General features: G+C 40.9%; 10 protein-coding genes across 22 annotated transcripts in view; 5 read left to right on the top strand and 5 right to left on the bottom strand.

Annotated features, from left to right (window-relative positions):
- The first annotated feature begins 478 nt into the window (after window positions 1-478).
- On the top strand, window positions 479-15,134 carry LOC123769960 (transmembrane protein 145). The gene is made up of 12 exons (XM_045761478.2): window positions 479-804; window positions 1,403-2,945; window positions 3,302-3,451; window positions 3,958-4,158; window positions 4,266-4,344; window positions 6,205-6,276; window positions 6,745-6,894; window positions 7,812-7,984; window positions 8,551-8,723; window positions 10,449-10,569; window positions 10,816-11,022; window positions 13,380-15,134. The coding sequence occupies exons 2-12, from the start codon at window positions 2,649-2,651 to the stop codon at window positions 13,773-13,775; spliced, it is 2,019 nt and encodes a 672-aa protein (XP_045617434.1). The 5' UTR covers window positions 479-804; window positions 1,403-2,648; the 3' UTR covers window positions 13,776-15,134.
- Window positions 15,135-16,907: 1,773 nt separating this feature from the next.
- Window positions 16,908-69,133, bottom strand: LOC123769961 (tubulin beta-4A chain). 3 transcript variants are annotated; one of them, XM_069301072.1, is made up of 8 exons: window positions 69,003-69,133; window positions 53,970-54,079; window positions 25,109-25,217; window positions 22,780-22,890; window positions 21,998-22,242; window positions 20,925-21,232; window positions 19,765-20,071; window positions 16,908-19,275 (listed from the first exon to the last, which is right to left on the bottom strand). In XM_069301072.1, exons 4-8 carry the CDS (start codon window positions 22,838-22,840, stop codon window positions 19,069-19,071), a joined length of 1,128 nt encoding a protein of 375 aa, XP_069157173.1. In that variant the 5' UTR covers window positions 22,841-22,890; window positions 25,109-25,217; window positions 53,970-54,079; window positions 69,003-69,133; the 3' UTR covers window positions 16,908-19,068. The 3 variants fall into 3 exon arrangements, with proteins under 3 accessions (XP_069157173.1, XP_069157174.1, XP_045617436.1); XM_069301073.1 differs by lacking the exon at window positions 53,970-54,079 and having other exon boundaries at window positions 69,003-69,119; XM_045761480.2 differs by lacking the exons at window positions 53,970-54,079; window positions 69,003-69,133 and adding an exon at window positions 33,807-33,958.
- Window positions 40,051-50,993, top strand: LOC123770159 (uncharacterized). Its single transcript, XM_069300976.1, has 12 exons — window positions 40,051-40,265; window positions 41,935-42,339; window positions 43,504-43,651; window positions 43,846-43,971; window positions 44,594-44,780; window positions 45,739-45,853; window positions 46,121-46,298; window positions 46,447-46,586; window positions 47,069-47,154; window positions 48,119-48,221; window positions 49,260-49,340; window positions 49,428-50,993. Exons 1-12 carry the CDS (start codon window positions 40,224-40,226, stop codon window positions 50,343-50,345), a joined length of 2,529 nt encoding a protein of 842 aa, XP_069157077.1. The 5' UTR covers window positions 40,051-40,223; the 3' UTR covers window positions 50,346-50,993.
- LOC123769962 (zinc finger protein 107) lies at window positions 52,829-61,168 on the top strand. Of its 2 annotated transcripts, XM_045761481.2 has the most exons (3): window positions 52,829-53,100; window positions 54,347-54,480; window positions 56,295-61,168. In XM_045761481.2, exon 3 carries the CDS (start codon window positions 56,713-56,715, stop codon window positions 60,553-60,555), a length of 3,843 nt encoding a protein of 1,280 aa, XP_045617437.1. In that variant the 5' UTR covers window positions 52,829-53,100; window positions 54,347-54,480; window positions 56,295-56,712; the 3' UTR covers window positions 60,556-61,168. The 2 variants fall into 2 exon arrangements, with proteins under 2 accessions (XP_045617437.1, XP_045617438.1); XM_045761482.2 differs by lacking the exon at window positions 54,347-54,480.
- Window positions 66,018-76,087, top strand: LOC123769963 (uncharacterized). Of its 2 annotated transcripts, none has more exons than XM_045761484.2 (5): window positions 66,018-66,103; window positions 68,112-68,464; window positions 69,982-70,380; window positions 71,459-71,635; window positions 72,199-76,087. In XM_045761484.2, the coding sequence occupies exons 2-5, from the start codon at window positions 68,164-68,166 to the stop codon at window positions 72,417-72,419; spliced, it is 1,098 nt and encodes a 365-aa protein (XP_045617440.1). In that variant the 5' UTR covers window positions 66,018-66,103; window positions 68,112-68,163; the 3' UTR covers window positions 72,420-76,087. The 2 variants fall into 2 exon arrangements, with proteins under 2 accessions (XP_045617440.1, XP_045617439.1); XM_045761483.2 differs by having other exon boundaries at window positions 66,083-66,132.
- On the bottom strand, window positions 76,060-81,917 carry LOC123769964 (calcium release-activated calcium channel protein 1). Its single transcript, XM_069301074.1, has 4 exons — window positions 81,805-81,917; window positions 79,347-79,383; window positions 78,073-78,344; window positions 76,060-77,342 (listed from the first exon to the last, which is right to left on the bottom strand). The coding sequence occupies exons 3-4, from the start codon at window positions 78,222-78,224 to the stop codon at window positions 77,051-77,053; spliced, it is 444 nt and encodes a 147-aa protein (XP_069157175.1). The 5' UTR covers window positions 78,225-78,344; window positions 79,347-79,383; window positions 81,805-81,917; the 3' UTR covers window positions 76,060-77,050.
- A 2,443-nt stretch (window positions 81,918-84,360) lies between these two features.
- On the bottom strand, window positions 84,361-98,647 carry LOC123769968 (calcium release-activated calcium channel protein 1). Of its 5 annotated transcripts, none has more exons than XM_045761490.2 (5): window positions 98,509-98,645; window positions 93,381-93,606; window positions 89,738-89,866; window positions 88,781-89,052; window positions 84,361-88,009 (listed from the first exon to the last, which is right to left on the bottom strand). In XM_045761490.2, exons 2-5 carry the CDS (start codon window positions 93,531-93,533, stop codon window positions 87,697-87,699), a joined length of 867 nt encoding a protein of 288 aa, XP_045617446.1. In that variant the 5' UTR covers window positions 93,534-93,606; window positions 98,509-98,645; the 3' UTR covers window positions 84,361-87,696. The 5 variants fall into 5 exon arrangements, with proteins under 5 accessions (XP_045617446.1, XP_045617447.1, XP_069157172.1 ...); XM_045761491.2 differs by having other exon boundaries at window positions 98,513-98,645; XM_069301071.1 differs by lacking the exon at window positions 98,509-98,645 and adding an exon at window positions 98,452-98,471.
- Window positions 98,648-99,075: 428 nt separating this feature from the next.
- Window positions 99,076-110,584, bottom strand: LOC123769969 (calcium release-activated calcium channel protein 1). 3 transcript variants are annotated; one of them, XM_069301069.1, is made up of 5 exons: window positions 110,446-110,584; window positions 104,689-104,784; window positions 101,885-102,021; window positions 101,410-101,681; window positions 99,076-100,250 (listed from the first exon to the last, which is right to left on the bottom strand). In XM_069301069.1, exons 3-5 carry the CDS (start codon window positions 101,969-101,971, stop codon window positions 99,938-99,940), a joined length of 672 nt encoding a protein of 223 aa, XP_069157170.1. In that variant the 5' UTR covers window positions 101,972-102,021; window positions 104,689-104,784; window positions 110,446-110,584; the 3' UTR covers window positions 99,076-99,937. The 3 variants fall into 3 exon arrangements, with proteins under 3 accessions (XP_069157170.1, XP_045617452.1, XP_045617451.1); XM_045761496.2 differs by lacking the exon at window positions 104,689-104,784; XM_045761495.2 differs by lacking the exons at window positions 104,689-104,784; window positions 110,446-110,584 and adding an exon at window positions 105,897-105,994.
- Window positions 110,581-118,294, top strand: e(r) (enhancer of rudimentary). 2 transcript variants are annotated; one of them, XM_045761502.2, is made up of 4 exons: window positions 110,581-110,794; window positions 113,246-113,333; window positions 114,842-114,962; window positions 116,801-118,294. In XM_045761502.2, exons 1-4 carry the CDS (start codon window positions 110,792-110,794, stop codon window positions 116,898-116,900), a joined length of 312 nt encoding a protein of 103 aa, XP_045617458.1. In that variant the 5' UTR covers window positions 110,581-110,791; the 3' UTR covers window positions 116,901-118,294. The 2 variants fall into 2 exon arrangements, with proteins under 2 accessions (XP_045617458.1, XP_045617457.1); XM_045761501.2 differs by having other exon boundaries at window positions 110,591-110,794; window positions 114,839-114,962.
- A 3,450-nt stretch (window positions 118,295-121,744) lies between these two features.
- LOC123769970 (protein ZNRD2) overlaps window positions 121,745-121,896 on the bottom strand; it is a 12,612-nt gene continuing 12,460 nt past the window's right edge. For both annotated transcript variants that reach the window (XM_045761499.2, XM_045761500.2), the window contains exon 5: window positions 121,745-121,896. This exon is cut by the window's right edge and continues 68 nt beyond it. In XM_045761499.2, the coding sequence (XP_045617455.1) occupies window positions 121,784-121,896 (113 nt within the window). In that variant the 3' untranslated portion in view covers window positions 121,745-121,783.

The raw sequence follows: 121,896 nt of genomic DNA, 5'->3' as shown, positions 1-121,896 counted from the left end.
ACCATATAATATAATAATTGTGTCGGGGACAGGAAGCCAGAGTGTATTCATACACGTTAGGCTTTTATCGAGGTGCAATTTTGTTTTTTTCTTGTACTATTTTTTACTTTTCTTTGAAATACTTCTTTTCCGACGTCAGCGTTCATTCCTCAGTGTAGTTGACCCTCACACCCAACCCGTCTCAAATACTTCTGGAGTTATTTAACACTGCATTCTTTGGTGTTTGAAATACTGTACAATAGTGACTTATATCTAGCAGATTTAGGACAAACCACATATATAGATTAATTGCACATATAATGATGTAGGCAATGTGGAACTTGATTAACATATTCCATGTTGATATGATCATACATATTGTTGTTGTGAAAACGCTATGAATTGTGATTTGTTAATGAAGCATTTTAAGCAATCTTTTAGCAAGTAGCAGCCAGTGTTGTGTAGCGTTGCTATGGCAACAGTTCCACTTGTCCGAATACGCTTCTCGACGTTCATTACACGCATGAATAAACACGACTAGGAATGTCTAAATCAAATAAACGTAGGCTATGCAACTACAAAAAGTTTGATAACAAAAAAAATAACATAATGCAAAGTGTATATAAATATTTGTTTAATAATAACTAAAGTGAGTCATTGAGAGTAAAGGGTTTCGGAGAGGACGAGTGCCTGTCATACCAGTATGGACAAGCTTACACTGTGAGGCCAGGTGTCATGAATGGTACCTCATACCCTTTGGCAGTGGCACCTCATACCCTCTAGCAAGACTCATACCCTCTGGCACTCCACTCCACTATTAAACTGGTACGTATCATCACCTATCTTCAAACCATTACATTACCTACTCATATAATAGGTCTGTAAATAATAACAAAACAATACTTCACATAATTTATTTTGAAAATGTAAATAGTTTATTTCCTCTATACAAATCAACAGCTAATTATAAATAGCTTGACAAGCAACAACAACAAACATTCTAAATACTGTATTCCAGTTTATAAAATGCATGTTTCTCTAATTATGTTGTCTCGGCTTCTGGCATATATAGATACTGAAATTCCAGTAAACTTTTGTCTTTAATATGCTGTTGACTGTTTTACAATGCTCTTAGCTAATAATACATGATTTATTGAATAATGGCTAGATAAAATCCAATATAGATTTTGTAACTATTGTACATCAATACTATAGTGCTTATATATGCCCATGTTTATAGGCAACACGTTCCCTTGTTGACCTGTACAGGACACTCCACGGGTTGACCTTCAGCGCCCCCATTTAAACCCCTCCAATATGAGCAACTGGGCTGTTGTTGGAAGGAAAATGTATCGATAAAGTTTTCTTAATTAGAATAGACCAAAATTTGATCACATGTATAAATTTTTGTTCTTATCAACAGAGTTCCTGTTTGGTCTCACTCGGCGAGTCCCCAAGAGTTACCAGGGCACACCACAGCCCACCAGAGCCCACTACAGCCCACCAGAGCCCACTACAGCCCACCAGAGCCCACTACAGCCCACCAGAGCCCACTACAGCCCACCAGAGCCCACTACAGCCCACCAGAGCCTACTACAGCCCACCAGAGCCCACTACAGCCCACCAGAGCCCACCAGAGGTGACCATCAGCAAGCATGAGGGTGCATGAGAGGTGGCCAACACTGAGGTAGTCGTGGCCAGGAACACACAGCGGTAGACTCGTCACCAGACTGCTGCTCCGTCCATCCCGTCAACTCTTTAAAGGAAAACATAGAAGGTCGACAAATAGATTGGTAAACACTGCTTACTGTGGATAAATTAGATATTACGTGTTGCAATATATGTAATACTTATTAAAGTGTTAAGTGCAAGTGTGATATATATATATAGTGTGTAGGGGAGGTTGTTCTAGTGGCTTGTAGAACTGTACATCAAAGACTGAACAGTTGGGGAACGCCTGATGTTATATAGTGAGGCTGGTTGGTACAGGGACAGTCTTGCATCTTGCAGGGTTCGATCCCCAGTGGCCCAAGTGGTTGTGCACTGTTCCGTCCCTCCGTCCTCACAGCCTGCTCCATGTCCTCATATCCCTATCCCATCTATCCTAACCTAACCTAGCAAAAATAAGAGAAAAAGAGTGTTGTTTATACGTGACGTGCAGGAAGTGTTACGTGACTGTGACGACGAGGATGAGGCTGTAACAAGGTGATCGTTCACGTCCTGAGACGAGTAGTAATCTTCAGTGATCTAGTGGCACTATTGGCACACAACCAGTGTGATTATATAGGCGCTCCCAGACACACATCAGCAAGAATATTCCTCTCAAACTGGCAGTTATAATTTATAGATATTTGCGTAACTGAAACACAATGACAAAGAAACGGCGAGATGCGCAGTTGGATGGAACAGAACCCAGGAGAACGAGCCGCAGCAGCAGATGCTTGAGGTCTGCAGGCGCAGGCGCAGACCTCAAGGTGTGATTCCGCAACATTACCTGAACCTGCTTGAGTCCCCGCGGAGCTTCATTGGCAAGAATCCATCATCTAACACAAGTCTACCAAGTTCCACGTCAAAATCTGGATGACTTATTTCAAATACGAAAATCACAATTCGCTCGAAGTAGGACGCTGAGTCTTCAGATCACAAGCGGAGCCTTTAAGATCACTGAGATGATGACCATGCTGTATGTAAGCGACATGATAAAGTGCAGAGCCTCGAGGAATAGGTCATGTCGGGTTTCAACGACCCGCAAGGGCAATATTTCGTCGAACTATCCGACCCAGGACTGGTGGGAAGTGACCCGGGCGGCCGCGACTTCGGGAGGGCTGGAAGGACGTGACCTGACATCCCAGAAGGGGTCTCCGAGGGCTTTTTCCTCGAGGTGGGTGTTGATGAGTGTGTGCGTCGTCTGCCTGGTGACTACAGCAGAAGCCAAGGTTATCCAGGGGTTCCTCAAGACCTCTGAGGTAAGTGTTGGTCAAGAGATGCTTCCTTATTATGTAGCTTATATATAACTCCCAATATTACTATTATTATTTTCATGCAATTCTAACTAAATAGTTTCTGTATATGACTCAGTTGTGATCTGAGTCATATACAGATGTATATGACTCAGATCACATATATGTATATAGTGTCATATACTCTTGACACTACATCTTCAATGTTCCCCTGGTGAATATGGCTACCCCCATCTCACAAAATCTCTCTCACAACACTGACTATTGTGAGTTACTTGCATGAACTCGTACATCAACCTTCCATAACGTTGCAGATATAATGTCATTGCTAATTTCTCATTCTTGTGTTGACCATGAGGCAGAAGTGGGCGTTCCTGACGCGGTTCTGCTTCCTCTCGAACGACGGGGCGTTCACCTTCGAGGTGGAGTACAACATAGAATACGCCATGGAGAAACTGCTTCTCTACTACGACTCTCCGCATCAGTGGCCCGCAGTGTACAAGTCCAGCAAGGTTAGCAACTGTGGCTTGTAGCCTCAGCTAAGTCAGTAGTTCCACCTAAGAAAGACCTCGATGCTAGTTTGAACCCCAGTGGCGTTGGTTCGACGTTGATGACGGAGTCGAATTGGTGTATTGCTCTGTATCCTATCGTATCATATAATCTCACAACTCACTGTCACGGCACAACTAACGCACTGATATCGTAACTGATCTTGCTAAAATTGGAACCAAATATATTGATAATGTCAATGTTAACTTCTCTGTTAATTGACATATTGGTTACACCAGTCACTATCGTCGACTTCCAGTCACTGCGGTCGTCTGTTAATCACTGCCGTCGACTGCCAAATACTGTTGTCGACTACCAGTCACCATAACCCTAATATTGTCGACTACTCCGGAATCACTGTTCATGTAGACCTTACCACTGTTCACGTAGGTTTAACTACTCTTCACTTTGTGAAACTTTCTCCAGAAAGTCCACGCCCTGATCACCTGTGCCTGGCCTGTACCCGCAGACCTGCGAGGAGAAGGAAGCAGTCATGAAGAAGGAGAACAACCAGTTTATCAACCTGACCTTAATCTCTGCGAGCTCTGAGTGCGAAGTGGTGCGCCTCCCGGGCGACAAGGCCTTCTACCACTGCAAGGGCACCAGGTCCTTCAGGAGTGTGAGAGAGCGCTGGTGGTTCATCGCCGTCAGCAACTGTGACACCAACAAGGTGAGTCAGGTATAGGCTGACAACACTAGAGAGAAACGCAACACTATAGAGGCAGGCAAGACAAGAGCATTAAGAGTGGCACTAACACCTTGTGGCACTCTTCACAGGGTCTGGAACTGAGTTATCGCATCACCATGACCAACGGCTACTCCTTCTGGTACAAGCACTTCTCTGCCGACGAGTTCTGTAAGTATCTCCGCCAGCTGTTGTGTGTCTACTTCAGCTGTTCTATATCTTCTTCAACTGTTCTGTGTCTTCTTCAGCTGTTCTGTGTCTTCTTCAGCTGTTCTGTGTCTTCTTCAGCTGTTCTGTGTCTTCTTCAACTGTTCTGTGTCTTCTTCAGCTGTTCTGTGTCTTCTTCAGCTGTTCTGTGTCTTCTTCAGCTGTTCTGTGTCTTCTTCAGCTGTTCTGTGTCTTCTTCAGCTGTTCTGTGTCTACTTCAGCTGTTCTATATCTTCTTCAACTGTTCTGTGTCTTCTTCAGCTGTTCTGTGTCTTCTTCAGCTGTTCTGTGTCTTCTTCAGCTGTTCTGTGTCTTCTTCAACTGTTCTGTGTCTTCTTCAGCTGTTCTGTGTCTTCTTCAACTGTTCTGTGTCTTCTTCAGCTGTTCTGTGTCTTCTTCAACTGTTCTGTGTCTTCTTCAACTGTTCTGTGTCTTCTTCAGCTGTTCTATGTCTTCTTCAACTGTTCTCTAAGTAACTTCTTCAGCTGCTTATAACTATGGGTGAAAAATCTGCTATTTTCCGTCCTGCATTGTGGTTTGTTGAGCCTGAAACAGTTGCTCCAAGTTTGTGTCACATCTGACCTTTTGAACAATTGGTCTTAAATCAATATCCTGCAAATTGCTCAGCGTTTTAAAACGTTTCGACGAGATCAGCCCTGTTATGTCTGGTTAGCAGTGTTGTTAGCTCTGTGGCCCTCTGATACGGAAGTTTATTTAGTTCAGGAATCGGCGTTGAACGTTCTCCAAAGCAGATCTGTCTTTCTGAAAAATGACGTCTCTATGTTTAAATACAATAATCCAAATGGGGGCGCACCAGAGATTTATACAATTGTATAACTACCTTCTTTTCCTTGAAATCGAAATTGTCTTTTAACTACACACGGAAATCACACTAACGTGATTAAGGCAGTGTCTGGGATGCTCCCGGAGGCAGGTTCGAATCCTCGTCACGGCCCTTGTGGATTTGTCTTTTAACTATTTCTAGTATTTGTGTTTTTATTTGGATTCTGACTCCAAGGTCCTTTTCTTCGTTAGTCGGCTGCTAGCTAATGTTCCTGATTTGGCAGTTGCGCTGTGCACTGTTATGCCCCACATGCAAGATCTTGCATTTTTCGGTATTAAAAAGCATTTGTCAATCTTCCGACCAGTTGTGGAGTTAATGTAGCTCTCTTCGTAAGGTCTCAATATCACTCTCACTTCCTATTTTACCATAAATCTTAGTGTGCAAATCTTGTAATGTGATTTGTAATATTCTCATCTATCTCATTGATGTTGTTGTTGTTTTAGATTCAGCTCCTGGGAACAACAAGTTGCCAGGAGCACGGGCTACGTACTCACGTAGCCCGTCGTACGAGCTATGTACGAGCCCGTCGTCCTCACCTGGCACGGGAGTTGTGCGCCGTCATTGATGTCTACGACAAAAAGAGATGGTAACAAAATGGAACCTTGCGGCACCCCACTCATCACATTCATTCAGTCACATTCATTTCCATTTAGCGCGCCTTTTTTTAAACACTAGAATCTCTCTAGACAACTAGAATCTTTCTAGTAGTCTGCCATCTATGTCTCGTGTGTCTAATTTCTTTGTCAGTCTTTCATGTGGTACCTTATCAAAAGTGTAAGCAGGTTTGCAAGGCAGGATTTATTTACCAAAACATTATTGCGTAGATTTTAACTAGTTTGTGAAGTGCGATAGGGTTAATAATTTAGCTAATATATTCTCTATACACACTTTAACTCAAATGTTTATTTTATACAGAGTTTAGCTAAAGTATTTTAAGTTGGTTTATTTTTTATATATAATGAATTATTAATTTATTTCAGATGTTCTAAGGACTGACTTAACGGCTCTTGGTCTACAGCTAAGCATTCTATTCCTCTCACTCCTAGCCTCAGGTCAGTGTTTCTACTTACAGGTCAAGTCCAAGCAACAGCTTGAGTCCTAGCAACAGCTAAGAGTCCTAGTGACGGGTAGAGTTAATTATCATTATTCTTATGGCATTATTCTTAAGAATAATTATTCTTATTATTCTTATGTTAATTGTTCTTATGTCGACTTTTTTGTCTATTTAAATCCTGTTATCATAGTGATTGTTGTATCGCGTCTTGGCCTCCAATCTGACCCAATCTTAATGATCCAGCTCACAAGTTGATCAGTAGGAGACCCAAACTGGATCATAATACCAATTCAACTATTTCCATCAACTGGCCCGTCCCCCAGCTAGTTCGTGTTCCCCCCAGCCGACCCGTGTCCCCCCCAGCCGACCCGTGTCCCCCCCAGCCGACCCGTGTCCCCCCCAGCCGACCCGTGTCTCCCCCAGTTGACCCGTGACCTAACACCGCTTGTATGGATGGTGTCCCCAGCGGAACTGAAGAGTCGCCAGCTGCTGCACACCACCTACCGCCTCTACATGGTGTCCCTGGTGGCCCAGGTGTTCGCCCTCGTCTTCCTCAGTGTCCACTACGCCAGGTACGGCTTCGATGGCGTCGGTCTTCACACCACCAAGCTCTTAGGTGAGGCTCTGCAGGGTGACGGCTACGGGGCATGGGCAGGGAGCAGGGCTGATGATCTGGAAGGGGTGAGGGAAGGTCTAGAGGGGTGAGAGAGGATCTAGAGGGGGTGAGGGAGGGTCTAGAGGGGGTGAGGGAGAGTCGGGAGGGAAGTGAGAGAGGGTCTGGAGGAGGTGAGGAAGGTCCTGGTGCACAGGCAAGTTGATAGAAACAGCCCGTCCGCTCGCGTTGCCACAACGGACTTTAAACGATGTATTAAAACGCGCGAACCTAACCTAACCGCCCCTAACATGCGGACCAACGCATATAAACTGTGGTTGTTCTCGAGCCTCTATGATTTATAGTACCACGTTATTAGTCTGTTGGGGCTTTTGATGTCAATATGTGATATATTCTTTGAGCGGTTTTTCCAGTTGGATCTTTAGGCTGAGAGCGACTATCCGGCGGCGACTTAGCGTCAAGGGTGAAGGGTGTTGACACTATACTATGTGTGGTGGAGGGGTAGTAGACCCTGCAGGTGTTGACACTATACTATGTGTGGTGGAGGGGTAGTAGACCCTGCAGGTGTTGACACTATACTATGTGTGGTGGAGGGGTAGTAGACCCTGCAGGTGTTGACACTATACTATGTGTGGTGGAGGGGTAGTAGACCCTGCAGGTGTTGACACTATACTATGTGTGGTGGAGGGGTAGTAGACCCTGCAGGTGTTGACACTATACTATGTGTGGTGGAGGGGTAGTAGACCCTGCAGGTGTTGACACTATACTATGTGTGGTGGAGGGGTAGTAGACCCTGCAGGTGTTGACACTATACTATGTGTGGTGGAGGGGTAGTAGACCCTGCAGGTGTTGACACTATACTATGTGTGGTGGAGGGGTAGTAGACCCTGCAGGTGTTGACACTATACTATATGGTGCAGGTCGACTGCTACACACACTGAGCACAATAATGATGGTGCTGGTGCTGCTCTTGATGGCGAAGGGCTTCAACATCACCAGGGGCCGCCTCCGCCAGGCCTCCGCCGTGCGCCTCACCGTCTTCATGTGTCTCTACTGCACCACTTACATCTCCCTCTTCATATACGAGCAAGAGGTGCGTGACCCCAAACTTTCCCCAGGACCACCATCTTTACTGGCCTCCAGAAGGATCAGAAGCCGGCGGCTTGTCAAAGATCTCTCCATTATTCTTTACAATTTTTCAGTTTAATTTGGAAGCCCACTGAATTCGGACAAAATTTGTGAAACTTAACCTGTATATTTATGTTTTGCCTTACCCAACCTAGCCCAACGTATTACATTTCAACTTAACGATAATAAAAAGGGCCAGATTCACGAAACAGTTACGCAAGCACTTACGAACCTGTACATCTTTTCTCAATCTTTGGCGGCTTTGATTACAATTATTAAACAGTTAATGAGCTCCGAAGCACCAGGAGGCTGTTTAAAACAATAACAACAGTTGATTGGGAAGTTTTCATGCTTGTAAACTGTTTAATAATTGTAAACAAAGCCGCCAAAGATTGAGAAAAGACGTACAGGTTCGTAAGTGATTGCGTAACTGCTTCGTGAATCTGGCCCCTATGGGCTTGACAAACAGAAAACAAGCTTTATGGAACCTCCGTGGTGTGTACGATATGACCTTACCCCCGTGGCCTGCAGATCTTCGACCCCGGGGAGGTGCTGTACCTGTACGAGTCCCCGGCGGGCTACGGGCTACTGGTGCTACGGTCCCTGGCCTGGTGCATGTTCCTCTACGCCTGCTTCTTCACCATCAAGCACTATCCGGAGAAGGCTGGCTTCTACTGCCCCTTCTTCGCTTTCTACACATTGTGGTGAGTTGCTCCTGCACCTGCCTCCTCCTCCTTATGATGGTACACATCTTTGTAATAATAATAATAATAATGTATTTTTATCTAAATACGGCGCTGTACAGTGTTAGATTGAAATATGCTCAATTGATGCTGAATCAATATTATCAATATTAAATCGACATTCAATCAACGTTAACAACATAGAAATCAGTTTGAAAATACTCTGTGGACAATGAAACCTGTATTTAAGACTTCACGGGACTCGTTAGTTGTTGCAACAGAAACTAATCCATCTTAAAGAGCAAAGAGGTCGACCCCAAACACTGCATAGCACTCACCATGCCATCACTGATCACACTGCAAAGTTTGGTGAGCCTAGCCCCAAGCGTTTGGTCCCAACCTTGAAGAGACATACATTTTATCATAGATATGAGAGAGTGCGTGTGTTGGCAACACTGGCATGTGTACTCCGCTTGTAGGTGAATATACACAGACTTTACTGTAGTCCTGGACTATGCTTAGGACTAAAGAGCACTTGCTGGTTGGTGAGTAGATTGCTGGCCTCCTGGAACAACCTCCAGGAGGTTGGTAGGCCTTAATAACCTTCCTGAGGTTGGTAGGTCTTACTAACCCTCCAAGAGGTTGGTAGGCCTTAGTAACCTTTCACTTAAGGCCTCTTTTCACCTGTTAGTAAATAGGTATCCAGAGAGTTAGGCAAATGTTGTGGGGTTGCAGGCTGGGGTGATTGGGTAGTTCAACCTTGGGGGGGGGGAATATTATACCATTGGTTTTGCCAAACATTACAAAAAATAGGGAAGGTTGTGGAATAGTGAACAAGATGCCATCTTAAAGAATTATGCACAATTCTCCAATTATGTCATAATATCATAATATTAACTATATCAAATACTTAGGAGGTTACGCCTATTGGGCCATGATAGACGGATAATTATGTTTTTGTTTTATTTGTATTTTAATAATCTTGTGCTTTAATCCTGTTTTGTTAGTTTCATTGTTTCTTGTATTTGTAATTGTATTTGTTTGGGAGCTGAGGCGTCCACAACATGTCGTATGGCCCCGTCACAATACTCAAGACATACCAATTATTTTGTTCATCATTACAGGAAACATGCCTGTAACTTTTCATCTAACTTGTAATGTGGTGTAACGAACACCTGTCTCTGTAACTGTGTGTGACATACAGGCTCCTGTAGCCAGGTGTGACCTGTCTCTGTAACTGTGTGTGACATACAGGCTCCTGTAGCCAGGTGTGACCTGTCTCTGTAACTGTGTGTGACATACAGGCTCCTGTAGCCAGGTGTGACCTGTCTCTGTAACTGTGTATGACATACAGGCTCCTGTAGCCAGGTGTGACCTGTCTCTGTAACTGTGTGACATACAGGCTCCTGTAGCCAGGTGTAACCTGTCTCTGTAACTGTGTGACATACAGGCTCCTGTAGCCAGGTGTGACCTGTCTCTGTAACTGTGTGACATACAGGCTCCTGTAGCCAGGTGTGACCTGTCTCTGTAACTGTGTGACATACAGGCTCCTGTAGCCAGGTGTGACCTGTCTCTGTAACTGTGTGACATACAGGTTCCTGTAGCCAGGTGTGACCTGTCTCTGTAACTGTGTGACATACAGGCTCCTGTAGCCAGGTGTGACCTGTCTCTGTAACTGTGTATGACACAGGCGTCTGCAGCCAGGTATGACCTCTCACTGTAACTGTGTACCACTTGGCTCCCCAGGTTCCTGTCAGGTCCGGTGGTGATCGTTATCAGCAATCACGTTATCGACAAGTGGGTCAGAGAGAAGGTGGTGAACGGCGTCGACCTCTCCATAACCCTCCTTGGCCACGTCTTCTTCCTGGTCAGTACTGACGAGCTGCCTCAGGGTGTGGGGAGAGGGGGTAGGGCTTGGGGAGAGAGGTAGGGGCTAGGGGGGCATTACAAAAGAGGCGAGGCTTCAGGACATGGATAAGGGGGCTTGGGGCATAATATGGTAAGTTTTGAGAATGGTATAACCCACCCCCACACACCCTGTATAACCAACCAGCCATAACCAATCCTTCATGCGGTAAAAAACCAATCACTACAGTGCCTTCTCCCCCCACAGTTCCTGACTCGGCCTAGTGCTGCCAACAGGAACTTCCCGTACCACGTGCGGACGACGCAGATCACAGCGCTGGAGACCTCCGGCACGGGCGTGGTAGGCAACAACACCCTCGACGCCTTCTCCGCCCACACCTACGCCCCCGACCTGCCCCAGCCCAAGACCTATGCTGCCCCGGACCTCTTCCTCGTCTCCGGCGCCGTCGAGATGGTCAGTACTCTCTGAGGGAGGGTCCTGGGGCATTAATTGGGAGGGTGGAGGGTCCTGGGGCATTAATTGGGAGGGTGGAGGGTCCTGGGGCATTAATTGGGAGGGTGGAGGGTCCTGGGGCATTAATTGGGAGGGTGGAGGGTCCTGGGGCATTAATTGGGGGAGAGGAGAGTCCTGGGGCATTAATTGGGAGGGTGGAGGGTCCTGGGGCATTAATTGGGAGGGTGGAGAGTCCTGGGGCATTAATTGGGAGGGTATTGGGTCCTGGGGCATTACTGGGGAGAAGAGAGCCTTGGAACATTATTGAAGAGCAGTCAACCAGATCAGTTTAGTTTCTTTGTATTAATATGGCTACGACGTGAATTCAAATTTCGCTATTATATACCTGTCATTACATCTATTTTTTTTTGTATTCAAGATTGACTGTTTCACCTTCTAATATTCAATTCATCGCAAATTCTGTGTTGGTTTTAGGACCTGCCAGAGTCGCTAAGCATGTTAGTGGCTTTGTAAGACTGCATCACGTAATCTAGAACTGATGAGATACATTTTGGCTATTATTAGGCTATTACTATTAGACTCATTAGGCTATTAACAAAACATTTTTGTTAAAGCAATTATCTTGAACTTTCTTGCTCTATGTGTGAGCTCTGAGACACAACACAAAAGATTCTATACGAGGAATTGATAAAATAGAGAGAAGTGATGGAAAACAACTAACTACTGTATATAAAGTAAACACAGTGGAAACTGGAGATAAAATCACATCGATTCTTTAAAGAACTTTTTCAGCGTAAATTTAATTTGTTAGATGAAAAAGTTGTGTATTCCAACTCAATATATAAAGTCTTACTATATATAGTCTTACTATATAGTCTTACTATATATATAAGTATATAAATATACTATATATATATACTATACTATACGACTATACTACGTATACTATACGACCACTACTATACTTACTATATATATATACTATATATATATACTATATATATATACTATAGTCTTAGTATATATATAATCTTGCAATATATAGGTGGGTGACGAGGCTTGACCATTAGGCTAGTCAATATTTCTCCGCTGTTTATATACGATATTTTGTGGAAAATATTGATAATAATCCTTGATAAATTATATAGTTAATAATGGGGAATTCTTTACAATTAATTTAAAAGCCATTAGTATATATATTTCATCATACTTGGGCCATGGGGTGTTTAGAAGGGCAAATTTACCTCATTATACGTGCCTTGAAATGGAATTTTTTCAGTAACCTATTTTTGCTTTAATTTTAAAGTTATAATGACAAAGACGTATGTATCCCCCCCTTTTCCTAAAAAAAAACATCTTAGGAAGTTATAAAACATATAATTACAAAGTAATAATAAACTAAATTCAACTTGCCTTATTCTATATGTATTTATCCAAATTACTTCCTCCATTTGGGGCACTCCTGTTGTCCGTATCTTTTAATATTCAGATAATCAGAAGTGCCGTCCTATCCTAAGTATAATCCTGTGGGGGCCCCAGAGAGACGGAGAGAGCTTCACGTGACAACATACTCTCGTCCTCGCAGTTCTGCGAGCACTGAGTGGGGAATATGTTCACCTCGTGGTCATGGGGGTTATCAGCGCCATCTCTTGACTGGATTCAAAAATAATCCATCAGCTGACTTGTGTTTACATAACCCGGATGTGAAAGTGTCTCGGCTCTGTTTGTCTAATGATAACACACTTTGCCTTACGACAGGAATATATACACCGAGAAGTGTATCCACTTCTCGGAGTATATACTGGGTGTTTACTTTAGTATTGGAATAAAACATTCTTACTGGATGGTCATTAAGCACTTGTGTGCCTTAATAATAACCGCCAGAGGTTAATGGGCCTTAAGCCCCCCAAAAACACTGTACAGTACTTTGCTTTTATATATATGGTGTGAATGGTGCCATACTGATTTACAACCGTCTGATAAGGAATTTTATAAGGAATATGAGTATTTGCAATCAACAATACTTACATTTTTAATACACAAATGTATAAGCAAAAATTTCCCACTTTATGTCCATACGGATAATGAGAATATAGCAGTTGTCTTTTCTCTAAGCTAAAATACTGTAGATTTTGCTTGGTATTGTATATTTGGTGTATTTTTCATGTTTTTTATTCACAAATATAACATTAGACCTACTTCTGCAGTTCTTAATATTACTATGTTGACCAGACCACACACTAGAAGGTGAAGGGACGACATCCTTCGTGGTCCCTGCACCTTCTAGTGTGTGGTCTGGTCAACATACTTCAGCCACGTTATTATGATTCATCGCCTAATATTACTGTGTTTTCCAGATCCCTTTACCCGGGCCGAGAAGCATAGTGAAGGATGACAAGAGTTTTCCTCACCGCTCAAGAGGATCACTCGTGTTTCAAGAATGCTCGACCACTCCTCGCAACCTACCTGTAGGAGGCCCACCACCTGTGTTCCAGGACTGCTCGACGACTCCTCGATACCTGCCAGAAGAACCACCACCCGTGTTCCAGGACTGTTCAACGACTCCTCGATACCTACCAGAAGAACCACCACCCGTGTTCCAGGACTGTTCAACGACTCCTCGATACCTACCAGAAGAACCACCACCCGTGTTCCAGGAATGCTCGACCACTCCTCGCAGCGCTCCAAAGAGTTCGACAGGCGCGTTCCAGGCTTCTAAACCTCAATCTGATCAACCACACCTTTTTAACTAACGTCCTCAACAAATAAGAAGTGTATATAAAGCGAGAACCACATTAATGTGGGTAATAACACTGCATTCACTAGGCTCATCGGAGCCTCGGACAATGGTTGCAAGAGCACGTCGTTCTACTGTCCAGTGGTGCCCCAAGGAAAGCTTAAAGTCTTAGTTGAGTACCAGTTAGGCACCTCTGGGACTAGGTAACCTGTCCTCTTAAAAACAACGTCACTTTTGGCCGTTTTCCCGTATGGCCGAAAGTGGACGTAATTTGAAAATGAAAAAAAAAATGAAAATAAATTTGGGATTTTTTTTTTCAACAAGAGTAAGTTAAGGGTCCTCTGATAGGTTAGGTGGGCAGGAAATTCTCATAGTTTCAAAACGTTATGAAAAACGTTAATTAGGGATCCAGTTTGGGCTGTGGAGCAATAGGCTTGCTCATTTGCTGCCAGCTGTTTGAGGCTCTAATGATCCTTGTGAATGAAGAATATATTTTATGTGTAAGCATGCATGTATTTATGTGTGTCTGTATGTACTCACATATTTGTACTCCATGTGAAGGCTTGAGAACACATGTTGTTGTTGTTGTTAAAGATTTAGCTATTCAGGACGGAGTGTCCATGTAGCACGGGCTATGGTGAGCCCGTAATTGAGTTTGGTTATACATGATAACCTTTTTCCTGTGATATTATTGAGAACACAGCCGCACCATAATAATATAGCAGCTGATGCGACCTCACATCAAGACATATAGCATCATGTTCTGGTCCCTGAAGGATATTTAACTGTAACTTGGCAACTCTATGGGAATGGTCACCCAAGTATAGCCGGAAATGCCACAACTGTTTTAAAATCCAACTGTATAAGATCATCAAGGCAAATGGGGGGACCTTTGACAAGCCGCCGGCTTTCTGTTCTCGTCGAGGCAAATTATGTTAGTGGCCCTCATGTAAAATTTCGGTAAATATTTCCATCTGCTCTAGACCAGGAGGCCTGGTCGGGGACCGGGCCGCGAGGACGTTGACCCCCGAAATCATGGCAGAATAAGGCGGTCAATTAAATCCACATCATCTTTTTCATAATTTGGTTTGCCTGAATTTACCTAAGGGTCACTATCCCTAGTGACGACAGAAGACCGGCGGCTTGTCAAAGGTCCATCCCATTGTTCCTGGTGATTTTTCCAACTGGATTTTGAACTGTAATGTTTTGGCATTTGCGGGTAGGCGGTTCCATGGATTTATACCGCCTCAGTATTCCACATAACAATATAGGAAAATGCAGGCGGCCTATTGGCCCATAAGAGGCCGCTCCTCCTTTTTATATCCATCCAAACTTAATAATATATATGTATAACCTACGATATATATATATATATATATATATATATATATATATATATATATATATATATATATATATATATATATATATATATGTATATATATATATATATATATATATATGTCGTAGGTTAATATATATGTCGTATATATTAACCTCGATAATCAGAGCACGACTGTATTGTCTCCAGAGACTGCAGGATGCTAACTACTACTAACCTACGCTTGAAACAATCAAACGAGCTCGTGTCTAGTGTGTTTTCCGGTAATTTGTTCCATAAATCAAGCACCTTATTTCCAGCCACTCTTAAGCTGGAGATATTTCTGATAACTCTAAACCTCGTTTAGAGTCTCTAGTTTGCGAATGTGACCCCTGTAATATTTTGATTTCAAATGTTTCTCATTCTGAACATAGTTTTTGAATGTTTCTTATTTTTAAGATAGCTTCTTTGTCTAGTTTACCAGTTATCGTTAATATTTTATCAAATAGGTTCTTCTTCCATGGAATTCCTTCACCTTATAATTGAAAGTCAGGTAGATGGCTTTGGGATTTTGTTCAGGTTCTTTGTCAGGTGAGCATTCTTGGCCGGGCACCTCTTGACAGGTTGGCTGTTGTAAGTTGTATGGCCGTGTTCTCAAGTCCTTGTCAAGGGGTCCTGAACGTGTTCCGGACATATGTTACTGATGTTACGGTGTCCTCACCTAGTTGTACTCACATCATAATTGTTCTTGCAGGGGTTTGAGCTCTGGCTCTTTGGTCCTGCCCCTCTACTGTCAATCAACTGGTGTACAGATTTCTGAGCCTACTGGGCTCAGGAAGCACACATACAGCCTACTGTGTGTGTGTGTTTATGAGTTTGTCTGATATCCATTCATTTCTCAATTATCATTTCTTTAATTTTTCCTTTTTCTGTCAAGTTCTCTCTATTACATGTCCTCTGTATGTACAGCCGTGTTTCTCTTTCAACTTTTGATCGAAATAACAAATTAATTTCTAACATTTCACATGTGCAACAACAAACAATTTTCTTACCAGTTTTAATAATTTACATAAACAATAAGATTATAATAAATGGTGAAGACGAAAGATAAATTGTACAAGAACTATGCCAATAAAAGATGCACACAATTATATGCTTTTATTCTTTTTTATAAAACCTAAAGTAATGCAGCCTGTCCTCAGGCTCGTCCAACAGGCGGTCGACCCCCACACCAAGTCCATTCTATCCAGCGGTCGACCCCAAAGATGCATTCAGCATTTTTAACATGCTGTTCATTCAAAATAGGAATTTTCTCAGATATAAATAGTGTTATATATTAGCATACTGTGCATATTTAGGCATTGGTTAGGTTAGGTGTTTAGGTTCTGTTGGCAATTATTTTTATTTGTAGTACGTGGGTGAAGCATTTACAGCGTTGTGGTTCGAACACAAGTCGTCAGCGATGAACTTGTTCCGGAAGTGTTCGAACGTCATCAGTTGTGAGTCGTGTGTAAACCGTTTTTCATTCATAAACAGGGGGTTTGGCGGGTGCATGGAATGAACTTTGGCCTTTGTTAAAGAGGACGGGCTGTATGAATACATCTTCAGGGACGGCTACAGCTTTAACGAGCCCGGGCTGAGGATGGGTTGTGTGTAAAGTGTTCTTCTTTCATAAACAGGGTGTTTGGCGGGTGCATTAACTCTCCTCATCTTCGTATAGTCAACTATGCTACTAAATACGCCGAAATTTGTAACCCCGCAAACATATATGACAAAATTCATAAGACATTGCCTCTTAATTTAGAGTGTAAATGAGTAAAAAATATATTATAGTTCTTTAATTACAATTTATTAGAAGGTTCAAATCCGGTGCAGGACACCTTAACTATATCAACATACAGAACATTACAAGTATTTAATAATTTACAAAACCAACAAGTAAAATATAAATGTGACCATTGGGTCGGTATTTCGTCAAGGAATCAAAACTATCCTTTTTTTCTTTTTCCCATTACATGAGTGGTCCTTCGGGTGCATCTATATCAGGTCTCCCTTACATCTATATCGAAAGGACACAAATGTACTGTAGCAGACGATAATGTTCTCGTTTCGTACTATTAATTTTGGAGAGGGTACGAAAATAGAAAGCCGAAAACCAGACTTAACCATTCCCAGGCCTAGTACAGTACATATATATACTATATTAGGCCTAAGATATCATATATTAGGCCTAGGAGTGCTTGGATAGGTAAAGGTTCTTTGGTTATCGTTCCATTTTCTAAGTTCCCCTCATGGCTAACTAAATAATGAAAAAACGGGATCTTTTCTGAGACCAACAGTTCATTTTTGAACATTTCAGCAAATAGTTGGTATCAGCACTATCATTTTAAGAGGACGGGTTGTCATATCAGGAACACTACAAACTCCTTTAAATATTCTCGTCATAATAAACATGATTTAAGGATTGAACAATTGCATGAGTATTTTGTCATTTGTGGAACATGAACAAATTTTTAGGCTTTTTTTCATGTAGTGGTACATGGCTATTATTGCTTTTATTGGTGTTCATAAATATTGGTGCCCCTGAACACGAGGCTTTTCCTGTGTTCATTGGTAAAGTTGCGTCACTGTGCAGCTTTGTCACTGGATGTTCACTGGTACGTTGTTCTTCCATGGATCCCTCCGTGTTCACTGGTACGCTGTTCTTCCATGGATCCCTCCGTGTTCACTGGTACGTTGTTCTTCCATGGATCCCTCCGTGTTCACTGGTACGCTGTTCTTCCATGGATCCCTCCGTGTTCACTGGTACGCTGTTCTTCCATGGATCCCTCCGTGTTCACTGGTACGCTGTTCTTCCATGGATCCCTCCGTGTTCACTGGTACGCTGTTCTTCCATGGATCCCTCCGTGTTCACTGGTACGCTGTTCTTCCATGGATCCCTCCGTGTTAACTGGTACGCTGTTCTTCCATGGATCCCTCCGTGTTCACTGGTACGCTGTTCTTCCATGGATCCCTCCGTGTTAACTGGTACGCTGTTCTTCCATGGATCCCTCCGTGTTCACTAGTACATTGTTCTTCCATAGGTAGCCGGATTTGTTCACTGGATGGCCCACTTCCCCAGAGGTTTTGTTTACAGTTACCTCAGCGTGGACAACAACCAAGTAGTGGTGGTTAGACGTCAACCCAACTTTGATACGACGTTGACTTGACGTCGCTCTTGGATGATCTGCCCACTGGCCACCTGTTCTTGCCTTTGGTATTCACTTATTTCGGGTATTTTGGTTTTCAAGGTTTTTGTCGTGTTAGTTTCTTTGGTATTTTGGTTGGTTATGTCTTGTGGTATCTGGTATCTGCTTCCCAGTTGCCAAAAACCACCGAATCAAGTGTATTAACGATGATAATGTTGACTGAACATTGAAGTAACGTTACTATTGGATACCGTGCCCACTGGGAGCATGCTAGAGTAACGTCCAGTAAATGTTTTCGACGTCGACTCAACGTTAAATCAACGTCGTTTTCTCAAATTTAACCAATGGGTTCATTGCGTGCTTGTTCAATGGCGTTCTTGTATTCTGTAACTCGTTGCTCGTGTTCTGGTCGCTGGTGTAGAGTTAGTAGTGTTCTGGTCGCTGGTGTAGAGTTAGTAGTGTTCTGGTCGCTGGTGTAGAGTTAGTAGTGTTCTGGTCGCTGGTGTAGAGTTAGTTGTGTTCTGGTCGCTGGTGTAGAGTTAGTAGTGTTCTGGTCGCTGGTGTAGAGTTAGTTGTGTTCTGGTCGCTGGTGTAGAGTTAGTCGTGTTCTGGTCGCTGGTGTAGAGTTAGTCGTGTTCTGGTCGCTGGTGTAGAGTTAGTAGTGTTCTGGTCGCTGGTGTAGAGGGTCGTCGTGTTCTGGTCGCTGGTGTAGAGTTAGTCGTGTTCTGGTCGCTGGTGTAGAGGGTCGTCGTGTTCTGGTCGCTGGTGTAGAGTTTGTCGTGCTCACTATATTGGTCATGTTAGTAGGTGTACTCAGCATCCTCCTCTTCCTGCTCCTCTTCCTCGTACTCATCAACAGTGGCCTCCTGGTACTGCTGGTACTCAGACACCAGGTCATTCATATTGGACTCAGCTTCCGTGAACTCCATATCGTCCATGCCTTCGCCTGTGTACCAGTGGAGAAAGGCTTTCCGCTTGTACATGGCCGTGAACTGCTCGGAGATGCGCTGTACACAAACCAGTCTCGTTAATGCATAGAGAAATCACATTCACGTGGTGTATCAATGAGTGCATCAGTATGAGCTATGAGATAGGGTTCGAACCTGCATACTGGGTACTCCTAAGCACACGTTATAAGTCTCGTTAATGTTAAATATTAGTTATCAAATACTATAATAATGTTGTAACCAATGTATATAAACATTTGAGTATTAATTTTAAGGCTGAGCTATACTCTTATAGAATTGATTAATGTCAACTAAAAATATTTATTAATTTATTTCAAATTTGTAAGATAAAATTTAAATTAACTTTTCTCTTAAGTAGCCTATAAGATAAATATGCAAAATATTTCAATATCATATTACAGTGCAACATATGTCACATATATACTTAATTATAAGCGAAATAGTGCCTATAAGCAATAAGTCATATATGTGCTGTCTTGTGCGAGAGCAGGTTGCGCAGTGATCAAAGTGAAGGTGTTGTCTTCCTACCTTGAAGAGATCTTGAATGGCTGTGGAGTTGCCAATGAAAGTAGCGGCCATTTTCATGCCTCTGGGCGGTATGTCGCAGACTGCAGTCTTGACGTTGTTAGGGATCCACTCAACGAAGTAGGCAGAGTTTTTCTTCTGGACGCTGAGCATCTGTTCGTCCACCTCCTTCATGGACATGCGGCCACGGAAGACAGTCGCCACTGTCAGGTAGCGACCGTGGCGCGGGTCGCAGGCAGCCATCATGTTTTTAGCGTCAAACATCTGAGCAGTGAGTTCCGGTACCGTCATCTTACTGAACTGTTGAGACCTGCAGTACAACCACGCATATTACATTCTTACAAGAATGTAAGAATTATTACATTCTTACAAGAATGTAAGAACTCTTGTATATATATAAATAAATAAATATACAAGTTCGTACATAAAATGTTTCGCTAATGGATTTTGAAACCTACCTAACCTAGCTTCGTACATAAGGCGGTTCAATAAAATTCGATTTCAGATTGTCAAAATCGTATATATAGTTAAGTTAGGATGTATTAGCTATGACTAGGATATGTCAGGCTCGATTGGCTTAGGTTAGGTTAGGTAAGACTAGGTAGATATTAAATTCGTTGGTGAACCGTCTTGTGTACGATGCGACCTGTGTCTCCTAACCTAATCCAACAGAGCCCAACACAAACACAAACAAATAATAAATAAAGTTTGACTATAAAAAGGCAAGATTCGTCGAACCGTTTTGTTTTCATTTTACATAATTTATAGTGCCTTTATCAACCTCCTAATAGGGTCCCTCAAATTTTGATAAACAGCATGTTTATCTCTCAGAATGTTCGGTAATATGTTTATTGTTTGTAATGTGTCTATATATATGTATGAACACGTTGTACCGAACGGGATGAGAATAGCTTGAGCTACCTCAGAGAACAGCTTGAACTACCTCAGAGAATAGCTTGAGCTACCTCAGAGGTAGCTCAAGGTAGGTACCTAACCTAATAGCTTGAGCTACCTCAGAGAATAGCTTGAGCTACCTCAGAGAATAGCTTGAGCTACCTCAGAGAATAGCTTGAGCTACCTCATCCCTTTGTGTGTATTTTACCTCAATAAACTTATTCCAATATCAACTTCGAGAACCAAAAAGAGGAAGAGCCATAACTGACCCTCTGGCGGTGAGCGGCGTGAAGCCCGGGATGAAGAAGTGTAGCCTAGGGAAGGGCACCATGTTGACCGCCAGCTTCCTGAGGTCGGCGTTCAGCTGGCCTGGGAATCTGAGGCAGGTGGTGACGCCGGACATGGTCAGGGACACCAGGTGGTTGAGGTCGCCGTAGGTCGGGGTGGAAAGCTTGAGGGTCCGGAAGCAGATATCGTAGAGAGCCTCGTTGTCGATGCAGTAAGTTTCGTCGGTGTTTTCGACCAGTTGGTGGACGGAGAGGGTGGCGTTGTAGGGCTCCACAACGGTGTCTGACACCTGCCCGCCACCACCACAAATTCAAATTCAAATTCAAATTTTTATTCCGGTACAAACGTGACTATGTATTCATACATAGATGATGAGCTACAAACATAATGTTGGGTTTGTAGATAGTTTTAGATTTATAACGGAAAGTAACTAAAAAGCCTAACCTATACAAAATAAGCAATCATAGGTTTAATGTATGCAATCTTAAGCCTAATATAGTACATATATGTGCTTACTAGGCCTAGGAATATTTAAGTTTTTTTGTTTTTCTGTGCCCTCTTCAAAATTAAAAGTTCAAAACGTGAATATTGTTGGCTGCAACAATTCATTGTTGTAGGTTGGACCAAATAATTGCATAAGTACTATAATTTTTGGAGATTGAGTTGATATTGGTAGGTGTATGTGTTGTATGATGAATGGTAATGATGTATGCTAATCCTAACGTTCGAATATATTTGAGTTAGTTGAACCACAAAAATGATTTGGAAGATTTTTGAAATGCCTGGAAAATTAACCGATACGTTTTCTTTAGTGATGGAAGTGACAGCGACAACAATGGTATAGGTACCTGAGCACACCTTGTGGCTGGGTATACTGTAGTAGGTTACAGGAGGGAATATTGCGACTGGGCATAGTATAGTAGGTTACAGGAGGATACCTTTAGGCGGGGTATACTGTACAAGGTTACAGGAGAGTATCTTGAAAGTGTGTAGTGTAATAGGCTACTGAAGCCACATTATGGCTGGACATGATGTAATAAGTGCAGGAGGGTACCTTAGGGCTGGGCATAACGGAGAAGGTGTTCATGATGCGGTCAGGGTACTCCTCACGGATCTTAGAGATGAGGAGAGTACCCATACCCGAGCCAGTACCACCACCGAGGGAGTGCGTCAGCTGGAACCCCTGCAGGCAGTCACAATTCTCGCTCTCTTTCCTGATGATGTCGATGACGGAGTCCACCAACTCCGCGCCCTCCGTGTAATGTCCCTTTGCCCAGTTATTGCCCGCGCCACTCTGACCTGCAGAGACAACTCCACACTTAGCTCTCTCTCTTCAAACTGGGGCATGGACAAATCGTTCACAAGATGATTCGACAAAGCTCATTTTCTGTTCGTTAAAACTGTATATATTATTTGGGTAGGATGCACAAGTTTAGGTTAGGCTCGGTTGGGTTAGGTTAGGTTAGGTTGGTTAGGTTAGGTTAGCTTAGCTTAGCTTTCGTTTGGTAAGGTTAGCTTTGGTTTTCAAATCTGTCTTGTGTACGATAACTTGCATTCTTTAAACGTATGTCCAAAACTCCTTGTGTAGCCCATATAAAGGGGTATATATATATGGCCATCATTGAATATGTAACCTGTGCCTACCATTAAACCACTGTAGTATGTTCTTATGTATACTTTATAAATATAGTTATTAATATTATTATTATATTGATATGTATTACAAAGTATCGCATTAAGATATTTCACATTAAAATACAGATAAATGAGAATCTTAATAGCAGTTTCCAGGGGGAATTTTAGATCTCTTAAAAACAAAAAAGTTCTGAATTTCACCGAAGATGAAGTTGTCAGGTTTGAAGAGGTGGCCGAAGGGTCCCGCCCTGACGGAGTCCATGGTCCCTGGCTCCAGGTCCACCAGCACCGCCCGGGGCACATACTTCCCACCTGCGGCCCACAACACCTGCTCACTACATGTGCTTGTGTTCATACAGCACACCTGCGCTACCGTAGCGTGTACACACGCACGCACATGAAAACTACGATAATCTTCAACCCTACAGACTGTAGTGCTGCCAAGGTAATTGGGTCAAGTATAAAATAAAATGATAGGTTGGCTGCATATTCCTAGATTACCAGAAGGCCTTCGACACAATTAAACACTTAGGATTTCTTCACAAACCAAAGGAATATCCTGGAATAACGGTGAGAACCGTGGACATGATGGGGAGAAATACCTGTCAGAAAGAGAAAGTCAATGAGATAATATATCAGAATGTGAGAGTGGTAACTTTGGTGTCACAAGTCGTTCAGTATCGTGAGGAAATGAACCAATGCATGTGAATGTCCACTAATGACACGAAACTAGACTAAATGTGGTAGGAAATCCTAGGAAAATTACAGGACTGGTTCGACAAGTGGCTCCTAGATTTCGCCCCCGTAAATGCAAGGTAATGTGAATTGGAGCAAACGAGGCTTTTAGGGATCTAAACAGGAAGAATTCAGGGTAATATATTAGCTGTATGAGGCCAGTGCTTCAGTGTGTAGCTCCCGACATGTAATACTCACCTAACACGGCACAACACAAGCTTTGAAAGCGTTCATAGTTAGGCAGCTCTAATTATTCTAGAGTAGCAAGGCCTGAGATTAAAGACGGAAAGAGCTGGATTGTACATCATTTAATAAGTCAGCTAAGCAGGGAAATAATTGTTCTGACTCTCTGCACCTATTTTAATTTTCAAATTACGACTTTTTACACCGAAAATATGCCAATTACTGAAAACGGCGATGGGTCATATTTTGCCCAAACCCCACTGCAGTTTTCAAAATATCTGAAATGTCGGAAATTTGACTCCTGAGTGTGATTTTTGAGCCGAATTCTGACTCTGCACCTATTTTCATTTTCAAATTACGACTTTTTATACCGAAAATATGCCAATTACTGAAAACGGCGAAGGGTCATATTTTGCCCAAACTCCCCTGCAGTTTTCAAAATATCTGAAATGTCGGAAATTTGACTCCTGAGCGTGATTTTTGAGGCGAATTCTGACAGTGAGACATACATGATCCACAGGAGGACTCACTGAATAGATAAAGATGAACTGTTGAGTATGTGAACTAGCAGAACGAGGTGTAATGATTAGGAATTATTTCTTAGGAGTGAGAGTAGTCGAGGATAACCCCACAGATAGGGTTATAAGTAGATATGGTTAGGTTAGGTTAGGTTCACTTAGACTATGATTAAAAGAATAGTGATAACATAGCGGAGTATATATTATTCTCAGGTCTTAGACCCTTCTCCGTAAGGGTGACGAGGCACCACAATGGTTGATGAGTATATTACACCGGATAAATCTCGGCAAATGACATTGCTGCAGCATTTAATCAACGCTGAAAACGTTAATTTAACGTTATTTAAACGTTACTAAAGCCCGACGTTTTACCGCCTGGGAAGCAATAGTCCAGCCCCCCCCTCCCCCCCCGTCCGCTCAGACACAGCTGGTCAACCCAGCAAGCACAAACATGCAAAGTGACGTTAAATAAACGTGTGATGAACGTCGATTCAACGTCGCTTGTGCAGATTTCCACGGGCGGGGAAGAGGGAAGGGGGGGGGGGAGAGTGAATGTTGATGTAACAATAGTTCAACGTTAATTTAATATTGACACAACATTATTCGTACACATTATATGGCAGCTCGTACAGCAACCCGTTCTCGCACTTTCTTATAGTCAATATTGACTTATTAAATACGTGCATATGTGACATACTAATTTATTGTGAATATTTTAGTTTACCTTGAAAAGCTTCATAGAAAACACCGACCAATAATTACAATTATTACTTAACCAATTATAGGTATAAGTTAAGTAATAATTGTAATTACGAAGCCATAAGATGCTTATCTTAACATACTAAGAAGGTTAGGTAAGGTCGGTGTTTTCTATGAAGCTTTTCAAGGTAAACTAAAATATTCACAATAAATTAGTATGTCACATATGCACTTATTTAATAAGTCAATATTGACTTAAAGAAAGTGCGAGAATGGGTTGCAACATGATGTGTACATGAACCTCGTCAACGGTGAGTGACAGGCCAGTGTAGCAGTGATGGAGGAAGGTTGAGGGGAGTGAGAGAACGAGTGAGAGAACTAGTGAGAGAACGTACCTGTGGCCTCGGTGTAATAGACATTAATTCTCTCGAGTTGTATCTCGTGTTGGCCCTCGTAGAGCCCCGTGGGGCTGATGCCGTGCTCGTCGCTAATCACCTCCCAGAACTGTAAACAAACATTCACTTTACAATTTCATTCATTTGAGCCCCTGGGACACACACGCACACACACACGCACACACACACACACGGTGGAGAAGGTGAGAAGGTGGTGGAGGCCAAGACCGTCAGTAGTTTCAAAGCGTTATATGACAAAGAGTGGTGGGAAGACGGGACACCACGAGCGTAGCTCTCATCTTGTAACTACACTTAGGTAATTACACACGGTATGTGTGTGTTCTTGAGCTATGATAGAGCTCGAGAAGCTCAGGAACCTGTACACCAGTAGATTGACAGTCGAGAGGCAAGTTCAAAGAGCCAAAGCTCAACCCCCGCAAGCACAACTAGGCGAGTACAGAGGAGAGAGAGAGGCTACGAGTTACGAGCTGAGGCCACAAGGTCTCAGCCTGCTAAGAAGAGCTGAATGTCGTCGTCTCCTGAACGGATCTGCAACAAAAAAAAGATTACAGGAGTCCGTGATTCAATCGCAGAAAACAGAGGATGGCGCCGCTAGCGCGAGAGATGTCGTTGTGTTGTGGCAACGGTCAGTGTTCGATGGTGGTTGCTAGGGTGTGCTTCTGGCCCCCACAAGTACCCACCTCTAGGGTGTGCTTCTGGCCCCCACAAGTACCCACCTCTAGGGTGTGCTTCTGGCCCCCACAAGTACCCACCTCTAGGGTGTGCTTCTGGCCCCCACAAGTACCCACCTCTAGGGTGTGCTTCTGGCCTCCACAAGTACCCACCTCTAGGGTGTGCTTCTGGCCTACACAAGTACCCACCTCTAGGGTGTGCTTCTGGCCCCCACAAGTACCCACCTCTAGGGTGTGCTTCTGGTCTACACAAGTACCCACCTCTAGGGTGTGCTTCTGGTCTACACAAGTACCCACCTCTAGGGTGTGCTTCTGGCCCCCACAAGTACCCACCTCTAGGGTGTGCTTCTGGCCCCCACAAGTACCCACCTCTAGGGTGTGCTTCTGGCCCCCACAAGTACCCACCTCTAGGGTGTGCTTCTGGCCCCCACAAGTACCCACCTCTAGGGTGTGCTTCTGGCCCCCACAAGTACCCACCTCTAGGGTGTGCTTCTGGTCCCCACAAGTACCCACCTCTAGGGTGTGCTTCTGGCCCCCACAAGTACCCACCTCTAGGGTGTGCTTTTGGTCTACACAAGTACCCACCTCTAGGGTGTGCTTCTGGCCCCCACAAGTACCCACCTCTAGGGTGTGCTTCGGGCCCCCACAAGTACCCACCTCTAGGGTGTGCTTCTGGCCCCCACAAGTACCCACCTCTAGGGTGTGCTTCTGGCCCCCACAAGTACCCACCTCTAGGGTGTGCTTCTGGCCCCCACAAGTACCCACCTCTAGGGTGTGCTTCTGGTCTACACAAGTACCCACCTACCTGTAGAGTGCTGGTAGTCTTGGGTATACCACTCCCCAAGTGGTATACTAGGGTGCTATACCACTCCTACTAAACCTGTTGCCTGGGGGGACCCGCGTAGCCTGGTCACACCCTAAAGGTCCAGAGTTTGAGTCTCACAGCAGGACATAAAGCGTAAAATCGGATTCGTTCCAGACATATAATTGGGAATTCCAGGCGCGGGGCAGAAATGGTTGGGCGCGTTTTCTATCACCTAATGCATCTGTTTCCCCTGACTAACCAGGAGTTAGTCAGCTTGTTGTCGAGTTGCATCCTGGGGAGGGTTATTAGTTCAATCTTATGGGGGGGGGGGGCTCGATATAAGACAAAAATATACATATATACACTGACTTCCTGTCCCTGACACAATGAATTATTTATTTATATTAATAAAACACTGACTCATCGATAGCCCAACCACTTTGACTGGATGACAGAGCGACGGTCTCGTTTCTTGCAGGCCGGCGTTCAATTCCCGACTGTCCAAGTGGTTAGGCACTATTCCTTTCCCTCCGTCCTATCCTAAATCCTTATCCTCCTCTCCCTTCCAAGTGCTATATAGTCATAATGGCTTAGTGTTGTCTCTCAAGTTGCAGCCCCGCTCCTGTGCCAGGTAAGTCCACTCCGGGCTCACCATAGCCCGTGCTACTTGCAACTTTCTGTTCCCAGTAGCTGAAGCTAAGACAACAGCAAGAAGTGTTGTCCCATGACCACCTGAGCTGGTCGTCAGCACGTGGGGCGGCGCCCCCGCCCCACCCTCCTAATTATCTCCCCAGGGGGCGAGAGTTATTAAATAATATAATTGTTGTGCACTTTGTTGAAATATACTGAATCGGTAGATCTTTCCCCTGATTATTATAGCTCTTGTAGATGGGTCTTCGTGTAATAAGAGCTATCTCTTGTAGACGGGTCTTCGTGTAATAAGAGCTGTCTCTTGTAGACGGGTCTTCGTGTAATAAGAGCTGTCTCTTTTAGATGGGTCTTCGTGTAATAAGAGCTATCTCTTGTAGACGGGTCTTCGTGTAATAAGAGTTGCAGTAGTAGTTCTAACATGAGCGTGAGTGGTTGCGCCTACTGACGCTGATGTGATACTGGAACAACACTTCCAGTAGGCTATAGATATATAGGATACCTTAACTAAGAGCCAGGCTTTTTTTTCAGGGATATTCCTGCGCGGGCCCTAAGCCTCTGGTTGGCCCACTAAGTGTTGCTTGTTTCTGTTTGACTTGGGCGGAGTATGGGTATTTATGACTCTTAAGGTCGCTTCAGTAAGATTTTGCCATATGTGTTTAACAACTTCAACTGCTCTGTTGAATCTAAGGTGAAATCTTAATGGGTTTGTAACTGTGTACTGTTAGATAATGTTCCAGTGGTCTGTCGGGCATTCCTCCACAGTGCAAGGGCGAGGCTGATCGTGTAGTCACCCAAACAGCTGCTGGCCTGACCCAAGTGTACCTAACTGAGCGATGTGTACATCATGCAGTGTAACAGAGTCTTCAAGGGCTCTGTGTGGGCAACCAATGTGAGACTCCCTATTGAGTATGCAGCGCCAGCATTCAATCTTAACCTGACGAAAAAATTGTAAAAGGTTCAGATGTATACAAGAAGACTCGTTCCTAAGTTGTGGGTTCTGACTTAGGATTAAGACGGAGGGGACGGGGCCTAGCCACACAGGAGGAGGAACTGGGGGGACATGATAGCGATATACAAGATTCTAATGAAAATTAACAGACAAAGAAACATTATTCAAAGCTAGGAACAGCAGAAGAGGAGCCGCTAGACACAAATAAGTCGCGGAAATTTTGGAAAGATTTACTTCGGAGAAAGTCATTAAAAATAATGAAAATAAACCTTAAGATTCTAAACCACAAATTCTGGAATATCAACATAAGAGAACTGGATTAATCGAGGAAGCGGTTGATAGGCAGCTGCAACCCTGCAACCACATCCAGTCCACCACTGCAACAGGTCTGGGAGACTCCCCCCTCCCCCCCATCCCAACCAAACACGCCAGTCTGCACCTCCCCCCCCCCTCAACCCCCCCCCCCCCGCAGACAGTGGCAGACTCGACCAAAAAACCCCGACGGATGTCCTGAAATAGTTACTGAAGACGGCTGCGCGTCATCCACGCTCCTGTGGTTGAAGTGTTGAGACACCTGGAGTGTGTTCCCACCCCAGGCTGAGGCGGGGGTGTTGAGCTACAGCCTGGGGTGACCTGGGGAAGGCCGCACACGCCACATACAACATGATGTGACCTGGATCTACACGCTCTGTGACTTATGGCATGACTAGAATCCGGTATTTAGGGGCAATTTTCTTCGTGGCGAAGATGGTAGTGGAATGTAGGTCAACACGCTGACTAAATGCTTGTTCAGAGACACTGACATGTTAGTGGCGCATGTCTCATGGCAACTACCGAGCGCAGGTGCGAATGTTTGCTCGTAATGTTTGCTCGTAATGTTTGCTCGTAATGTTTGCTCGTAATGTTTGCTCGAATGTTGATGAATGTGTTTGTGGCGTCCTACCGTGGTGACAGAGAACACGTGGAGGTGCAAGCCTCAGCACACTGCACCATATGTGTTGATCAATAGTGGTCTGACCTACTTGTATAAATCGTTAGGTACTGAATATTATAGTACCCGCGGCTACAGCTGCTGCTGCTGTTGCAGCTATACGTCAACATCGTAGTCTCATGCTGGCGTGCAGTTCCTGCAGGGGGAGCTGCTGTCTTTGTTATCATTCATATCTTACAGGGAGCCGGTCGGCCGAGCGGACAGCACGCTGGACTTGTGATCCTGTGGTCCTGGGTTCGATCCCAGGCGCCGGCGAGAAACAATGGGCAGAGTTTCTTTCAACCTATGCCCCCTGTTACCTAGCAGTAAAATAGGTACCTGGGTGTTAGTCCTGGTCAAGGACCGGGCCGCGGGGACACTAAAAAGAAAAAAAAAACCGAAATCATCTCAAGATAACCTCAAGATATTGTCCATGTGAATGACTTGGTCCAGTCTCAACTTTAATGATATGGTTGGAAAATTAAAACAATTCCTTTCCTCGGGGACATGATCGATATATATATATATATATATATATATATATATATATATATATATATATATATATATATATATATATATATATATACGAAGCTGCGAACTAAGTACACGAAATAGTGAAGCAAGAACACAAAGTGGGTGTATTGATTGTGTAGCAGCATAAGCAGAGCCAACAATCAACCTTCCTTCCACCTCAACCCTTCCCCCCCCCCCCTCACCATCACCCCCACCCTCCCCCCTCTCAACTCCCCACTCCCCCCCTCAATTACTCTCTCCCAACAACATAACAACGCCACATTCATTGCAAAGGCCACACAAAGTTACAATTCTACGAGACAATGATTGTAAACAAATATGAGGTACAAGAGACTTACTAAGCACTACACATATTGTATGGTTGAGTGTGGGATGGTTCAAGGGGGTTAAAATACACCTTCATACGTAAAACCAGATGTATATACGGTGTATAAATACACCGTAACTCAAGTGTATTTACACGGCGTTAACTTAAGTCGTGTTCTCCGGTCCGGCGTGAATTAAAGTCGACGATTCACGGGTAAGCCACTATGGTGGATTTAATAACCCTTCAGAAAAGGGGTTGACAGGCCTTAAGCCACTCTTCCCCCAACCCTCCAAGTATGTTCTGAATATAGTCCAGGATGGAAGCAAACTCGGTGTATACTTGCACTCAGAAGCGAGGGTTCACCCGGTATTTAATGGAGTGAAATACCGCTGGATTGAAGGTCTTTCCGAGTGATGTATCTACGGTAAGGAAGGGTTATTGTGCCCTTTGAACACCGGTAATGTTGATGCGGATTATATATATAACATGTAACTTTTAGCTACACACACACACACACACACACACACACACACACACACAACTTGTTCTCAAGTTCGACTTGAGAATGGTCCAGGACGGACCGAAACGTCGTCGTCCCTTCAACTTCTAGTGTGTGGTCTGGTCAACATACTTCAGCCACGTTATTGTGACTCATCGCCTGCACACACACACACACACACACCAAGCAGCTTCAACCTGGAGTTCATACCTAGTTAAACACAAGACAAAGTTATAGAAGGGTCAGAGGTATGCCACCAAACTTGTCCAAGGAACTGAGAGGTATGAGCTACGAGGAAAGGCTAAGGGAGCTGAACCTCACGTCCCTGAAAGACAGAAGAGTAAGGGGAGACATGATAACCACCTACAAAATTCTCAGGGGAATTGACAGGGTGGACAAAGACAATCACTTTAGTACGGATAGAACACGAACAAGGGGACACAGGTGGAAACTTAGTACTCAAATGAGCCACAGAGACGTTACAAAGAACTTGTTCAGTGTCAGAGTAGTTAATAAATGGAATGCATTAGGCAGTGATGTGGTGGAGGCTGACTCCATACACAGTTTCAAATGTAGATATGATAGAGCCCAATAGGCTCAGGAATCTGTACACCAGTTGATTGACAGTTGAGAGGCGAGACCAAAGAGCCGAAGTTCTACCCCCGCAAGTATAACCAGGTGAGTATAACCAGGTGAGTACACAGGCAAGAGCTTAACGCTGACACAAGTTTACCTGTTGCCTGACAACCCTTACCTGACCACATCAACAAATAATCACAAACCATCACGAAGGCCGGTTTACACCACACAATCACCTGTAAACTAAATACTCAGCTGGCCCTTCGTAACGTGTAAACTTGTAGAGGCCTCAGAACCCTTCACTGTTATTCACAATACACGAAACCAAGAATATATATATATATATATATATATATATATATATATATATATATATATATATATATATATATATATATATACATATATATATATATATATATATATATATACTGAGAATAGCTCCCTAGTTTATGGTGTTAAATCTACTATAACGTAGTACTGTAGTACTGGACAATTTTCAGGACTAAAAGTATGCTTTAATAATCCTTCAGAGGTTGATCGGCCTTAATAACTCTATAGATGTTGAATGGTCTTAATAAGCCTCAAGAAATTGATAGGTCTTAATAACCATCCAGATGTTCGATAACCTTATTAATCCTCCATAGGCTGACAGGCCTTAAGTTCAATACCAAAACAAGCATGAGAAGATTGCGACAACAAATGAACAATATAGGCTTACTAACCTAACACCTAAATCAAATAATTACAATTATCAAACACCCACACACACACCTTGTAATGATCACACACACACACACACCTTGTAATGATCACACACACACACACCTTGTAATGATCACACACACACACACACCTTGTAATGATCACACACACACACACACACACACACCTTGTAATGATCACACACACACACACACACCTTGTAATGATCACACACACACACACACCTTGTAATGATCACACACACACACACACACACACACACACCTTGTAATGATCACACACACACACACACACACACACCTTGTAATGATCACACACACACACACACACACACACACACACACACACACACACACACACACACACACACACACACACACACACACCTTGTAATGATCACACACACACACACACACACACACACACACACACACACACACACACACACACACACACACACACACACACCTTGTAATGATCACACACACACACACACACACACCTTGTAATGATCACACACACACACACACACCTTGTAATGATCACACACACACACACACACACACACACACACACACACCTTGCAATGATCACACACACACAGAGTAATGGTTTGACTTCGCGAGAAACGGACTTTTCGCAGTAACAATTACAGCTCCATACTTAGAGTTAATGACACTAAAACTAATTATGTTTTGCAAACTGTTGCGTGAGAACAGTAAACTTCTATGACAAGAGTGTTTGTGTGTAATGATATTTGAATGCGACGTAGAGTAGGTCTTGTTTGCTAAGATGTATATATCTTGATGTATATATCATATATACAGATGTATATATGTTCATCCATCCACCAATCACAAGCCTCGCACCCAAAAAAGGGAAAAAGACCAAGAATGATGATTCTACACCACCGTGCATCCTGAACCAGTCAAGTCAGTCAAGCAGCTGGGTCAAGCCCCCCCCCTGGCATTTTGTCTCTTACCAGCCAATTCTCCCCTTTAGCCATGCTTAAGCTGTACCCTCTTCCCGCTCAGTCAATGGCTATCTTAGCTATACATACGTTCAAGAGAATGTCTGTCTGACCGCTTGGAGGCCAGCAAATGAGAGTTGGGCTGTCCTTTGTTGCAGGCAGCGTGGGTGCAGGCGGCCCTGGCCTGCACCCTTGGAATCAGGTATGACATACGTAGCTTAAATGACCTGCTCGGGCAGTTAAAGACGAGTCATTACGCCAGTGGAAGCTCTTCAACCACTATACTGCTATTGTAACTACCATCACCACTGTTATTGCTGCCCACTATTATTGTTCTCAACCATTATCTTACCATTGCCACTACCGCGGGGAGGGATTGGTTTGGCTAGTACTATTCCTCATATTCAACTGGTTCTGTTTTGTTTTTTAAAGATTGTCATCACTACTAATTTCACCGACACCTACCACTGTCATATGAACTGAGACTACCACTACCACCACCACTACCACCACTACCTCTCTCTCTCTCTCTCTCTCTCTCTCTCTCTCTCTCTCTCTCTCTCTCTCTCTCTCTCTCTCTCTCTCTCTCTGAGGTACCTCATACCTTACTGCTGATGGAATGACGGGAACCAGGGACTAGCTCATACCTTGATGGTATGAAAGGAACCAGGGGGCTACCTCATCCATAACCACACTGGATACAGTCTCCGCTACACATCCGTAACCAAACGGCGAGGATACAGCCACAGCAGTACAAAAAAATCCACTGAAATAGTCGGCCTGGGTGGAGATTTCAACAGAGGTCTGCCCCTACCACCAGCGCGCCCGGCACCTCAAACGTGGGAAAAAAAGAACCGGGAAAAAAAGAACCGGAGAAAAAAGAACCGGGGAAAAAAGAACCGGGGAAAAAAAGAACCGGGAAAAAAAGAACCGGAGAAAAAAGAACCGGGGAAAAAAGAACCGGGGAAAAAAAGAACCGGGAAAAAAAGAACCGGGGAAAAAACTGCATTTACCTTGGAGCCAATTTGATTGCCACATTGTCCGGCCTGGATATGGACAATCTCCCGCATGCTGTGTCGTCAGTGTAACTTAAGAGGCACTTAAGTGTATGAAGGAGACCCTCCCAGAGTGGCTTCCCTTGCCTGAGTGGCAGTTCTGCCCACCACCACCCTGACCGTCCCACACACACACACACACACACACACACACACACACACACACACACACACACACACACACACACACACACAAGGAAATCAATACAGCGCACTGCACTATGGTCAGTCTTTCTTCCTGAAATATACAATTCCTTTTAATGCTGCGCATTGTAATAGTGTTACTGTAATGGTACTTAGAGTGAAAGGTATTCAAATGTTCAGTGTGATTGTTATCAGTTATATCTTAAATAAGGTTTAGATCTTCAGGTGTTTCTTGGTGAGTAAGACATGAGTCAGCTCATGTCTAACATTCCAGCAGGCACGTGACTGAGGACATTACTCGGAGTAATGAGTACTCATTACTCGGAGAAATGAGTACTCATTACTCAGAGAAATCATAATATGAATAAAAATCATTTCTTTTTAAGCAATAAGAAAGTATATATATATATATATATATATATATATATATATATATATATATATATATATATATATATATATATATATATATATATATATATATATATATATACATATTCATTTCATCTGATACATCTGTTCACCTAACTGTAAATAGGTAATTAGGGATTTGGGCAATTTTTATGAGTTGTATCATGGGTAGTGTCAGTAGTTGCCCCAGGGGGTGGACCTCACACCTGATGCACCTGTTCACCTAGTAGTAAACAGGCACACGTGAGTTAGGGAACTGTTGTGGGTTGCACTGGAGAGAAGGTCAGTGGACGATCTAGAGGGAGAGGGGAGTCTCGATAAGCCTAAGGATAAGGCTTCCTGTCCCAGACAACGAAAATAATAAAAACGCCGTACGACAACATCGACGTCTCCTGTACAGCGCTGCCAGACGATATTTTTTTGCTTTCCATTTCAAGTTCAATTGCCAAAGTTAACCGAATCAAAGTCAGTCTGACCTGCCGTACTCTAATGTATCTTCCATAAAGTTAGCTAACATATCCTAGCCGACCTAACTTATCCTAGCGATCTTAGCTTATCCAAACCTCGCCCAAAAGTATTTTAACGTATCTTAGCCTTTCTAGCCTAATCTATGTTACTCTAACCCATCAGAGCCGGTCTTAACCTATCACACCCAACCGTAGCCTAAACGGGTGTTTTTCTAACGGAACTTATTAACCCTCTAGAGGCTGATAGCAACCCGTTCACGCACTTGCTTATAGTCAATATTGGCTTATTAATAAGTGCATATGTGACATACTAATTTATGCAACTAGGCCTTATAATAACCGCCCAAAAGGTGAATACAACCGCCAGCTCGACACCCACCCCAAATCATTAAAGTCTACGGTTACGTCAAGATCATTTTCACTAACAAATATCTGCTATGCTGTACCGCAGAGTGACGCCTCAACCGAATGGTGTATAGCTAGCTTTTCTGTGTATGTATGTATACACAGAGTGGTGTATAGCTAGCTTCTCGGTGTATATATGTATACACCCAGATATTCTTTGAGTTGTGGACTATGTTAAGGATGAAACTATACATGTTCGTTGCACCGTAAGGAATTATTGTGTATTTGTACGATCTCCAGAGGTTGATAGGTCTTAATAACCCTCCTGGCCAACATAAGAACTATCTTCAGAAATCAGAATACATCAGAAATAGATAACTATATATATGTTGTACCTAATAGCCAAAACGTACTACTTGGACTAGTATGCAAGGATCGATTTGCCTAACAGGCATAGTGATTTTCGGTATTTTCCCCAAAAAAAATTTAATTATTTTTTTAATCATAATAATTTTTAATGTATAATATACATGTGTGTGTGTGTAACTGAACAGATGAACAGACAGACACAACAACAGGTGGCGAAGTAAACCAAAGTTGGTATATTGTTATAATCAATGAATACGGGTGTGGCTACCAACACACACACACACACACACACACACACACACACACACACACACACACACACACACACACACACACACACACACACAGATAGAGCTGTGTAGATATGATAGAGCCCAATAGGCTCAGGAATATGTACACCTGTTGATTGACGGTTGAGAGGCGGGACCAAAGAGCCAGAGCTCAACCCCCGCAAACACAACTAGGTGAGTACAACTAGGTGAGTACACACACACACACACACACACACACACACACACACACACACACACACACACACACACACACACACACACACACACTAGTTTACTAGTTAGTAAACAGTTGATTGACAGTTGAGAGGCGGGCCGAAAGAGCAAAGCTAAACCCCCGCAAAAACACAACTAGTAAACACACACACACACACACACACACACACACACACACACACACGAGTGTGTGTGTGGACAGCGCGCTGGACTCGTAATTCTGTGGCCCGGGTTCGATTCCCGGACCAGGCAGAAACAAATGGGCAAAAGTTTCTTTCACCCTGAATGCCCCTGTTACCTAGCAGTAAATAGGTACCTGGGAGTTAGACAGCTGTTACGGAGCTGCTTCCTCACACACACACTTCCACACACTTCCATACACACCCCTTCCTACGGAGGGGTGTGTATGTGTGTGTGTGTGTGTGTGTGTGTGTGTGTGTGTGTGTGTGTGTGTGTGTGTGTGTGTGTGTGTGTGTGTGTGTGTGTGTGTGAAAAAATTAGTAGTTGGTAACAGTTGATTGACAGTTGAGAGGCGGGCCGAAAGAGCAGAGCTCAACCCTCGCAAGCACATCTAGGTGAGTACACAGTGCAGCTGGGAAGCCGGGTCCAAGAGCTTAAACACTAGAATGTAAATACATTGAGTTATGTTAGTCCTAAACATAGTCCAGAACTACAGTTAAATGTTGGTTGGTCAATATGTTATTGTGGAGGTTTTAATAACCCTCCAGAGGTTGTTAGCCCATAATAACCCTCCAGAGGTTGTTAGCCCATAATAACCCTCCAGAGGTTGTTAGCCCATAATAACCCTCCAGAGGTTGTTAGCCCATAATAACCCTCCAGAGGTTGTTAGCCCATAATAACCCTCCAGAGGTTGTTAGCCCATAATAACCCTCCAGAGGTTGTTAGCCCATAATAACCCTCCAGAGGTTGTTAGCAGATATTAACCAAGCTAAACTGGCTGGCTTCCAACCGCCTGTGATGACCCAGAGAGCAGGAGACCAAGATCAATACCCAACTGTAATGTCCCGTCACCTATATATATATATATATATATATATATATATATATATATATATATATATATATATATATATATATATATATATATATATATACATACATATACATACATACCTACATATATACATACATATATAGACATGTAATTACTAGGCTACAAAAGCGTTCTTAAATTATTAAAACAAAAAAAAAAATATTTTCTCTAGTGTTGTCAGTAATTAAAACAAATCCTTCGGTACTGTCAAGCTGTTCTTCAAATAAAGTCTTAAATATTAGACTATTCTTGAACAGCCTTGTCGCGTTGTTGGGGCAAGACAGGGCAGTGTGTGGTCATACCCACCCGTCATTAAGGCTGATATTCTTGCGCTAAGCAGGGGAGAAATACAGCCATGCGGACGGTATGTGTTGCTCCAGCATGATTGGGCCAATCAGCTGCTGGAGCGTCGGCAGCAAGCATAATAGAGGATTGCTGCAGTGGGCTTATTGATGTAGCTGAAGTAATCGATTGTTAAGACGCTTGTCAACCCCGACGGAGTGGTTATCTTGAGGTTATCTTGAGATGATTTCGGGGCTTTTTAGTGTCCCCGCGGCCCGGTCCTCGACCAGGCCTCCACCCCCAGGAAGCAGCCCGTGACAGCTGACTAACACCCAGGTACCTATTTTACTGCTAGGTAACAGGGGCATAGGGGGAAAGAAACTCTGCCCAGTGTTTCTCGCCGGCGCCCGGGATCGAACCCGGGGCCACAGGATCACAAGTCCAGTGTGCTGTCCGCTCGGCCGACCGGCTCCAAGGTTAATATCATGACCCAGTCACCTGCAACTCACATTAACTCTATATATATTAACTTGTGTTGAATCTGTTGCATTTATCAAACTTATGGTCGGACAACTCACAGGAATATAGCTACATTTTTATCTATTTTTTTTTTTAATAATTGCGAGTCTGTGCATCACAGGGCCTGAACGCTCTCACCACGCCTCGCCAGCGATATGGTCTGGGTTCGAGACCCTAGCCAGGGAGGGTCGAAATGACCACTAATCCTTAACTAATCGCCCCTGTTCATCCAGCAGTAATTGTGGAACCTGGTTGTGAACCGATTGGCGGGTCGTGTTCCAGGGAAAAGTAGTTGGGTAACCTTTTCTTAATCTTTGGCGGCTTTGTTTACAATTATTAAACAGTTAATGAGCTCCGAAGCACCAGGAGGCTGTTTATAACAATAACAACAGTTGATTGGGAAGTTTTCATGCTTGTAAACTGTTTAATAAATGTAACCAAAGCCGTCAAAGATTGAGGAAAGATGTACACGTTCGTAAGTGCTTGCGTAACTGCTTCGTGAATCTGGCCCCATGAACTGTTTTCCATATATAGTACCAACGACAATCTCAAACAACACAAATTCTTAAACTCCAATTTGAATGAACAAATCGCCGAGCCAAAATAAAACAATAATTATAATACTGTCAAATTAGAAAACAAATTAGAGTTCAGTAAGTGTCAGCCACACGCCATAATGTCTCGTGTTATCGGCGACGGCTTCAACGATTACCAGAAATGATAACAAAACATTTTTGTTATCATTCCGGGGACATTTAGTAACCCAGGCTGACGCGTTACCTGTTCCCCCATATTACAAACGTACGAGTAATCCGCTTCCTGATAAGATGACCTTTGATAAACAAAGTCCCATAATCCTCACGGATTACTGAGCATTTGAATTTAAATTTAAATTTGAATTTGAGGATGTCATACGTTAAAGTGTAGCCTAAACCCTCCCCAGAAGAATTAATCGCTAGCGAGGGATTTATAATTCGCTGGGTACAAAAAAATTATACTTTTTTTAGCACATTGACAACGTGTAAATTTCCAATAAAACTTCATTCACTCTAAACCCACTGTTTCTAAGGTAAGGGATAGATTAATTGAGCGGTTAATCAACTCGTTAAACCGTTTCCCGGTTTATATAAAGTGAGAGATTACATTAGTCCAGGATTAAATTATATTTGCTGGTTGGTCAGTATCTATAGTGGTAGCCTTATGTAAGGTAATGTAATTAGGATATTTTAATTATGTGCTAAAATAAAAGGAGATTAGTGGTGAAAGAAGGTAGTGATTATTGGTGGGAGCCGCGCTAAGCCGCTCTTATCGTCTTCAAGACGCTATCGTCTCTACCATATGTGTGGGAAGTTGAGAAGTAGCAGCTGGGTACAGTGTTGGAGTAGCAGCTGGGCACAGTGTTGGAGTAGCAGCTGGGTACAGTGTTGGAGTAGCAGCTGGGTACAGTGTTGGAGTAGCAGCTGGGCACAGTGTTGGAGTAGCAGCTGGGTACAGTGTTGGAGTAGCAGCTGGGTACAGTGTTGGGGTGGCAGATGGGTACAGTGTTGGGGTGGCAGCTGGGTACAGTGTTGGAGTAGCAGCTGGGTACAGTGTTGGAGTAGCAGCTGGGTACAGTGTTGGAGTAGCAGCTGGGTACAGTGTTGGAATAGCAGCTGGGTACAGTGTTGGAGTAGCAGCTGGGTACAGTGTTGGAGTAGCAGCTGGGGTACAGTGTTGGAGTAGCAGCTGGGGTACAGTGTTGGAGTAGCAGCTGGGGTACAGTGTTGGAGTAGCAGCTGGGGTACAGTGTTGGAGTAGCAGCTGGGGTACAGTGTTGGACCTACTGCATATTAGCCACATGAGTTACTAACACCATCATCAGTTGAGTGACGACAAATAAGTATACTGTAGTCATACAGTATACATAAGTATACAAATAAGTATACTGCGGTCAATAAGTATACAAATATGCATACTGCAGAAATGTAATTCCATACAAATCTCTTAATATTTCCACCATTGGAGCCACTTGTCCTTCTACAAAGAACGTCGCATTTCGAACGTATGCGTAACATACGGCCAACAATTGTGATACTGTTAACAATAGCAGAAGTTCTCATTATCAACAGCAGCAAGGAAGACGTCCATTAATAACTAGTCCGTGTGTATACCAGCGGTGCCCTCGAGCGGCAGGAACCCTGGACAGTTGTGAATGATATCATGCGGAAGGCAGTGACGCTGGAGTAACAGTAGCGGTGGCAGGAACAGTAGCAGTGTCAGCAGCAGCCCTCTTGATACTATGTCTGGGAGAACGGTCATATTTATACTGATATTCTGTACGGTAAGTCTCTCTTTCTGTCTGTCTGTCTGTCTGTCTGTCTGTCTGTCTGTCTGTCTGTCTGTCTGTCTGTCTGTCTGTCTGTCTGTCTGTCTGTCTCTCTCTCTCTCTCTCTCTCTCTCTCTGTCTGTCTCTCTCTCTCTCTCTCTCTCTCTCTCTCTCTCTCTCTCTCTCTCTCTCTCTCTCTCTCTCTCTCTCTCTCTCTCTCTCTCTCTCTCTCTCTCTCAATACTGACTCGGAACATTATATGTTCATTACATTACAGTATTAAGATTAAATTACAACTAGGTGAGTACAACTTACCTAGTTGTGCTTACGGGGGTTGGGCTCTGGCTCACTGGGCCCGCCTCTCAACTGTCAATCAAATTATTTTTTTCCACACACACACACACCCCAGGAAGCAGCCCGTAGCAGCTGTCTTAACTCCAAGGTACCTATTTACTGCTAGGTGAACAGGGGGCATCAGGGTGAAAAATAACTGCCCGTTGAGTATCTTTCACTCTGATGTTCCAGTTCACCTAGCAGTAAATAAGTACCTGGGAGTTAGACAGCTGCTACGGGCTGCTTCCTTGGGGTGTGTAACAAAAAGGAAGCCCGGTCCTGAGGACCGGGCCGCGAGGACGCTAAGACCCGAAATCATCTCATGATAACCTCAAGATAACGTTTCAAGATATATTTGCCAGAGAGTACTTACAAGTCAACTGGTATACGCATTACTATAATTTAGATTTTAGATTTAGAGAGAAAATATAGTTAGAAGGTGGTTAACACAATGATGTATGTTATAGTATGTTATGTATGCAGGAAATACATACACGTGATACATGAAACATTGAATATACATAGGTGACAGCCATATTTTATTGAATATGACTTATATTTATTTTACAGTTTAGTCCCTTGTCGATTAGATAGTTTCTTTGACTAACGAGGACCATAATGTATTCACCTAGTTGTATTCACCTTTTGTCCTTGCGGGGGTTGAGCTCTCGTCTTTCGGCCCGCCTCTCAACTATCAATCAACTGTTACTAACTACTAATTTTTTATTTTTCACACACGTACCCAGGAAGCAGCCCGTAGCAGCTGTCTAACTCCCAGGTACCTATTTACTGCTAGGTAACAGAAGCATCAGGGTGGAAGAAACTCTGCCTATTTTTGTCTCTGCCGGGATCGAACCCCCCCTAGGTCCACTGAGTCTAGAACGCTGTCCACTCAGCCAGCCAGCCCCCTATGTGAGTGAGATTATGTGAGGAAATACTGATACAGCTAAAAAAACAATGGCAGAGCCAGGGTCGGCGTTCGATGCTCTTTGACCCACCTGGAATACGCCTATTGATCGGATATGATCGGAACATTATCACGTTGAATGAACCTTACCTTGAGGTTACCTTGAGGTGCTTCCGGGGCTTAGCGTCCCCGCGGCCCGGTCGTCGACCAGGCCTCCTGGTTGCCGGACTGATCAACCAGGCTGTTGGTTGAAGTAGTGGAGTGACATGTGAATGTTTTGCTAGTGTGTAACCGTACTTGATAATACAGTATGTAATGTGGAAAACATGGCGACTATTTAATCTGGAAAAGCAAAATGATCACCAAACATATATCACCACTAGCATCACACACACACCAGTCACCACTAAGTTCACCATCACAGAGCGCAACGATACATTCCAGGTGTCACGGTGTGCCGGGAGCAGCAGCAGCAGCAGCAGGGACAATGCCTCCACAACTGCCGAATATGACGCCTACTCTCCCACGAAGTCCCTCAAGGAGCTAATCCCGAGAATAGGTCCTCCTGTAGTACCGAAACCCGAAGACGTAGACAATGCCACCGTACACCCCCTGCAGCAGCAACAGCAGCAGCAGCAACAGGAACAACAGGAGCAGCCAGCATGCCGCATGGGATACGGCATCATGGACTACTATCCCACGCAGGATAGGTACTACCAACACCAGACGTGCTACTGGTGCTACCACTTCGTCCCCGCCCACAGGAGGAAGCATCACCTCAGTGTGGTGAGAGATCGCATCATCCTCCACGATGGGAAACAGAGGCTGGACTTCAAGTTTGCTGTTGAGGTCAGTAATGTCTGGTTGTATGTGGTCTCGCGTGAGGGTTACAACCCATCATACGAGAGTGGTAGCGTGGGTGTTGATCCCTACTCACAATCATCCTCGTTGTCTATATGTATTACAATATTGACTATAAGCAATAAGTCATATATGGACTGTCTCGCGTGAGGCTATCAACTTATCATACGAGAGTGGTAGTGTGGTGTGTTGATCCCTACTCACAATTATCCTCGATGTCTATAAGTATTCAAATATTGACTATAAGCCTATAAGCAATAAGTCATATATGGACTGTCTTGTACGAGAGCGGGTTGAAGTATTCCAATAATCCAGTACACGACCAACCTTCCAAACCTGAACTAGACTGGAAGAACTGCATGAGCTGTGTACTCCACAAAATAGGATAAGGGAAATGTCCACTCGAATTTGACAATCAGGATATTTAATAGTAGGCGCATGTTAAATTAAAAGTTATAACGCGTTACAAAGATTGGCATGAATGATAACAATGGCATTGCAACATTAGTGTGGTCATATAACATGGTTATTTCACTGAACGCCTGTAATTTACTGTTGCAGCTAACGTAGACAATATATTAAGGCTCTCCAAGAACTAGTATAATGACATGAAATTCCACCTAAACTATATACTCAATGAACTAACCAGTGTCCCTTTAAACCAACCAGTGTCCCTTTAAACCAACCAGTGTCCCTTTAAACCAACCAGTGTCCCTTTAAAGTACGATAGTTGTCTTAACGACTTTCTCTAATAAGAATTACACAAATCACAACAGAACAGAGTGTAAATTTTACACTCTGGCAAGTGTAGAAGATACACAAAATTGTGTACAATATTTCTAACAACTTCTAATCAGCTAATGACACCAGTATTGGCGGCCCGACTAAACTTAAATACTCTTTTTAACTACTAAATACTTAAATACTTAAACTTATTAGTTGTGACCTCAAACGCTTCCTAGAAGACTGTAATGCCACTCAACACCCGCCTAATACACACACATCTATCACCACTACACCTTGTGAGACACACATCTATCACCACTACACCTTGTGAGACACACATCTATCACCACTACACCTTGTGAGAGACACATCTATCACCACTACACCTTGTGAGACAATGACAACAAGAAGAGTGTACTGGTACAGAACGCGACGTATTACTGGGACCCCGAGGACCAGGAGGCGTGGGCGGTGGTGACGGACTCACTGGTGGACGGACTGGAGGCCGCTAAGTTAAGGGACTGCTGCACGGCGGCTCTCTCCTGCTGCCTCCATGCCCTTACCCTTCCTCGCAGTGAGTACTGCTCTGTCTGTGTGTGTGTGTGTGTGTGTGTGTGTGTGTGTGTGTGTGTGTGTGTGTGTGTGTGTGTGTGTGTGTGTGTGTGTGTGTGTGTGTGTGTGTTTGTGTGTGTGTGTGTGTGTTTGTTTCTCCAGTGAATGTTTTCCCTGAGTAAGAGGGCATCACTAATCCATGTTGTGTTGGTGCAGGCGCGGCAGGCAGCAGGTGCCCTGGGACCTGGGACGGGTGGAGCTGCTTCCCGCCCACCCCGGCCTCCACCACCGTCTCCGTCACCTGTCCGCCCTACGCCTATAAGGGCAAGCCGGAGTGCGCACGTCAGTACTCACTTGTTGATCACCCAATTTGTTATGTTCTCTTGTTCCTCCTGTTATTTAGTAAGCTTTCTCTTGTCAATTTGAAGTCATATATATATATGACGCAAAGAGCAATTTGTAGAAGAATTGCGAGTGATTCAGATAATTCAGATACGATTCTTCGCGGCAGGGGATCGTATTCCAGGGACCATAGGATTAAGGACTTGCCCGAAACGCTTCGCGTACTAGTGGCTGTACAAGAATGTAACAACTCTTGTATATATCTCAAAAAAAAAAAAAAATTAAAGCAGAGATATGGCGCACCAGGAGCCAGATTCACGAAAGCACTTACGCAAGTACTTACGAACCTGTACATCTTTTCTCAATCTTTGGCGGCTTTGTTTCCAATTATTAAACAGTTAATGAGTTCCGAAGCACCAGGCGGCTGTTTTTAACAATAACAACAGTTGAATGGGAAGTTTTCATGCTTGTAAACTGTTTAATAAATGTAACCAAAGCCGTCAAAGATTGAGGAAAGATGTACACGTTCGTAAGTGCTTTCGTGAATCTAGTGCTGGGTTTAAGGTTTATCTTAAGAGTAGGGTTCTAAAATTATTATTATTATTTATTGGATGGGAGGCAGTTGAAGCACGGAAGGAGTGTCTGGGAGACGGAACCTGGGCGCGTAATAGCAGGGATATTGAAGAGACCAACTACGCCTCCTGCAGCCAGAGGCACTATCACCTCTTTATATATTACTGGGAGGCAGCCATGCACACCTTCTCTCTCCTGGCTCTCTGTCCCGCCATCTTCATCATTATCTACTACAGGTGAGGACACCTAGTCTTCTCCCTCATCTTCTACTACACCTGGCAACTTCTAAAACACTTTCTCATAATCTACCACAGGTGGGTATCATTGCCAACCTCCTCATAATCTACCACAAGTTATCTTGGGGTTATCTTGAGATGATTTCGGGGCTTTAGTGTCTCCACGGCCCGGTCCTCGACCAGGCCTCCACCCCAAGGAAGCAGCCCGTGACAGCTGACTAACACCCAGGTACCTATTTTACTGCTAGGTAACAGGGGCATAGGATGAAAGAAACTCTGCCCAATGTTTCTCGCCGGCGCCCGGGATCGAGCCCGGGACCACAGGATCACAAGTCCAGCGTGCTGTCCGCTCGGCCGACCGGCTCCAGGTGGGTACACCAACTGCCTTCCCTCATAATCTGTGAGATAGCGGCATCCCATCATGCTAAAAGCTCTTCAACCAGGGACACTATTGTGCTCCCTAAGAATTTTTGCATTCCCTACTTGTTGCCACAAATAGCTTTTACGAACAGCCTGCATGCGCGCTGGAGTAGGTATGGCGTTCGACCACCACTTCCCTTCGTTTAAAATACACAAGCAAGCCACAACAGCGTGATGAAACAATGAGAAAGGGGGGGGGGGTATGATTATTGATATATCACACTATTGTGGTTTGCTCACGCGTTAGTAGTACAGTATTATAATGATGACCAGACCACACACTAGAATGTGAAGGGGACGACGACGTTTCGGTCCGTCCTGGACTATTCTCAAGTCGATTGTGAATGGTCCACAATCGACTTGAGAATGGTCCAGGACGGACCGAAACGTCATCGTCCCTTCACCTTCTAGTGTGTGGTCTGGTCATCATACTTTAGCCACGTTATTGTGACTCATCGCCTGCATACAGTATTATAAGACTGCTGCAGGAATAATGCTAGTGGTTGCTAAGCTGTACTTATCCTTGACCTCCTAACAGACAGCTTCGGGTTCAAAGGTTTTACCTGCATCTCAATTTCTTCTGCGCCCTCCTCGGGAAGGCTTTCTTCAATCTGCTGGACGTCCTCGTCCTGCGGGTGCCTGAGTACACGGGGGTAAGTGCGTGTTGGGGGCATGCTCGCGTTCACTAGTTTAAGTGCATAACTGAAGCTTTCTCATCAAAATGCCTCAACCGCTCCTCAAAATGCCTCACCCACTCACTGTATATACAAAATCACGTATTAATATAAAAAGTCAGGAATTGTAACGAAATCCGGATATTGTATATGATATGGGACTGACCCCGACCCTACTAATGATCCTCCACGGGCAAAGGGGGGGAGGTTACACATTTCTCTCAGGTTTTAGACCCTTCTCCACAGACCAACACACTGTTGGACGACAACACGGCTGGCTGCCGACTGCTGGTCTTCCTGACCAAGATGTGCAGCCTGGCCGTGTGGACCTGGATGCTGGCGGAGAGTGTTTACCTCCATCGCCTCATCGTCGCCGCCTTCAGGGGCGGTGGAAAGACCTATGTTTACGTTCTCATTGGCTGGGGTAAGTCTACGGGTCGATTAGTCGGAGTCTGTCACTTGATCTATAAAGGAATTAAAACTGGATTATTGCGGGATTACTGTGGGCGTTTTAGGAACACATGAGACGTATATTTATGACCTGCTTTTCTCTCTCTCTCTCTCGTGGTCAGTTCCCGCTGTTGTGTTGGGCATATCATGGGCTGTGAGTCGCGCCATAGTGGAGGACTACCAGTGCTGGCTAGGTGATGATCACAGCCACGGAGCCGACCTCTACCTCATCACTGAGTTACCCAAGATGATCATACTTATAGTGAGTTGACGTTTTGTATCCAACCTATCCTCATGGAGGATATGTCCCCTCATCGTAACCCGTTCGTAACTAGTTCTATTTCAGAACCACTACGTAACTAGTTCTATTATCTTCTCCCTATATATGATTAGGTTATGTGAGAGTTAAATTAGGCTAAAATACTGTATTATTCTCAATAGTGAGAAATATGAAATTCAAAACTGTTTAAGTATCCCCTAGAATTTGTTGGTTCCCATTACCGGAGACAGGAACCTGGTTAACGCTTATCGAGCTCCTCCTATAGACCCAAGGCCAACAACTGACCTGTCCCAAGATGCAACCCCACAACAGCTGCCTAACTCCCGGGTTGCTATTTACTGCTAGGTGAACAGAGACATCAAATGAAAGAAAACGTGCCCACCCCTTTCTACACTTCCCAGTGATGTGAATTAACTTGTACTTAGGACCAGGAAGACAACTTAAGATGTGTTTGTGTGACGCAGGTGGACGCGACGCTACTGGCCAACATGCTGAGAGTGCTCCTCACCAAGCTAAGGAACGTCAACAACGACACCTCCACTGCCACAAGGTATACATGGTGACCAGACCACACACTAGAATGTGAAGGGACAACGACGTTTCGGTCCGTCCTGGACCATTCTAAAGTCGATTGTGACAATCGACTTGAGAATGGTCCAGGACGGACCGAAACGTCGTCGTCCCTTCACATTCTAGTGTGGTCTGGTCATCATACTTTAGCCACGTTATTGTGACTCGTCGCCTGCACAAGGTATACACGTCTTTCTTCTTGTCAACTTACATTTCACATATGCATTTAGTAGGCATCCATCAGTCTCAGGAGACTATGGAGTTGCGCTCTGGTTCTCGGTCTGGAGTGGCCTCACCAGGGCGCAAAGCCAGGGTAGGTTGATTCGGGGGAGAAATTATTATTATCAGCACATAACCATCCCCCCTTCCCCCTTTTAACCCTGTCGTAGCTCAGTCGATTAAGGCAGTGTCTGGGATGCTCCCGGACGCAGTGTTCGAATCCTCGTCACGGCCCTTGTGGATTTGTTCATTTGTTTATCATTATCAGAATTGTAATGTTAGAGGGGAAGAAAGATATATACCGAAAGATATACACCTTTCCGTGTATATCTTCCTTTCAGATTCAGATTCTTTAGTCAGATAAAGGTAGATACATTGCAGATGAGTTATAAACATAATGTTGGATTTAAAGAAAGAGTTAGTACATACAATACCTAAAGCCACTAGTACGCATTGCGTTTCCCTCTAAAGGTATGAACTGGGATGCGAAGGTACCCAGTGTAACTGGGTACATGGCACGATACCCACATGTGTTCAGGTTTAAGATGCGTCTACCGTACAGTGAGGTAGTGGTCTCACTAATTGTTGTGTGGTTGGCTCTCCACCAGGCGTGCAGTGTAACTGGGTACATGGCACGATACCCACATGTGTTGAGGTTTAAGATGCGTCTACCGTACAGTGAGGTAGTGGTCTCACTAATGGTTGTGTGGTTGGCTCTCCACCAGGCGTGCAGTGAAGGCCACATCCTTCCTCCTGCCGATGTTTGGACTCCAGTTCTTCAGCACCATCGCCATTCCTCCAGACACCGTCAGCTGCTCGGCCATGCAGGTCAGCACACTCGTCCTCCACCCTCACTATCGCCCTTTCATTCTCATGTTCCCACATTCTCCTGATCATGCACGGTTCTTCCCTCTCCCTAGATTCTATTAACTTTTTTCTCATTCTATTTGGTTTCTCTTGTGATTCTGTAACCGAAGCCTGTGTCACTCTGGCTCACCTGATCTGCGCAGTCCATAAACCTCACGTTCGTGCTCTGCGCAGGTTCACCACAGTGTTTATAAGCAGTAGTGGTATTGTAGTGTTCGGACGGCACCGCTCCTGTGCCAGGTAAGTCCACTACGGGCTCACTATAGCCGGTGCTATTTACCCCGCTCCTGTGCCAGGTAAGTTACGGGCTCACCATAGCCCGTGCTACTTGGAACTTGTTCCGAGTAGCTGAATCTATAACAACAACAACATGTAGTGTTCGGTGCTGTGTTAGTTGGTAAGAACATGTCTTAAATGGTGCACAAGGTTGGTTATGGTTGTGGCAACTAGGAGGCCGATATTGGTGGTCTGTTCCGGAGGGACCCATGTTGGTGCCCTATTTTAGAAAGCCGGAGTATCATTTTCCTTATAAATGAGACCATCGTGCTGGAAAATATCAATGGCGTTACTTAGAAGCCAGGCTGTTGTATGTGTAAGTTGTTTCTACTTGCGGATGCTGTCCATGTCGATATGACGCCACAATCAACCCAAACATCTAAAAATATAGGAAGTGACGACGTTTCGGTCCGTCGTCAAGTCGTGATAATGGTCCAGGACGGACCGAAACGTTATTTCTTTATTTTTAGAGGCGAGGTCTTAGTGTCTAATTTTCTTTGTGACCTCACTATGATGTCACGTTATCCCGTCTCAGGTCTTGGATTCTATGTCCACAACTCTCTGAAGATCTAGGTATAAATACGTTTAGCTCTCCATATATTCTTTGCCAGTTTAAAACAACATCTGTATCATATTTAAAATAAAGACTCCATTATACCTTATTTAATATGTAATAAATGTAAACTATTCCATTTCTAAAATGCACGTTCTAATGTTCTCCAGATGTATAGCCTTGTGGCGTCAAGTCTGGATGGACTGCAAGGACTATATGTGGCCCTTGTCTACTGCTTTCTCAATAAGGAGGTGCGTAGCTTGCATGGTAGTACATGATTTTTAGTCTGTCCGTTATTCTCTTACTGCGTCTAACACTTCCCCCTCTCCGCTTCCCAGGTGAAATTACAAGTACGCCGCTCAGTCTATCGCCTCAGGGGTCACATTGCCCCGGACCGGTCTTATGGTACGTCTTACGACCCCCGCACGGACGTCAGCCTCCTGAATAGCGTCACCGAGCGGTCGTACGACCCCCGCACGGACGTCAGCCTCCTGAATAGCGTCACTGAGCGGTCGTACAATCCCCGCACGGACGTCAGCCTCCTGAATAGCGTCACCGAGCGGTCGTACGTCGCCTCTTACGATCCCCGCAAGGAGGACAGCCTTAATCACAGCTCCGCTGCCGCTACCACCACCATCATCAATCTCAGTACCCCTGCCGTCGCCACCTCCGTCCACGAAATCCTAACTTCCGTCGACGAAACACCCACTTCCGTCGATGAAACACCCACTTCCGTCGACGAAACACCCACTTCCGTCGACGAAACACCCACTTCCGTCGACGAAACACCCACTTCCGTCGATGAAACACCCACTTCCGTCGACGAAACACCCACCTACGTCGACGAAACACCCACTTCCGTCGACGAAACACCCACTTCCGTCGACGAAACACCCACTTCCGTCGACGAAACACCCACTTCCGTCGACGAAACACTCACTTACGTCGACGAAACACCCACTTCCGTCGACGAAACACCCACTTCCGTCGACGAAACACCCACTTCCGTCGACGAAACACTCACTTACGTCGACGAAACACCCACTTCCGTCGACGAAACACCCACTTCCGTCGACGAAACACCCTCTTCCGTAGACGAAACACCCTCTTCCGTAGACGAAACACCCTCTTCCGTAGACGAAACACCCTCTTCCGTAGACGAAACACCCACTTCCGTAGACGAAACACCCTCTTCTGTAGACGAAACCCTAACCTGCGTCTTCCGCACGAACGCCAATAGTACTAATAATAATTAATAATTTAATGGCAGACCATCATCCTAAAATTTCACTACTTAGAGCAACATATTGGTCAAAGTTACCACAATATGTTGCGAACTTTTTGTTGTGAACTCTAACACATTTTGCATTATTGAATTACCCCAAATGGCGCTCTTGAAAATCGGAAATACAACCAAAGAACCTAACCTAAACTACCCAAGCAATCCTAGGCCTAATAAACGCTATTTTAGGCCTAAAATAGCACATATTTGTGCTATAGGGGGCTTAGGAATGCTTAAGTAACTTTTTTACCCTCTTGTTGTCAAGACTATAAAATAAATACGTGAGGTTTGTTTGGATCCAATAGTATATATATTGGTACGTCTAACTTGAAGTACTGAGAAACTCAGTAACTTGAAGTACTGAGTACAAGTAAAGGCTATCCTAAAGGATAGCCTTTACTTGAGGTAAAGTACCTTAAGATAACCGTAAGAACTAAAATTTTAGGTTATGGCGTCATTATAGGCACTATCATTTTTGATGATAGGCTTCGCAATAAGATAATACTGCTTCATTAATTAATGTCAGCAAGAAGAAATATGTCATCATTCCAAAGGTACTAAAATACAATTCATTAATAAGCAAAACATTGTTGTAAATAAAATAAGTGATAAGAGATGGAACCCTCAGTCAGTGATGTAAAAAATAAAATTATTATTATTATTATTATTTACATAACCTAGCTCTATTATATCATTTGACAAAATACATAGAGCAAAAGAATTAATATATATATATATATATGTATATATATATATATTAGTATATTTTGGTAGCAGTCTTTCCTGTAGACATATATTATTAAATATGACCGAAAAAGTAAGATTAATAATTCTAACACGAATTTTCTCAATCTTTCGTACATTACGCTTCACTGTTGGAGGTAAATCAAAAATCACTTCTCCAAAATTCATTTTTATTTCTAGTCTGACGCGACACGGGCGCGTTTCGTAAAACTTATTACATTTTCAAAGACTTCACAAATACACAACTGATTAGAACGTATCTCTGATTTTATATCTACATTTGAGTGAGGTGGTAAGGGTGATGTGGCATTAACACAAGACAGAACAGGAGGGGATATTAATAGGGTATTAAAAGTATCAACACAAGACAGAACAGAAACAATGGGTATTGAATAGAAGTGTTTGTAGAAAGCCTATTGGTCCATATTTCTTGATGCTTCTATATTGGAGCGGAGTCTTGAGGTGGGTAGAATATAGTTGTGCAATAATTGGCTGTTGATTGCTGGTGTTGACTTCTTGATGTGTAGTGCCTCGCAAACGTCAAGCCGCCTGCTATCGCTGTATCTATCAATGATTTCTGTGTTGTTTACTAGGATTTCTCTGGCGATGGTTTGGTTATGGGAAGAGATTATATGTTCCTTAATGGAGCCCTGTTGCTTATGCATCGTTAAACGCCTAGAAAGAGATGTTGTTGTCTTGCCTATATACTGGGTTTTTTGGAGCTTACAGTCCCCAAGTGGGCATTTGAAGGCATAGACGACATTAGTCTCTTTTAAAGCGTTCTGTTTTGTGTCTGGAGAGTTTCTCATGAGTAGGCTGGCCGTTTTTCTGGTTTTATAGTAAATCGTCAGTTGTATCCTCTGATTTTTGTCTGTAGGGATAACGTTTCTATTAACAATATCTTTCAGGACCCTTTCCTCCGTTTTATGAGCTGTGGAAAAGAAGTTCCTGTAAAATAGTCTAATAGGGGGTATAGGTGTTGTGTTAGTTGAGATTTAAGGAGATTTAAGGAAATTCCTGTTTCATTTTCCTCCGTGGTCTGACATTGTCATATATATATATATATATATATATATATATATATATATATATATATATATATATATATATATATATATATATATATATATATATATATATATATATATATATGACAATGTCAGACCACGGAGGAAAATGAAACAGGAATTTCCTTAAATCTCCTTTTTGTCACATTCTTAATCACGTGTTTATTTTCGTGAGATATATATATATATATATATATATATATATATATATATATATATATATATATATATATATATATATATATATATATATATATATATATATATATATATATATATATATATATATATCTCACGAAAATAAACACGTGATTAAGAATGTGACAAAAAGGAGATTTAAGGAAATTCCTGTTTCATTTTCCTCCGTGGTCTGACATTGTCATATATATATATATATATATATATATATATATATATATATATATATATATATATATATATATATATATATATATATATATATATATATACTGCTTGTCCTTAATAAAATACGAGTCGAATTTAGGGTAAATTGAGAGATCATTGACAAGCCGCCGGTTTCCTGGCCTCGTCGAGGTCACTAGTGTGTCAGTGAGTCTCAGGTAAAATAAATGATTATTAAACAAAATGAATTCGAACCTAAAACGACCTACGTCACTCACCAAAGAAAACGAAGTTGGTGAACGGGTCGACAACCGATTATCTTCCCGCCATAATAATAGTTATCTCCGTCTCAGCTGAGTTCAGAAGGACCTTCATTATAAACAAACAAAACACAGCCCAACAACAAGAAGAAGAAGCAAGTACAATCCTTTAAACTCAAGCATCTTCATCTGCTGTGAGAATTTTCCAACCTGGATGTACCGTAAAGAAGATATCTAGGACGGGGACCTTCAACCACATTAGTCATTCTAAGACCAATGCCTCGCCTTAGCCTAGGTAGGTTCCTCAACTTAAATTCTTCAATGTACCTTCTTGTATATAAATAAATAAATAAATAAATAAATAATAAATTAGCCCTAGGCAGGCACCTCAGCAACTAGACAGTCCTGTGTAGGTACCTAGGAGAGGGGCTAGTCCTAGGCAGGATACCAAGGCTTATTACATATAATAATATGTACATATACACTATACACTTGTATTGAAGTGCCCTCAAGGGCACTTCAATACAAGTGTATAAGTGTGTACAAGATGTATGGTGTATATGGGCGAACTGGTGACCCTCCCCAGGATGCAACCCCCACAACAGTTGCCTAACTCCCTGGTACCTATTTACTGCTAGGTGAACAAAGGTATTAGGTGAAATAAAACATGCCTAACCATTTCTGTCCCGTCTGGGAAACGATCTTAGGATCTCTGATTGTGAGTCAAGATTGAAGCCATCTGTACTGTGAGACTCTTGCTATCCCATTGTTGTTGCTATCCCAGTACAGTATCAGTATCTTCCTCTTGTTTTATTCTTTTTTATGATTAATTTATAATATCCTATAATTCTAACAAATTAAATTAAGGAATATAATTGAATTTCTTAGTATTGTGGAGACTTGATCATGTAAACAGCTTTCTAAAGGGCCAAAAAAATTTAAAATGTCCTCAAAAATTAGATTGAATTGTCTATGCATAAATGTGTACTAATCTCAAATCCTCCAAACCGTTGTCAAAGTGATGCATCTGGAAATAGTGCCATTTGTCTTTGTATTTCTTGAAGCCAATAGCTAATTGAGGACTATTATGAAATAAACTTCGATCAAAATATAATTACAGTATACTGTACTTGTCAGACAAAGTTAAAATGTTAAAATTATTACCTTAATTGTCAGATGGTACTCTGTTGGCGTTTGCTCTTGTTATTTACTTATCAACTGAGGTGTCGGAATACAGTAAATCAAAGTTTTATTCAACTTGGTTCACTACACATCTGAAATAATACAAAAGCCAATGTGACAATTCAGTGGGAATAACAGTTGTTCCAATAATAAAATGCTGTACATATGTTCTTATATGAAAATACATAGTTTAATATATTTTCAAATACATTAAATTTGTCTAAAAATACAGACAGGATTACTGTACTGTATACATGTAGAAATATCTCATTAACCTTGATTCCTGTTGTTTCAAATACAGTAATTAGTTATTTCATTCCTAAAACAAGACCCTTAGACTCAGTTGTCCTACAATGCAGGTTAGCAGAGATGACGTTGGATAAGACATAACTAAGACTCTTGGAGACCCTCTTATGAACAGTGCCAAGATGTGACAGAGGGCGTTTGATCTGCTCTGATGATGCTATGTTGCTTATGAAACTGTTTTGCACAGGTGAGAAGTGAGAGTAAATGGTTTGTGTTATCTTTAGATGATTCCGAGGATCAACTTTCCTGCGGCTTGGTCTCTGACCAGGCCTTCTGGATGGTGGTCTAGTCAACTAGGCTATTAATATTTAATTGGTTATATTCAATATACATTTTCTGTCCCTACTAATTAACATTATCATGTTCTTAATAATTGTAATAAAAATATACCTATCAAGAATAATGGAAAATTTAGAAGGCCTATTAGTCCACTTTAGGCACATATTGTTGGTTGTATGTGAATAGCAACTTGTACACTTTTACCCTTCTTCTGGAAAGTTGAATATCCATTAGCAGACTGCAACTTCTGGGGTCCAACACTTTTTTGGTGGGGAATAGCAGCAGTGAGACAGGTCTACCAGTATCATTTGGTTGGCCTATTCTAGTTACAGTCACACAGCCTGCTTGTTATCATCATAATGCATTCACAAACTAAACAGTAGTACTACACTAGCCTTGGCATCGGTCCAGTAAGCCAGCTTAGTGCATGGATCAGATTGCATGGTTTCTGAGTCTTCCTGCTGCCTGACCTGGCTCAAGATTACCTCTCTCTCCATCTGGTTTTTGGATAATAGCCTTTCGAAGCCATTTCATGGTTCTTTGACTCACTGTTTCTTAGTGTCACCCATTCCTCTTAGCTGTGCTCAGGTTTTGGTGTTTGGGCGAGGCATTTGCATGGTTTAATGTCAATTTCTTGGGCCAGCACTTTGGAAGTAGTGCTTTATTTACATCCCTAATGCACTGCACTATAAGCTCTGTGGCATGCCTTATTAACCGAATGCTATTTTCCAATCCTTTTTGTGCATTGGGGTGGTTCTTGTGGGATAGGTAGTCCACTCTGCTCATGCCCTTTTCAGTCATTGCTGAGAGGCACATCTTCAGTGCTTGCCTAATTGAGTTGTAAGGCTAAAATACAAAAAGTGATATATGTGTTTAAAGGATTACTGCACATGAAAAATATGTTGCATGGGTACTAATATTGTATACAGAAACACTTGAGCTGTACAAAGCATTGAAGTTTTGTGAAGTCTCTGTACAAATGGGTTAGAGTTTTATGGTAAGGAGAGCATTCCCCTACCGAAATGTGTTTTAAAAGTAGTCCGCCCTAAGTGGTACATCAATAAGGAATTAGACCTATCTTTGCAAAACTCAAGCCAGTAAGAGCCAACATGCCATTGAGAGTAAGAATTTAAGTTGGATTTCTAGATATGGCAGATAATGAACATGGAACTCTAAATGTTCTGCAAATGTGTTGTGCAGTGTAGGTTGGAAGAATTAAATGAGGAAGACTGTTGAAGGAAGAATAAACTTACATGATTGTAAGATGTATATTGATGTACAGTGGAACCTCGAGTGACGAGTGGCTCCAGTTATGAGCATTTTGAGTAACAAGCAAGCCACTCGCAGAAAATATGTCTCGACTGACGAGCTTTTGCTTGAATAACGAGCGTTCCTGCTGGTTCTCAGACACCTCCGACAACAGTTTTGTTATTATTTCGCAAGACGAGTTTTCTATATGACGAGCTCGGTGCCGGAACAGATTAATCTTGTTAATCGAGGTGCCACTGTACGTGGTTGTTTGGTATTGTGAGGTGCATTGATGTGTATGTTTGGATATTATTGTAAGGTATGTATTGTATTTTTAGATATAATTATGAGATGTGTTGTCACCTGAATGTTTGGCTATGACTATGCCTCCTTGAATTACACCTCTGATATTCTTAAAATTACAGGCCTAAAGTAATTTGTTATAAAATGTATTGTCATATCTTTTCTTTCCAGGTGCATGCATCCTGGCCTTGATGTTCCAGTCATATCCCAAAAGAGTATGATGGCAAATGGAGCACAATATTCACTGAGCCTCAGGAGAGTGGCAGGGAGTATTCCAGGATGTAACACTAGTAGTACAGTGTGTGATTGAAAAACATCATGTTATGTGTTCTAGCTTCAGGTGAGAAGAAAAACTGGATATGGCTCTTAAATTAAATAATATGTTTACTGAAGCAGGTGAGGATCCTTTTGTAATACTGAAGTCTACTCTCATATGTTATCTTTTTTTAAAATTTGTTGTAAAGTATTTTGTACAAGAATCATGCTAAGAAAATTCCTAATTTTACATCAGTTTTGAATGCCATTTTGTCTCTCCTGTTAAGGATGATGTATATTATTCACTAGTATACTAGATAACTTGAAAAGGTAAATGACTGCATGTTTAGTAAACATGGCAAACCATGAAAGTGATTGTTACCTGTGTAACTTACCACTTGAAATGGGAGAACACTGTCAATGTGATAAATACAATGAAATACAGACGCACAATCAATCATCACAAATCTGTTCGAATGAATTGAAAGTTCAAGTTCTGCTACCAGATACCATTGAAAAACTGGAAGTCTCCAAGCCCGTACATTGCACTTCAGTGGAACGTACTAATGAACCTCATAAAGAAAACTTGGGGGAACCCACACGCAGGCCTTATAAATGTGATGAGTGTAATGCTAGTTTCAGTCGTTACACACTCTTGACAGCCCATACAAGAAAGCACAGGGAAGGTCCTCCATACATCTGTCATGACTGCAGCCAAAATTTTGAGAATGAAAATGACTGGTTAGATCACAAAGAAAGTGGATGCATAATAGCAGATACAAAATATATACAATCCCAGAAGAAACGGCAGCATTCACATTCTGATGCAATGAAGAAAAAGTTGTGTGACAAAGCCCCTAAGGAAAATCGTTGTAAATGTCGTCATTGTTCAAAATCTTTCAAATCTGTATGGATAAGGAATAATCATGAGAGAAATTTGCATGAAGGGTTACGACCACACAGCTGTGATGAATGTGGAAAGCAGTTTTATAGAAAGTTTAATCTTATTGTTCACAAAAGAAAACACAGTAATGATCGTCCACACGAATGCAAAATATGTCACAAAAGATTCAAGGCCTCTATTGGTGTTAAAGTACATATGGAAATTCACTCAGACAGGAGACCATTTATGTGTGAAAATTGTGGAAAAGTGTTTAAAACGCGCTCTATCTTGGAGTGTCATCGTACAATTCATACCGGAGAAACCAAGTTTAGTTGTACTGTGTGTGGCAAATCATACCGTTACCGAGCTTCACTGTTCATACATATGCGAACACACACAGGACACAGGCCTTATAATTGCAGTCATTGTAATGCCGCATTTATGGTTAAAAGTCATCTCACAGAGCATTTAAGAATACATACAGGTGAACGACCATTTGAGTGTGAGTTCTGCTCTGCGTGCTTTTCAAGATCCATCAGTTTAAAAAAACACTTGAAATCCCACTTACGTACAGTATTTGAAATGAATATAGATAAAGCAATGTACCATGCAAAGATACAGGCACACATTACACCCAGATTCAGTTTTCCAATTGCAAACGACAAACCCCAGCTGATCCCTAAAGTGACGCATTACATGAAAGACAATATATTTTTAGTAGCAAAGGAATGTGACTCGTTGAACCCTTATATGGAGAGCATAGTATTATATACCGATCCTCCAACAAATGAAATGGCATTAGTGGTTGTTGCAGTAACCAGCATTGGAGATGGAAGCACGTGTATCCATGAAATTACCAAATTATTACCTGAGCAGTCAAACAAATCAACAGCAAAATTAACAAAAAGTATAAATCTGGTTGAAATGAATAGCAACACTCAGGATCAGCAAATTTTACTTCTGAAAGATATACAGAACAACGAAACGCTTAATTTTCCAGATTTGCCACAAGTCGGTAATGTGCAAGAAGACATAGATACAATACCAGTCCTCTCCCTTCCTGATGAGACATCTAACGAGAATGTTATTGAAGAATCTGTGGGCCTTAACCATTTGTCAAGTTATGAATGTTATACAGGGAAGGCCAGTATAGATTCTCGGCTATGCAGGGATGATTGGATTGTATCCCAGAATAATATTGATGATACAATACTTAGGTCAGATCGTATTGGAATTATAGGAACAACATCTGTTGGGCAGCACAATGATCTACAAATTTATAGCATGAATTCTGAAAGACAAGAGAGTATTATAAACTTTACCTCCAATATAGATGTTGAATGTGAAAATGGAGTATATTGTGAGAAGATTGCTGGTACAATCCTTAATCACACCTCTGTAAAGAAGGAAGAGGTTCTTATGGACAACAAAATTAAAAGCATTCTGTTGAACCAGGATATTTCTATTGTTAGTAACTTAACAAGGGCTGATATAGAGGAACAGTCTAATACATGTCAGTTAGTTGCACAGTTAGATGGCCCTGAAACTGTGGATACATCGTATGAAAATGCAAAAATCAAATGCTATAAAAATAAAAGAAAACCTCTTAGAAAATGCCGGTATTGTGATGTATCTTACAGATACACAGCTCTGCTGGAAGCTCACGAAGCAAAGCATGAGCAGCAAACCAAAGAGTCTGTAAATACAGATAATGAAAATTCACTGGGTGAATACTACTTATGCATGTCATCCACCCTGGGAGAAGATTTGCCCTTCAGGTGTGAAAAATGTCACTCTTCTTTTTCATTTAGGAGTGAACTTAGAAATCATGTGAAATTGCATTCAAGCAAATACCATTATACATGCAAGAAATGTCATCAGGCTTTTCAACAGGAGGTCTTTTTAGCAAAACATCAGTGTGGGCGATCATTTCCAAACCCCTGTGCCATCTCCCATAACAGTCAGTCAATCCCGATGATTCCCGAAAGATCAAACAAGAACTCCGAAGTAGAATTAAAATATAAGTGTGATAACTGTGGCAAAGAGTTCCATAAAGAGTTTGCACTTAAAGTGCACTATAGAAAACATACAGGTAAAAGGCCATTTAAATGCAAAGATTGCAAAATGAGATTTATTTCTGCCAAACATTGTAGAATTCATAGACGAATTCACAGAGGTGAAGATGCGTATGTGTGCGAAACCTGTAATAAATCATTCAGATACAGAATAAATTTTCACAATCATATGAAAATGTGCCAAGCTATAATTGAAACAAAGACATGCAAGGATAACCCAAATAATAATATACAAAATGCAAAATTGTCTGACTTTAAAGTTAGTGATACAGTTAATCCAGAAAACATAATTTCTCCTTTACATAAACTTCAGGGTGAATTAATGGAGGATTATGCTGTTAAATTGGAACCTCAAGAAGTTGTAGGATGTTTGAAAGAAAAAATTGTAGATCATATCGATAAATTTGAGGTAGGAGTAAATAAAGATGAAATAAGTCTATGTGAAATACAAGAAAACTCTAGTGTTTATCATTTGCTTGGTAAAGATGTACTGGAAAATCTGCAAACAAACAAAGCAATGCCAAATGAATTGCAGGAGGGTCAATCATCAGAAACCATTGGTGGCATACATTTAGAAGCACCTCCAGATTTTCCAAATAACAAAAAAATCCAAGGATTGCTGAGATGTGAGCATTGTCCTAAAGTATTTAAGTTTAAAAGCATTTTGCATATTCATACAAGAAGTCACACAGGTGCAAAGCCATTTTGTTGTTCAGTATGTGGAAAATCTTTTTCTAAGAAGAGTAACATGGCGATACACATGAGAATTCATACCGGTGAACGTCCATTTTTGTGTGATTATTGTGGCAAATGTTTTACTTACAAATATACATTAAGTGCACATAAGCGTCTCCACACACAGGAACGACCATTTATTTGTGGAGTTTGTGGGAAAAGTTTTCGATATGAAGCTAGCAGACATGTGCATCTTAAGAGGCATGCAAATGATAGGGCATTCAAATGTGATCTTTGTCCAAAGGCTTTTGTTGCCAAAGTGGACATGGAAGATCACCGAAGAACACACACTGGTGAAAAACCATACAAATGTGAACATTGTGAGCGGAAATTTACAGTTCGTCACCACTTGACAGAACACCGAAGGCTTCATACTGGTGAGAAACCCTATAAGTGTCAGTACTGTACTATGACATTTGCTCGAGCTGCGACTCGAAAGATACATTTACAAAAGCATTTGAAAATAATTGGTGAATTTTTGTGAAGTATTTTTGATTTAATAGCAATGAAAAGTCCTTTATTGTGTTGATATGCAGGCAGTTTAAATTTCTTCAACGGATTTTTTTCTATACAGTACAATACCATACAGGGAGAGTCCGGTGAAACCTTTCATACTTTTACAGGATCCTGATGAAATCAATGAGGAGATCAGGGAGGCAAAGGTCAGGTGAGGTCAGAGAGGTGAAGGTGGGGTAAGGTCAGGGAGGTGAAGATGTAGGAATGTCAGAAATGCTGAATTTTGTAACTACTCTATATAGTTTTTAAGAAGCAACACCTCATGCACTTCAGTGATGCTGAACTCATCAAAGTAGGAAAATCTGTGGAGAAATTGTATGGGAATTCACAGCCAACAAATATTATGGCACCATTTGCAGAATGAATGAAAAATTAACATTGCTTTAACTCTTGCTGAATTAATACTTAAAAATGTATAAATTGCTACGCAGAGTCCCTCACGTCTCAGACTTCACCGCATTTTTGCATCTACGACATCACAGCCCTCCCCAACCCACTTTTTGCCCTTTATAAATACTTGTCCTGGTCATCTCTGTTAGAAGCCCTGACAAAATGTTAACTACAAATAAATTCTGTTCTGATCTTGGAGTTTCTGTACATGATTGTCAATAACCCCCATGTTGTCTTCAACTCTGATTTAAGTCAGATACACCAGGCTCCTGGGAGTCTTCATATACCACTGGCCGGATACACCAGGCTCCTGGGAGTCTTCATATACCACTGGCCGGATACACCAGGCTCCTGGGAGTCTTCATATACCACTGGCCAGACACCAGGCTCCTGGGAGTCTTCATATACCACTGGCTGGATACACCAGGCTCCTGGGAGTCTTCATATACCACTGGCCAGAGACACCAGGCTCCTGGGAGTCTTCATATACCACTGGCCGGATACACCAGGCTCCTGGGAGTCTTCATATACCACTGGCCAGACACCAGGCTCCTGGGAGTCTTCATATACCACTGGCTGGATACACCAGGCTCCTGGGAGTCTTCATATACCACTGGCCAGAGACACCAGGCTCCTGGGAGTCTTCATATATCACTGGCCAGATACACCAGGCTCTTGGGAGTCTTCATATACCACTAGCCAGATACACCAGGCTCTTGGGAGTCTTCATATACCACTAGCCAGATACACCAAGCTCCTGGGAGTCTTCATATACCACTGGCCAGATACACCAAGCTCCTGGGAGTCTTCATATATCACTGGCCAGATACACCAAGCTCCTGGGAGTCTTTATATACCACTGGCCAAATACACCAAGCTCCTGGGAGTCTTCATATACCACTGGCCAGATACACCAAGCTCCTGGGTCTCTTCATATACCACTGGCCGGATACACCAGGCTCCTGGGAGTCTTCATATACCATTGGCCGAATACACCCGTGGTGATTTTGGTGATGGTAATATCCTGATTATTTCATCTCCTAATTCTCATTATTATCTTTTCAGGATTATATCAGATGAAATAAATTATCACTTTTTGAGTCCGTGATATGTACATAATATCCAACAATGATTGTTTTACTGATCAATAAAACATCATTTAATGCCTCTACTAAATGTTGAGACAACTTCTTCAAGGACATAACTCGTGAATATTAAAAAGCATATCAAATTTTTTATGATGGCATGTATAATTTAAATAACATTGAATAAATAACATGTAAATGTTTTTTTGTGAACACTGTATGTATAGTTGACCAGACCACACACTAGAAGTTGAAGGGACGACGACGTTTCGGTCCGTTTCGGTATTATGTATACCATAATTTGTATTTATTATCCTAAGGTTTACCAACAAATATTATGTTCCAGCATTAACGTACAGTATATTTTGTGGGACGAACCTGACCAAAAACTGATACGCAAAGCAAGGCAAATATGATCAGGGAAGGGTTACAAATCATAAGTTATTGTTCATAGCAAAAGACTCATTTTTGCCTGCATAGCAAAACTGTATTTTTTGCTAGCTAAAGTCCAATTTTGCTCGTGTAAAAAAAACATCTGTCTTAAGTGTGACACAGGATCCTCAATATGGCTTGGGGGGTCCTAAGTATTGTATGTCCCGGGAAACTCACCCCTCGGGGCAAAATTTAATTTTTTTTTTGTCCTGGTATCATCAGCGTGACTCAGGGTTCAGAGTATGAACTGTGGGGGCCGGTGTGACTTGGGGTCCTAAGCATGGGCCCGAAGTCATCTGAAAGGTGCAGTTCTCAGTATTATCCACAGTTCTCAATATGAATAGCATCATTAGGGTGACCCAGATCCACAAAAGTAACCTAGTCTGTATCTACCTTGTTGGGCTTTACGCCCAGTGACCTATGGGAGGTCATTAACCCGAAGCGCTCTCTTTGATTTAGACACGTGGTGATTTCAACCAATAAACCAAAAAGTTAAGGAAAAAGTCCGTGTCTACCGAATTATACGAACAAAACAGAGAAAAGAGCACTACGTGTGAGTGAATATAACACAGATAGGGACCATGAGTCTTGAGTACAAACTGGGGCCCTGGGATGACTGGTCATACTGAGGACCCTGAACCACACTGACTACTATGGTTCACATTAAGGTTCTGGAATAATAGTAATGATCCTGGGTCGCACAAAGGTAATGGCGAGGCCCCGGGTGTTATGCTAAGGATCCTGGGATGTGCTGATGATCCCTGATCATGCTGTGGGCCCCCCGAGTCAAACGGAGAGCCCCCCGGGTCACACTGAGGGCCCCCGGGTCAAACGGAGAGCCCCCGGGTCACACTGAGGGCCCTCGGGTCACACAGAGCCCTCTGGGTCACACTGAGGGCCCGTGGGTCACACTGAGGGGGGGGGGGCCCCGGGTCACACTGAGGACCCTCTGGCCTCCTCAGTGTGTGTGTGGTGGCGGCTGAGCTGCCCTCCTCTCGTGATGAATGACAAACAGCCGCTTGTGATACTGTTACTGTGCCGTGGCCTCATAGTCGGAACTCTCACACTAACTCCGCCTACTCTCGTCTCTCACGTAGTCAAGCTTTATAACTCTGAGGTCATTATTCCCCGAAGATGCGCTGACAAGCGGTACAAACAGTAAACTAATATCTAATGCAGCACATTAGGCTACAGTGTAACCACAAGAATATATACACCGAAAAGTATACAAAACTGTGAATACGCACTGAAGTTCACTTTAGTTGTGAACCATGTTCAAAAATAAGGTGTTTATGCTGACCAGTCAATTAGCATTGTCTGTAGCCATAATAACTCCAGATGTTGATAGGCTTGTAATAAAAGAAATACAGCTATGTATAATTTTGCAGATCATAGTACAGTGTTTTGGGACTGTCTATATAGTGCTTCCCGAGAGCAATTTTACTGTAGCCTGAAGCAACAAGAATTTTAGAATTACATAATAAAATAAAAATATAAGAACAAAGGAAACTGCAAGAGGCCTATTGCCAAGGCAGCTCCAATTTATATCAACCCAAGCTCATCCATCTATATGTCTGGCCTGCCCTTGAAATAATCCAACGATCCCACGGCTATTATGTTACCCGGTAATTTGTTTTATAAATTAACAACCATATTTCCAAACACAGTTTTAAATATATCGATGAATATTAATGTCTCACAATTACGCATGTTAATTAGTACTACAGCAGTAAGACAAATGAATATATGATTGCATGCTGCGCTTCGAGGACTTCTGCTTGATATACAAGGGGGAACTGCCACCATGACAGTTGAAACTCTAGACCTGGAGCCAGATTCACGAAAGCACTTACGCAAACACTTACGAACCTGTACATCTTTTCTCAATCTTTGGCGGCTTTGTTTATTAATGAGCTCCGAAGCACCAGGAGGCTGTTTATAACAATAACAACAGTTGAATGGGAAGTTTTCACGCTTGTAAACTGTTTAATAAATGTAAGCAAAGCCGTCAAAGATTGAGGAAAGATGTACACGATCGTAAGGGCTTGCATAAGTGCTTTCGTGAATCTGACCCCTGGCGAATACGAGAGGCGGGTCCCAGGAGCTGTAGCAAGTAAACCAACGTAATACTATTGGCAGATAACTCTTGGCTCTCAATGGATCTTCATGGAGTCCAGTACTACTCATTGGATGGGTATGGAGTATGGACCCCATACCCAACCCGTGAGTGGTAGTGGACCCCATACCCAACCTGTGAGAGGTAGTGGACCCCATACCCAACCTGTGAGAGGTAGTGAACCCATACCCAACCTGTGAGAGGTAGTGGACCCATACCCAACCTGTGAGAGGTAGTGGACCCATACCCAACCTGTGAGAGGTAGTGGACCCATACCCAACCTGTGAGAGGTAGTGGACCCATACCCAACCTGTGAGAGGTAGTGGACCCATACCCAACCTGAGAGGTAGTGAACCCATACCCAACCCGTGAGAGGTAGTGAACCCATCCTGTGCATGAGTGAGTGTACTAGTCCACAGAAGCACATTTAATGAAACTCAAAAACTGAACCGTAAAGTGCGTTTAGATAAGCAATTTTCAGCATCGATGAGCAAGTTAGTTTAAAATATATACATCCTTAGACTTTTCACAGTTTGTCAAGCTAACGTCAGTGTGGTGGAGATAACTGACGAGAGAGCTACTCAACTTTCAAACCTATTCCATGATACAGAGACTAGATGCCGCAGCAGGGGAAGATAGAGGATAGGATATCTAGAATAGGCTACCCAGGCCATAGGCTACCCACCAGTCTCGTCATCTGTCGCCTCGGCTCAACTTCTCTGTAAAAACTATGTTGGGATGGTCTCAGAGTAGGGTTACACCCATGCCAGTCTCCTCCCTCCTTACATACACACACTACAGGGAGGTATACCCCGCCTCTCTCTCTCTCTCTATATATATATATATATATATATATATATATATATATATATATATATATATATATATATATATATATATACTGAGAGTGATTTTGTTCTGAACACAATTTAAAACGAAAATGTACTTGCTAGCTGTTCAGTCAATCAATGTGATGACTTTAACCTTCCAGAAGTTGATATGGGCTAAACAATCTTCTAAAGGTTGACAGGTCCTAACAGTCCTCCAGAGGTTGACAGGCCCTAACAGCCCTCCAGAGGTTGACAGACCTTAACAACCCTCCAGAGGTTGACAGGCCTTAACAACCCTCCAGGGGTTGACAGGTCCTAACAACCCTTCAGGGGTTGACAGGCCTTAACAACCCTCCAGAGGTTGACAGGCCTTAACAACCCTCCAGAGGGTGACAACCATTTCTGTCTCGCCCGGGAATTGAATCCAAGATTCCCGATTTTTAATCGAGAACGAAACCAATTGTGCTACAAGTTTCCTATGATGCACTTTGTCCTTCTATTTCGAGAAACCTCCACAAATGCCAAAGTTAATGCGCATCTTGGTTCGAATACCGTATAAAGAAATCCTATCCGACAGAGCCCGACGTCACAGGACAGCGTAGTGCAGCCACATTCCCATTGTCTCATCCCAGACCAGTGAGCAGGCAGACGCCAGTGAGAGAGGTGGGTACATCTGCTCGAAACATATTTTGGTAAGGGCAGGCGAGAATTCCGACTGTTTAATAAGTTTCTCGCGTGAATCGGTCCAAACAACAACTTCCGTCAATCAATTACTAGTGAAAATATTATAGTATAAAAAGCGTGCGTATCATGTATGCAAATGAGACAAATGTATTTATATTGTTCACATATATCCCCATATGGTATATCGTATCGAGTTCATGGCATATAAATATGGACAAACTCGTTCCTAAAAGTAATACTATACGCGTCTGTTGAGTCATTTAGTATGAACTCCATACCCATCCTGTGAGTTAGTGAACCCCATATACCCATCCTGTGTGTAGTAGTGAACCCCACATACCCATCCTGTGAGTTAGTGGACCCCATATACCCATCCTGTGTGTAGTAGTGAACCCCACATACCCATCCTGTGAGTTAGTGAACCCCACATACCCATCCTGTGAGTTAGTGGACCCCATATACCCATTCTGTGAGCGGTAGTGGGAAAAAAAGTTAGTCGCATAATGGGTTCAGAAACTGTACCCTACACGCGTACATCATTGTCTTGTGTAGCCGCTTGTAATCCGAGAAAGTTTCCCTAACATCAGTGCCGTCATATCCAGAGGGTTTGGGGCGTTGGAGTAGGAACACTGGCGGGGCGCCAGTCAAGCTAGCGCGTACACTGTAAGATCATCTTTCCGGTAAGGCCTATTAATCCTATTTCCTCACAGTCTGAATTTATTTCCTATTCACTCTGAGCAGCTTTAAATGTGTTTATGTATTATACAACCGTATATTCCCATCCTGTGAGTTGGGGTGGAAAGGTTACAGAGGCATATATGTATGCATATATATATATATATATATATATATATATATATATATATATATATATATATATATATATATATATATATATATATATATATATATATATAATCATAAATTTAACACCAGCATTCATAAGTCAGCCCGTCCTCCTAAGGTTTCACAACGTCAAGAAAACGGTCAATTTAAAGTGTCCTCTCCTAACCAACCAGAGGACCCACAACAGAAAACGAGACAGTACATCACTTTCACGACCCGCTTCCATTTTCAAGTAAGACCATTTTTGGCCTTATGTAACGCATACGATCGAAATGCGACGTTCTTTGTAAGAGAACAGGTTGCATAAGCATAGTTTGGTTTGATATTGGGCTTAAGGCCAACGCAAAACCTAACTAACCAACCAGCGAGTATACTTTAGTTCTGAACAAAGTCCAGGACATAAACACTCGGTGCATATATATCAAGAAGCAAGGTAAACCTCTGCGTGTATATATACACTTTTCAAACGCTGTTATCCAATACAACAGCATCATTCTCATCTAATTAAATGGTACTATATTATAAAAAAATATATATATATACCCACTGTAAAAAATGTAATCAGAGCCTCAATTATTTTGTAATAGTAATATAATATTATGCTGCTCTTCTGATACATAATAAATATTCTTATAATATAAACATCCCGGGTATACTAATTTTTCGTCTAGATCTTTAGTCATAGTCAAATAAGTCTCACGTTTTCCAATAATTGTTTTCAATATAACAGTTACACTTTACTGGTTTTCCTGAGTGTAGGCCTACTAGGGACTATCCATGCAGATAATATATGTTAGTATACAGTAGCAGTATATAGTAGCTGCAAAATACGTGTGGTAGATTTTATTAAACGAAATAGATATAGGCCTCCATGATAGGCTTTCCGCTGACTTCAGCAAATGTTAGCGTTTGAAAAATTTAATCAGATTTTGTGGTGAATTTAATGTTTTTATTTTTTGTTCATAACTAAACATTTATTTTGGTTCATTATCATGTTAAAGTTTAGTTATGTAACTTATAACTTTGTAATAGCCAAGCATTATAGAATATCTGATCAAATCTTAAATTCATTTATTGTTAATAAATCCTCAATATTTACCAGAGCCCCCCCTTCCCCACCCCCCTCTCTCTCTCTCTCCAGCAACAGACAAAAAATACGATACTTCATATAATCAAGATCCAGCTCCTGGGCGATGGCTGCTTTCACGAGGAAAATTGCCTTTTGCATGGTCGTGTGTTGGACCGTGGTTGCCATAGAGCCAACCACGGTCGACACCGCTTCAGACAAGAACCTCTGCGCCATGACAGAGGTGCTGGTCGCCATGAAGGGGCTGTTGGTGATGCTTAGCGGTGAGATTCGTGAGCTGAAGAAGCAGGTGCATGACAGCTGTCAGGCCGGCGGTGGTGGTGTGGTAGTGGTGGCCCCACCCGAGGACCACACCCCGGCCAACGCCACGGTTCCCGAAGACTTGTACCACAAGGACGAAGATATAGGTATTTTATAAGTTCCAGTTTTATGTTGATTTAGCTTTATTGTCCCATAGTTAGTGCCGTGGCCAGTGACCAGTCAGAACCAAAGCCAGTGTCATGGCGAGTACCAGACCCAGAGTTTGGTACTATATACATATATACATACATACATACATACATACATACATACATACATACATACATACATACATACATACATACATACATACATACATACATACATACATACATACATACCCCCTGTCCGTCTTTTGAACTTTACTTTTGTATGTAAATGACGGTAAGACTGATGACCTTTTCTTGATATGATATTGACAACAAATCGTATAGTAACTGCATTGACTTACATTACAAGCGTTGTAAACGGTGAATAATAAGCTATACCGATAAATGACGACCAATTCATAATCAAACAAAAATTGATCAGTAGAGGAACACAGATAAAAGCCTGACTTACCTTTTTGTATTCACTAATGGTGTTAACCTCCACCCAGCAGTCACATAAATGAACTAGGCTACACTATTCGACTTTGCACATTACCTGTACAAATTAGCAGTGGGATGATTGGTAGCGTGACGTTGATAAGAGACTATAATCCTCTACGCGCACTTCTGAAACCATTTCTATGCGCGGGGTAACACGAAGACAAGTCCTCCCACTATGACAGACAACGCTTGACTGACCGACCTGTCCACGTGTAATACAATACACTCACCTCTACACTCATAACTATCCCAACTGCCTAATTAGCCTATAAATGTGCATTTATTTTGTTTTAAATAAATCTGTGCTCTAAGGCTAACTTGTAGTAAATCAAGTCATTCGATGTACAACTCCTTTCGGCAGACTCGAACGAGTTAGCATTTTTTTTGCGAAAAACCTACATCTACTACTAATCAAAAAAGGCCTCATTAACAAATCAGGCTTCGTTAACTCGTCACCAAGTTGTTAAAAATGACGTAAAACAATCTTTAGTAACATTTAAATCCGTAAATGTATTTTTCATATATTATATTAAAGGCTTGCTACGTCAGCACAGTATATTAAACAAATTCTCAGACCTTGAGGCTCTGAGAATACATGTTTTTATGTACCCATCATCCTGTTTAGATAGTACTTTTGTAACTATGTGAAGCATCGTACATATATTGACGTAATGGACAATTAGATAGTCGTATTTGGTACTATTCCCTTTATAGACCCCGGAAAAATTAAAGGTAAAAACCTGCAAACTTAAATATTGCTAGGCCTAGTATAGCACCATATATGTATTATATTTAACAAAATTAAGATGGCAGTGTAGCCATGCTATTAATTAAATCATACTTAAAACTGAGACTAAAAGGTACATTGGATATTGCAAATATAAATTAACAGTCAACGTAATATAAATAACGTAGCACTTTGGAGCTTGTAAACTGTTTACTAAATACCGACTAAACCACCATAATCAAGGTTAAGAGACATCCTCAGTGGACATGTAAGTACTCTTTGAGTCTCTGATAGTTATGTGTTACAGACCTACAGGAGGAAGAGGAGAACGAGACCCCGAGCATCACCAACATTACATCCACCACCAACACATCCACCACCAACACATCCACCATTGCCACCACTGAACCCATCCTCGACTTGGATTACGAGGACTACGATTCACCTGAAGGTGACTACAACAACCCCGTCAACGACCTGGTGAGCGGCCTCTCCTCATGGTGGCAGAGTGTGTCGATCTTCGCCCCCAAGCCTACTGGCTCGCCCAACACCACTACTGAGCAACCCGACGCTGGCGACCAAGACCTCAGAGCTCCTGACGAGGATCAGCAGCCTACCCGAACTTCTCCAGCGCCTCCTACCACCACTACCACTACCACCACCACTACCACTACCACAGAAACTCCCCTCTCCTTACCACCAGTCCGTAAGTAGACTATGCATTCTCAAACACCTTGTATCCTAAATAATTGAGGTATGAATTCAAATTACCCCCCCACCCATTTTTTTATAAAACTTTACTTAGTATAAATTAATAAATCTATTCACGTATTCGCCATGTTTGTCTCAGACGAATATTTTTGTCACTTAAATTAATTTACATATTAAAATGCTACTCCTCCCGTGTGGATTCAATTATAGCTGTGAAAACAACAATACAATATAAATGGCTTTATGTGTTTAGTGATTAGTCTCTATTTCAACATTTTGTCGGTGATTACCAACGTTTGGGTTATCTGGACTACTTTTTCGTGTGTTACTGTGATGAATGGTTTAGAGGCCTATCTGTACAGCAAGTTGTTTGACAAATCTTGGACTGAATATTTGTTTCCTGTATGGCTGGTTTGGTGTTGGGCTTAAGACCTCTCAAGCCCCCAAGGGTTACTAAGGCTTATCAAGTTATGTAGAGTTATTCAGGCTTATCTACCTCTGGAGAGTTATTAAGGCATATCAACCTCTGGAGAGTTATTAAGGCCTATAAACCTCTGCAGGGTTACTAAGTCTTATCAAGCACCTCTGGAGAGTTATTAAGGCCTATCAACCTGAGTAGAGTTATTAAAGCCTATCAACCTCTGGAGTTACAAAGGCCTATCAACATTTGGAGAGTTACTAAGGCCTATCACCTTCTGGAGGGTTACTAATCCCTATAAACCTTTAGAGGGTTACTAAGGCCTATCAACCTTTGGAGGGTTATTAAAGCCTATCATCCTCGGGAAAGTTACTAAGGCCTATGAAGCTCTGGAGGGTTACTTAGGCCTCCACAACAGCTTACTGTCCAACCAGCAAATATACTTTAGTTTTAAAGATAGTCCAAGCCTATATTTAATTCTTAGTGCATATACACCGAGAAGCTGGATACACTTCTGTATACATAATCCCTTGTGTTTATCCAGTTTCAAGTAAAGTTGACAACTTTGTTTAGCAGGATTTGCATTTCACAAGTCCACGTTGTTATGTGGCGTTCTAACGAGATAAAATAAACAAACTGGTCTCTGTCATTGTAGCGAATACCTGTCCAGAACCGTTCCGTCTTGAAGCTGAGAGTTGCTTCCTGATACTTCACGACCAGAGGGACTGGAAGTCATGGGGCGACGCCCATGCTGTCTGTCAGAACTACGGCGGGGAGCTGGCCGCTCCCTGGAGACTCGCTCCCCTTCAGGAGTATCTCTCTCGCTATTATTGTGAGTATTATATATTTATTACTTAGATCTATTAATAGATCATCTATCAAGAGTATCTCTATTACTGTGTGTATTGCTTCTCACTTTCTCCTTCACTCCAAATATATATATATATATATATATATATATATATATATATATATATATATATATATATATATATATATATATATATATATATATATATATATATATATATATATATATATATATATATATATATATATATATATATTGTTGAAAATAACCGAAAGGGTAAGATTAATGATTTTAATACGAATCTTCACGATATTTCTTACATTTTTTTTCACTGTTGGAGGTAATTGAAAAATTAAATCCCCAAAGTTAATTCTTTGATAATTGACGAATTTGAAGATTCGTGTTAGGAATCATTAGTCTTACCCTTTCGGTCATATTCAACAACATATACAAGAAAGACTGCTACCAAAATATACTAATATATATATATATATATATATATACTGTATATTGATACTCCACCATAACCAGAGGTAAGGAAATGAAAGAACTGATCACTAAAGACAAATTCTTGATAATTTCAGCCGATGCATTCTGGGTGGGCGGCCGCCAGAACCCCAACAAACGCTCTTCTTGGCAATGGTTATCTGGAAGGGAGGTTCAGAAGAATGAATGGAAACCAGGACAGCCGCAGAAGAACCCGGGCAAGAAGTGTATGTTCCTTGATAAATGGTCGGGTTATCATGCCAAAAACTTTTTCTGTGGTGAAAAGTATCCCTTCATCTGTGAATACCGCGCGGTATAAATCCAGCAAAAGTTATGTGTTGAAAGTCAATAGATAAGACTCTAAAGGTTCCAAGCACAATGGTATTTTGTTCATTTGGCTAATATATTTCTAATAAATGTAATATTGAAAGATTTCATTAAACTTAAATTATTTTCAAATTATGTTTCTCTAATGCAAAGATACATAGATTTGGATTTATTGCTTTGATAAAGGTCAAAAAGTATAACCTGTTAACAAGTCAAAATTTGTACAGTGTTTCGTGAATATGAAATTTATTTTACTGTTGTTGCTAACATTAGAATAAGATCATTTGTTAATTACTTTTAACGTTATATACAGCTATCGTATATTATGATTTTAATGCAGGTTCAATTAAGCTTTCAGTTTTTTTACAGAGATTATCAAAAGTTTGAAGGAAATATGTATGTTTAAATTTATATACCAGGTGCAAGATACATCGAAAATATAATTAGCGTATGAAATCACAGAATGATAATTAATTAGATAGCTTCGTACTATGCAAGTCAAGACAACCTTTAGAGTGTTAACGAACTACCTAGTAGATCCTGTTTACCTAGTAGATCCTCTGTTTACCTAGTAGATCCTGTTTACCTAGTAGATCCTGTTTACCTAGTAGATCCTGTTTACCTAGTAGATCCTCTGTTTACCTAGTAGATCCTGTTTACCTAGTAGATCCTGTTTACCTAGTAGATCCTGTTTACCTAGTAGATCCTCTGTTTACCTAGTAGATCCTGTTTACCTAGTAGATCCTCTGTTCACGCAGTAGGTACCAGCCAACTGTTGTGGAAAGAGTAAGCCTATCGAAAAGAGTAAGCCTGCAAAAAATGTACATGGGTGAATGTAACTAAGAGAGATGGGGATGTCGCCAGAGTATGGTATACTAGGAGAGTAGTGCTGGTATACTAGGAGAGTAGTGCTGGAATACTAGGAGAGTAGTGCTGGTATACTAGGAGAGAGCAGATCTGAGGCTCACCGCGGTGAGTGTGTAATACCTTGTGGTTACCTTGTGATGGTTTCAGGGCTTAGCGTCCCCGCGGCCCGGTCATTGTCCAGCCCTCCTGGTTGCTGGACTGGTCAACCAGGCTGTTGGACGCGATTGCTCGCAGCCTGACATATGAGTCACAGCCTGGTTGATCATGTATCCTTTGGAGGTGTTTATAGAGTTCTCTCTTAAACACTGAGGGGGTCGGCTAGTTATCCCACTTATGTGTAGTGGAAGCGTGTTGAACAGTCTCGGGCCTCTGATGTTGATAGAGTTCTCTCTCAGAGTACCTATTGCACCTCTGCTTTTCAACGGGGGTATTCTGCACATCCTGTCATGCCTCCTGGTCTCATGTGGTGTTATTTCTGTGTGCAGGTTTGGGACCAGCCCCTCGTTCTCAATAGTTTAGATGCTTTACTGAGTGGATTCTATCAGTAAAGAATTTCTGCACGCTCTTCAGGTTAGCAATTTCTCCAGCTTTGAAAGGAGCTGTCATTGTACAACAGTATTCTACTCTAGAGAGCATTAGCGTCTTGAAAAAGTATCATCATCGGTATAGCATCTCTGATTTGAAAGGTTCTTGTTATCCAACCTGTCATTTTTTTTGCAAATGTGACAGCTACTTGATTGTGTTCCTTAAAGGTAAAGTCTTCCGACATTAGTACACCCAAATCCTTTACATTGCCTTTTCAAAGGTAAACTTCAAATTGTAAACTTCTATGTTACGATTTGACTGCGTTTTCTACGTGGTTTCCGGTTTTATATTTTCTTTTTTTGTCCATAGCGCAGGAGCTGGAACTTATCTTCATTAAACACCATATTATTTTCTGTAGCCCATAGAAAGACCTGATTTACATGTTTGCCGTGACCTCTATGTTGTCTACTCATAAAAATCCTAGTGTCATCTGCAAAGGATGATACAGTACTATAGATTGTGTCCTTGTCTATGTTCAATATGAGGATGAGAAAAAGTACTGGAGCAAGCATAGTACCCTGAGGGACTGAGCTCTTCACGGTTGATAGACCCGATTTTATTTTGTTGACTATTATGCATTGGGTTCTGTTAGTCAGGAAATTGAAGATCCATCTGCCTATTTTCCAGGTAATTCCCTTTGAACGCATTTTGTGTGCAATAACACCATGGTCACATTTGTCGAAGGCTTTTGCGAAATCTGTAAGTTACATCAGCGTTTTGTTTGTCTTCCATGGCATCTAATCCCATGTCATAGTGGTTCAGCAACTGTGACAGGCAAGAACGCCCTGTTCTGAACCCATGCTGTCCATGTTTATAGAGATGCTGTGATTCCATGTATTTTGTGATCTTACTTCTTAGCACTCTTTCAAAGATATTTATGATTTGTGATGTTAGTGATATCGGTTTGTAATTGTTCGCCTCTGTCTTATTTCCTCCTTTATGGAGTGGTGTTATCTCTGTTGTTTTTAGTATGTCAGGGATGACGCCAGGAGACGATAACTTAGCGCCTAATCACATACATCACCAAAACCTGTCATCCAAAAATTATATTATACATGAAAGTACAAAACTATGATTTGCTGTATCCCCAAAAAGGGACCACTTTCTGTATCGAAAACACTGTATAATATCCCTATTTTCATATATTTACATGAAGATATTGTTGGGTGAAATAAATTAAATTAGTTTTTATTAATTCATTAAGCATTGTAGCCATTGCTAAAAAAAATAGCCATTGGCTACTTTTTTATTTATCTATTATTTTGTTTATTTATTTATATACATGAAGGTACATTTGGTTGAGAACACCAACCAAGATACACTGAGGGGTTGAGTGCTACATTCTTGCATACATCTAGATACACTGAGGGGTTGAGTGCTACATTCTTGCATACATCTAGATACACTGAGGGGTTGAGTGCTACATTCTTGCATACATCTAGATACACTGAGGGGTTGAGTGCTACATTCTTGCATACATCTAGATACACTGAGGGGTTGAGTGCTACATTCTTGCATACATCTAGATACACTGAGGGGTTGAGTGCTACATTCTTGCATACATCTACACATTTATATATACTACCTAATATATATATATAATGATATTCAAATATATTAACTAGTCAGTAAATAATTATATTATTATGACAAAGTTATTGACATAACTTCGTAAACACTCAAAAATGTATAACAATATACTATTTGTAGACAATACTGCAATGAAAATAAAAAAATATATATACTGTATATACCATATGTAGAATACGCTGCTATGAAAATCAATAAAAATATTTCACATGTAGACTACGCTGCTATGAAAATCAATACAAATATTCTACATGTAAATTACATTCCTGTGAAAATCATACAAAAAATATTTTACATGTAAACCACGCTCCTGTTAAAATCAATAAAAATATACCCTCTGAAGACTACACTTCTGCAGTCATTAATTAAAATGTACCATATATACTGCCTCAGTAAAGACGTGACAATAGTGTAGCTAAAACAAGACAACCCACACGTTTGCAATAAAAACTATTAGCGACGTTTCAGTCGTTCTCAAACCCATTGCCCGAAAACGCTGTGCGTATTAGTGGCTTTAGGCATAGTGTGTAATAGCTCTATCTAGAAGTCCAACATTATGTTTGTAACTCATTTTAAATGCATGTACTTTTACCTAAATAAACATTATCTTATCTATCATTGTTGGTATAACAATTTCATCAAATTGTGTAACGTGGTTATCAAGGTTGTAAACTTGCTTAGCTAAATGAATTTTGAGGTTCAGTTCCTAAGATTGGCGCCCAACCACTTGGGCTGGATGGTGGTAGAGCGACGGTCTCGCTTCATGCAGGTCGGCGTTCAATTCCCGACCGTCCAAGTAGTTGGGCAACATTCCTTTCCCCCGTCCCATCCTAAATCCTTATCTTGGCCCCTTCCAACTGCTATATAGTAGTAATGGCTTGGCGAGTTCCCTTGATAATTTTGGTCGGTCCTGAAGCCTCTCAAGTGGCAGGTTTAGATCACTTTAGTTAATTTATTGTGCACCTCACACCCATCCTGTGGGCGGTAGTGGAACCATACCCATGCTGCAGGCGGCAGTGGACCCCCATGCAGGCGATGAGTCACAACGTGGCTGAAGTATGTTGACCAGACCACACACTAGAAGTCGATTGTGATCGACTTGAGAATGATCCAGGACGGACCGAAACGTCGTCGTCCCTTCATTTTCTAGTGGGTGGACACCCATCCATACCCATCCTGCGAGCGGTAATGGAAAAAGTGAAGTTACAAAGGCCAATTTACCCGTCTTCAGGTCTGGCTCAGGAGGTGCACAATAAATTAACTAAAGTGAACTAAACTTGCGACTTGAGAGGGTTCAGGACCGACCAAAACATCATCACTTGGGTTATAGACAACGCTACTGTGCAAATATTACGCTAATGGCAACTGATTTCACAATAGACAGATTAATAAACGATGTTTTGAAGGAGACTTAAAATCTAGATATCACATACACTGATCGTCAAGAGCTTGGCAGAAATGTCTACCTTCTCTTCTGCGTGGACTTTTTGACGAGATGGCGACAACCTCTCCCTATCGAGGACCCCAAGAGCTGGTGGCCCTCAGGTAAATTATGAATCTAGTCAAATAAAAGCAAGACAATCACACAATTTGAATGGAATAAGTTGATCCATATTTCTGCAACTCCTCCAATCCGACTGCAATTTCATTCAAACTTTTCCCTGCACTTTTCACTTTGTGTTTAACTAACTTATAATAAAAATGTATGGCAAACGCTGTAAAAATAATGAGAAACGGCACCAGTATCGTTGTTGAGCCAACTGCAGCATTTCGCGAGTAATCCAGGAATTTAATCCAACTCAGAAGACCCATAAAGACCATAAATATCAGGAGTCCCAGAATATTTGACATGATCCATGAAGCCTCAATGAACCTGTAGATGAAACAATCGTGTCACTTCAGTAATAAACACAATATGGCTATCATATAAATTCCCATCCACACTTGCGTGGAAATAAATATTCCATTCACCTGTATGTGTCTCGAACCCATACAGTGACTATCAATAACCAAACCCACAGATTTGAAAAGAAAGGAAACCCAGGAGGCTAAAAAAAAAATTGAACAATTTGGATCAAAGTTTTCAATGTTGATTCGCTATTACATTAACGTCGACTTCCCGGATAAATAACGACGTTTCGAGGCCTGTTTGCTCACGTCGACCTGCAAATGGGAATGTACAGCAGTCGCTAAGTAATGATGTACACCGGCCTGTAAATTATGTACATCGGCCTCTATATAACATACACCAGCCTGTAAATGATGATATACACACTGGTCTGTAAATGATTATATACACAGGTCTGTAAATGATGTACACCGGCCTGTAAATTATGACATACACTGATTTGTAAATGATGTACACCGGCCTGTAAATGAAGATTTACTCTGGTTTGTAAATGATAATGACTCAATTGTTCTCCAGAGAATATACACAAGAATTGTACTCTGCTATTTCATATGACGTTACAAATCCTCAGCTGTAACGCTATTAACACTAGGCTTCAAATTGAGGACTGAAGTCATCTTGCTAGCCTAGCAATTACATCTATCATCCTCATACAATCCATTTACAAAAATTACTAATCAATTCTGGAACTAACCCGTGCATTTTAATGTGAGGCGATTCGGAAAAATTGCCCTTGGAGCCGTGCAGGTTTCCGCCGGAGTCTACGATGCCGAGAGAGACGACGATATCGACATACGGCAGGATGCAGATGGAGATCATGAGGGCCAGCAGATGCACGGACACCATCAACACGACACACACGCTGAAGGCAATTACAAGACCGTCTGGCAAGTTGGTGCATTTTCCTTCCGGCCGAGGGCCGTCAGGATCGCATCTGTCTATCAGCTGCAGTTCCACAATGGCTACCTAAGAGAGGGGGAAAGAAATAGCCTAAGCTACGCTATTCCTTTGGGATGTATTTTATTGTCTAAATAAACGTACTTGAACTACCTAAAGAAAAAGAACGAAGCGTCAGTTAATAATAATAATAATAATAATAATAATAATAATAAATTAGAAAATCAGTAAGAGCCAAGGGGAAGGATTCAAACCTATATCTGCATTGGGTTCTCCCAAGCAATGATTTTCTCCTTGATACATCACGGTAATGTGATTTCTTTGTGCAATAATAATGCACTTGTGCTCATCAAAATATGGCAGTGAATGTTCTCACGTTTGCTAAGGCAACCCACAACAGTTACAGAGCTCTCGGGTACCTGTTCAGGCCCATCAGGTGAAAGGAAACGTGGCCAAATATCTCCGCCCTGCCAATTATGAAACCAACAGCAGCTGACCTGACGCTGGATTGTGACACCAGCAACGCCCATGACACCGGATTATGACACCAACAGCACCTATGATATCAACACCAGTTGACACGACTGTTCACTGCTAGGTGAACAGTCATAACTTGACATTGAATTATGACATCAACAGAAAGGGACATGACACTAAATGTTGATCATGACACTAAATAATGACACCAACAGCAGGGGGACTTGACTGAAAAATCACACCAACCATACATTCATGTTGAAAATTAATACAAAACTGTTATCAAAGAAATCAAACACAAATCAGTTCAAAAGTAAAATAATGTACTAAAATCCCATCATCAACTTCAAGTAAGTTTTTTAGACAATAATATACATTCCAAAATTATAAAATATAGAGTAACTTGGGCTAAAATAAGGGGGGAGGGGGTTCTAGGACGGCCGATCCCTAGTAACACGCCTAACCTCACCAACCTATACATAGAATAAGTGGAGTGTTTACATACTAGAGCAAAGCCGCAGATGAGTCCGGACGTTTCTCTGGTAGCTTTTAGCTTCGCACGACTGAGATTAAGCTGTCTCTGGAAGAACTCACCCATGATTCCTCGCGATCACACCAAACAAAATGGAATCTGCGAATACAAAAAAAAATCATTTTAATGTAGAATTTGCAATTAAATGTATCTTGAAATTTCCACTTGCGTGCGTATCTGTGTAATTACCTAAGTGTAGTTACAGGATGAGAGCTATGCACGTGGTGTCCCGTCTTCCCAGTACTCTTTGTCATATAACGCTTTGAAATTATTGACGGTTTTGGCCTCCACCGCCTTCTCACCTAACTTGTTCCAACCGTCTACCACTCTGTTTACAAATTTATTTACTTAATTATATGTGTTTACCTATCAGTGCCTGCGGATGATTGAGATCTAGCTCTTTATGCCCCGCTTCCTATCCGTTTACCTGATGCACTCATTACACCTGTCAACATTAATGTTTTCATTATATTTTTTCTTGAAGTTGTGGATGAAATTTGCTTTGACAACTTCTTCCTTCAATACATTTCACTTGCCGACCACCCATACAGGGAATAAGGACTTCTCTCCTTACATTGTGTGTCCAGCTTTCACTGATGTCCCTTTGTCTTGCCTCTGTTTTAAATTTAATAGGCTTCCTTCATTCACTTTGTCTATTCCGCTCAGGATCTTGTATGTAGTGATTATAACCTCTCTGTCTCTTCTCTCGTCTAAGGTTGAGGGTAAATTCTCTCAACCTGTCTTCATTGGTGAAGCCTTTCAATTCGGGTACGGTACTAATCTAGTTGGAAACCTCTGAACTTTCTCAAGTTTCTATTTTTCATACTCAAGTCATGGTCTCACATAGACAGTGCGTACGGATTCGAAAACCTCTTTTTTTGTACATTCGTAAATTATGTTCTTCTTGAGGTTATCTTGGTTATCTTATGTTTGATTACTTCCCATATGCTGTTGATGTTATCCTGTTCACATGAGCTTCTGGCGTTGGAATTATGCCTACTTCCAGGTCTTTTTCTCTTACTGTTTCTTGTAATTAATTGCCTTTCCCTTGTGGAATAGTTAAATACAGGTCTAATAAAAGTCCTGTTTTTCTGAATCCTCGCCGTGACGAGGATTCGAACCTATGTTCTTAAAGGTCTCCTATCACCCTTACACTTTTCATTAAACACTTATTTGGATTGAATTGCAGCTTTTGGAATTCAGAATTTTGAGAGGCGTCAAAATGTATAAATATACAGAATACAGCAAATACAATACTGGGGCTTATTTATAAAATCAGTAATAAGATATCTATTAATATTCTTCAGCTTTATCTTGCTCCTCTTAAGCCTCATTTGCCGTTGTCAGGGAAAGCAAGCCTGTATATATATGAACTTTAGGTTCGTATTGGGTGCCCAAAAAAATTGGATTACTGGCCTTGCCCAGGATGCAACCCCACAACAGTTGACTAACTCCTGGGGTAGCTATTTACTGCTAAGTGAACAGAGCCATTAGGTGAGAGAAAACGTGCCCAACCATTTGTGTCCGGCCCTGGAATCGAACCTAGGACCTCCGATTGTGAGTTGAGAACGAAGCCAACTGAATTACCGAGTCCAGATAATGTAAATCTCTGAGATGTGTAAGTGAATGCAGATGAGTTTGTGCAATGGTCGAGGAGGGACACCTGCCGGGGCAATAAAAGCCCTGACCAGGAACACCAACATATCAATACACGCTGCTTGAATGATGAATGAATGCTATATATGTATACATATATAAATTTATATCTGTTTATATATAATATATAATATATAATATATAATATATATATAGTCTTTCTGTTAAACATATTTCATTGGAAACGACAGAAAGTTTTAGATTTATGATTCTGGCACGAATCTTCTCGATATTCCTTATGTTTTTCTTCACTGAAGCACGAAGTTGAAAAATTAATTTTCCAAAAGTTCATTTTTACTTTTTATTGGGTCTGACGCCTTGTAATGCGTTTCGTAAGGTCACTCCTCACATTTTCAAAAACAAATTCTACCGTGTTGTTGTTGTTGTTGTTTTAGATTCAGCTACTCAGAACAAAAAGTTTCAGGTAGCACGGGCTATGGTGAGCCCGTAATTCTACCGTGCTTAGCACCTGGTAATATCCTCTTATGGTGAGATGGTTAGGTAACATATGAATGAATGACATTGCAGTGGGGATACTGATATGGTATTAAATGTATCAACATAGTGTGTGACATGTTGGCAGCTTATGTTCTGGCTACTTCCGTTCCTATTGCAGGGTCATTCGGTCCTTCTTAACCTGCCTTGGTCCGGGGTCTTGTAATGGGTAGAGTGTAATTGTGTACTAAGACTAATTTTACCAAATAAAAAGTAAAAATGAACTTTTGGAGAGTTAATTTTTCAACTTCCAGCTTCAGTGAAGAACAACATAAGGAATATCGAGAAGATTTGTCCCAGAATCATAAATCTAAAAATTTGTCGTTTTCAACGAAATAAATAAATAAATAAATAAATAAATACACTCACTGGCCGTTAGGCACTCTAGCAGTTACACAAATTATCCATTTAACAAGATGTTTGGCTGAGGGCTGGGGATAGGCTGGGGGCTGACTGGGGGCTTCCTGGGGGCTGGGAAATAGTCCCAGTCCCTAGTCATGAACCAGGGACAAAACGATGGCCGTAGGCTAGGTGAAGGCTAAGGCATTGGCTGAGAGCGCTAGCTACCACCTCGACCAACCACAACACGCACTATACGACGTATTAGAGATCCAGGTTACGGTGGGAGGCGGACACAGCGGGACTCACCAGCTCGCCAACCCTTGATCAACTGACAGTCTTGGAAGGGTCTCCGAGCTGGCGTTGCAGGTCCCGTCGTCTTCACCAACCACACACTCTCAACCTATAACCTCTTGTGACGTCACAAGACACTTCGCCAATGACAGAGCTCCGTATTATGAGCTACTCGGTGATTGGTCAATCGCGAGAAATGTCGCTGACCAATAGTGACTGCCAAAACATGTCGACTAGAGGATGACGGAAGATGAGAAAAAGAATACAGTATATGGAAAAGAACAAAAGTTAAATAAATTGGGAATAATTCATGGGAAATGATACTTTGAAATAGTTATAGCTCATATACTGATCTCAAACAGAGAGGAGAAGACGCATATGGAAGCTCATATATACTCTCCCCAACTTACACAATACGGCCCCTAGCACAAGGCAAGACTGGGAGGAGAATATTAAAGACCAGCTGTGGATATAATCCACAATGAGTCCTGACTGGTACTGTAAGCATGTTCTATAGCACTTCACTCTGTGAACTGAAGCCTGGTTAGACGAGAATTATACCATATATACGGCTCTGCTTGCAGGTATACTGGATCCGATAAGAAATAATTTTCCCCCCCTCTTCCCTTTCCACAGGCCTGTTTAAGACTTGACTCACGTTTTGGAATGATTCGTTACTCCTCTATTCTGAACTGTCTCCAAAATACATATGTCTCTTTAAAGATGTCTCCAAGCTTGGATACGTAGTCCTGATGGGGGGGGGGGGCATACCAGAGACTTGTACAGTTGAATAACTACTTTATTTTCCTTGAAATCAAATGTTCTTTTGACTTCCTAAGGTTTATAGTTGGCTATTTTACTGCATCTTCCACTAGTTGTGCAACTTTCAGTGACTGGTGGATCCTGTCCTAGGTCCTTCTCTTCAGCAGTGTGCTACATGATAATGTTGTTGATGTAATGGTTGTAATGTTCATTGTTATGCCTTACATTGCAAGGTCTTGAATTGTTCAATATTGAAAAGTATTAATTTGTCAGAATATTTGTGTGGAGTTCATGTTGATTCTTTTCGCTTTCTACTTTACCACAGCTCTTAGTGTCATCTGTAAATTTGATGTCGTGGTTTGTTATACTTTCATCTATGTCACTGATGTATATGACAAAAAAAGGTTGGCACCAAGATGGAATTTTGCATTACCCCTACTAATCAAATTTTTCCAGTCAAAATCCTTTCCAGTTAGAAAATAGTCATGCATGGTTCTAGACCCCAATGATCTTTAAACTAAGCAATTTACGTTTGTGGTGAGCCAGTTAAATTTGCACAGGGTTGTTATCCTCGGCAATAGGAATTAATATAATTTTAATTTGCCTATCATGCACTCTATATATAAACAGTATATAAACAAACACCCCCATACTCATCCTGTGAGTGGTAGTTTATTGTACACCCCATATTCATCCTGAGTGGTAGTTTATTGTACACCCCATACTCATCCTGTGAGTGGTAGTTTATTGTGCACCCCATACTCAGCCTGTGAGTGGTAGTTTATTGTACACCCCCATACTCATCCTGTGAGTGGTAGTTTATTGTGCACCCCATACTCAGCCTGTGAGTGGTAGTTTATTGTGCACCCCATACTCAGCCTGAGTGGTAGTTTATTATACACCCCATACTCATCCTGTGAGTGGTAGTTTATTGTGCACCCCATACTCAGCCTGTGAGTGGTAGTTTATTATACACCCCCATACTCAGCCTGTGAGTGGTAGTTTATTGTACACCCCATACTCATCCTGTGAGTGGTAGTTTATTGTGCACCCCATACTCAGCCTGTGAGTGGTAGTTTATTGTGCACCCCCATACTCAGCCTGTGAGCGGTAGTTTATTGTGCACCCCATACTCAGCCTGTGAGCGGTAGCTTATTGTACACCCCATACTCAGCCTGTGAGCGGTAGTTTATTGTACACCCCATACTCAGCCTGTGAGTGGTAGTTTATTGTACACCCCATACTCAGCCTGTGAGCGGTAGTTTATTGTGCACCCCCATACTCAGCCTGTGAGCGGTAGTTTATTGTACACCCCATACTCAGCCTGTGAGCAATAGTTTATTGTACACCCCATTGTTAGTAGTAGTTTATTGTACAATTATTTATAATCTACAAATATATTTTATCCTGCACCTTTGCAACATTCAATAATTCAAAATTAGATTATGTAATCTGGCAAACATTTTATCAACATAAATAGCAACCATACTAAAAAAAAATTATATATTTATCGAGGAGTTCAAAAAGATATTATAAAGACATCTGATTTTTATTTGTATAAAACAAGTCAATGTTTGCTTAAATATTTAAGTATTAACATACAATTGTTATCATATACATACAAAAATAATAAACAAAATATTAAGGCATTTGATAATCTTGTTTACAGTAAAATAAAAAAACATGTATAACAAAACTCTGATCATATAAATTTTATGTACTGCCAACACATAGGTAAGCACTACTGTTATCACACAGGGAGCTGTGTGATAGTATTTTAATACAGCTTCCTGTGTGATGAAGCCAGTCTCTGGAGCTGCCCTTGGCCAGTCTCTGGAGCTGCTCTAGAGCCAGTCTCTGGAGCTGCCCTCGACCAGTCTCTGGAGTTGGCCTCGACCAGTCTCTGGAACTGCCCTCGGCCAGTCTCTGGAGCTGCCCTTGGCCAGTCTCTGGAGCTGCCCTCGGCCAGTCTCTGGAGCTGCCCTAGGCCAGTCTCTGAACATGGCTCAATAAATGCTACAGTATATTAGGCAGAGATTCAGCAGTTATATATAAAATATATAATACTAGGGGTACCTTTCATTACCCAGAACTGTCTCCTATTTGTCCCTCCATCCATCCATCCACTACGCAAATATTCATCCATCTGTACATTCATCTATCCATCAACTGTCAGTTTCTGTCCCTCATAAAAAATATAGTTGTCTAATGTGTGGATGGTCACTAGTGAGAGAATGATGTGTTTTTATGCATACGGACAAATTATGGACAGCAGGAAATTTTTTAATTTTCCTGATATTAAGATTACTGTGAAACAAAATACTGTATTGTTTGATGATGCTTATTTTTTAAATATTTAGTTGTGTAGCCAGGAGGCAATGCCAAAAATCGTCATGGGGTCTGAGTGTGACCCCTCAGTGTGACAGTGTGAACAGTGTGACCCTGGCACACTGTTCCCTTTTGAATTTTGGCGACCCCGATCAGTCTATGTTCATCCCGGACCCCTGACCATTTCCTCTGCCAATTTGGGTGAGGCTAGCTCCAAGCATCTGGCCTCCATCTTTGAACACTCTTATAGTGTCTGTGTTTAATTACCTAGATCTTGAGATGATTTCGGGGGCTTTAGTGTCCCCGCGGCCCGGTCCTCGACCAGGCCTCCACCCCTAGGAAGCAGCTCGTGACAGCTGACTAACACCCAGGTACCTATTTTACAGCTAGGTAACAGGGGCATAGGGTGAAAGAAACATTGCCCATTGTTTCTCGCCGGCGCCCGGGATCGAACCGGGGACCACAGGATCACAAGTCCAGCGTGCTGTCCGCTCGGCCGACCGGCTCCCTAAGTGTAATACCAGAACTAACCAATCCATATAGGTAATTGTTAGTGAAGTGATTATGGTACAGTGTACACCAAGGGGGGGTAAGCCCTGCAAATGCAGATTTGAACCCTGGTCTATGTGTAAATTATATATATATATATATATATATATATATATATATATATGTCGTACCTAGTAGCCAGAACGCACTTCTCGGCCTACTATGCAAGGCCCGATTTGCCTAATAAGCCATGTTTTCCCGAATTAATATATTTTCTCTAATTTTTTTCTTATGAAATGGTAAAGCTACCCATTTTATATTGTATGAGGTCAATTTTTGTTTATTTAAGTTAAAATTAACGTAGATATATGACCGAACCTAACCAACCCTACCTAACCTAACCTAACCTATCTTTATAGGTTAGGTTAGGTAGCCGAAAAAGTTAGGTTAGGTAGGTTAGGTAGTTGAAAAACAATTAATTCATGAAAACTTGGCTTATTAGGCAAATCGGGCCTTGCATAGTAGGCTAAGAAGTGCTTTCTGGCTACTAGGTACGACATATATATATATATATATATATATATATATATATATATATATATATATATATATATATATATATATATATATATATATATATATATATACATACAATTAACAATCACGAAACACTGATCATTTGTATGCAGAAAATCCACAGAGAAATGGGAAAGGGAGATGAACGTTTCGGCCGATCAAAGCCGTTGTCAACACTAGAAACTCCAACGACTCTCCAGTTGGCGAGTCTCACCAGTCTGGTGTTGACAACGGCTTTGATCGGCAAAATGTTCATCTCCCTTTCCCATTTCTCTGGATTTTTTGCATATTTTATATATATTTTATATATATATATATATATATATATATATATATATATATATATATATATATATATATATATATATATATATATATATATATAAGCTAAGTATAAGGGAAGCCACACCTGCATATATTAACAGCCTTACCTTTGGGATATACACAAATATAAATGCATCATGTCATGAAGTTTTGTTATACTAATTCAATACATTAAAATCTACTTACATCAATGTAATATATATACAAATTTATATTATATAATATATATTGCAGTACCAAAAATCCCATATATAAAATCTTCGCAGAATTTTTTTTTCCATTAATTCTCACTAAAACTTGAGAATGTATAGCTCTTCACTTCAACTCTTTATAGCTCTTTAATGTATAGCTCTTTACATATTATATATGACTAATTTACTCCAGTTTTATGAACAGTTTAACATTCAAACTAGAAATAAAAATCAACTCTTAAGTACTGTACAATAAAGTGACTAATAAAAGAATTGCCTCCCACATCTATTCAATGATGCATCTTCCTTGCATGTAATGCTGAAGTTGCAAATCTATTCAATGATAAATTTTCCTTACATTTTGCATTTATTCACTGAAAAATCTTCCTTACACAAACCTGAAGTTATGCTTTGCAGTTATTCATTCATAAAGCTGAAATTCCTCATATATTCAATGATAAATATTCCTTACGTGTAAAGCTGAAATTCGACATCTATTCAATGATAAATCTTTCTTACATATAAAGCTATGTTTTTACTCTTGCATCCATAACGTGCAGCTTTCAGTATGTGCAACAATACTGACCGATTATTCAAGAAGTCAAATATCACACAACAATTTGCGAATAATCATAATATTAAGGTTAAATAATAGTGTATTCTGTAGCACACACTCTAACAGGGTAATGAAGGAAAATGGGCACAAAACATCAAAATGCAAATGATTGTTGAATTTCACAGGTCTTTATGTCATCCATTATATAATAACTTAAAATGCATCATTGTACTCTACTACAAACATCAACTGATGAAAATGTTATGACCGCATCCAATTTAACAACAATGTATGAAGGAGACTTAAAATCTAGATATCACATATACAGATTACCAAGAAACCAGTAGTGTTTACTTTCTCTCCTGGAAGCATTACAAGTTCAACCACTTGAAAGTAAGACAATCACACAATTTGAATAGAAGAATTTGCCCCATTATGTCGATTCTCATTTGTTCTCTGCTGCAATACCTCCAGTCCTGCTGCAATTTCCTGTAGATTCTTATCAGCACTTTCCACTTTGTGGGCAACTAACTTCCAGTAAAAATGGAGGGCAAACATCGTGAACAGGAGAACAGTCGGCACCAGCAACATCGTTGAGGCAACTGCAGCATTTCGCGAGTAATCCAGGAACTTAACCCAACTCAAAAGACCAATCTCGACAAGAAAGAGCAATATTCCCAAAACAGTTGAAAATGTCCAAGCTGCTTCAATGTACCTGTGGATATAACAAACTCATTTCAGCAATAAACACAATGACCCCATTTACATGGAATCATGTATTATAATGATCTACATACTCACACACTAGCATTCCGGGTACAATCTACAGGCAGTACAGAAACAGTTCAAAATTATTATGAAATAAAAAATCTGTATGAAAAATTAGGGCGATATTTGAATGACTCACTGGCATAACCACTAAAACCCGTTAAAACAAAACACAAAACACACCATATTCACGTGATGTAATAAAACTCTGCAAAACTAAAAAGACTAATCTACCTTTGTATTGGCCCAAAAAGGTGCACTATTTATCAGTATCTACCTAAAGCAAGCTTGAGCTGAAAGACATCTCCAACTGCGGCTGAAGGGACACCGACTATGTGCTGCCGCCTCTTTGATTCCTGACCAATCCATTAACATCTAGAGATGGCTATTAAAACCATGTGGCACAAAATGGTATTCAAACAGGAATAAAGAAAATACATATTGACCTAACTTACTAGTGCCACAATTTCCCTTTAAATCTTAATAGATACACCCCCAATGATTTATTGGTTAATGATGTTTATACTGTATGTTAGGCTATAGTCACATACCAGTAAACACAATCAACAAACAAAACTTGCAATCCATTCTGCAAGAATGAAAATAAGCAGTCACTAAATGGAAATTTTGCAATAGCTTGACAAAAAGTCAAAACATTAATGTCCCGTATCCCAATCAACTGTGAAATTGTTAAAATACAATAGTTCTGACAACTGACCTGTGCATTGTAATGTGCGGAGACTCGGATATATTGGTAGTGGAGCCATGCAGGCTGGCCATGGAATCGACGTGAGCCATATTGGCGACGGCCTCCACGTGGGGCAGTACACAGGTGGAGATCATGAGAGCCAGCAGGTGTACCGCCACCAGCAACGTTGTGCACACACTAAAGGCAATCAAAAGCCCATCAGGTACAGAACTACATCTACCAGAACTTGGCTTGGCAGAACCTTCACATTTAGTTGTCAGCTGAAGTTCCACCATGGCAACCTACACAAGACCAATATGAAAAGTCAGTAATTAGTACAGTATTAAACTTGTAAACATCAGAACATGTGTGGAATGTCTATTACCTATATGATGTAACCAATTTGTAGTTACAGAAAGAGACCTATACTTAAAATAAGTACCGACTGTATTTGTTTGATATTGTTTTTTTACTCAATTATTTCAGAAGTTTTAAGTTGTGGGTTTGTGACCTATAATATAAATGATTTAACCCATTACCTATATGTTCACATTTCAAGCATGGGTCCTCAAGATAAAAATTAAATATATCCTGTTTAAAGAAAAAATCATGATTTTTTAAATCAATCACTTTCCTTTCTTACAGCTAATTATGTGTTGGGCTGTAAGTGTAGTGCAGTAGTTAAAGTGCGGTTGGCTCGCAACCGATTGGACCAAAGTTCGGTTAGCATAGCTGGACACGCACATTTGGCCGTATTTCCTTGCATCTGATGTCTCTTCACCTAGCATTAATTAGGAATGCAGGACTTGGGCAACTGTTGAGAGTTACATCCTAGGGAAGGTCAGTAGCCTAGAACCTGAATAAGCATAGCGAGCTTCCTGTCACCAACAATGGGAAATAAAGAGCATTTACCAACCTGTTTTATCCTGCATAAAACAATCATGTGATAAGACAAACCTTAACTACTGTATTTAATTAACTAATTACCATTGCAAATCCAGAGAGAAGAGCAGATGTTCGACTTGAAGCCTTAAGTTTTGCACGGCTCAAGTGCAGCTGTCGTAGAGAGTACAACCCCATAGCATTGGTTGTCGATGGCACCAGGCGCATAGAAATCTAAGGAGTATTTAAACAACTTTTAAACCTTTATGTATTCAATAAAAAAAAACATTAACTATTATGAAACGCCTTTTTCTGGTCGGCCCCTCGGTGGCTTCCTGTTGCAAGTCGCCTGAACAGCTCCATACACGTCACATCAAGCCTTTATGAGTTATTAAAATCCTACTAGAGACCACTCAAAGAGGCAGAAAGTAGGGGATTCCAAATCACAAACAAAATAAGCGTGAGTTAGAGCGAAACAAAACCACCAACAGCAACATAAATGTGAACAACTCTGAAAAATAGGCACACAATAGCCATGTCGTTACCCCACTGATTAATCGCCCCTCCACTGCCAGGTGCCAGCCCCAGCAGCTCCCAATATGCTAGGGGTTATCCCATCCATCATTTGCCAACCAGCAACAACCAACTCGCCTGAAAAGGGGAGGGAGGGTCCAGGTAGCCATCGAGGAGACCCATCGGAAACAGGCATTTTATCTCCCCCCAGAGAAAAAAAGTGGTACTCGCCAGGGGAAAGGATCAAGGCACAAGCCAATGAATTCTAAAGAGGGAATCAGCATTGGGTAACCCTACCTAGCGCCATGCAAGCCTGGCACGGCCCCAGAACATTAATAAGATATCATGCTGCCAACACCCTGTTGGAACACCAAAACCCCAGAGCCTGAATATCAGCCCAAGGTATGTTAGAAAATACAGCGGATACTGGCATGAACTTCCAAATACCTTGGGCCCGAAGGGTAAACGAAATGCTGACCAATGACATTATGAATGACCTGAAACAAATGAGCCTTGGAATAAGGAGCCAAGGGCAACGGGTAAACAAACAATACGTCACCTGGAGCATACAGAGTGGTGGATAGATAATGGCAGACTGCTGCAACTGGGCACAACAATGAACCAAAACACCAGATGCACCAGGATTTACTTTTGATTCTCGACAGGACCCAGAATCCTACGAACCCTTACAACAGGGAACCACCGAGGAAGTCTTCCCAGAAAAATGTTGTTTCAATATTAAGGAATTTCCACTTATTTTAAATGTTAATGATCATTTGGAAACGATCTAAAGTACTTTTTTACAGGGTTAACTTACCACCACCTTGTGTTTAAAATTTTAAATCATTAATAAAAATTAGAAGCCTTACTATATAAGAAAACTTACCACAATAAAGAGAATGCAAAGCATGTACATTTACAGCAACAAATGTACAACATTAACAGTAAAAAGCTTTAAACATTTTATAAATAAAAAATTTTAAAAACAAATAAAAGACCATAAATGCAGCCAGAGAAAGTCATACTCCAGACAGAACAATATGCACTTGCAGAACAAGATGATAAAAATATGGTATATCTACAGTATGAGCAAAAATTGAAGCCGTACAATGGAATCAAACCCACATCCCTGAACTTCTCCGGTATGTACTTGTGAATGCAATCTTACTCAAGCATACAAGATAACATGGTAACTCAAACTGATCAGTATACCACATACACAAAACAAACTGTTGTCAACTGGACCCAAAGTAACTACAGTAACTACTTTTTAACCCACTTAAAAAAGCCAAAAATTCTAAACATCAATATGCACTTCTGAAAGCTATAAAATAGCCCTTTTAAGAAAACATTATTCTTTGAAAATTTATCTCAAAACTTTGAGTTAAAAGTACAAGGCCTGGCATATAGCTATGTGGTGATGTGCAAAGCTAATAGATCCTCAACATTCCTACAATGGAGAGCTGAACCATTTTTGGATTTTTTCTAACCTGCAGAACTTTTATCTTACTTGGAAAAATACACATCCTTCAACATGCATATCCCGTTTAACCCAACATCATCAGTATTGAAGCTGCTAGCTTCTATGATCACCGGCTCATCAAGGCACCTGACCACGGCTTGGGTCAACACTCGCCAGAGATCCAAACATTACAAAGCTGACAGCATTCTATAAAATGAAAAAGCCAACCAAAGGTACACGTCTTTAGTACACAAAGCACACCATTGCACTTTGTATTATCTTGGAACAGCACAAATTTAAAGAAAGTGAATTTGTTCCTATAAATGTATTGGGCAATAAAAGCATAATTCAAAGAGCACGAGGATGGAGTCACACATTTTGCACATAGTTTACCGAGTGCGTGTAAACACTTTGGTGCACGACATGTGTTGCAGCTCATGTTTTGTTAACACCACTTAAGCTCTTACCTTCTGTGTCTTGGTCTAGTTTAGCTTCATGCCAAAACACCAGTGTGTGATAAGGACTTGATACAAGCTTATTATTTTAAGAACACTTTTTTGAACATTTTTTTCCTCCCCCATCAAGAAATTACTCAAAACATTCTGCAACACTATGGGCTCACCATAGCCCATGCTACTTGGAACTTGTTCTGAGTAGCTGAATCTACAACAACAACAACTTTACTATGTTTTTAACTTGAATTATTTTTGCATTAGCCAATAATGCAAATGATGCAGAGAATGTAAAGCTTTCAAATGGTTGCTGGACTTCCTACAAGGAGATCTAGAAGGCAAAAGATGAATAGGATAGAACAATTAACTATACCGGCGATCTTAACAACTGCAATAACCATCTTTGCGGCTGAGGTCTCGCCACGTAATGTGACATTGCCAAGTGCATGCCAGTGATAAGTTGGCGGTGACTATGATGCTACTTCCAATTAACATTACTGTACCACCACAAAACAAAATCCGGACTTGACATACATGTCAACTCTAACACTGCTAATTAATTATACAGTAATTTTTATAGACCACAATGCATAATTGTCAGATGAAGAGGCAACTATAAATTTATCAGTACATAACGGGAAGAAAAACCTGGCATTAGTTCTTTACATAATTTTAGCCACTTTTGTTGCTCCTTGTATGCATTACAATGGACCTTTTAAAGAAATGGTCTGGATTAATGTCTCCCAATTTGCCGAATCTTTTGGGGGGTTCTCAACGAGATCAGCCATGTCATAGACGTGTTCCACACCCTAAACAATACTAGGGTCACAAAATGTCACAAATCACTGCAATCTCCTGCTATTAAGCCTATCATTTACTTTTAGTTGTGGCAATTACTTTGTTGTGTTCTTTAAGGGGACCAAGGTGAACATTTTCTTTAGAAATATATTTTCAGATTTGCCTTTCTTTGAAATGTAGCCTTAAACTATAAGCATGGTTATGGGTTTAAAACAAAAATATATAATATAGACTATTATATGTGTTACAATAGTGTTTAATTCAATATTTAAAAAGTTCTAAATGTAATCCAGAACTAAAAAATAATACTATAAAATACACTAACAAAACAATGAATTAAACAATGAAGTAAATAGTTCTAGCATTCGGTTAAAACTTAATATTTCTAATACAGTTGCTACAAAAGATAAACAAAACATGAGCACATACAAGACAATGAAGCTAATAAGGCAGTGTGCTGCAGTCAGTGGTATACATGGTTGTAATTACAGGACTGTACTGACTAGACCATTCTCCTACTAACCGCAGGCCCGTGCACCGCAGCAAGGCTTCCTATATCGGGGTAGTGTTGTGATGCCAAGGACCCACGGAAGGCCCTTGGGCGACCGTGGCCTTGAGGGGGAGGAGGAGATGGAGGGACCAATAGAGAAGATGGTCCAGCATCTGACCCATACATAGGCCCAACAACAAGGAGGAACTGATGGTGCTATTAACAAACAACACTGCAAGAGGACCTTGACCCCCTTCTCCTGTAAATGGGTTAGTAGCAAAATCAGGTTAATTACATGCAAGTTACACATCACCAACTAACATAACTTGCCTCAAAATAAGCTATATTTATTCCTCTAAATCAGTGGTTCCCAAACCAGGGGCCTTTTTCGATATGTTGGGGGCCGAAAGTTAAGGCAGTGTACATGGTATGATCCCAGAGGGGAGGGAGAAAATAACCAGCTAGTGGATACGTGGCTAAAAAAAAAAAATGGAAAACTGAGTGGGGGGGGGGGAGGGCCATTAATAAGGACGCTATGTGAAAAAGGGATAATGACTGCAGAGTTTGGGAACCACTGTTCTAAATGCATAACACAGTAAAATAAATTGCCTGGTAAGTAAAATAACATTAGGTACTGTACACGCTTAAAACATTGTTCATAGTGACACCTCTAAAATACAAACCTTTATGTAATGGATTACTCTAAACAGCGAACCAAATTATTCCCCAAACCAAACTTTTGGGGAGGGAAAACCATTCAGGTATGGGGAGAAGGGAACAATGAAATCTAGCTCAACTGTTCATAACATGGGATAATTTCCATCAAATATTTCTCTTATTTGCTACTCTTGCTATTCAGTTTGTAAACATTGAAAAATATATATTTTAGGTGACATTTATTCAAAGGAATCTAGACCTACTGTATTTACATTGTGTGAGCGAAATCAAACCTTTCGTTACTTGTGCATTTTCACTGGCTTTTCTTCAGATATATCATTTATTGTCTACATACTGGACGTGTTGTTGGCTCCGAGGATCAACATTCCTGTGGCCTGGTCTCAAACCTGGCTTCCTGGTCAACCAGTCTATCTTTACAATTTAAAGCCATAATGTATGGCAACAGTAGTATCGGTACATCAGAAAAGGTTAAGAAGAGTTTCCTTACCATGTATAAAAAGTAGAGCTTTTAAATGCAATTGTGACTGGGAAGAAAAGCAGCTGGGAAAGAGACTGCATTAGTACTAATGCCATTTCTGAAGAAAAATATCAAAAGGTAGCATATATAATGTGAACAAAATGGAAAGCAGTACTGATGGAGAGAAGAGCCATTAACCATGGGCATTGAGGAGTTCAAGACCAGTTCAGGGAGACTTCAAAAATTGAATATACTGTATCATATTTAAACAGACATGACATTTAACATACTTAACATACAGTAGTACTACAGTAACTGCATTTTTCTGCCTCCGAGTTATCAAATCCAGACCATGATAGAAAAAAATAATTTTTTTCCACTTTTTCTGTATAATTATTGATAATTGACATACAAAATTACTGATACAGTATATCTATTTTATGCAAGATTATACTGAAAGCACGTACCGTGTCCTTCGCTACAGATCTTGAAAATTTGGCGATAACAAGTGCAAACATGAAAACATTGTAGGCCTCTAGATCAGGTCTGGAACAACACGATTCAAGATTTTGGATGTGCCACCACTAGCAAGATATGCAAGAGCTTAAAAGATAGCTTATACCTACTGATCTCAAGCCTTTAGGGGTGGTCAATCATGAAATACAACATCCCCATACTTATCACTTTTTAATCCATTTACACTGAATGAAGTACAGTATTTTACTTGCTCCCCCGGCTTGTCAATTGCTCACCTAAGCATTTGGCAAACCATACAAGGTTTCAGTCAAGGTTACAACATATGCCAGCACATATTGGGATATGAACAATGTGGTGTACAGTACAATTAATAATATGAACTATCACTCTGGACTATTTATTGTTTAAGTTTTTTAATTTCCCAAAATTGCTATTTAAAATTTAATGAGTGTGGCGAGACAACTCTAAGACACTCATTGAAATTTTAAATAGCCACAGACAGCATGTTCATGCAAGAAACTGTTACAGTTGAACAGAAAATAATAGGCTGGAAAACAATTAGTCAAATAAGATATTAACACACAGTAAGAGTTATGTACTATTTGATTAATATTAACTGCTCCATTTCAAGTTGTAAAAGTTGCTAACCTGGGGTGTGTTCAAAGGAAATTTACTCCCAAAGTCCACACAATGCCTAAATTATGGGGACTACTTAAAAGCACTGTATTTCAAAATTTCACCGAGTGCACACAAGAAATGTGTAGTACGTCACAATCTACCTCTAATATTTAAAATAAATATTATTAAATATAATAAATTTTATTAATATTTAATAAAAATATTTGAGGGATTTGTTCCAAATCGACACACCAAATTATTTCCCTAGCAAAACCCAAGAAGAATGGAATGAATGTCTTAAATACAGTAATCCCAATGAAAAGAAGTGGTCCTATAAGTATAATTCTCTAAACATTATGGGCCCATGGCTTTTCAACATCCCATTTCAAGAAAGCATTATTAAAAAGATTAACCTTGTTCATGAAACTGGGCAAAGAAAACCACAGTAGGCCTACTGGCCCATATGAGGCAACTGCTGTATATATCACCCAAACTCATGTTGTCGATCATATTCTCCACTGGAAGGCCTGGTCATTATATCTTACAAAAACCAATACAAGATAAATTATGAAGGACTTGCAGATACCAAGTACAGTATAGCAATAACATAGCATTCAGTTCAAATTATATATTTTCACACGAGTAATAAACCTCTTCAGTAATTTGTGCCTTAAACAGCAATGATTAAGACTATATGATAATGCAAGACCAAACAGAAAAGTGGACAATATATACAGACAGCACTGCCCTATAAACTGGCTACTTAGGCTACCAATTGCAAAAATTATAATTATGTTGACCAAGACAATTATTAATTATATTAATTTTTAGTTTCAAACTTTATGTTCCTTGTACATAATCAGTCTTGTCAATATTGTTTGCCATACCATATAAGCAGTCATTAGAGTTGTTCTGAAATTACTTGTTGCCATATGTAGAATACATTAAATACTGGAATTATTCATTAACAAATCCTGTTATATCCATTATTAATCATTTAAAGTATGCTGGATTGATGTAGCTTTCAGGTTTTGGTGCACATCCTAATTTACCAGCATGACATACCACCCAAACAATAGTTAGGCAACATTCAACTGCTGGTTAGGCACAAGCATCTGCTACAAATTTCCATAAAACACTCCACCAGACCACTTTTTGTTAAGGAGAGAAAATTACAAACTCATGACTAAGCTTTATTACAAGTACTTTGAAAAGAACAGAAGAAAAAAAATCCATTTTACCTTTACATCCATTTTTTTTCATAGAATTTTTTTTATATTGATATATATAATGTTTGTATTGTACTGTGGTGAACTTAGGACCACTTCACTGGTCTTCCAAGCATATTATGTAAAGAGGAGAGAGTGTGAAGACTCGGCTGCTCTTCACCAAACAAGACAACCCAACAGCAGAATGCACTGGACTTAAAAATTATATAAGAAGTTATGTCATTGGTCAATCTATCATCTTAATATTGTCTATACAGTACATTTACAGTATCTGTAGATTCTCAGTACACTTATCCTACAAATCTGCTACAATCATACTTTTTCCTCGATAAACAGCACTAGCTTTATAAATAAATTGCAGATTAGCTTGGATGCAAAATGGTTTACAAAATTTAAGAAAAAGTACAGGTATGCCTAGTTACATTGGTTAAAGTGAGTTTTGGTGATAAATGGTGCCTCTACTAAGACCCATACACCTTTACTACATTATAAACAAGGCAGGAGCAAGAAGCTTATTCACTATGCTGCCAAATCAGTATACAGAATATTAGTTGCATTTGCTGGTCAACTCATTGAACATTTAGGACTTAATATATGAATAATTATTTTAGAATAAGATGATATTGCAACTGAGCTCCAAACTTTAATATTTAGTAAGAAAAAAAAAATACATAGGTATTATACTTAATCAGATTAGATAGTTATTTATCATTCACTTTGTCTACCTCTTTGGATAATCTACATACATACCATCAAATATATGTACATGCAATAAGTTGACTAGTAATTACTACAATACTGTGCACTAACTTGTCAATGATGAGCTGGCTGTATTCTGTAACCCTAATACAGACTAACCTAACAACACGCATGGCTTTGCCAAATTAGAAAATAAGCTGTCAAAATGCCTGTGTACAATTTGACCACGACTTTCAATGCGGCCTGATTTAGGTCTCGGCGACAGCCAAGACTGGGGTCTGGACGAGGGCTGGAGAGGACGGATCCCACGTTCCATCTGGATGTGGAGGGTGCCTGTGGCTCTTGCTCCACCCGGGCAGCTACCTTGTGCAGTGTGGGCGGCTGGTGTCTGTTAGGGGTCACCAAGTGTCGCCCAGTGTTCCACAACACTGGGCAATTTCGTTTGTGCCAATTTGCTTTTTATAGATTTCGGGACAGCTGTCGGTTTCCATACCAAGAACTGGATCAGCAAGGTACAAATGACTGTTTCTATCATTGCCCTTAACAAGATGGTTCAACAAAGCTTATTTTGTTGAACCAGGATGATACAAACCACATCATACACAACATGGTATACTAATGGATTTTAAACCCCACATAACTTTACCGTACCTAACACAAACTTGGAAAAAAAAACAAGACTAGCCTAAGGATATACAATATACAGTTTTTACACTCTTGGAACGAACGTAGCGGTAACGCCTCTGAACAATGGGGATATGTGTGTGTGTGAAAATTAGGATTAAGGACTTGCCCGATACATGCTAGTGGCTGTACAAGAATGCAAGAACTCTTGTGTATAAAAATAAATAAATAAATAAAATACGACAGCTAGGCCGCTGGGGGCCAGGCGACAGGAACTCACTACCACCTGTCACCAGCCATCACCAACCACCTCCTCAAACACCTCAGCGTTACGGCCGTCGTGTCCTGCCAAAGCTCACAAGATGACACTCCAACTCACCAACCTGGCCCGGCCCGAAGTGACCTTCCTCGAAGGTCTTTTTATCTGCCGCCGCTGTCACGGTCGACGACATGAACCAAAACAGACCAACCTAACCTGCTGTGACGTCAGGCACCAGCTGGCCAATCACTGAGCTTCAGGATGTAAGAGCTGCTCAGTCATTGGCTGAGCCTGCGAGAGGTTGGCCAATGGCGCCTCACCGTAGCAACAACCCTCGACAGATACCACTTATATTGACAGTGAAAATAACATCTGTACATTACCATAGACCTATGTTATTTTGAATAAAAAAAAAATATATTTATATATATGACTATAAAAACTATATTTCTTAGATTTATAATGAACTCTAATATTCATCATTTATGCTGTGAATTGTGGTGTAAACGACTTTCATATGTAGTGGCCTTGACAAAATAAATATACAATCACTGATATGTTCTCAAAGCTGTAATAAATGGATTGTAAACTACTTTATTCAAATCTATTTAATTTATTTGTGTTAGCAGTGCATACATACATAGATGATTAATAGTATATTCTTGCAGAGGTTGATATAAAGGCCTATATTTTTATTTATTTATTTATTTATATATACAAGAAGGTACATTGGGTTTCTGAGAGTACATAGCATTGATATTTTTACATATTTGCAAAGCCAATAACACGCATAGCGTTTCGGGCCGATATTATATATTAAATTATATAATTTAGATATAATATTATATAATATATATAATATATATTATTAATATGCTTAGGCACATAGCATTGTCCTAATTTTATATGTGCTACACTATTCTATATTAGGGATTACAGAGTATAGATCAAGAGTTAGCTATAAGTTCATCTGATCCTATCTCGCATGATGGTTAATAATGTAATATGTACATGGAATATGAGGCTAGCCTACTGTACCCTGCACTAGCAAACTTTAGATAGAGTATGAGAATGTTTTCTAATATCCACGAATAATGAAATCCTTACACTGCTGAAATCAGTATCTCAGCATGCCATGTGGTTCAGTCATTGAGAGCAAGGTACTCACAAACGTAGGAAAGAGATGTATCAAGAGAAAGCGCCAAGCCATTACGACTATATAGCACTTGGAAGAATGAGGATTTGGGAGTTGGGACGGAGGGAAAGGAATGGTGCCCAACCTGTACTACCGAGACCTTGATGAAAAACTGTGTAAGAGAGAGACAAAGCATTTTTGTCTCAAACCCTTCCTCGAATTAGTTTCATTTGTTAACATATAATGATTTGAAAAGCATCGACAAAAATAAAATGTCATGTTGATGGCATCCAGTCGTACCAGATAAAATTTGAAACGACGAAGACTTATGATCTAGATATCACATATATAGATTGATTAAGTAGTTGAATGACAGCACTGTGTTATTTCTTCACACACTTAAAAGCAGGATACCTACACAACATGAATGGTAGAAATTGATCCATTTTTTATATTCTCATTTGTTTTCTGTTGCAAGACCTCCAATCCCACAGCAATCTCCTGCAGATTTTTATCAACAGTTTCCACTTTGTCGACGACTAATGCCCAGTAAAAGTGGAGTGCAAATACCGTAAACAATAGGACGGTCGGTACCAGCAATACTGTTGATGCAATTGCAGCATTTCTTGACAACACCAGAAATTTAACCCAACACAAAATACCAACTTCCAGGAGAAATAGCAAGAGGCCCAAAACATTAGAAAAGATCCACGCTGCCTCAATGTACCTGGGGAGAAAATAATCAATTGTTACTTTACTATTAAACCCAATGGCCATTTACATGACTAGTTATTTCAAATGTGTTTATCTGCATCTACAGGTTGGCGTTAGTTGATCAGCATCGTCAACAGTACCATGCTCTCTCATTAGGCTTTATAACTAGAAAGCTCTGAAGCCTATTTCCTATATAAGTTACCTAGCTTAGAGACCGTATTTGTGATCGTTCTCGAGCACATTGTTGATATAATACTAATAAACATTCTGTCTGGCTGCCTCTTCACCCAGTCTGTCTCTTCACCCAGTCTCTATCTATTTACCCAGTCTTCACGTCAGCCCGTCAATTTTGGGAGCCGCTGTGACGAACAGTACATCATATTTTGACGCCGAAATGCGATGTATTATTCGAGAGAACACGTTGTTTGGGAAACCATTGTCCGGGGAAGGAATCCTGCTTGGCTCATTAAAGTCACCTTAGAGGCTTAGACCAATTACTGATGACCTTGCCTAGGATGCCACCCATCTACAACCTGCATCCATAGGTTGCAGCTGTGCAACTACAGCTACTTAACGCCTGGCTTCCTATTTACAAGTAGGTGAACAGGAACATCAGGTGAGAGCCGAGATACTTTAGGCCTGTGACACCCCCCCCCCTGTGTGCACACTGCCGTCTGGGGCCTTAATTAGGCCTGGGAGGGCACCTGGTAGAGTAGTGAGCGCCCTGCCAGTCCCTCTGCTCAATAAATCACTGAACTATATGTTTAACAGATCTCTAACCCTGTCCATGGAGGCCAGAAGAAAGTGTATACATACTGGTTAGCACTGTAAATGTGTGGCCACGTCTGTGATAGAGAAAATAATGTCCCTCTGATGCTACCTACCACTTGAAAGAGCTTTGAATGTATTTTAATGTTTATTTTTAGTGGTCATTCACAACTGTATCCAATATTTTTCCCAGTGGCCACAATATCCAAGACTAACGTTGAATCAATGTTATCAACGTTAGTTCAACGTTGCACCATCACTAATTCAGCGCTTTTAACGTCGATTCGACGTCGAGAGCGTTGAAATTAACGTTACTGGACCCACTGATCTCATTCTTCAGAAGACAAGTTATTAAACGAGATTTCTAATCAGTCCAATTAACATAGACTCAAGTAGACTCTCACCGGTGCATGGTAATGTGCGGTGCTTCGGATATGGTGGCGTCAGGGGTGTCGAGGCTGGTCATGGAGTCGACGGGGGCGGCGCTGGCCACCACCTCGATGTGGGGCAGCACACAGGTGGAGATCATGAGGGCCAGCAGGTGTACCGCCACCAGCAACACGGTACACATAGCAAAGGCGGTCAGAAGACCATCAGGAAGCGTGCTACAGGAACCAGATTTAGGCGGGGTGTTATCCTCACATTTGTCGTCTAGTTGAAGTTCCACCATGGCCACCTGGACGAGATAAGAACATTATAAGGTTCTTAATTTCCACGTGTATAAACGTACAACCATTTATGAATAAAATCTTTGATGTGTGAGAGTTGGTATCACTTATTTTAAGGGGATACCAACCTATATTAGGATGTCTCTCTATTTTAAGGGGATACCAACTTATATTAGGATGTCCCCCCCTATATTAGGATGTCCGTAATTACCATTGCGAAGCCTGCGAGAAGAGCTGATGTTTTGCTGGCAGCTTTGAGTTTAGCTTTGCTCAAGTGCAAGCTTCGGAGAGAAGACATTTCCACAACCGTTTCTCACTGCTAATATAAAGGACAGTCTCCACAGTGCTCTGGAAAATACAAAACAATAATCTTTATTTAGACATTTCAATCAAAATGACGTTTTTCATTGTTTAAAGTTGGAGGCCAGACACTTGAGGCCAACCTCCACTAATTGTCAAGGGAGAATGGTGTTGGGTATGGGACGGACATAGGCTGGTCGGGCTAGGCTTAAATTAAATCCTTTAAGAAATATAACCTGTAATCCAACACCCTCGAGCGATTTTCATGATGCCTAACAGGAATCCTGGATGAAATCGGGAATGTGATGTCCGTAGAGTATTGTCGTGTCACTGCCATTTACCCGTGCAATTTTCTGAAAGTTTCTTTTCAGAAACTTTTCATTTCTTTTCTTTTTTCTTTATATTTTCTGAAAGGGGACGGGGAGGAGGAAGGGGAAGAAGGAAAGGGGACGGGGAGGAGGAAGGGGAAGAAGGAAAGGGGACGGGGAGGAGGAAGGGGAAGAAGGAAAGGGGACGGGGAGGAGGAAGGGGAAGAAGGAAAGGGGACGGGGAGGAGGAAGGGGAAGAAGGAAAGGGGACGGGGAGGAGGAAGGGGAAGAAGGAAAGGGGACGGGGAGGAGGAAGGGGAAGAAGGAAAGGGGACGGGGAGGAGGAAGGGGAAGAAGGAAAGGGGACGGGGAGGAGGAAGGGGAAGAAGGAAAGGGGACGGGGAGGAGGAAGGGGAAGAAGGAAAGGGGACGGGGAGGAGGAAGAGGAAGAAGGAAAGGGGACGGGGAGGAGGAAGGGGAAGAAGGAAAGGGGACGGGGAGGAGGAAGGGGAAGAAGGAAAGGGGACGGGGAGGAGGAAGGGGAAGAAGGAAAGGGGACGGGGAGGAGGAAGGGGAAGAAGGAAAGGGGAGTGGTAAAATATCCGTACAGTTGTTTCAGTTCTTCTTAATAATACATTTTCCCAGAGAAGGGGCAGAGAGGGGGAGGACGATGGAGATGGGGGGGGGAGGATGAAGATGGGGATCAAGGGGATGGAGACTAGGGGTCAATGGGAAGATGGGAGAAGACAGGTGGAGTGGGGGGAAGGAACTATCAGGAGAAACTGCCAAGCCATTACGACTATATAGCACTGGGAAGAGGTCAGGATAGGGATTTGGGATGGGACGGGGGGAAGGAATGGTGCCCAACCACTTGGAAGAGAAACAGACTATCCCAGACACAGGCTGGTACCCCTCCCTAGTATGTGGGTGTATTGGGCATCTTGTCTAAAGGGTGACCTTAGACAAGTCGCTGGCTTCCTGCCCCTGTCGAAGCCACTAGACAGATGGTGTCCCTCCGGTAAATTCAAGTTATTTTGTATTTGTTGTATTTGTAAGTAAATATACACAGGCTTCTTGTCCCCGACAACACGAATGAATTATTAAAGAGCCCGTAATACACCAGTACCAGGGTACACCAACTTACACTATAATATTCAAATATTCAGTTCTGCAATATTTAAATTAGGATATGTGCAATCGAGCAATATGCGAGGCTTCAGTACCAAGGCTGAATATAGAAGTTGATCTGCTGTTATAGAGTGCCTCGGAGAGACTGCATAGTCTGCTTGTTAGCCAAACTACACAGGTAGTTTGAGCTGATACAGCCAGTCAGTCACACTAATTAGTCGTGGTGGTTAGTGTTAAGAGCCGACTACATTCACCAGCATTTAGTCCGCTCTCTTGATCTGCCACTCCGTCAAAAATCCAACCTCCTAACGTAACCAGAAACGGTCGAACCCAAGCAACCCACCTAACCTATCGAGCCCGGCGCATAGAAAACGTAAGACACATTCACTGCCCGGCACTGAAGACATTTCCCGTCACGCAGGGTGCAGTCGCACCTCCACAGATCTCCAGTATCAGCTCTTGGTACTGTTAATGGCTCAAAAGGGCCACCACTTACGGGCTATTCACGCCCGTGCCACCTTTTGGATGGTTTAATCTTCACTGCCCGGGGCACTGTCCTGGCGACACTGTTCAGAGAGTGACTGGTGCACTTTCACTGTATTGTCCTCGCCCGAGCACGGCATTGCACACCCTGCTCTGTATTCACTCACACATCACACATATTTACATGACCCAACACCTGCCACGAGGTTCCCAGGCACTATGTCCTCACACATATTCATAATTCATTCTCCATAACCTAACCTAACCCAAAACGCTATGCGTATTAGTGACTTTAGGTATTGTATGTACTAGCTCTATCTATAAATTCCAACATTATGTTTGTAACTCGTCATCTATGTATGTACTTTTACCTGAATAAATTTTGAATTTGAATAATTCTTTATTTTGACTAAGGGCTGTGTGATTATCTTCTGTTGTAGCGGCTTCTGCTAGTACACTAAATTTGATATCATTAATTTATTCCTATTATACACTAAGTTCAGATTTGATATTCCTATCTTGACCTTGAATGTGATCTAGAGAATATACACATTGAACAGTTTGAACACTGTAGGGTTTTATGGGTCGTTCTATAACCCTTGATTTCTATATTTACCACTAATATATATATATATATTGCCGTGGCTCTCCGCCTCGCTGCCCCAATCCACACCGAATACAGGTGTATTTGCGGCGAGGCAGAGGCCGACAGGTACGGACGGCATGGCCTTCTCTGCCAAAGGACAGGATGGAATGCAAGACACGGCGAAGTTAACATTATTAAGAGAAGCCTTACCACAGCCGGTTGTCCAGCAGAGAGAGACCCCCGTTACCTAATGCCCCGCAACTCTGATGAGCCTGTTGGTCGCCCAGACGGAATCACGGTGAACCCCTGGAAGAATGGTAGACAGTTGGTGTGGGACTACACTTGCGTTTCAACTTTAGCCAACACCTATGTTGACTTCAGTGCTACACAAGCAGGAGGTGCTGCCAATCACCGGGAACCAGCCAAGTCACGTAAATACAGAGACCTTGAGCACCACTACAATTTTGTCCCCATTGCCTCAGAGACACTTGGTGCCTGGGATAAAAGTGCTGCTAGTTTTTTGAAGGAGTTGGGGTCCAAGCTAATTGAAACAACTAGAGCTGCCAATTTTTTTCCTTCGGCGCCTTAGTGTGGCAATCCAGAGAGGAAATGTTCGCTGCATCCATGGTTCCTGCCCGCCATCTGAGGAGCTGGAGGAGCTCTACAACTTGTGACAAGCAGCCTTGTACTCTGCATGTAACCAATGTTGTAACCCTTTTTGTGTAATGACATTTTCAAATAAAGTCAGATAAATATACACACATACCAAAAGAATAAGGAGTGGTAGGAGAAGAAAATATCAAAGTGTTCAGTGAGGATCCACAAGGTCTTCTCTGAGTACTCTTTATTTTCTTCTCCGAGGCTATGGGTCCCTACACTTGCACCAGAGGTGGTACCCTTTCTAGGTTAAATATATATGTTATGTCCATGGTAAACCTGTCCATGGTAGACTTATCTATGGTAGACCTACGTTGGATAGGGATTTTCGTCTTAAGGATAGGAAAAATAGGATTAAGAATGTCTCCCCCGGAGGAGGGGTTAGAAACACAGTTGACTGATTGATTGATGAAGATTAAGCCACCCAAAAGGTGGCACGGGCATGAATAGCCCGTAAGTGGTGGCCCTTTTGAGCCATTACCAGTATCAAGAGCTGATACTGGAGACCTGTGGAGGCGCGACTGCACCCTGCGTGACGGGAGATGTCTCCCGTGAAAAAAAAAAATACAGTTGATAGAAGGGATACTATTTTGTTATGGTGAGGGCTGGAGACCGGGTAAGGGCATTAGGTAAGTACTAGGTGCTAGTTAAGGGGTGTGCACTAGGTGCTAGTTAAGGGCTGGATTCGTTCTTCCATTCACTAATCACCCCCACGACTCCAAACACAAGATATTTTAGTCAACACAGGGAGATGCACTCACCAGCCAGACTCAGGGAGAACTGACACCTCTTCCTTCACCACCCTGGCCCTCACCATCCAAACTAACCCGTTCTGACGCTATAAACCTCATGACCAATGGCAGAGTCCCAATGTATGAGAGCTGCTCAGCCATTGGTTGAGAGCGGACCAATGATGCATCGCCGAAGTAATAACGCGACTAATATTATCTGGTGATAAACAGTACAAGAACTGTTCAATTTAAGACCATTAAATACATAAAAGTATAATCATTACGCATTACAAAATCTAATGATATTGTTAGTGTTATTGAGAGTGAAATATATTGAATACACTATACTGTTTACTAATTACGGCCTTGGATGTGATCCAAATTCTAACTCTCACTAGGATGTCTTCCTCTACCCAGTGACACAATAACCAAGAGTGGCGTTGGTCCCACGTTGATGAGCTTGATTTGGCGTTGAACTGACGTTGTTCCTGGATATTGTGCTCACTGGGTACACTAACAGAACCCATGGGCATCACCCATGGTTCGTATCCTGGCCGGGGAGGATTTACTTGGCGTCAATCCTTAACTGTAGCCTCTGTTTACCCAACAGTAAAATGGGTACCTGGTTCAAAAATCAAAATGTTTATTCAGGTAAAGGTACAGACATTGAAGATGAGTTACAAACATAATGTTGAATTTATATATAGATCTAGTACATACAATATGTAAAGGCACTAATACGCTCTGCGTTTCGGGCAAGGTGTGGGGAAAGAAACCGCTTAGACAAAAGTTTAATACTAATTGAGATTAAAGTATAAATTGTGCAGAAAGATGAAAACAAGTGGGGGGGGGGGGAACGTGGCAGAAATCAGCAGTTGTACAAGTTGGTCAACAAACAGTATTGTTTGAAAATAGCAAGACATGGGTTGACAATCTGGGGGTAAGGTAGGTTACATGGAGTTAATTAGGTAGTACTTAGTTTTTCTCTTAAACTGGTTGAGAGAGGTACAGTCTTTGACATGATTGGGAAGGTCATTCCACATTCTGGGTCCCTTGATTTATAGAGCATTTCTGGTTTGGTTAAGGCGCACTCTTGGAATGTCAAATAGGTATTTGTTTCTGGTGTGGTGCCCATGGGTTCTGCTACAACCTTCTAGGAAGCGTTTAAGGTCAGGATTGACATTACTGTTCAGTTTTAAATATATAGAGTACACATGAGAGGATGTGCAGTGACTTAATATCTAATATATTTAAAGATTTAAGTAAGGGTACCGTGTGCTGTCTAGGGCCAGAGATTGATATTGTTCTAATAGCAGCTTTGTGTTGAGTAATTAGAGGGCGTAGATGATTTTGGGTAGTAGAACCCCAAGTACAAATACCATAATTGAAATAGGGATAGATGAGAGAGTAATAGAGCGTCACCAGGGCAGGGCGAGGTACATAATATCTGATCTTAGAAAGAATGCCAACAGTTTTAGAAACTTTTTTGCTATATGTATTTAGAATGTGACCCTGGAAATTCAGCTTGTTATCGATGAGGACACCAAGGAATTTACCATCTACTTTGTTACTAATTTGGATATTGTTTATTCTGAGATTAATTTGCTCTGAGGATTTATTACCAAATAGAATATAGAAAGTCTTGTCAATGTTAAGGGTGAGCTTGTTATCAGTTAGCCAAAGATGGAAAGGATTGCCAAAGATGGTTGAGTTGGGGGGGGGGAGGGTCGTATTCCGGGGACTATTAGGCTTAAGGACCTGCCCGAAACGCTATTCGTGCTGGTGGCTGTACAAAAAAAAATCAAATTCAAATGTTTATTTAGGTACATATTTAGCTACTACTTACAAGAATGTAAGAACTCTTTTATATAAAAATAAAAATAAATAAATGGACCCAAAATATATAACTGAGTTCTAATGTGTCGTAGAATTATTTCCACCTATACTTTAATCAATACTAAAACAACAATTTACCTAATTTCATCACCATAGTACTTTCCTCACTAGAAATTTGCATGAATTTACCTGAAGCCTCCATCTACGTAGTGGCCTCCACAAGGGACAGGAAGCTGGTGGCTTGTCACATGTGGCAGGAAGCTGGTGGCTTGTCACATGTGGTAGGAAGCTGGTGGCTCGATAACAACCAAAAGTACACTCTGGCTTCCTGTCCCTCGACACAGGGAATTATTATACACAAGTGAGTCCCTGAGTTACGCATTCTATGTATAAGAACTGTGAGATCTCTTATTGCAACTGTCATTTCGTGTGTTGGTAAAGGTAGACTAAACAAGTTGAAGGTACAAAAGGAAGCTATGCGAATAATTTTAGGATGTCCAAGAAAGATTATAATATATTGAGGATGGAATTGAACTTACCGAGTAATGGGGATAGAGTTTCTGAGATAAACGTAGCTCCAACAATTAGAGAGAGAGGATATATGAGAACGTTATATTGTCTAATATCACGGGAGACATCTCCCGTCACGCAGGGTGCAGTCGCACCTCCACAGATCTCCAGTATCAGCTCTTGATACTGGTAATGGCTCAAAAGGGCCACCACTTACGGGCTATTCATGCCCGTGCCACCTTTTGGGTGGCTTAATCTTCATCAATCAATCTAATATAACAAAATGGACTCCATTATTAATAATTTTGTTGTATTTGTGTCTATCTTCAGACACGAGTATGTTTCAATGATGTCTTAAAGAGTTGAGCGCATTTAAGGACTATGAAGAATCACTTACAATTAATGTATCAAGTTTGGAGACTTTGTACACATTTAAATGCAAGAAGCAAGGCAAATAGTTCGGTCTGAAGGGTAGAGGCCTAGTTAAGAACATAAGAACAAAGGCAACTGCAGAAGGCCTATTGGCCCATACGAGGCAGCTCCTATCTATAACCACCCAATCCCACTCATATACATGTTCAACCTGCGCTTGAAACAATCGAGGGACCCCACCTCCACCACGTTATGCGGTAATTGGTTCCACAAATCAACAACCCTGTTACCGAACCAGTATTTACCCAAGTCTTTCCTAAATCGAAATTTCGCGTTCTGTCTTGTGTTGATACTTTTAATACCCTATTAATATCCCCTTTGTTGTGTCCATTCATCCACTTATAAACCTCTATCATGTCACCCCTAGCTCTTCGCCTTTCCAGTGAATGCAATTTAAGCTTGGTTAATCTTTCTCCATATGAAAGATTTCTAATTTGGGGAATTAACTTAGTCATCCTACGCTGGACACGTTCAAGTGAATTTATATCCATTCTATAGTACGGCGACCAAAACTGAACTGTATAATCTAAATGGGGCCTAACCAGAGCAAGATATAGCTGAAGAACCACACCAGGTGTCTTAATGTTACTAACGCTTCGATTAATAAATCCCAGTGTCCTATGTCCCTTTTTACGAACATTCATGCATTGATTCTTTGGTTTTAAATTCTTACTAATCATAACTCCCAGATCCCTTTCGCAATCCGACTTCGCAGTTTCAACACCATCCAGCTCATATCTTGTAACTCTATCATCATTACCTAGCCTCAAAACTTTACATTTATCAGTATTAAACTGCACCTGCCAATACTTTGACCATTTCAAAACCCTATTTAGATGACTTGAAGTGATAGTGAGACTTCTTCCGTGTTAATTTCCCTACCGATTTTTGTATCATCGGCAAATTTGCAAATGAATCTACTCAAACCTAAATCTAAATCATTTATATATATTATAATCAACAGAGGTCCCAGGACAGAGCCCTAGGCACTCCACTTACAACATACTACCATTTTAAGCTGTCATTGCAATCAATCATAGCTACCTATGTGCTTTAATATACTGTACCTATAATTTTCTCTCTTCTTTTTTTTTCATTCCATGTAATCTGTTATCATTTTTTTGTCTATAAATTTTGCAAGTATTTACCTCCTTAAAATTTTCTTAGATTAAGGACCTGCCCGAAACGCTGCACGTGCTAGTGGCTTTACAAGACTGTAATTACCATATTTGTATCCTCACATTCCTTATGTACATTCTTGTATATGCATAAATAAATAAATAAATAAATAAATAAATAAATAAATAAATAAATAAATAAATAAATATTATCCCACTCTGACTTAACCCTATTTATACTAACTCTCTGTTTCCTTTGGAATAGCCATGCTCTAATCCAACTTAATATAGCACCCCCAATACCATGAGCCTCTATCTTTTTAATCAGCCTTTCATGTGGCACTGTATCTAAAGCTTTGCTAAAGTCAAGGTATACAACATCACAATCCTTACCACTATCAACTGCCATACTGGTTCGGTAACAGGGTTGTTGATTTGTGGAACCAATTACTGCGAAACGTAGTGGAAGTGGGGTCCCTCGATTGTTTCAAACGTGGGTTCTACATGTATATGAGTAGAATTGGGTGGTTATATAAACAGGAGCTGCTCGTATGGGCCAATAGGCCTTCTGCAGTTACCTTTGTTCTTATGTTCTTATTCCTATTACTATCCCCGTTTATTACACCTCACCTTTTGTACCTTTTGCCCTGCTTTTTCTTTCTCTAAGATTTTCTTCTCCTTACCTCTCCCTTGCCTATTTATTGTCCTTCTCCTCGTCCCCTCATCACAATCGACTTGAGAATAGTCCAGGACGTTCCTTCACTTTCTAGTGTGCGTGTGGTTCTTCAACATATTTCAGCCACGTGATTGTGACTCCTCGTCTGCTTAACAAGCTAATGATAATGACCTAAGATGATGGTCACAATCCAGTAGGCCTGTAATAGCAGAGCGGCGGGCACGCGCGGGGTCGTGAGCGCAGCCAGGCTGGTGGATGTGAAGCAGCGTGGCAGCGGCAGCGGAGTGTGGCGTGTTGTTGAAGACTCTCCCAGTGTTGACCAGCTCTCCTCTCACCCTCCTGCACCCTCAGCCATGGTAAGATCACACCTTCACCGTCTGCACGAGGCCCCCAGGGCCGCCTGGGGTCCAGGGGCAGGGTCCCAGGGCTGGGGTATGGCTCGCTGGGGACTCGCGTGCCTTCTGAGCATCACAACCTGGGAGTGTTTGTGTTTACGGGAGACCATTTTTATACATGGGAGGGGTTTACCGTGGGGGGTTGATGGGTACCAGCAGCCTGGTTTGTATGGGGGGTGCGAGGGTTGGCGTGGGTGGTGCAAGCATTGCTGTACATGTGGTAAATTCAGGTAGATCTACTCTTGCATGTGGTGCAACGATTATCTTGGATTAGTACAAGCAGTGCTGCTTTGTGTATTTTATTTTTTATTTATATATACAAGAGTTCATACATTCTTGTAAAGCTACTATTTCAACCAAAATGCCAGAGCTCAACCCCTGCAGGCACAACTAGATAAATACAACTGTTACTAGTACACAGTTTCGGGTAGATCCTTAATCGAACTTTTTTCCCCGGAATACGACCTGCCAGATCGTTTAACAACCAGGTACCCACCCACTGCTGGGTGAACAATCCTACAGTTAAGGATTGGCGTCCAGTCGATCCTCCGCAGCCAGGATACGAACCCAGGCCAAAGCATTTATGAAGTGACGGGCGAGTGTGTTACCACTACTCTACGTTGACTGATTACATTATGGTATGAGGGGTAACCTACTTGTATAACTACCCTCATGTGTTGCAGGAGTAGTTATGCAAGCAACACTCTTGCATGGGGTATAAAGAATACGAATGTAATTAATATAAGCAGCTCTGCACTGCAGTAGAGGGGAGGTTAAGAGGTGATAATTCATTTTGTTGGGGACAAGCAGCCTGTGTATGTTGTGAATTAAGAGGCGGCGATAATCGTGGGATCGGATAGGCCAGGTGTACCCGTAAAGGGTTAATCGCAAATCCTAATGGCGAAATGAATGACGCGTATCACAAGACACTTAAGATGCCTCGCGTCAAAGAAGCACACAGACAGGCAGATGATTGGGGAGCCGCAAGAGTTCCTCAGAGTGACAAGCACCGGCCCCGCCCCAAGAACACCGGGTAGTAAAACCAAAAACTTGGCCCCCAACTAAAACGCAAAAGTCATTTGTTTCCTTCCGGCGGAGCAGATGCCAGCCGCTCACCACGGCTGAGGGCACACCAGGAGCCCCACCAAGACCCTCCAACTCCCGATACCTCTTCGCCGCTGGACACTGTCACCTGGCCAACCAACCAAATCAAATCTAAAATCAAATCGAGCCAGTATCAAATCTAAAATCTCAAAATAACCAGAATGCATCTGGCGTCTCCCAGACGGAGGTGGTGTCCAGATATCCACTCGTCGCCAAGGTTGAACCAGGAGTCTGTGTATATACATATTATTATTGTTATTATATACCTTGATACAAGCCTAAAGTATTTTTGTGTATACTGTATATGTACAATATACATTAGGTGAAAAGAGAAATGGCCATTTCTGTCTGGCCCAGGATTTGAACCTAGTACAGTATTCTAAATTGTGAGTGAACAAACCCAAGCAGTCATGCAGCACAATGTATAGGGTAGAGGATTACCATAAGTGATGGACACAGGCAGCTCTGCAATACAGTACAATGATGAATACTCTGAACAATAAATAATTGTTGCTGCACATCAAAGAGCCTCGCACTGCTATGCGAGGCTCTTTGATGGTGCTACATATTCTCCTTGGCTTGGTACTACCTTTTGATAATTAAATTAAATAACTAGCATCCTCAAATTTAATGCTGTGTAATACTTGCCTATTTACTAGGCAATTATTTCTTGTTTAATAATTCTATATTTAAATTTGTATAAAGACAGTTGTAAGCTCGGGTTATTTAGTATGTGATCAAATGTTATTATTTTAGAGGCTCTGCATAATGACTTACTGATTATTAAATTAAATTTTGCCAAATTACATGTAAAGGGTTATTTAAATTGGAATCTTAGTTTTACATTGGGAAGGATTTGTCTTAGTATACTGTTTTTTACATTTTTGCTATTTAGTAAATGACTGGAAAACTGACATTCTGAAAGTACACTATTGAAATTTTTATTTATTGCAGTTTCATTTACTGTACTGTATACAGTGAGGTTTGTTTTTTAATGGATCAGTTGGTTCTGGGGCTTTTTGTTATTGTGAATCATTGCCAATTTTGCTTATTTTATGCCAGTTTTTTTATTATTAATTTGAAAAATATTATGCTGTAACTGGATAGCAAATCCTGATTTTTGTTGGTTTCTTTCATATCTAGATATTGTCTAAACATTAGAGTTACAGTACGATCAGATTTTAATTCTTCCAATGAACTGACTTCCATTGGAGTTAGACCATTTCAATTTTGTTAGAATATCATATTAACTACAGCATAATTTTTGCCCTGTTTGATTGTAAGTTGTAACAAAATTAAATTTTTCAGGCTCATACAATTTTATTAGTGCAGCCGGGACCAAAACCAGAAACTAGAACGTTTTCTGATTACGAGAGCGTGAATGAATGCATGGAAGGTAGGTTGATCATCCTGGGCTGTATATTTGTGCTAAGAGTCCAGACATTATTAATTAGTCTTTAATAAACATGATTTTGCTTGCAAACTGAACCACCTTACTATTGTCTCTGGTGTATGACTAGCTTATGGAATTCACAATTGATTATACAGTATATTGCTGGCTTCCTGTCTCTGTTAAGGCCACTAGAGATGGTGTTTCCCTGGGTAAACTCAAGATCAATAGACTACACTGTTCATGCCATCTGACATGTTTGGCATTTTGTCCACCACCACATGCCTGTATCTCAACATGCCTACAGTTACTCTATCAGTACAATATCTTTTTTTTCTGATTCATAGCTTCTCTAATTCCCTATCCTGTACACCATATTCTTTGCTACCTGAATTTTTTTTTTTATTTGTGTAGTTTAGTGCAGTATTTTGTTCTAAATTTGATTTCTAAAACATAAATTTGGCTGGGCTGGAGGTTTACTGTGGGCACTACCGTAATTGCTCGATAATTCTAATCTATGCTCAATCACTCTAGGTAATGGAACCTAAAACGTTTCTGCACATTCAATGCATACGTAAGATCAAATAGTGTGTGCACTTTGTACAGTATGATAGGTACAAAAGGACATTTGGCATAATGTGTTTTTGTCTCTTCTAGGTGCATACAGTATTAAAAAAAAAGTTTCTGAAAATTAATGTTCAAGTCAACTACTTTGTAATAGATTTCCCCGTATCACAAATATCTTCCTTGTCCATGAAAGTCCTTGAAATTTTGCATAACGTCAGTAAATGGATGGTATTGCATCTGAAATGATGCCAGTTTATTATTAATAATGCCTAGGAAGGTACACAGATTTTCAGGATTTTTACCCAATAGGACAAACAGTTGCCAGAGGTCTCTGGTGTAGACAATGACATTCATATAGAATATTGAGGAACTTTTAATATTAAGGGGTACATTAAATCATTCATAAACAACAGGGCACCATTATCCCATAATTTTGAGAATGACTGGAGCAGTTTAAGGATTAAGATTTGTCCTGCCTTGTTTAGTCATTAATTATTTAGTTCCCTCTTAAATATTCTTTAAATCGTCATTTTTTTTATCTGTAGCTTTTTATACCTACACGTGTGTTATTGCCTTCCCCCAGTGTATTTGTAAGGTTCTTGCATAACAAATCCAAATTATATTCTGCATCAATCTCTAAGGTCTTCAAGATATTAGATGGTCATTTGTTAACGGGTTATTCATAGTCTTTCATAACAAGAGCATATAATAAAGTGAACTTCAAACTTTACCTGATAAAATAATGATTACATAAATATGTAAATGTATGTAGTAAATGTCTGGAACTTGGCTGTATTTATGATATAGGGTGTAGATGGGTGTTCAGTGGTTATAGATACAAATTTGCATTATAGTTGACATTGGTTAATATTGGCAGTTTTTTTTTTAATGAAAGGTTGTTCTCTTGCCATATTAACAATTTATTATATTCCCCAACTCCTAAGCAGGTGTGTGTAAGATCTATGAGGAGCACCTCAAGCGGATGAACCCCAATACTCCAAGCATCACCTACGACATATCTCAGCTCTTTGATTTTATTGATCAATTGGCCGACCTCTCCTGTCTTGTGTTAGTATCTTCACCTTTTGTTTGCTGAATGTCATATAATTTTATATATATATATATATATATATATATATATATATATATATATATATATATATATATATATATATATATATTTATATATATATATTTATATATATATATTTATATATATATATTTATATATATATATTTATATATATATATATATTTATATATATATATATATATATATATATATATATATATATTTATATATATATATATATATATATATATATATATATATATATATAATATATATATAAAAGGAAAGGGACAATGATTAGGTCTGTCCTGGGCCATTATCAAGTAGTGATCTGATAATGGTTCAGCATGAACCAAAATGTTGTCGCTTATTTCATTTCACATGTAAACTGGTCTTATTTGTTTCAACCACATTATTATGACTTATTCTGTGCTTGTATCATTTTGTCAAACAATCCTTTGAATTGTTTGGAGTGTACTGTACTATATTACGATGTAATTATTATTAGTGTAAGGAAATCAAAATACGTACTGTATTGTGATATTTGAGAAGATCTTTTGAAGCAATGCACTGGAATAGAATTTACGTTCGAGGTCATACCTGATGTATGATAACTACAGAATCAAGACTTTACTGTAGTAAAATGTGACCAGATGATTTTGTAATTTAGCCAGTTTAAATTTTATTGTTATGACAGGCTCTAGGTGATCATATTTTCTTGAATGCATAAGTGGGCGCCTGACAGCTGGGTGGACAGTGCTACGGATTCGTAGTCTTGAGGTTCTGGGTTCGATCCCCGGTGGAGGCGGAGACAATTGGGCAAAATGTTTCTTTCACCTTGATGCCCCTGTTACCTAGCAGTAAATAGGTTCCTGGAAGTTAGACAGCTGCTACGGGCTGCTTCCTGGGAGTGGGGGGACACTAAGGCCCGAAATCGTCTCAAAATAACCTCAAGTGGTAGTTGTAATGTGTGCATTACCCTCTAGACTCTAGAGCATGATGTGCTTAAAAACAATACAACCTGAAGTTCTACTGACCTTACAAGGAGTTTGGAAGGCACCAAGCTTTTAAGCTCATTGTGGTTTAGTGGGAAATGTGTGCATCTGGGTTTGAAGACCCGTGGCTGCGAATTTTCACTGCATTGCTTCAAAATATACTCACAATATTATTTAATTAATTATCTTCATCAGAGAAGATATTTTGTTGACTGGTTATTTTCAATTCAACTGCTTCCTTTCCAGGTATCTTGATACTGCATCTTTACATTGACTTAACACTTAAAAGGCATATGCATTGTAATAAAAAAAATAATTACAATTTGTAATGGAGCCATTTTTTCCACTGTTGCAACAATGTGTATATTGGATTGCAATAAATCTCTGTTTTGCCTCTTTTTTTTTTTTTCATTTTGTCTTGCTCTCACACAAATGTAGTTTGCTGCTCTAGAAAACTATAACATTTAAGTTGCTAATAATTTCTTTCTCTGTCTTTCCCACCAGATTTTTTTTTTTTTAAGGCAAACATGATTGTGTTTTGGTTCTGAGTACACTCTTGGTTGCCAATACAGTATGTTACTATAGTCTGTTTCATCCTTAAAAGTAGAACTTTAATACACATTAAACTATATTGTTTTTTGCCTTTGCCTACTGCTTCCAAATGAAAGGCATTTTCCACAAATCTATACATGTCTGGTATATGTTTTCAGGTTTCTAAAAAAACAAAAAACTGGTAAATATATAGCTTATATTTTGCATTGAGTAGAATAAGGGCTGCAAAATATTAGCAGTGCATCACTTTATTGTGTAAGGGTATTTATAATTGTTTCTCAATACAGGTACCAAAAAAGCACCAACACATATGCACCCTACAATAAAGATTGGATAAAGGAGAAGATATATATCCTTTTGCGACGTCAAGCTGCCAAGGCAAACTAAATCAAGAAAATGGCAGAAAATTTTGTTGGTTTTGAAATTGGAAACTTATATTGTGGATGACTGGCAGGTTTCTTGATGATGATGATGATGGGTGTATAACCACGAAGAGATTGGGAGAACAAAAAGAGGGACGGAATCGCAACATTAAACAAATACAGTAGTTAGTAAGGATAGAATAAAACCAGTATATCATTCATTTATATACTGTATATCATGACAAATTTGAAGTTCAAATTTTGAAGTGATAATCGTTCTGCAGTGCTCATTAAAAGTAGTTTGGATGATAATATAGCTAAGATGGTTATAAGGAAACTAATTTTTGAATAAAGATGTAAGTGAACAAGGTCAATTTTTTTTATATAAATATATATAATGTAAAATTTGTGTCAATTTGGTATATGGTATTTTATAATATGTAATTATTTTCTGTAAAAATTAGAACATGAAGTTACAGTAGATGGTTTCCAGTGTCCCTGGGATCAAGAGTACAAACCCAGCGTGAGAATGTGTTTTGATCCCTTGTTTTGGATATGTTTACATCCACGTATAGTAATCAGTTTAATAACAATGTAATTCTCCATTACTGAATGGAACAAGAAGCATGCCTATGTGCATCTCTTTTGAGTGTAATTTCTTTTTTAGGGGATTTCACTTTGCAATTAACTACAGAATCAAGGCTTTACTGTAGTAAAATATGACCAGGTAATTTTATTGTAATTTAGCCAGTTTAAATTTTATTTTTATGGCAGGGTCAATTTTTATGACTGGCTCTAGTTGATTATATTTTCTTGAAATGCATAAGTGGTAATTGTAAGATACATTTTACACCAGCTTTATATAATTTTTGCTGCATAATTTGTTAAACCATCTCATTTCATGTGAAATATATATATATCGGTGTTTTGCTTGCTACAATATTTGACACGCCTCACTCTGAACGGTTACTCTCAAAAGTTACACATAACACACACACAATGTAGAAAAACGACTCTAGCTTTGTAACTAAATTTAGTTCAGGCAGTAGCGTACTATAATTTCTTGAGCGAGTTCTTCATCGTTTATTAATTATAGCTATTTTATCATAATGTGAGTAGCAAAGCAATGATAGATACACAATGGCACATGGATGAGACTGAAAAGTTAAGGTACATGTTATATAAAGGTATTTTGTTTATATGGAAAGTATGTTTTCCAAATTTTGTTTAGCTCTTCAGTAGCTTTTAAATTTGAGAATGCACCACAAATGTCATCCATACTGTACAAGTGAATATTTTGACAAAAATCTTCAGGTATCTCTTGCATTGAGCAAAATATTTAATGTAGTCTATATGATTTTCTTTGTTTGCATTATGTACCGTATTTAGACTTCATAATAAAAACTATTGAAAGTAAAATTGGATGTTTTACCTTTTTAAGGATTTTCTCTATTAGCAAGTATAATTTTATGGATATTTAATTTGCATAATTTGTATTTTTATGATGTACCAATTGTTATAAAAATTACACATTTTTAAAATACTATTACAATATTAATACCGATACATTAATGCAGACGATAAGTCAAACTAATGTTGCTGAAGATATGAGGGCCAAACACGTCAGAAAATGGAGGAACAGTGACGTTTCAGTCCATCCTGGACCATTATCAAGCCGAGTAATAGAAAGAGAAAGGGAGAGAGAAATAAAATAAAAGGACAAAGCTTGCCAGAGCACATTTGTCAAGAAATTTAAAGATCCATGACAGATCGAAACAACAATTCTCCATTTTCAGATGTATGGTTTGGTCGTCATATCTGGTACATTAAGGATTTGAGGAATTCTGTGAAATTTGTTATGACATTCCCTTGGTTTTGATTGTTGTTGCCAGCATCAAGTAGTTTACTACCCCTTTCCCTGTTCTTCCTTGGTCAATAGAGAGCTTTGGCCTCATACACTTAGGGTCCACAGCTCGAGTCTCCTAGAGTCCAGGTGGGTGGAATTCCCTTATTTGCCTTTTTATAGTACAAGGAGGAATTACAAAGGACACAATTGGTCTTTAATAAGACCCCAATGAATGTAGTTTGACATTATAATTTAAATATAGCATACATACAAATTTTAATGTTAAACTGTTAGATATACTCTTGTCACATTTTCTATATTTACTGCAGGCTATGCAAGGGCATAAACTTTTATCAAGTAACAGGATCCACAACAATTTGACTTAATTCCTTTATGTATGCACATGTGTACATGCTTCAGATACATGCATGTCGATTTGTAGTTTAATTTATAAGTAGCAAGAGGTCAGATGGTTTAGATATAGCAGTGCTTTTAATCATCTGAGTGTTGCAAGAATAGCTAACCATGAAGCACACAACAGCGTACACCCTCGATTCGATAATGTATATGGGGCCAACCCCATTTCGTTGCAGTGAGGGATTCGTTGCAACCAGAGATTTCTCCAGAGTGCATTTCCCATGCCCTACGAGCTAATTTCATTTGGCACAATTTTCATTTCAACCAATAATGTAATACAATCACCAAATGAACCTGTCTGCAAAAAAAAAAAAAAACACATCTAACATATTTCTCACATTCCCAGTCTCAAAACTCAATTCAAAAGGTAGCAGAGGCCATGCCCGAGTGATGAAAACCTTGCAAACTCGAAATTAAAACAAACCATAGAATTTGATTTTAAATATCCTCAATAGTTGTCCCTAGGCTCTGCTTCTTATAATGTAATTGGAGTCTTATTAGGTGTTACCATTCATTTCTTAATATTTCCTACACCCTACAGGTTGATTTCATCAAGCAAAAAATATAATTTCAACCTGTCATGAAGGGCAACAACCAAGAGAATCTGCCTGTAAATTTTTTTAATCATATTTCCCATGCCCAAGCCTCAAAATTTCCTTTTCAAAGACAGAAGGGCCCATATTTTACTTAACAAAACCTCTGCAACTGGGAATAACAAAGAACTATAGAATTGGTTTAAATATGCACAGTGGCTTTCCCATGGCCTCCCAACTAGCTTTTCCTGTAACATTGCCTCCCTCTGTGAACTTGATCCCAACATTAAAAGCAAATCTACATCCCCTGCTTCAGTAAACTCTGGCATGGAATTTGTGTTCCAACTTGGAACACGGCACGGTAAATGTGTTTCAATTGGTGATTTTCCGAATCCAGGTTCCACTGTACTTCCCATCATTCCGGTAACAATTGAAATGTCTGTATGTGGTTTACCTTGAGCTGGTTCCAGTGTGTGTGTGTAATGTTGCTTCAGTTTGTTGATTGTAGCAAGCCACCTATGGTTCACTTTATGGTTTCCCAGTCTGGGAGACTTAACAATATTCCTCAGCCATTGATTTTGATTGTTGCCACCGAAGGCGGCTAGTTTATTGTGCACCCCATACTCATCCTGTGAGCGGTAGTGCAAAAGCATTACAGTGGGCACAAAAGGTCTTTATCAGACCTCATCTTAGATTATTACATAAACAATTTCATCTATCCTTCACACCTCACAGCCATTTAATGACCTTTCCTGGGATGGAATCCACAACCAACTCCTGGCATACCTGTTTATTGCTAGGTGAAAAAATGGTATTAAAGTGAAAAAAAACTTTTTCCCAAATGTTTCTGCCCTGCTGCAAGGATCTAACCTAGGTTCCTCAGTTATAACCTAATTATGCAAATCCACAAAGGCTGTGACGAGGGTTCGAACCTACGTCCAAGAGGATCCCAGACGTGCCTTAATCAACTGTGCCACGACATGGTAAAAGAATTGCAACCGAGAGTGCTACTGCCCTCACACGGATCCTGCAGTCTCTCCGAGACACAAACCAGGGTTTTAAACAATTCCCCCCATGCACCCGGGCTCTGTCAACAATCTGTTCTACCTTTTCGCCTTTACAGTACTTCATTAATCCCTTGTGGATTTGTTCATTTGATGCATCACGCTATTGTGATTTGTGTGTGTAACCTAATGATACAGTCTGCTGTGCTACAAGACACTATACAGGGGTTGTGTATGACTAGTACTCTACTGTTGTGGGGCTATGTAGGAATCATAACAATACTCAATTGTTAATAATCATTAGGAATCGTAAAACTAAATTGCAATAAATTATTAGTAAGGATCTTACTGTAGTAATAGTGCTGTTTCACAGAGAAAAATGCAACTGCTTTATATATGCTGACTGCAATTGGAGCAGTCAGCATGTAGAATTTTTCAGCCAATACTTCAAGTAAGTACAGTAATCATCAAAAGAAGGCACCAAGACGGGAAGACTATGTAGCACCATCAAATGTGAGGGATATTCAAAAGGCACTAAATAAGGATGCCAATACGAGAACAAAAGCACACAAGGTGAACGATATCAAAGGTATCCGCTTCCCCAAGGATTCTATCAAGGAACAGTCTGGAAACGACTCGTGCACATCCTGGAAGTCGGGACATTCAACAAGGATATGCATGACCGTAAGGAGGACAATGCAACTTGGACAATAAGAAGCAGGGCAGCGCTCCATTAAATGCCCGCGAGTTAAACGTGTAAGGGCCAATACGTAACCTTGCCAGAGCCGTTTCCCAATGGAGGTTATGGTGGTAGGAGGAAGGCCATGGGAACATACTACCCTTAAAAGCATGTAGTTTGTTACTACTAACAGAAGCCCAACAACCCTCCCAATGGGCACGGATTGAGGAATGGATAACTGGGTAGAAGTTGAAATAAGGAACACCTTTGCAGAAAACCGGTATACAGGAAAATAGCTTTTCTTGTATTCCTAGGTAAGGCACCTAAATCTGGAAAATAATTCTGCATATATTTGTAATAATGAACGGGTTTCAAAACCAGACAAATTAATACATTTCTAAACCTTTAATAGTGCCTGACAAAATATCCCTATAGATCTCTAAGTGCAGTGATGGCCTTGCAGGATTCTGTGATGAGTTCAGCAAGATTTTGAGCTTCATGTACACTTGTTGTGGCTTGTAGTTGGCCTGTTGCCCAAGCTA

The sequence above is a fragment of the Procambarus clarkii genome, chromosome 45, assembly GCF_040958095.1.
Source record: "Procambarus clarkii isolate CNS0578487 chromosome 45, FALCON_Pclarkii_2.0, whole genome shotgun sequence".
NCBI classification, from domain to species: Eukaryota; Metazoa; Arthropoda; class Malacostraca; order Decapoda; family Cambaridae; genus Procambarus; species Procambarus clarkii.
Note: the sequence above shows the minus strand (reverse complement) of the source record. Positions and strands in the feature narration are given on the sequence as shown.

Excerpts from the sequence above, each read along its gene's own strand:
- LOC123769961 (XM_045761480.2), bottom strand. The coding sequence starts at position 33,863 with ATGCGGGAGATTGTCCATATCCAGGCCGGACAATGTGGCAATCAAATT. Across the intron at positions 22,891-25,108 it reads CTATTACACCGAGGCCACAG|GTGGGAAGTATGTGCCCCGG; the intron begins GTACGTTCTCTC and ends TGTGGGCCGCAG. Across the intron at positions 21,233-21,997 it reads CCGTTATGCCCAGCCCTAAG|GTGTCAGACACCGTTGTGGA; the intron begins GTACCCTCCTGC and ends GGTGGCGGGCAG.
- LOC123770159 (XM_069300976.1), top strand. The coding sequence starts at position 40,224 with ATGTCTGGGAGAACGGTCATATTTATACTGATATTCTGTACG. Across the intron at positions 47,155-48,118 it reads GACACCTCCACTGCCACAAG|GCGTGCAGTGAAGGCCACAT; the intron begins GTATACATGGTG and ends GCTCTCCACCAG. Across the intron at positions 48,222-49,259 it reads TCAGCTGCTCGGCCATGCAG|ATGTATAGCCTTGTGGCGTC; the intron begins GTCAGCACACTC and ends AATGTTCTCCAG.
- LOC123769962 (XM_045761482.2), top strand. The coding sequence starts at position 56,713 with ATGACTGCATGTTTAGTAAACATGGCAAACCATGAAAGTGATTGTTAC.
- LOC123769963 (XM_045761484.2), top strand. The coding sequence starts at position 68,164 with ATGGCTGCTTTCACGAGGAAAATTGCCTTTTGCATGGTCGTGTGTTGG. Across the intron at positions 70,381-71,458 it reads CCTCTCCTTACCACCAGTCC|CGAATACCTGTCCAGAACCG; the intron begins GTAAGTAGACTA and ends CTGTCATTGTAG. Across the intron at positions 71,636-72,198 it reads GTATCTCTCTCGCTATTATT|CCGATGCATTCTGGGTGGGC; the intron begins GTGAGTATTATA and ends TGATAATTTCAG.
- LOC123769960 (XM_045761478.2), top strand. The coding sequence starts at position 2,649 with ATGATGACCATGCTGTATGTAAGCGACATGATAAAGTGCAGAGCCTCG. Across the intron at positions 4,159-4,265 it reads GCAACTGTGACACCAACAAG|GGTCTGGAACTGAGTTATCG; the intron begins GTGAGTCAGGTA and ends CACTCTTCACAG. Across the intron at positions 4,345-6,204 it reads CTTCTCTGCCGACGAGTTCT|ATGTTCTAAGGACTGACTTA; the intron begins GTAAGTATCTCC and ends AATTTATTTCAG.
- LOC123769969 (XM_069301069.1), bottom strand. The coding sequence starts at position 101,971 with ATGTCTTCTCTCCGAAGCTTGCACTTGAGCAAAGCTAAACTCAAAGCT. Across the intron at positions 101,682-101,884 it reads TTCTCGCAGGCTTCGCAATG|GTGGCCATGGTGGAACTTCA; the intron begins GTAATTACGGAC and ends TATCTCGTCCAG. Across the intron at positions 100,251-101,409 it reads CCGCACATTACCATGCACCG|GTACATTGAGGCAGCGTGGA; the intron begins GTGAGAGTCTAC and ends TTTTCTCCCCAG.
- LOC123769964 (XM_069301074.1), bottom strand. The coding sequence starts at position 78,224 with ATGGTGTCCGTGCATCTGCTGGCCCTCATGATCTCCATCTGCATCCTG. Across the intron at positions 77,343-78,072 it reads CCTCACATTAAAATGCACGG|GTTCATTGAGGCTTCATGGA; the intron begins GTTAGTTCCAGA and ends TTTCATCTACAG.
- LOC123769968 (XM_045761490.2), bottom strand. The coding sequence starts at position 93,533 with ATGTATGGGTCAGATGCTGGACCATCTTCTCTATTGGTCCCTCCATCT. Across the intron at positions 89,053-89,737 it reads TTCTCTCTGGATTTGCAATG|GTTGCCATGGTGGAACTTCA; the intron begins GTAATTAGTTAA and ends GGTCTTGTGTAG. Across the intron at positions 88,010-88,780 it reads CCGCACATTACAATGCACAG|GTACATTGAAGCAGCTTGGA; the intron begins GTCAGTTGTCAG and ends TTATATCCACAG.